Raw genomic sequence first — 144,179 nt, forward strand, 5'->3', positions numbered from 1 at the left:
TACTAAAGAATGATTGAGTAAAACAGCAAATCATAGACATAATTAATAACTTCACCCAAGAAAATGACAATAATGAGACATCATACCAAAATGTGTGGGATACAGCCAAAGCAGTAATAAGGGGAAGTTTTATATCTCTACAGGCCTATTTGCATAAAATAGAGAAAGAAAGGGCCAACAAATTGGGCTTACAACTAAAATTGCTAGAAAAGGAACAAATTAAAAACCCCCAGACAAACACAAAACTTTAAATTCTAAAAATAAAAGGTGAGATTAATAAAATTGAAAGTAAAAAAACTATTGAATTAATTAATAAAACTAAGAGTTGGTTCTATGAAAAAGCCAACAAAATAGACAAACCCTTAGTAAACCTGATTTAAAAAAGGAAAGAGAAACAGCAAATTGTTAGTCTTGTAAATGAAAAGGGAGAACTCACAAGTAATGAAGAGGAAATTAGAACAATAGTTAGGAGCTACTTTGCTCAACTTTATGCCAATCAATTTGATAACTTAAATGAAATGGAAGAATACCTTCAAACATATAGCTTGCCCAGATTAACAGAGGAAGAAGTAAGTAGTCTAAATAGTCCCATCTCAGAAAAAGAAATAGAACCAACTCCCTAAGAAAAAGTCCCCAGGGCCAGATGGATTCACATGTGAATTCTACCAAACATTTAAAGAACAACTAACTCCAATGCTATATAAACTATTTGAAAAAAATAGGGATTGAAGGCATCCTACCAAATTCCTTTTATGACACAGACATGGTACTGATACCTAAACCATGTAGATTGAAAACTGAGAAAGAAAACTATAGACCAATTTCCTTAATGAATATTGCTGCTAAAATCTTACATAAGATATTAGCAAAAAGACTTCACAAAATCATCCCCAGGATAATACACTATGATCAAGTGGGATTTATACTAGGAATGTAGGGCTGGTTTAATATTAGGAAAACTATTAGTATAATTGACCATATTAATAATCAAATTAATAAAAACCATATGATCATCTCAATAGATGCAGAAAAAGCATTTGATAAAATCCAACATCCATTCCTACTAAAAACGCTTGAGAGTATAGGAATAAATGGACTATTCCTTAAAATAATAATGAGCATATATTTAAAACCTTCAGTAAACATCATATGTAATGGCGATAAACTGGAACCTTTCCCTGTAAGACCAGGAATGAAACAAGATTGCCCACTATCACCATTACTATTCAATATAGTACTAGAAACGCTAGCCTCGGCAATAAGAGCCAAGAAAGAGATTCAAGGAATTAGAGTAAGAAATGAGGAAATCAAACTATCACTCTTTGCAGATGACATGATGGTATACTTAGAGAACCTCAAAGACTCTGCTAAAAAGCTATTAGAAATAATTCAGAATTTTAGCAAAGTTGCAGGATACAAAATAAATCCACATAAATCCTCAGCATTTTTATACATTACCAACACAATCCAACAGCAAGAGATACAAAGAGAAATTCCATTCAAAATAACGGTCAATAGTATAAAATATTTGGGAATATATCTACCAAAGGAGAGTCAGGAATTATATGAGTAAAACTACAAAACACTTGCCACAAAAATAAAGTCAAATTTAAATAATTGGAAAGACATTCAGTGCTCTTGGATAGGCCCGAGTGAATATAATTAAGATGACAATACTCCCTAAACTAATTTATTTATTTAGTGCTATACCAATCAGACTCCCAAGAAACTATTTTAATGACCTAGAAAAAATAACAACAGAATTCATATGGAACAACAAAAGGTCGAGAATTTCAAGGGAAGTAATGAAAAAAAAATTAAATGAAGATGGTCTAGCTGTACCTGATCTAGAACTATATTATAAAGCATTTGGTATTGGCTAAGAAATAGACTAGTTGATCAGTGACATTGGTTAGGTTCACAGAGCAAGATAGTGAATAAAAATAGCAATCTAGTGTTTGACAAACCCAAACATCCCAACTTTTGGGATAAGAATTCATTATTTGACATAAACTGCTACAAAAACTGGAAATTAGTATGGCAGAACCTAGGCATGGACCCACACTTAACACCACATGCTAAGATAAGATCAAAATGGATCCAAGATTTAGGCATAAAGAATGAAATCATAAATAAATTGATGGAACTTGGGATAGTCTACCTCTCAGACTTGTGGAGGAGGAAGGAGTTTGTGTCCAAGGGAGAACTAGAGACCATTATTGATTACAAAATAGAACATTTTGATTACACCAAATTAAAAAGTTTCTGCACAAACAAAACTAATGCAAACAAGATTAGAAGGGAAGTAACAAATTGGGAAAACATTTTTACAGTTAAAGGTTCTGGTAAAGGCCTCATCTCCAAAATATAGATAATTGACTTTAATTTATAAGAAATCAAGCCATTCTCCAATTGATAAATGGTCAAAGGATATGAACAGACAATTTTCAGATGATGAAATTGAAACTATTTCCACTCATATGAAAGAGTGTTCCACATCATTATTGATCAGAGAAATGCAAATTAAGACAATTCTGAGATATCATTACATACCTGTCAGATTGGCTAAGATGACAGGAGCAAATAATGATGAATGTTGGAGGGGCTGTGGGAAAACTGGGACACTAATACATTGTTGGTGGAGTTGTGAAAGAATCTAACCATTCTGGGGAGCAATCTGGAATTATGCCCAAAAAGTTATCAAAATGTGCATACCCTTTGACCCAGCAGTGCTACTCCTGGGCTTATATCCCAAGGAAATACTAAAGAAGGGAATGGGACCTGTATGTGCCAAAATGTTTGTGGCAGCCCTTTTTGTAGTGGCTAGAAACTGGAAAATGAATGGATGTCCATTAATTGGAGAATGGTTGGGTAAATTATGGTATATGAAGGTTATGGAATATTATTGTTCTGTAAGAAATGACCAACAGGAGAAATACAGAGAGGCTTGGAGAGACTTACATCAACTGATGCTGAGTGAAATGAATAGAACCAGAAGATACACTTCAACAATGATACTGTATGAGGATGTATTCTGATGGAAGTGGATATCTTCAACATAGAGAAGAGTTAATCCAATTCCAATTGATCAATGATGGACAGAATCAGCTACATCCAGAAAAGGAACACTGGGAAATGATATAAACTGTGAGCACTGTTTTGTTTTGTTTTGTTTTGTTTTGTTTTTTCTTCCCAGATTATTTTTAGTTTCCGAATACAATTCTTCCTTTGCAACAACAAAAAATAAATAAAATAAAATAAAATAAAATAAAATAAAATGAAATGAAATAAAATGAGAGGATTGACTTCAACGATCTTTTAAGACTCCTTCCAGCTGTAAACATATAGTCCTGTGATTCTATGATTTCTCTGATTGCCCTCAGTTAATATTTCAAAAAAAAGAATTTCCTGTTGTTAGAATATAAAGGGCAAAAAAAAAGGAGAGCTAGGAGTTTTTCCAGCAGGGTAAATAATAGCAACAAAGAAATCATCATTGTTTAGTGCATTTCTCCTTTTATAAATACATCATTTTGATTAACTCAATGATAATCCTTTCTGAAACACAATGGGTTTTTACTTGTCTCTCGCAAAACTTCATTAACTCTTTTTGGGTTATTTTTGGTCAACAAAATGAGATAATAAATGAGATTAGTTCACTTTAAAACTCAGAAATTTTTTATATTATGAGGAAAAGCTCCCAATTTCTTTTTTTTCCTTTCTAAGATTATTTTCCATTGGTTCAGTTCTCAATCATATCTAACTTATGTGGACTGCATTGTTTACAAAGAAATGTTTTTGGAAGCTCTGAATATATAAGAAGGTCCATTGGTACTATAGCAGTCATTGGTAAGTCCAAGCTTTGATGTTGAGGTTTAATCAATAGTCACGCCAGCTTCAATGTAAACAATAAATCACCATTCAATAAAGCCACTCAATTACCCACTAAAAAAAAAAAAAAGTTCTTCAGTATAGGGACCTACAAGTGATGATAGAATTATCTCTGCTGTCATAGATTGTCATCCATTCACAGACAGATAAATCCTTAACTAAAAATTCCTTGAAAGTTACCTTAAAACACAGAATTTAAATGATTTACCTAAGCCAGAAGAAAGATTTGATCAAGGTCTTCCTGACTCCAAGACCAAAACATTATCCACTATACCATGCTGCCTGGATAGATGGAGAAAAATATTGACTTCATGTCTGACTACTTAGATGCTAATTCACATTAACTGTCAAATGTTATTGTTATGCAGTAGGCAGCTAAGTGTCTAAAGACTCATCTTCTTGAGTTGAAATCTGGCCTCAAACACTAGTTGTGTGACCCTAAGCATATTTAACTCTCTTTGCCTCAGTTGTCACATCTGTAAAATGAGCTGTAGAGAGAAATGGCAAACCACTCCAAAATCTCTGTCAAAAGAAGTTCTGAAGAGTTGGACATGTCTGAGAAGGACTTGATGACACTTATTAAGCTTGTAGTTTATCCATCCCTCTTTTTCCTTACCTTACGCACCTTCTAGTAATCTACTTTATTCTTCACCTTTTCTGCCAAAATTAATTTATTACATATGCCTTAATCTAAACAATAGCTTCATATAGGTCAGAGTAGATTTTAAGTTAAAAGATATGCTTTCATATTAAAATTCTGCTGTTTAAAAACTAATGCAAACAAAATTAGAAGGGAAGCAACAAATTGGAGAAACATTTTTACAGTTAAAGGTTCTGATAAAGGCCTCATTTCCAAAATATATAAAGAATTGACTCTAATTTATAAGAAATCAAGCCATTCTCCAATTGATAAATGATCAAAGGATATTAACATACAATTTTCAGATGATGAAATTGAAACTATTTCCACTCAAATGAAAGAGTATTCCAAATCACTATTGATCAGAGAAATGCAAATTAAGACAACTCTGAGATACCACTACACACCTGTCAGATTGGCTAAGATGACAGGAAAAAATAATGATGAATGTTGGAGGGATGTGGGAAAACTGGGACATGGATGCATTGCTAGTGGAGTTGTGAATGAATTAAATCATTCTGGAGAGCAATCTGGAATTATGCCCAAAAAGTTATCAAACTGTGCATACCCTTTGATCCAGCAGTGCTACTACTTGGCTTATATCCTAAAGAAATACTAAAGAAGGGAAAGGGACCAAAATGTTTGTGGCAGCTCTTTTTATAGTGAGTAGAAACTGGAAAATAAATGGATGCCCATCAATTGGAGAATGGTTGGGTAAATTGTATATGAATGTTATGGAATATTATTGTTCTGTAAGAAATAACCAGCAGGATAAATACAGAGAGGCTTGAACTGATGCTAAGTGAAATGAGCAGAACCAGGAGATCATTATACACTTCCACAACAATACTGTATGAGGATGTATTCTGATAGAAATGGATACCTTTGACAAAGAGAAGATCTAATTCAGTTTCAATTGATCAGTGATGGACAGAATCAGCTACACCCAGAAAAAGAACACTGGGAAATGAGTGTGAACTGTTTACACTTTTGTTTTTCTTCCCAGGTTATTTTTACCTTCTAAATCCAATTCTCCCTGTGCAACAAGAGAACTATTCGGTTCTGCACACATATATTGTATCTAAGATATACTATAACATAATTAACATGTATAAGACTGCTTGCCATCTAGGAGAGGGGGTGGAGGGAGGGAAGGGAAAAGTCAGAGCAGAAGTGAGTGCAAGCGATAATGTTGTAAAAAATTATTCAGACATATATTCTGTCAATAAAAAGTTATAAAAAAAGATTTAGAGATATTCAATGTACACATATGAAAAATAAGATTTCATACTTCAAAAAAGAAATTCTGCTGTTTAATATTATATGACCCTTAATGAGACCCTTAATCTCTCTATAATAGACCTCTTTCAGCTCTCACTTCTAGTGGCTTTTAATTGTATCATACAGCTAGAATTGATTTTGAAAAGATTATATATTAACTGCACCTTTGCAACTGTCCTGCAAACTAAGCCAATATAAGCCTTCTCTGACCTAAATACTTGGAATGTTTGTGCTTTAGACATGGGACATGAAGAGTGTACTCAATTGAGATCATGGGCAGGGAGGTAGGCACAGTATAGTAGGATAAAAGATATTACTATAGTAATCATTTGCCATTTTCACATTTTAACTAGTTAATATTACTAACCAGGTGCTAAGTTTTGCCATTTTAATGCTGTTAAAGGACTGCAAGTGCTGTTAGTGAATTCAGATTTGGGCCTCCTTGAGACAAAACCCCAGTTATCATGCCCTAAGTACAACTCTGTCAGCAACATAGTGAAAATTTCAGATGAAATCTGAAATTCTACAGCTCCTATAGGACCTTAATGATGTCATTTTGACCACTTATGTTCCAGCCAAAAGTACAAAAACATAACCATATACTCAGTTGAAGCACAAATGGAAAAAATCTACTAGAAATCAGTTCTAGCATGCAGTTAACAATGATCACACAAAGAAACATGTGTAAGGGTCATTTTCTGATGCAAGCTTTGAATGGACCATTTGCTGCAGTAAAATGCAAGCTCTAACATGTAAATTGTTTTATTTTTTTCTTAGTATCCTCAGTGCTTAATGTCTGGCACTTAGTAGATCTTTAACAAATATTTGTTAAATTAAATAAACTGCGTTCTCTTCCTAAACAAAACACAAAAGGACAAATTCCATTCACAGATATCCATCCTCTATCCCCATCACCATTACTTTGCTTAGGCCATTGATGCTAGGCAGAGATCCCTGGCTATTTAAACTGATCCAAGTTAGTGTGTCCTATATGGAAACTGGCCAAATCTTAGATAAGTAGCTATCAGAGAATCAGAGCTGAGAAAAGCAGAATGGGACAAATGTGTACCTTCCAGGCACTGATTCAGATTAATATGGACATTTGATCACTTATGGATATGGAATTAATTAAAAGATTTACATGAAGTTTTCATATCAGGAAAATTCAAATCATACTTGAAAGGAGGAAGAAATTGGCCCTGGTTGCTCCTGTTTTGTAATTGACTTAACAAATAAATTGCAACTAACAGTCAACATCTATTTAATTTTCCAGATATATCACAGGACCATTCTCAATTAGCCCAGAGATAAATCCATACAAACTAGCACCACTGAATTTGAGCCATCTGTTTAGCTAAATAGAATACTAAAATATGCAATAATATCATATAATATATCTGGAGAAGGTGAAGGAAAAAGAACTTGTGGGAAAAGAATTGCCCTCATGTAATTAAGCAAAAATAAAACAAATAAACTAAACAGGCAACATATTGTCTCGAAACAGCAAGAAAAAGGGGGAAAGTCCAGTTTCAGAGGCAAAAAAATCAGGAACAAATGGAGGAAGAGCCAAACTTAGTTCTATAACTAACTGTGAGTAGACTAACTATTCCATTAAGACAAACATGACAAATTTAATCAAAGAAAAACTCTATCTATTGTTTATAAGAAACATGGCAAAGCAAAAACATACACAGAATAAAAATAAAAGATTAATATAAATTTTACTATACATTAGGTGACAATGTGTATACATTGTATATACAGGTGACTATACAAAAGTGACAAAAACAAAAGTTTCAATCATAGTATGAGAAAAAGTTAAAACAAACATTCATCACAAAAATAGAGGGGAAACAAGAAAGTCATTTCAACATCTAAACTGAAAAAAGGAAAAAATAATTAAATTACATGAAAATGTACACAACAGTGCATAGCAAATGTAGACACAATTTTATGACACTTGCTCAGTTTGGGACAACTCTAAAAGAAAGTGAAAACATAGAATTAAACAAATTCCTAGAGAAAATAGAATAAAAAGAAACTAAAATATTTCCTTAGTAGGATTGCTAAAGAATATATTTTTTGGAGTCCCATATGGAGCTTTTATATAAATTGTCTATATTAGGACATAGATATTACAAATAAATGAAAAAATACACCAATAATTAACAGATCTCTTAGAAACTATAGAAATTATTTCATAAAATGCAAGCAAAAGGCATAGATCAAGATAGAAATTTAACAATGAAATCTGAAATGAGTGACTCAAAAATTAATGAACAATTATGTGAAAAAATTATTATGAAAAAAACCTATCGAAATTTCTGAGGTGCAACTAAAATAGTCCTGATAGTGAGACTTATATCACTAAACATATGTTAACAAAATTTAAAAGGAGAAGATTAATGAGCTGTATATACATTTTTAAAATTAGAAAATGAATAAATAAACAATCTTATTATAGTTTAAAGAGTTATTGTATAAAGATTCAGTTACTTAATCCTAAAGAACTGATGGGTCAAAGGACAAATCACAGTAAATCATTTTTATTATATGTAATGACAATGATAAGACAAAAATGAAAACATTTTTGAAATACAACCAAAGAAGTCTTTAGGCAAAATGTTTCCAAATATTTTCATTAACAAAAGAGAGAAAGAGCATATCACTGAATTAGGCATAAAACTTTTTAAAAAAGAAAACCAAAATATTTTCATCAAAAATGAAAATTTAAAAATAGAGATGGATATGATTAAGAGAAAAATGTGAATAAGGGAAAGTAGACATTAGTTTAAAAAAATGAACCATTAGCTATTTTTATTTTTAAAAAGAAAGTAAAATCAAATTACCAGTTCACAAATAAAAAAGGAGAATTTATAACAAAGAAATAAGGAAATTTTAAAAACTATTTTTCCAGCTAAATGTCAACAAAGCTGATACTTCAATTGAAATAGCTAGAATTTATGAAAATAGATGTAAACTTAGAAAAAAAGAAATTGAACAAGCCATAACTAAACTCCCAAAGGGGGCAAAATTAAGACCGCATAGATTTACAAGTAAATTCTATCAAGCATTTAAAGACCATTTCAATTTAATACCAAAAACTGTTTGCAAAAATAGGAAAAGTTTTAGAAGTCAGCTAAGATTAATTGTAAAAATATCTTCAAAAGAATTCAGGATAAAACAAATCCCAGAAGCCATCAGGATTCCTATGTATTACTAACAAAACCCAGAAGAAAAGATATTTCATTAAAATAAATATAAAATCTCTAAAATACTTGGCACTTACCTAGCAAGAAACACACGGAGGAACCATATGAATAAAATTACAAAATGCCTATGAAAGAAAATAAAGACTGATCTAAATTTGGGAAAATATAAATTGCTCATAAGTAGATTGAATAAATGTTATAAAGATTATAATACAATCTAAATTAATTCTCTAATTGAGAGAATTGTCATTTCAATTAAATTACCAAAGCACTACATTCTAGGTCTTGAAAAAAATAATAAAATTCATTTGGAGGAATAAAAGGTAACAAATCTCAGAAAAAATAATGAAAAAAGTAGAGAAGAAGAACTATCAGTATAAAATCTGCTGCAAAGCTGTAATTATGAAATGATTTTGTCCTGGTAAAAAAATAGAAAAGTTAAGGCAGCTAGATGGTGCAGTGGATAAAGCACCAGCCCTAAAGTCAAGAGGACTTGAATTCAAATTCAGCCTCAGAAATTTAATATTACTAATTGAGCAATGTTAGTCAATTCACTTTACCCCAAATGCCTCACCAAGAATAAAATAAATAAATAGAAATAACATAATAATATAAAAATAGGAAAGTTGATCTGTACAATAGAGATGGTGTAGTATATTAATAAGTAAATAAAACAAATAACCCAATGTTTGATAAATAAAAAGGTAGGAAAATGACAAAGCATTCTGGCCAAAATTAAATTAAGAGGAGTACTTTTTAACCTGGGAATAGGAGTAGGAGCTATATTTAATTTTTAAATATTTTAATAACTATTTGATTGCTTTTTCCTTCATAATGCCATGCATTATTAAAAGATTTAAAAAACATTATTCTGAGAAGCTGTGTATACATTTCACCAGAATGCCAAAGTGATTAATGAGACAACAAAGGTAAAGAAAAATCTGGCCAAACTGATATTTTACAACATAAAAGATAAGCTCCGAATAAATACATGTGAGAGAAAGAAAGAAGGAGGGGTTTATTATGTGCCTACTATTGTCAGGCACTATATTAAATCCTTTACAAAAATCATCTCATTTACTTCTCAGAACAATTCTAGGAGATAGGAGCTATTATTATTCCCTTTTTACAGTTGAGAAAACTGAAGCAGACAACAATTAAATAATTTGCCCCAAATCACACAGTTAGTGTGACTTTGGCCAAATTTTAATCCAGGTCTTCCTGATCCCAGGGTCTGTCCATTATACTATCTCATTGTTTCATATTTAAAAATAAAAGTTCATACCACAATCAGGATAAAGAAACAAAAAAAAAAAAAAAAAAAAAAAAAAAAAAAAAAAAAAAGAAGCTACTTTTCAAGTCTATTGGATTTGAAAGACTTCATGGACAAATAAGGTATCATTTGATTAAATTGTTAAATTGATCATCTTATTCAAGTATAGATGATACTAGATGACCACTGAAGTGTCTTTCAACTCTGAAATTCTGTGATTTTGTTAAAAAAATGGATGCTAATACCATTTATGAATTTGTACAATTAGATCAGTCTGTATTTTAAATGGCAAAGTAAATAGCATTCAATGCTGGCAGTCAGGAAGATCTGGATTCAAATATAGCCTTAAATACTTACTAGTTGTGTGACTAGTTGTGTAAACTTACTCATTGAATTATTGTTTGCCTCAGTTTTCTCTTGTGTAAAAAAAATGTAAAACATTATATCTCTGAGTTATGAATATCAAATGATATAATTGTAAAACACTTAGTATAGTTATAGGAACATAGCAAGCACTATATAAATGTTAGCTATTATTATTATTATTAATTTTCTCATGTCTAAAATAGAGATAGTAAAACCTTTCTTGGGCACCTAAGTGATACAATAAATGAAGTCAAGGTTAGAATCAAGAAGATTCAATTTTATGAGTTCAATTTTGGCATCACTTAGTATAGTTATAGGAACATAGCAAGCACTATATAAATGTTAGCTATTATTATTATTATTGATTTTCTCATGTCTAAAATAGAGATAGTAAAACCTTTCTTGGGCACCTAAGTGATACAATAAATGAAGTCAAGGTTAGAATCAAGAAGATTCAATTTTATGAGTTCAATTTTGGCATCAGACATTTACTATCTGCATGATCCTGGGCAAGACATTTAACTCTCTTTACTTCCATTTCCTCATCTGAAAATGAACTAGAAAAGGAAAAGGCAAACCATTCTATAATCTTCACCAAGAAAAATCCAAATGGGGTCACAAAGAGTCAGACATGATTAAAAGGACTGAATAACAACAGGCCTTTCCTCTCTTAAAATGTTATGGGAGTCAAACAGGGATGCATGTGAAATATATAAAAAGGCCTTTGAAAAGTACACAGCATTGTACCAGACCTAAAACCATATTAAAACAGCAGTCATCAAAACCATTTGGTATTAGCTAATACAGTAGGCAATCAGTGGAATAGGTTAGGTTTCTAGAACAAAATAGTCAATAGTAATCTAGCGTTTGACCAACCCAAAGACCTCAGCTTTTGGTATAAGAAATCATTATTTTATAAAAACTGCTGGGAAAATTGAAAATTAGTATGGAAGAAACTAGGCATTGACCCATACTTACCAGTGTATACCAACATAAGGTCAAAATGGGTATATGATTTAAGCATAGAATGGTATTATAAGCAAATTAAAAGAACAAAGGATAGTTTGCCTCTCAAATCTGTGGAGAAGGAAGGCCAAAAAAGAACTGAGATATATTACTGAATACAAAATAATTTTGATTATTAAGTTAAAAGGTTTTTCTACAAACAAAACCAATGCAGACAAGATTAGAAGGGAAACACTACACTGGGGAAAACATTTACATCCAAGGATTCTGATAAAGACTTCATTTCTAAAATATATAGAGAATTGGCTCAAATTTATAACAGACAATTTTCAGATGAAGAAATTGAAACTATTTTTAGTCATATGAGAAGGTGCTCTAAATCACTATTGATCAGAGAAATGCAAATTAAGACAACTCTGAAATACCACTACACACTTCTCAGATTGGCTAAGATGACAGGAAAAGATTATGACCATTGTTGGGGGGATGTTGGAAAACTGGGAAACTAATATGTTGTTGGTGCAACTGTGTATTGATTCACCATTCTGGAGAGTAATTTGAAACTATGTCCAAAAGGCTATCTAACTGTGCAATGTTTCTACTGGGCTTGATCATAGAGAAGGGAAAGGCTACCATATGTGCAAAAAATGTTTGTGGCAGCCCTTTTTGCAGTGGCAAGAAACTGGAAACCGAGTGGATGCCCATCAATTAATATTACTTTTCTATAAGAAATGATTAGCAGGATGATTTCAGAGAGCCCTGGAGAGATTTACATGAACTAATGCTTAAGTGAAATGAGCAGAACCAGGAGATCATTGTATACAGCAACAAGATTATATGATGATCAGTTTTGATGGACTTGGCTCAATAATAAGATGATTCAGGCCAGTTTGATGAAAAGAGCCATTTGCACCCAGAGAGAAGACTATGGGAACTGAATGTGGACCTCAATAAAGTATTTTTACTTTTTAGTTGTTGTTTGCTTGCATTTTATTTTCTTTCTCATTTTTTTTCCTTTTTGATCTCTATTTCTTGGCAGCACAATGATTGTGGAAATATGTATAGAAGTATTGCACATGTTTAACATATGTTGAATTATTTGCCATCTAGGGGAGAAGGGAAAGGAAATAAGAGAAAAAAATTGGAACACAAGATTATTCAAGGGCGAATATTGAAAATTATTCATGCATAGGTTTTGAAAATAAAAAGCCTTAACAAAAAATGTTCATCAAAAGAAGAAGAAAAGTACATAGCATCATACAAACCTCAGTTTAAGCTTTTATAAGCTATTGTGTAATAGGTATCTAAAATTGCTTAGGTTTAGCACCTTCTTATCCAGAAAGTTTTTTCTAATTACTCAAAACCCCATCAGTTTGCGTATCTCAATGCAACTGAAGTAAACAGAAGAGACTAGTTCTTTTTAAAGCTAATATTGAACTCTCTGAAAGTTTGCAAGAAAGGAATAAGTTTTTCATGAATCTAAATCTGTCGGCTGTCCCCATTTCCCCCCACTTGAGACTGCCCCCCCAGAGGGACTTCTGTTCATTGGCTCACTGAAATGTTTGTCATTCATGGTAATGGTGGGAAGTGTAATAGATGAAACATGACAACTGGAACATTAGATAATGGCAGAAAAGATGTGCCTGGAGAGACTTAAATCAACTGATGCTGAGTGAAATGAGCAGAACCAGAAGATCACTGTACACTTCAACAACAATACTGTATGAGGATGTATTCTGATGGAAGTGGAAATCTTCAACATAAAGAAGATCCAACTCACTTCCAGTTGATCAATGATGGACAGAGGTAGCTACACCCAGAGAAGAAACACTGGGAAGTGAATGTAAATTGTTAGCACTAATATCTGTCTGCCCAGGTTGCATGTACCTTCGGATTCTAATGTTTATTGTGCAACAAGAAAATGATATTCACACACATGTATTGTACCTAGACTATATTGTAACACATGTAAAATGTATGGTATTGCCTGTCGTCGGGGGGAGGGAATAGAAGGAGGGGGGGTAATTTGGAAAAATGAATACAAGGGATAATATTATAAAAAAAAAATATATATATATATATATATAATAAAAAAAAAAAAAGAAGCTACTTGATCTCAAGAAAAACTCCTTTGGTATTTAAAGCCCTTCATAATCTGACTCCCTGCCTATCTTCCAAGACTTTTGTCCCATTGCTCTTCCTCATGCAATCTATGTTCTAGCCAAGGTGGTCTTCCTGTTACTCACTGTATGTGGCATTTGATCCTTCTCTTAAAAAAAAAAAAAAAAAAAAAAAAAAAAGATGTGCTTATTTTCTGCTAGTTGGAATGGAAAATATTAACAACAAAGTATGAAGAGTTGGAACAGAAGCCAAACACTTGGTGAAATGACTTTCTGGTAAATAATCAATCAGTGATTCCTTCAGTACCAAAGTTCATGGTACCAAATACCCAATATGAAGCTCATTGCTTTCAGGCAAGAGGAGGTTGAATGGAAGGCACCATAAGCAAGGCAGTAGTGACTCTATGAAATCCAAAGTCTATAGAAAGTTAAAGTTCTTCTAACTATTTGGTTTGTAGGAGGGCAATTGTTTCTTCTTTTCCAATTTCATTTTTTAAGATACTCAAGTAAAAAAAGGACTAATGGAAAAGAAAAAAATAAACTTTCTTCATGCAGTGGAATAGAAAATAGTATAACTAAATGCAGGTCTAGGAACAAAAGTCAACAACAGATTGAACTACTCCATTTGTCTTACTCAGAAAGGGACCAGTTTGCACATCATTATTTACCTGATTAGGGCTTTTACTTTTAGGAAAATTCCTTTGCAAAAATTCATGTACATTTCCTAGCTGTGCACTCAATATTTCAGAAGCCTAGGGCTTTTATTTTCTCAAAAGAATCTAGGATTTTTTCTGTATTATTTTTGTCCTTAAGTCTATGTCTCTAGTGTTCTCATTTGGTTTTCTGGAGGTCTTGGAGCAGCCTTCTTTTCAGTAGAGTAACCACCACAAGAGTAGCCAGCTATTAAAATCCACATCCTTTATTATCTCCTTCACAATTTTGTCTCCTTTCCTGGGGTCTGGTCTAGCTTTCTTAGAGGCCTTCTGGAGGGTTTCAATGGAGAAGTGTAGGAGGCCAGGCCAGCTACCACAAAGTTGATGAAGATGGAATTAATCTGTCTCTGTGTCCCCACCCACCCACCTTATATGCTCTATTCTAATTATAAACCAATCATTATATCACTAGGAAATCATTATTTGTTGCAAGATTAAATCAATCATACTGAACTTTAGAGAACTCTTAAGCACCATGCTAAACTAAACAACCATTGTCTTTATCAATTCCACTGACTTATCACCTTGTAAGAATCCTTGTTTCAAGTTCAGACTTCTGGCCCATAACATCTGTCCAACATTAAATATTATTATTATTTTTTCCATTTGGAAAAGTTTCCTATGAATGGCATTTCAGACCCCGTACCCTAATCATTAGCTTTCAGCTTGTTTTATAGTTTTTCCTGACCAGATAAAGTGCTTCCCCAGTACCTATGAAAAGCCTGAGACAAGGCTGTCGGAGTGATAAGGGAGCACAGAAGCTTCAATTATGGCCAATAAGTTTTCCCATTGAAATGTGAAGAGCCCAGTTAATATCTTGGCATTGTTCACAGAACAAAGGCAATTTGCTTTATAGTATTAAATTCAAAACTAAAACATATGATAACAGAATAGACAATCAGATTCCTATTTACTTACTATCTCCCTCACATTGATGAATTTCCCTGAAGAATCTGAGTTTGAATAGGTAGAGACAGTTGCCAAATGAGAGCTAATTCCCTCAAAGAGGAAAGAAGAATAAGCTGAATGAGGCACTTAAAAAGCTTTCAGGAATTCCTTAGGTAAGTTCAATGTGGACTGGAACACAAGAAGTAAGCTCTGTGAGAAATGAAGATAAAATCCAAACAAAAGCAACAAAAGGGGGGGGGGCAGAGCCAAGATGGCAGAGAAGACACACATAAGCTCTTCTCATACCATCACTACTAATTACTAAATTCAGCCTCAAAAATAGTGCTTGCTAGTAAAATCCACAAATATTGGCAATTTACCAGCAGAAGATAATCTGGGAGATTATCATAAAAGGGACAGAGTAGGCCAGGGCAGTCAGGAAGATATAACCACAGGCTAGCATACTGAGCATATGGGGCAGGGAAGTCTCCATGGCTGGAAAATTTACAGGGAGGAATCTACCACAGGTTGGCTGCTCTGCTTTGGTTGCAAAGCAGTAGGTCAGCAGAGAAGTTAAAGCCAAAGAGTATACTCCAAAAAAAATTCCAGAATCTAACAGGATCTGGCTATACCTAGCCAAAACAAGAAGTGATTTAGCACAGACCATAGCACAGTCATGCAGCTGCATTCTGCAGCACAGGACTTTTGTCTGTGGCAGTCACAAATCTGCACAGCACAGGGGCTCAGCCCAGGCCAGCCTCTAATCTGCATAGCAAGAGGGCTCTGCTTGAGGCAATAGAACCTCCACAGTTGAGCTCCCCAGGGCAGAGACATTTCCAGTGCCAGGATCTTCCCTGGGCAACTGCTGGGACAGTGACACTTTCGTTGCTCAGCCTCTAGTCTCATGGCAGTTGCTAATCCACACAGCAGGGCTCTTCACAGGGCACTTCAGCAGCTTGGCCTGTGCTACCCAGGGCAGAGACACTTCTGGTGTTGGGATCTTCCCAGAGCACTTCCACAGCTTGGCTGCTGCTAGCAGCACATTTGCAGGACAACTGCTGTCCATCAATCTATCCCTGCTCTGCAGAGGAAGCTGGTAACCCCTTTTCCCTGAAGGCTGACCCTAGGGGCTTTTTAAAAAATGAGTAAAAAGGCCAAGCTAACTCTATACAGAAAGAGAGCAGATTTTCAACCCTGAGGAGACTAATAGCAGACAGTCTCCAGACAAAACCCCCAAAGAGAATGTAACCTGGTCCCCATCACACAAGGCTCTCCTAGAAGAAATTACAAAAAATCTTAAAAGAGAGCTAGAAGAAAAATGGGGAAAGGAAAGAGTACCTATGCAAGAGAGTAAGAAACTGCTTATAACTCACTTAAAGAAAGATTTGATAAAGTGGAAAAAGAAAACAACTTCCTGAAATGTGAATTGGAAAAGGTAAAGAACTCCCAGGGAGTGCAGGGAAACAGAATTTGTGAATTGGAAAAGATAAATAACTCCCAGGAAAGTAAGATTTGTGAATTGGAAAAGATAAAGAATTCCCAAGAAAGTAGGATTTGTGAATTGGAAAAAGAAAATAACTCATTAAAAAAAATTAGTGAAATGGAAAAAAATTCCATAGAACAAAACAACTCATTTAAAAACTCAATTGGACATATACAAAAAGAAGTTTAAAAAGCTAATGAAGAAAATAACTCATTAAAAATCAGGACTGAACAGATAGAAATGAATGATTCGTTGAGATACCAAGAATCAGTCAAGCAAAACCAAAAAAATGAAAAATTAGAAAAAAATGTTAAATAAATATCTACTCAAAAAAAAAAAAAAAAACAACAGATCTGGAAAATAGATCTAGGAGAGACAATGTGAGGATTATTGGACTGCCTGAAAATTATGATGAAAAAAGAGCCTAGATTTTACAAGAAATTATCAAAGAGAACTGCCCAGAGGTAACAGAATCAGAAGGTAAAATAGGCATTGAAAGAGTTCATCGAACACTTTCTAAAAAGACCCTAAAATAAAAAACTTCAAGAAATATAGTGGCTAAATTTCAGAACTATCAGACTAAGGGGAAAAAAATTTCAAATACTGAGGTGCCACAATAAAGATCACTCAAGATCTAGCTGCTTCCACTTTGATCAAATGGCATGGAATCTGATATTCTGAAAGGCAAAAGAACTTGGAATGCAGCCAAGAATAAACTACCCAGCTAAGTTGAGAATTTTCTTACATGGAAGATGGACATTTAATGAAACAGGTGAATTACATTTGTTTCTAATGAAAAAACCAGAACTAAACAAAAAAATTGGCCTTCCAACTATAGGGCTTAAGAGAAGCAGAAAAAGATAAATGTGACTCTTGAAAACTATATTTCTGTTATGGAGATATATATATATATATATATATATATATATATATATATATATATATATATATATATATATATATATATATACTTATATATATATTTATATATATAAATAATTTGATTTTACTGATATAAGATAAAAAGGGAAGTAGAAATGGAAAGGGAAAAGAGGAGATAAAAAGAGGGAAACTACATCTCACAAAGAGGAAAAGGAAACCTATTATATCTGAGGGAATTTAGAGAGGGGAAAAATATCGTGTGAACCTTACTCTCATCAGATTTGGCTCAAAGAGAAAATAATTGACATATGTTTTTACAGAGAAACTCACCTCATTAAAAATTGGGAGAAGAAAAAGGAAAAGGAAAAGAGTAATAAGGGAAAGGTAAAAGAAAGGGGAAGGGATTCAAAGGGAGTGGGAGGGATTCTAAAGAGGGAGAGCTTTGTGAGGCAAGTGGTGCATATAAGCTTAATATTGGGGGAGAGGGTAAGGGGAGGGTAAGAAAAAGAAAAGCCTAATTTGGGGATAATAAGATGGTAGGAAATACAGAATTAGTCATTTTAACTGTAAATATGAATGAGATGAACTCTCCCATAAAACGGAAGTGGATAGCAGACTGGATCAAAAGCCAGAACCCTACAATATTTTGTTTACAGAAACACATTTAAACCAAGGAGATACATACAGAGTAAAGGTAAAAGGCTGGATAAAATCTATTGTGTTTCAAGTGAAGTAAAAAAAGCAAGGGTAGCCATCCTGATCGCAGATCAAACAAAAGCAAAAATTGATCTAAGTAAAAGAGATAAGGAAGGGCATTATATCCTGCTAAAGGGTAGCATAGACAATGAAGCAATATCAATACTAAATATATATGCACCAAGTGGTATAGCATCTAACTTCCTAAAAGAGAAGTTAAGAGAGCTGCAAGAAGAAATAGACAGCAAAACTATAATATTGGGAGAGCTCAACCTTGCACTCTCAGAATTAGATAAATCAAACCACAAAATAAATAAGAAAGAAGTCAAAGAGGTAAATAGGATACTAGAAAAATTAGATATGATAGATATTTGGAGAAAACTAAATGGAGACAGAAAGTAGTACACTTTCTTCTCAGCAGTTCATGTCACCTATACAAATATTGACCATATATTAGGACATAGAAACCTCAAACTCAAATGCAATAAGGCAGAAATAGTAAATCCATCCTTTTCAGACCACAATGCAATGAAAATTACATTAAATAAAAAACCAGGGGTGAATAGACCAAAAAATAATTGGAAATGACCAATAGGGTGATTTCAGAAAGACCTGTAGAGAATTACATGAACTGATGTTGAGTGAAATGAGCAGGACCAGAGATCATTATATACTTCAACAACAATACTATATGATGATCAATTCTGATGGACCAAATTAGTTCCAATAGAGCAGTGATGAATTGAACCAGTTACACCCAGCAAATGAACTTTGGGAAATGAATGTGAACCACTACATAGAATTCCTAATCCCTCTATTTTTGTTTGCCTGCATTTTTGATTTCCTTCACAGGTTAATTGCACATTACTTCAAAGTCCAATTATTCCTGTGCAGAAACCTAACTCTATGGACATATATACAAATATTGTATTTAACATATACTTTAATATATTTAACATGTATTGGTCTACCTGCCATCTGGGAGAGGGATGGGGGGGAAGGATGGGAAAAAGTGGAACAAAAGGTTTTGCAATTGTCAGTTGCTATGGTCCGGTCTAGCTCCTCTTGTCAGGATAAGCAAAAGTCCTTGCCCCACGTGTGGACGCCAAATGTAAAGTTCTGATCATCTCTCAGTTGTGATCCTCCTTTGGAGGAGGTTTCTTTTCTGTATAATCTTTTCCTCTAAGAGCAGGTTTCTTGGGAGGCTTCTGGAGCCTCCAGCCAGCCTCTTCTTCCTGAATCCTGGCTCTGAATCTCCTCCAGCTCTTGTCCTTCCCCAGTCCAGACTGCTTGTCCAGGCCCAATGTTGCCTCTTTTATCCTCCCAGAGAATGGGTGTGGGATAATGCAAGGGCTTCTGGGAAGAAGTACTCCAACCAATGAGCTTGCTCCTCTTAAGAATCTGAGCCAGAGAACTATCAAGTCAACCTGAATCTCACCTTGTCATTGTCCAGACAACCTGAGTTCTCACCTAGTAATCCTAACAGTCAGTGCTGAAAAATTACCCATGCATGTATCTTGTAAATAAAAAGCTATAATTTAAAAAAGATTAAATCTAATATCAAATGCAATTAAACCAATATTAATAAATAAATCTAATTAAAATAAATCCAAGATTAAATTTTTTAAAAAGCAACAAAATATCCGAATTCTTTCTTTTTCTGGATTCTTCTGTCCCCATTGTCAGGCACCATAGAGCAAATTGTCCAATTCCCTAACTGAGAACATATATTAGAAGAACATTCTTTACTTCTGTACTGACTTCACTACAAATTCATGGATGCAACTTCAACTGGGCCCTACTGCCACATGCTAACATATTTTTCACTTGCTTGCTTTATTTATTAAATAGATGCTTAGGTTTTATAGACATATTTCATTTTTATAATACCTGTATTTCCTAATACCTGTATTTCCTAATAATTCTTACCATCCCCCCATCTGCAATAACAAAGAATAAAAGTTCAGCAAAAATACATTGGAAAAGTTTGACTTTCTATGAGTATCCCAAATCCGTAGTTTCTTATCTCTAAAAAGAAGGAAGGAAGATGAATTTTCAGATCTCTTCCTTGTGGACAAATTTGTTTATTATAATTTCACAACACTTGGTTTAGATTTTGTTATTGTTTTTATTTCCACTTACATTGTTGTAAATGTTTTTCTGGTCCTGTTTACCCATTTTGTATCAGTTCAAATTTTTTTTTATGCTTTTCTGTATTCGTCATTCTTTTCTTACACCACAAAAATATTACATTACATTCAGTGAGCATGTATTTGCTTTTTAGTTCTTTGACTATAAGAAAAGTACTTTTTATAAGCATTTTGGTGCATATGGCACTTTTCTTTTTTTATTATTTATCTATATTTGGTATACCTACCAGTAGATTGAATTTATACTGCAAACTTTTTATTGATATCTGATTGATAGCCTCTCATATTACCAAATCTTTTTCTCTATTAAGACACCAAATTCAGATAACATTTCTGAAAAGATTGAACTTATACCCATCCTTCTCATTGCCACTTTATGTGTTGTCCTTATTTGTTATATATACTTCTCCGAATATAAGATCCCTGAGGGAACTGTCAGGTTTGGTATTTGTATTCTGTACTTAGCACAGTGCCTGCCATATAGTAACCTCTTGAAAAAGGCTTTATTTATCTATCCATTTTCTGAGTTCTCTCATTTTTATCCTTTATGCTTCAAATTTCAACTATCTTTCAATCTGAAAGAATGAATTTGTGCCATTTGCCGAGATTAAAAATTGTACTTCTATTCTTAATCTTATCTGCTCTAGAACCTTAGTATATCATGAATTTCCCTTTCACACATATCTTCACTATTGACTCTTTTCTCTTTGCTCAGTTATCTTGAATCATAAAAAAAGAAAAAAAATCTTCCTTCCAACTCTATCATGCCTTTAAGCTTTCATATAAATCTTTTTTATTTTTAATTGTTTCTGTCTAATCTATTTCCTCCTTTAAATGCTCAGCTTCCATAAAGAGGTAGCGTAGCCAGATGGTATTGTAGATAGAGTACTCTGAGCCTGAAATTACGAAAACTGGAGATCAAATATGATACCAAACACCACCTGTGTGAACCTAGGCACTTGATCCTGTTTGCCTCAGTTTCCCCATCTATAAAATGAGCTGGAAAATGAAATAGCGAACAATTCTAGAGTCTTTACCAAGAAAACCCCAAATGAGGTCACTGGATACCACTGAAAACAACTGAACAACAACAGAATGCTCTCTGTTTCATTTTCCAACACCCATTTATTCTCCACAATCCAGCTCCTTCTTCACAACTCTCTCAGAATTGCTCTTTTCAAGGTTATTTGTGTTAATTTTCAAATTCTGGCCCCTTTTTTCAAGCCTCTTTTTCTGTCTAGGTCCTTTCTCTTTCCTTGAATTTCTTGAAGTGCTTATTTTCTCCATGATTCTATGCCTATTTATTTCATAGGTGGTTCTCTATATTCTTTGTTCCTATTTGTCTACTAAATGTTAAACAAGTGATAGTGGGAAAATGGTAGGATGTTGGGACAAAGAGGATCCCAGATCCATGACATGTACTCTGTGGGTCATAAGAATGCAACATTTGTGAGTCATAGAATACATCATCCCAACTAATTGCCTCACTTACTCTGAAAGATAAGTTCTAGTATTATCTTCCATTTAACCGCAAAATCCACAAAATTACACCTCCTCCTGTAATGTCCCTGTTCGGGCACCAAATTGTGATGGTCTGGTCTAGCTTCTCTGAAGGGCTCAGAATAAGTCCTTGTCAGGATAAGCAAGAGTCCCTGCCCCACGTTGGGCACCAATTTGTAATGTGCTGTTGTCTCCAGAAGCTGCCGATTGCTCTCTGGGAGGAGATGTGCTGTGTCAACTCAAATCTCTCCGACAAATTCTTCTTCCTATAGAGAACTGTTGTCTCCAGACAGTTGCCATTAACTCTGGTCCAGAGAAGTGATTTCCCTTCTTGCAGAGAGCTGCCTCAAGTCTGGTCTAGAGCAGAGACTCCCTTTTTCCTCCAGAGCTGCCCTCTTTATCCTCCCAGAGAATGGGCATGGGATAATGCAAGGGCTTCTGGGAAGAACTACTTCAACCAATGAACTTGCTCCTCCTAAGCATGCAAGCTCTTCCCCAGGAAAGGCCGGAACTAGAGAATGGCAAGTACCGGCTTAGCACTTAGTAAGAACCTAATATCTCATTATCTCATTAGCACTTAGTAAGAACCTAATATCTCATTATCTCATTAGCACTTAGTAAGAACCTAACATCCTCCCATTTCCATTTTTTAGGAGGAAAGATTAGCCTCAGAACAAGATTGAAATAAAAGAGAGGGAATATTCATTTATAGAGTGCCTCAGGTATCATGCACTGTGCTAAGTGCTTTTTACAAATATCCTCATGACCATCTTGCAAGATAGCTATTCAGTTATTTTCCAGTTTTTCAGTTGTCTCTGACTTTTTGTGTGAACTTTTTGGGTATTTTTTTTAGCAAAGATCCTGAAGTGGTTTGTCATTTCCCTTTCCGTTCATCTTACAGATGAGGAAACAGACCAAAAGAGTTAAGTGACTTGCTCAGGAGTCACACAGTTAGGAAAACTATGAGGCCAAATTTGATCTCTAGTTTTCTTGACTTCATGCCCAATACCCTATTATCTATGCCAAATAGTTGCCCTACTTATCTTGAAAGATAAGGTCTAGTATTATTCATATTTTACAATTGAGGAAAGTAAAGGAAACAAATATTAAGTGACGTGTTCAGCATCACTTTAGGACATCATGGATGAATATAGCATAGTCCAAGCAGTTCTTGAACCCTGTATTGGAGACCTAGTTAGTAAGTATCTGAATCTAGATTTGAACTTGTCTTCCTGATATCAGAACCAGCTCACCGAGCTATTCCTGTCAAGCACAGAAGAGAATTATCAGGAAGAGCCCAAAGAACCTTCCAAATGTCTTAAGTGTTCCCTGCTCCCTGGTAGCACAGGCTGCAATTGCCCAAACCTATTGGTTGCAGAAGAGTGATTTTGAAGCATTATGGGTGGATCCAAGACAACCTGAACAGTCCTTGACACTATGTTGAGATCCCAGCAGAGTAATATCTCAGTCTAACCCTTGGAGTTGAGAGTGGGGACAGGAAAACTTGGATTGTCTTGATTCTTTTTTTTTTAATAGTTTTTATTTACCAGATATATGCAGGGGTAATTTTACAACATTGACAATAGCCAAACCCTTTGTTCCAATTTTTCCCCTCCTTCCCCCCACCAGATGGCAGGTTGACCAATCAATACATGTTAAGTATGTTAGAGTATAAATTAAATAAATTATATGTATACATGACCAAACAGTTGTTTTGCTGTACAAAAAGAATTGGACTTTGAAATAGTGTACATTTAGCCTGTGAAGGAAATCCAAAATGCAGGCAGACAAAATTAGAGGGATTGGAAATTCTATGTAGTGGTTCATAATCATCTCCTAGAGTTCTTTTGTGGGTATAGCTGGTTCAATTCATTATTGCTCTGTTGGAACTGATTTGGTTCATCTCTTTGTTAAAAATGGCCACCATCAGAATTGATCATCATATAGTATTGTTATTGAAGTATACAACGATTTCCTGGTCCTACTCATTTCACTCAATATCAGTTCATGTAAGTCTCTCCAGGCCTTTCTGAAATCATCCTGCTGGTCATTTCTTACAGAACAATAATATTCCATAATATTCATATACCACAATTTATTCAGCCAATCTCCAATTGATGGGCATCCACGTAGTTTCCAGTTTCTGGCCATCACAAAGAGGGCTGCCACAAACATCCTTGCACATACAAGTCCCTTTCCCTTCTTTAGGATCTCTTTGGAATATAAACCCAGTAGCAACACTGCTGGGTCAAAGGGTATGTACAGTTTGATAACTTTTTGAGTATACTTCCAAATTGCTCTCCAGAATGGCTGATGTATTCGCAGTTGCACCCACAATGTATCAGTGTCCCTGTTTTCCCACATCCCCTCCAACATTCTGCATTACCTTTCCCTGTCATTCTAGCCAATCTGTCAGATATGTAGTGGTATCTCAGAGTTGTCTTAATTTGCATTTCTCTGATTAATAATGATTTGGAGCATCTTTTCATATGACTAGAAATAGTTTCAATTTCTTTATCCGAGAATTGTCTGTTCATAACCCCTTGACATTTATCAATTGGAGATTGGCTTGATTTCTTATATATTAGAGTCAATTCTCTATATATTATGGAAATGAGGCCTTTATCTGAACCTTTGACTGTAAAAATGTTTTCCCAGTTTATTATTTCCCTTCTAATCTTATCTGCATTGGTTTTGTTTGTAAAAAAAACTTTTCAATTTGATATAATCAAAGTTTTCTACTTGGTGATTAATAAAGGTCTCTAGTTCTTCTTTGGATATAAATTCATTCCTCTTCCACAAGTCTAAGAGGTAAACTATCCTATGTTCCTCTAATTTATTTATAACATCATTCTTTATTCCTAGGTCATGAACCCATTGTGACCTGACCTTGGTGTATAGTTTTAAGTGTGGGTCAATGCCTAGTTTCTTCCATATTAATTTCCAATTTTCCCAGCAATTTGTGTCAAACATTGAGTTCTTATCCCAAAGGCTGGGGTCCTTGGGTTTGTAAAACACTAGGTTATTAGAGTTATTGACTATTTTGTCCTTTGGACCTAACCTATTCCACTGATCAACTAGTCTATTTTTTAGCCAATATCAAATGGTTTTGGTAACCTCTGCTTTATAATATAATTTTAGATCTGGTACAGCTAGGCCACCTTCATTTGATTTTTTTTTTCATTAATTCCCTTGAAATTCTTGACCTTTTGTTTTTCCATATGAACTTTGTTGTTATTTTTTCTAGGTCATTAAAATAGTTTTTTGGGAGTCTGATTGGTATAGTACTAAATAAATATATTAGTTTATATAGTACTGTCATCTTTATTATATTCGCTCAGCCTATCCAAGAACATTTAATATTTTTCCAATTGGTTAGATCTGACTTAATTTGTGTGGAAAGTGTTTTATAGTTTTGCTAATATAGTTTCTGATTTTCCCTTGGCAGATAGATTGCTCCATATTTTATACTATCGGTAGTTACTTTAAATGGAATTTCTCTTTAGCTCTAACTCTTGGATTTTGTTAGTGACATATAAGAATGCTGATGATTTATGTGGATTTATTTTGTATCCTGCAACTTTGCTAAAGGTGTGGATTATTTCTAATAGCTTTTTAGTTGAATCTTTGAGGTTCTCTATGTATACCATCATATCCTCCGCAAAGAGTGATAATTTGGTTTCCTCATTACCTACTCTAATTCCTTTAATCTCTTTCTCCACTCTTATTGCCAAAGCTAGCCTTTCTAGTACAATATTGAATAGTAATGGTGATAGTGGACAACCTTGTTTCACCCCTGATCTTAATGGGAATGATTGCAATCTTTCCCCATTACATATGATGCTTATTGATGGTTTTAAATAGATGCTGCTGATTATTTTAAGGAAAAGTCCATTTATTCCTATACTCTCAAGTGTTTTTAATAGAAATGGATTTTGGATTTTATCAAATGCTTTTCCTGCATCTATTAAGATGATCATATGATTTTTTTGTTAATTTGATTATTAATATGGCCAATTATACTGATAGTTTTCCTAATATTGAACCAGTCCTGCATTCCTGATATAAATCCTACTTGATCATTATGTATTATCCTGGGAATGATTCTCTGTAGTCTTTTTGCTAATATCTTATTTAAGATTTTAGCATCAATATTCATTAGGGAGATTGGTCTATAGTTTTCTTTCTCCATTTTCAACCTAACTGGTTTGGGTATCAGTACCATGTCTGTGTCATAAAAGGAATTTGATAGGACTCCTTCATTCCCTATTTTTTTCAAATAGTTTATATAACATTGCAGCTAATTGTTCTTTGAATGTTTGGTAGAATTCACTTGTGAATCCATCTGGTCCTGAAGATTTTTTCTTAGGGAGTTGATTAATAGCTTGCTTGCTCTATTTCTTTTTCTGAAATGGGACTATTTAAGTAATTTACTTCCTCCTCTGTTAATCTGGAAAGCCTATATTTTTAGAGGTAGTCCTCCATTTCACTTAGGTTATCAAATTTATTGGCATGAAATTGGGCAAAGTAACTCCTTATTATTTCTCTAATTTCCTCCTCATTGGTGGATAGTTCCCTGTTTTCATTTTTAAGACTAACAATTTGATTTTCCTCTCTCCTTTTTCTAATCATATTTACCAAAGGTTTATCTATTTTATTGGTCTTTTTCATAAAAGCAACTCTTAGTTTTATTTATTAGTTCAATAGTATTTTTACTTTCAATATTATTAATTTTCCCTTTTAATTTTAGAATTTCAAGTTTAGTATTTGATGGGGGGGCTTTAATTTGGTCTTTTTCTAGCTTGTTAAGTTGCAAGCCCAATTTATTGATCTTCTCTTCCTCTATTTTCTTCAAATAAGCTTCAAAAGATATAAAATTTCCCCTTATTACCACTTTAGCTACATCCCACAAATTTTGGTATGATGTCTCATCATTGTCTTTATCTTGAGTGAAATTATTAATTGTGTCTATAATTTGCTGTTTCACCCAATCATTCTTTAAGATGAGATTAGTTTCCAATTACTTTTTGATCTATTTACCCCTAATTTTTTTTGAATGTAGTTTTTATTGTATTGTGATCTGAAAATAAAGCCTTGACTATTTCTGCCTTCCTGCATTTAATTTTGAGATTTTTATGTCCTAATATATGGTCATTTTTTGTATAGGTTCCATGAACTGCTGAGAAGAAAGTATACTCCTTTCTGTCACCATTCAGTTTTCTCCAGAGATCTCATACCTAATTTTCCTAATATTCTATTTACCTCTTTAATTTCTTTCTTATTTGTTTTGTGGTTTGATTTATCTAATTCTGAGAGTGTAAAGTTGCGATCTCCCACTATTATAGTTTTGTTGTCTTCTTGCAACTCTCTTAACTTCTCCTTTAGGAAGTTAAATGCTATACCACTTAGTGCATATATATTTAGTATCGAAATTGCTTCATTGTCTATGCTACCCTTTAGCAAGATATAGTTTCCTTCATTATCTCTTTTGATTAGATCAATTTTTGCTTTTGCTTGATCTGAGATAAGGATGGTCACTCCTGCTTTTTTGACTTCACTTGAAGTATAATAGATTCTGCTCCAGCCTTTTACCTTTATTCTGTATGTATCTCCCTGCTTGAAATGTGCTTCCTGGAAACCACATATTGTAGGGTTCTGACTTTTGATTCAGTCTGCTATCTGCCTCTGCTTAATGGGAGAGTCATCCCATTCACATTTACAGTATTTCCTGCCATTGTAATATCCCCTGATTATGCTTTTTTCTCTTACCCCCCCGAACTCCTTCCCCTGTATTAAACTTATGAGCCCCACTTGCATCACATAGCCCTCCCTCTTTAGTATCCCTTCCTCCTCCCTTTAAATCCTTTGCCCTTTCTTGTTCCCTTTCCTTATTTCTCTGTAAAACTAATATGTCAATTATGTTCTCTTTGAGCCAATTCTTTTTTTTTTTTTTTTTTTTTGGTCTGAGGTTGGGGGTTAAGTGACTTGCCCAGGGTCACACAGGTAGGAAGTGTTAAGTGTCTGAGACCAGATTTGAACTCTGGTCCTCTTGAATTCAAGGGTGGTGCTCTATCCACTGCACCACCTAGCTGCCCCCTCTTTGAGCCAATTCTAATGGGAGTAAGGTTCACACAATGCTCCTCCCCCTCTCTAACTTTCCTCAGATATGATAGGTTTTCTTTGCCTCTTTTTGAGAAATAGTTTCCCTCTTTTTATCTCCCGTTTCCCCTTTTTCTGATTCTATCACCTTTCCATTTCTACTTCCCCCTTTTTTTTGTTATATCCTTAAAATCAAATTATACATGTAGTCTTAATGTCTATCCACAACAGAAATATAGTTCTCAAGATTTCCTTTTATCTTCTTCTGCTTCTCTTGAATCCTATGATTGGAGATCAATTTTTTTGTTTAGATCTGGTTTTTTCCTTAGAAACATATGGAATTCATCTGTTTCATTAAATGTCCATCTTCTTCCATGGAAGAAAATACTCAGCTTAGCTGGGTAGTTTATTCTTGGCTGCATTCCAAGTTCTTTTGCCTTTCGGAATATCAGATTCCAGGCCCTTTGATCCTTTAATGCAGAGGCAGGCAGATCTTGAGTGACCCTTATTGTGGCACCTTGGTATTTGAATTGCTTTTTTCCTGGCTGTTTGTAATATTTATTCCTTAGTTTGGTAGTTCTGAAATTTGGCCACATTGTTCCGTGAATTTTTTTTTTTTTTTTAGGATCTTTTTCAGAAGGTGTTGGATGAATTCTTTCAATGTCTATTTGAGCAGGTCTCTTTGATGATTTCCTGTAAAATAGTATCTAGGCTCTTTTTTACATAATAATTTTTGAGAAGACCAATAATCCTCAGATTGTCTCTCCTAGATCTATTTTCCAGGTCTGTGATTTTGGCAAGTAGATAGCTGACATTTTTCTCCAGATTTTCATTTTTTTGGTTTTGCTTGACTGATTCTTGATGTCTCAATGAATCATTCATTTATTTTTGTTCAGTTCTGATTTTAATGAGTCATTTTCCTCATTAGCTTTTTTTTTTTTTTTTTTAACTTCTTTTTGTATGTGTCCAATTGAGTTTTTAAATGAGTTGTTTTGCTCTATGGAATTTTTTTCCATTTCACTAAATTTGTTTTTGAGTGAGTTATTTTCTTTATCCAATTCACAAGTCCTACTTTCTTGGGAATTCTTTATCTTTTCCAATTCATAGATCCTACTTTTCTGTGATTTCTTTACCTTTTTCCAATTCCCTAATTCTGTTTCCCTGCACTTCCTGTGAATTCTTTACCTTTTCCAATTCACATTTCAGGAAATTGTTTACCTTTTCTAATTCACATTTCAAGACATTGTTATTTTCTTACATAGCTTCTCTTTCCTTTCCCCATTTTTCTTCTAATTCTCTCTTCAGATTTTTGATAGTTTCTTCTAGGAGAGCATTATTTGGGGTACTGTCTGGACGCTGTCTGCTATTAGCCTCCTCAGGGTTGGAAACCAGCTCTTTTTCAGCATAGAAGCTGTCAAAAATTTTCATTTTTTTGGTCATTTTTTAAAAAGCCTTCAGCGTCTGCCTTCAGGGCAAGGAGATTACCAGCTTTCTCTGCAGAGCAAGGATGGGTTTATGGACAGTATCTGCCCTCTCAATGGGCTGCAAGGAACGGACGAGCTGTGGGAGGGCTCTGGGAAGAACTCCACGTGGAAGTGAGTATGCCTGGTTACCACAGGCTGGGCTGTGTAAGTGCCCTGCAAGGAGCCCCACTGTGAGCATTAGTGACCACCTTGGGGCTAGAGGTTAAGGAGCAAAGGTATCTCTGCCCCCCCATAAACACCCACTTTGAGTATTTGCAGTCATCCTGTCCCTCACCTCACTGGAAGTGTCTCTGCCTGGGGAGCGCAGTTGAGATGGGGAAATTCTACTACCCCCAGTGGAGCCCCTCACTATACAGAAGAGAGGCTGCCCCAGGCTGTGCCCCTGCTGTGTGTGACTGCTCCCCACCACTAGCCCCTCGCTGCAGAATGCCCTGAAGAGCTGTGTTATGGTCTGAGCTGAGTCACTTCCGCTCCTGGATGATCACAGCCAGATCCTCTCGGGCTTTGGCGTCCCTCAGAGTACCCACTACCCCAGGCTCCAACTTTTCTACTGGTCTCCTACTCCGCCCCCAAAGCAAAGCAGTCAGGTTACGGCAGAGAGCTCTATGTAAACCTTCCAACTGCATAGGCCACCCCCGCTCCCATTTCTATCCCTGTCTTGTTCTGGTCTACTCCCACCACCTCAGGTCAAATCTTTTCTGGTGATATTCCAGATTCTCTTCCACTGGTAAGTTTTTGTATTTCCAATCTTTGTGGGTTTTACCAGTCAAGTGCTGTTTTTGAGGCTGAATTAAATACTTGGTAGAAAGGGAATTAGAGAGCTTAGAAAGTTCCATCTAGCTTCTCTGCCATCTTGGCTCCGCCTCCCTGTTAAATGTTTCTAATTGTCTTGATTCTTTACCAGATGTCCTAATTGTTACCCTTACCATCACTCTTTTCCCTGTCTCATCTTTTACAGAATTGTCAAAAATATTTTTTATTAATAAAGATATCTGACCATTTCATACCTTTGCTCTCAAACCTTCAGGGGTTCTCATTGCCCATTAGATAAAATATAAACCCAATATTTGTGGCCCTTCAAGTCTGGTTCCAACTTTTTCCCTTTATATGTCCTGTCATCTTCTACTTTGGGGCATTTATGTGGGCAGTACTATATATGTAGCTTTCATTTCCCTCACTTCTGTTTAAAACAAATGAAAAACCCCAAGTCAGAATTTCTGAAGGATCATTATAGACTAGCTAATAATCAATAAATTGATGGACAGTGATTTTTCTCAGTAACTAAAGATGCCCAGTAGGGCCTTAAATAATCCTTCTGAAAAGGAATTCCCTTTACAAATGAAAATCAATTCTGATTGTCTGACATTTAATGAGGAGATGGAATAAAAGTCTTCAACTCCTCTATGCCTTGATAAAGAGACCTTTGGCAATTAGAATGGGGGAATCCATCTCCATCCAGACTAGTCTGATTTATGTTATCCTTTAATAGCTAGTTCACCCTAAATTCTCATTGTAAGATATAAGGACAGAGGATCCTTTTCCCAGGATAAGAACGCCATCTAGAGCATATTCTGTTTATATTCTAAACATAAGTTATGTTCCACCAAAGAATGAAAAGCAGAGTCCTTGAGTGTTAAAAGTAATCTCATCAATCAGTCATGTCCTTCAGAGAATGATTTTGACAGGAGATGAACCTTTGTGAAAAAAAAAAAATTGAAGGGGAAAGCCTGGAGCTCAATGTATTAATTGTTTATTAATATAATAATAATTTCTCTCATACTTCTGCCTGCTGATATCCATCTTTTCATTTAAGGATCAACTAAGTTACTCATCCCAGCCTTGCTACTATCTGGACTACTTCTTTGCATTTTTAGTGTTCTACCTAGTTTTACAGTTATTTATTGCATAGTGTCTGTTACACTGTCCCCATTAGGGCAGTTTAGTTACTATCTTTATGCCCCCAGTGCCTAATATCATGATGCTGTGGGTTGTTTTTTTGTTTTTGTTTTTGTTTTTTTGAAAGGAATTTGAGTAGAAAGAACACTGGACTTGTAATTGAAATACTTCAATTTCTATGCCAGATTTCCTGCTTGTATTCCTTAAACAAATCTCATTTCTGTATTTTAGTTTTGTTGTCTCTGAAATGCGGGTATTGAACATGGGTCCCATTTAATGATTTGCAAACCTTTTAAGTACTCAAATGACAATGATTTAAAAGATTTATGCTAAAATTGTTTAAATTATTGTCCAATTATGTTACAAATATGTACATATTTTCCATTGTGGAAATAAATGTGTATGTTTAAAGCATTTTAGGTTTGTACTGTAGAAATTCAAAAGTGTTAATGATTATGTGCACAATAATTTTGGTATTCATACAGAAAGTACATTACAATTTGATCACTTCTGAGTAAGCATAATGTGTTTTTGCAATTTCTCAATCTCTCATCAAATTGTTTCCAAACTGCAACAAACTTTCAACATTTTAATACAAATGATTCCCAACAGATAGTTAGATGTATGCATAACATTGTTTCCATTCTCCATATTGCACTAGAATAGTTCTCTTTGTTTTCTGTCATTCTGTATCATATGATAACAATGAACATGCATGTTTTTGCAGCACAAATTTCAGACTATTTGAAAGCCATAATTGCTAGGTATATACATTATAAGATATCCTGAAACTATCTTAAACCAGACACAAACATTCTATAGGAACAAATATTATATTGCCTCTCAATACAATATTTCAATTTAAGCATCTTCTGTGTGTAATATATATACATATATATATGTATATATATGTATATATATATGTAAATAAATATATATATATACATATATATGTAAATAAATATATATATACATATATATGTATATATATATATACATATATGTATATATATACATATATATATATATGTATACATATATATATATGTATATATATATATTTAGTTACTAGCTCCCTGGAGGCCTCAGAATCAGCTGGAGTCAGGATAAGCAAAAGTCCTTGGTTTTTAAGGATAAAATGAAGGGGATGGACAAAACTGCCACAAACTAACTCTCCACCAACCTCCCTTCTTGTCATCCTCCTCCAAAGTGACTCTGGCTTGTCTCACTCCACCCCCTAATCCCTCCTAATCCCAAACATTGAGCTAACATTAACTGTGAGAAGGAAAATTCCAAACATGCTAATAGAGTTATTGTCCAATAGATAATTAGCCTTAAGTGCTGCTTCAAGTGCACATATTCAGAGTTTCAGCCCTTTATAGGTAATAGAGTTTCAGTAAGATTACAGCTATATACCAATAATGGAAAGTAACATTGAAAAAAGATTCTTTCCTTTCAAATGTTAATTTACATCTAAAATTACTGAAAATTAATCAAAGAGAACATATTTACAGATTGATTGCAGATTATTCCCTGTTTGGGGCTAAATTTAGCTCAAGCCTGTTAATTTAGGGTCAGTATTGGAATAAAATGAGATCATCCAACAGTGAACAAAAGATTTATTTAGCCATAGCTAGAAAAGGATACTCAACAAGGATAGGCATTTAAGACACCTAAACTTGATTCAGCTGAGTAAAAGTTCCTTTGTCTTTGTTGCTCAGCATTTTATACCAGCCAAATATATAATAATTGTAGTTTCTTGAAGCTGTATTTGCTAAGGCAGCCATCAAGTGATATGAACAGCCTAAACTAACCAAATTTCAATACCTTTTAAGACAATGTATCCTAGTTAAGATATTGCTTGTACCACACTTCCCTTGATCTATACTCCAGTCAAATTGACATAACTTACTGACATTCCATCTCCTGCCATATACGATAGCTAATATACTCTCCTTCCTCACTTCCACCTAGAACTCCTGATTCTTTTCAAGACTCATCTCAAATTTCATCTCCTACAAGTCCTTTACCAATCCTGTCAGTTATTTTGTTGATGCTGTCGTTCAGTCATTTTTAGGCACGTCCAATTCTTCATGACCTTATTTGGGGTTTTCTTGGTAAAGATATTGGAATGGTTTGTCATTTCTTTCTCTGGATCATTTTATAGATGCCTCATCTATAAAATAAAATTTAAATATAATATAAATATAAATAAATATAATATAAAAACTGAGACAAATAAGATTAAACAACTTGAATAAAGCCACACAACTGGTAATTGTCTGAAATCAGATTTGAACTCAAGAAGATGAGTCTTCCTGACTCCAGGTCTAGCACTCTATGTCCTACATTGTTACTGACTGACCCCAAAGTAACTTTGTATTTCTAAAAATATATTTTGTACTTACTCCTCTATATCTATGCTCTTTGTTACAAACTCCTTGGAGACATTTTGATTTTTTTTTAATCCGTATTATCTACTGTATGTTATGTGTAATAAATGTTTAATTGAAATTTAATATATTGTGCCAGAAAGAGTCCAGTGCTGGCAATCTGGCTGAGCTGCCTCGTGGTCTGTAGTTCTCCTTCTGTTCTACCCCACACTTCTCCATTTGCCAAGAAAATAAACTATTTGAAGTAGAGACAAGCATCATGCAAATATAAGAATTAATTATCAGAGTTACTAGAAGGGGTTGTCCTCCTCCTTCTGGTTCTATAGATGCAAAGGAAAAACCAGTGGACCAGATTAATATCTGTTGGCTTTCTGCTAACATAGTTGACTTCCAGATTTAAAGAAAGTCAGATGTGTTTCTAACATTCAGATTACTCCACTGATTTAGACAGAAGTAATTCACAATATGCTAAGCTCTCTCCCTTATCAAACTGGCTCCTAGACCTAGATGCTTTCTTGAAGGAACTGAGAAAAAAAAGGTGCTAATATGGCTTCCATATCCAGCCATCCAGCCTCTCCTAGAATGCCATGGAGTAGAGACACTTAGATAGAATTTATTTCTCTCTTTTACCTCTCCACCCCTATCATTCCAAAAAAATAATTGCTTACTAACATATGAAGGAGCCTATTCTGAGGAGCCCCTGGTGACGCCCATCTGCAGGCTCAGATGTGCAACAGAATGACACAAGATAGGACAGTATGAGTCAGGATGGGATGGAAGGAATGAACAGACTTAAGATTGATTTATTTCGAGAATTTGGCATCTGAATCCCTGGCCTAAAGCCAGTAATCAGCAAACAGCACAAGCTATCTGTCTCCTTAGCCAGGCCTGGGGCCTGGAGTTTGGGGACATCTCCCACCCAGGCTGGCAAGCAACATATTTCTAGCCATAAAGAGCACTGTTTGTTCAGGCTTTCTTCAACAACAACAAAAAACAAAAAGCATATGTTTAGTCAAGAAAATGGGAAACTGTCTTAGAAGATGTGGCTCAAGGAAAGAGGGAAAAGTGACTGGTTTTGTAACTTGGAAAATCACTCTTCAACAGCTTACGCCATTCTCTTGCAGTATAGTTTACAAGTATGTTTTCTTCTTGGCTAAGATACAGCTCCATCAATGACCCTGAAGGTATCCTTGTGTATTTATAAACACATTATCCAAGATAAAGATAGGTGTTTTGAGAAATCTAAGAAGCAAACAGGAGACACTGGCATATTAAACCAACTCAGAAATGCTAACTTTGTTCTTATTTTTTTCCCTTTCTCTCCCTTGTTAATAAAAATTAAGCTCTTGTCTTATAGTAACCAGTTCTAAAATTTCATGTAGGTCTGTATTTATTGCCTCTGAAGTCAGAGGATTAGGTTCAACTTCTGCCTGTGACACTACCTATGTAATCTTGGTTAAGCCATTAGCCTCTGTTTCTTCCTCTATAAAATGAGGGGTTTGTACCACATGGTCTCTGAAGTCCTTCTGATTGCATGTCTACATCCTGTGCCTTTTGATTCCTAGAAAAAAGGAGATATGAGGCCATCTTGATCAAGGATCTAGAAGGTAGAGCAACATCCCCCAGTGAGAGGCAAAGCCAAGACTAGAATCCAGGACTCCTGACTCCCTAGTCAAGATGCTTTCCATTTGTACTAGTGCAAGTAAGCATCTCCAGAATCATAGCCACACATTCTTCTAATCTAACTATAAATTTTATTAATAACAGATAAGCCACAAGTTTTAGAGTCTCATAAAGACAAAGATACATGCTTTCCTTACTACTCTGAGCCTCATTTTTGTTCTGGTTCTGAAAAGTTTAACTGCACTCATAATTTTAACCTAAGGTGCTCATTCTACCCAGAACTGATAAAGTTGACCTGAATAGCCAGAGTGCTTATGTCTAGGGCCACTTGATCCTGAAATAGACACAGAGAGTTTCATACATTATCAGAGAAATCATTCTAAAGTAAAGATATTCCCCCTTCCCCTAGCAATTTCAATGAATGTCTCAAAAAACGAGTTAACCACTCTAGTTGGTATAGTAGAGTGAGATCCCATCCTGTGAATCTATTTGGCTGCTGCCGCTAATGATATACTCTTTCTCTCATCACATGGACAAGAACAAACCTAACCAACATGCATCATCATTGTGCTGCCTCGCTTTCTTTGATTCAAACAATTATATGGAGAAGATATTGGGAGTATAGTTCCTGGAATATAGCAAAAGTTTGTTTTTTTGATAATGTAATGAGGATGTACTAGGATCTAGGAAGTTCTTAGCTACTGGAAATATTTGTTCAGATATTGAATAATCATCTAATCCAGTTTCTGTAGAGCATATTGCTAAACTTAAAAAAAAAACTGTACTAAATGATGTCAAAATTCAACTCTCAATTTTTGGGGGGAACCAGAAAGACAAAAGGTACCTTTTAAATATATGCTGGAAATTCAAGATAATGAAGAGTGTGTTGGATTAAAAGTTAAAATAGCTTATTTTGCCACTCATTAATTCTCTGAACCTGGTAAAATAAGACTTCCATTTCAAGAGGCATTTACTGGACAGATAGATATTTGACTAAGTATACCAGATGAGACACACATTGATTGTCAGTGAGAATTTGTCTTGCATAACTGTGCAAATTTGTTACAATGGGTAGGGTGGGAAGGAAAGAAAAATTAATGCTTGTTAATTGAAAAAAAAATCAAGTTTAGTTAATTAATATAAAAAGTGAATCTTTACTCTCTGGCCTATAAATTCTTTTTCTACTAAATAGAGAGCATAATGCCTGACCTGGAAACCCTGAAGGATTCTTATAAGGATCAAGATAATAGAAATAAAAGTTCTCTTTAAATTGTAACATCTTATTTAATAAGAATAATAATTCATTATTCTGTGGCCCTTCAAAGTATATAAGATGATTGTACCACTATAACCACAAAATGTTTATTAGCACAAGGATTGTTATCTCAAATATATAAGATTAATAAAGATAATTTAAAAATGCTGAATGTTGGAGGGACTGTGGGGAAAAAGGCACATTGATTTACTGTGGGTTTGCCTATGAATAGGTACAAGCATTTTGGAAAGAATCTTTGAATTCTACACACAAAGTTCTTTAAAACTGCTTCTAGTGATAAAAAATATCAATATCAGCTCTTTTTGTTGTGACAAAAAAACAACAACAAAAAAAAAATTTAAAACTAAAGGGATATAGATCAATTAAGGAATGCCTGAATAAATCCAGCATCGGAATGTGATAAAGTAGTATTTTGCTTTAAGAAATGAGGAAATGGATGATTTTAGAACCATAGAAGACTTATATTAATTCCTGAAAATTGAAAGAAATATTTTAATATCGATTTTGAAAACTTCTGTAAACTGATGAGCCAGGAAAACAAGTTATATAACAACATCATGTGAAAACTTTGAAAGCTGTTGGGACTATGAATAATAAAATGACAATCCATTATTCTCCAGGATCAATGACAAAAAATCTTCTGTCAGGAAGTAACAAATTTAAGTTTCAAAATTTTATGTATAAATATATATGTATATATTGACAAGGGAATTTTAACTTTTTTAATTAATTTTTATTATTCAGGACTGAGGGCCCTTCCTCCTGTAGAGAAAGCCTGTCTTCTATTAATATTAACCTCTCCTAACCAAAACCTGACTCTTATAGTAATAATGTTAAGAAAAAAACTGTTTGACCCTTCTTTGGGAAAAGTCAAAGGAGAATTTAAGCTCCCCAAAGTGATTTAATTATTTAATTATTTCCTCAAACCAACTCTCTAAGGAAGGATTTCTTTGACTCATCGTTATCTTGGTAACATGTGAATCTTTCTTCTCAATCATTCTGTTTGTGAATCCTCTATATGTCATTTTATCTGTAACCTGACTTAATTTATTCATAAAGCTGGTTAGCCAGGTTTGTTTATGTATAAAATTATGACTTTTTTACTTTTGTTCAATTTTCACAACATTGAAGGAAGCATGTGATTATGAATGTCTTTAATGTTTTTTTGTTTTTTTTTGCCTAAGAGGAATGTATAAAACTGAAATATGTAAAAAGAATTATTTACATGTCATTCTGATGTAATTTTGCCAAAAAGAAGACTTATTAGAAACTTAATCTTTACTCAGATTTTTTTTTTTGTTGTTGGAGAGCTAAACTTAAACTTAAGCATGATAATAAAATCTAGGTTTTTCTTATCTCTGTAATTTCTGCATTGGGGTAAGTAAATTTCAGCAGCAGTTACCTCATGCATAAACTCAAAAAGATATTTCTCCCATAAATATACATGTATACACAGAGAGAGATATGTATATATAAACATATATATATGTTTACAGACATGTAAGCATGTGTGTGTTTTTAAGTTTTTGTATGTATGCATGCATGCATGTATGTATTTACAGCTAACGGGGGAATTTGCTTTGGTTCACTCAATATACTTATTATAATGAATTTGTTTTTCTTTTCTCTTTTTGTCAATGGGATAGAAGATGAGAGGGAGAAACTCTATATTAGCTATTTATTTTTCTTCCATTCAGTGGAAGCTGAATGACCTGCCCTGGTTGCCTCCAATTGTTCTCAATGTCCCCATACAGACTACTAATAACACAAAATGCAATCTAATACAAACATTTATTAAAAGCATACTTTTTGATGCTCCAAGTCATTATTAATCAGAGAAATGCAAATTAAGACAACTCTTGTCAGATTGGCTAGAATGACAGGGAAAGATAATGCACAATGTTGGAGGGGATGTGGGAAAACAGGGACACTGATACATTGTGGGTGGAGCTGTGAATATATCTAGCCATTCTGGAGAGCAATTTGGAACTAGGCTCAAAAAGTTATCAAACTGTGCATACCCTTTGACCCAGCAGTGTTTCTACTGGGCTTATATCCCAAAGAGATCCTAAAGAAGGGAAAGGGACCTGTATGTGCAAGGATGTTTGTGGCAGCCCTCTTTGTGGTGGAAACTGAGTGGATGTCCATCAATTGGAGAATGGCTGAATAAATTGTGGTATATGAATATTATGGAATATTATTGTTTTGTAAGAAATAACCAACAGAATGATTTCAGAAAGGCCTGGAGAGACTTACATGAACTGATGCTGAGTGAAATAAGCAGGACCAAGAGATCATTATAAACTTCAACAACAATACTATATTATGATCAATACTGATGGACGTGGCCATCTTCAACAATGAGATGAATCAAATCAATTCCAATAGAGCAGTAATGAACTGAACCAGTTGCACCCAGCAAAAGAACTCTGGAAGATGACTACCAACCACTTACATAGAATTCCCAATCTCTCTAATTTTGTCCACCTGCATTTTGGATTTCCTTCACAGGCTAATACACTATTTCAAAGTCCGATTCTTTTTGTACAGCAAAACAACTATTTGGACATGTATACACATATTGTATTTAATTTATACTCTAACATATTTAACATGTATTGGTCAACCTGCCATCTGGGGCGGGGGAAGGAGGGGAAAAATTAGAACAAAAGGTTTGGTAATGGTCAATGCTGTAAAATTACCCATGCATATATCTGGTAAATAAAAACTATAAAATAAAAATAAAATAAAATAAATTTAAAAAATAAAAAGCATACTTTTTGCAAAGCACTGTATATATACCCAGAGATGTAAAAAAAAAAAAAACCCTAAAAACAATTCTTGCCCTCTGATACCTTGTATCTTACAAAAAGGAATATACATGTGAACAAATATACAAATACATGATAATTTGAGGAGGAGCGAGGAACTATAACATATATTTTCTATACATCTAATTACATACACACATTATATATGTATATGTGTGTATATATATATATATATATATATATATATATATATATATATATATATATATATGTTTAGTCTCCTCTGGGAGAATGTAAGCTGAACGTACAGGATGTGCAGGAAGAAAAAGATAAGCACCATGAATTTTAGGGAAATATCTCTCCAGATAAAGAAACCGATTGAGGTCAAAGAGATAGGTATGGAATTGTGTTATTAGAAACCTTTGAGCTATATTTTATTCCTCTCCACTCTTTAATGGTAACAGTAGGATGCGTTAGACAATTTTGAAAGGCCTGCAGTATTTTAAAGTTTACCAACCACAAAGAAATATTTGTTTCCACAAAACTAAACCAAATCTTTATCAACCTCTGATTCTAAAGCTTTTATACTTCCCCACATTTCCTATCTGCTGGAATACCTGCCTCTTGTTGGTTTTGTACTCTAAAAGTTAATAATTAAGAGTTATTAATATCTAACTAATAACCTAAGAAACTTGAGCTTCAGTTTTCCTTTGTATTACTTTTGTTTTCCCTTTTCTTTCTGTAGCTTTGCAGTTCTGGTGGTAAGTGAAATTTTTCTCAAATAAATCAGGCTTGGACACTACCACAACATTTGTTTTTCCTTTGTAGCCTCAGCAATAGAACATGATAGGTTCTTAATAAATGCTTATTTATTGATGATCAAACTCTGCATCATTCCCAGAATCTACTGCAGGGGACACAGTAGGTATCTAATGTTTGCTGAACTGAAGTTAAATGAAGCAACTATAGAAAAAGTTTCATCTCTATGGTATACCTTTATGAACAGCAATGAATTCATAGTTAAAATGGTTTCCCTGCTCCTTACTTGTTGTGGCCACAACTTAGTTTTGACTTTTGGTTACACTTCATTTCCTGCCTTTAAAGACCAAAACAAAAACCAATTTCGACACAAAGCTAGTCTTAATGTTTTAGGGTTCTTTAGTGTCATGTAGATCATGTATATTATAGTTACTAGTAGGGGCAGCTATATGGCTCAGTGGATAGAAAGACTGACCTGCAGTCAGGAAGACTCAGCTTTCTAAGTTCAGATCTCGCTTCAGTTACTTGGTAGTTATGTGAGACTGGGCAAGTCACTTAACCCCATTTGCCACCATTTCCTCATTTTAAAAATGAACTAGAGAAAGAAATGACAGTATCTTCACCAAGAAAATCCTAAATGGGATCATGAAGAGTCAGACACAATTAACCAACTGAAAAGAAAAATAATAACAATAATTACTAATATAAGAAGAGCAGCAAATTTGCACCAGCATAAATGCAAGACAAAGATTTTCAATTTTATTCTACCTGTTCCAGTCTTGCTCATTAAGACTCCAGATACTGCAGTGAATAGAGCAATGGACTTGGAGTCAGGAAAACCTGAGTTCAAAACCATTCTCAGAAAGTTCATAGCTGTGTGAACTTGGGTAAGTTGCTTAACCTATACTAACCATTGGAGAAGGAAATGGCAAAACACTCCAGCATTTCTGCCAAGAAAACACCCTGAACAGAAGTCCAGGAATCACAAAGAGTTGAATATGACTAAAATTACTGAACAAAACAAGAAATGCCATTAAGGGACATTATAATTATGAAAAGTATTAATTAATCCAACTCTAATAATAGATTCATCTAAGAGTTTTTGCTGGGTTGCTGATTGTTACTGCTAGAGCATCCCATAAACTGTGGGACAGATTCACAGGACAGTCTTCACTCACTCATAGGGAATTGGCCCCATAGCAGAGGAGAACTAGCTGGTTATAATAATTCAGTGCAAAATCAGCAGGTTAAAAAAAAGCCATTAGCAATGCACTGGAAAAGACAGCTTACTCGGTTACATACCACATCTTAGATTATCAGACAAAGAAGCTTCCAATTGGAAAATCTAGAAAGAACTCAGCCTATCAAGCAGTATAAATAGTAGCAATTTTGAAGGCGGAATAGGATTTCATCTTGTAACCCTAATAGCATGAATTGTCCTAACCATACTTATTCTCTAAACACGGTCCTCTACCAGTAGGAAATATATTCCTAGTCTTTGGGTCCATGTATTTCTGCAAAGTGTTCATTCTTCCAATGTGCCATGTGAATCAGTGGAAATGACTTATTAAAACTTCTTTAAAATTTTCCTTGTTGCTTACCTTGACAATCTATTTAAATAAATATATTTTATTTAACATAAATATATCATAAAATATATAATAATAAATAATATAAATAAATGTATTATGTGTTAAATTTATTTTTTGTGTATTAATGTGTCCTCCAGTTTGTTCTATAAAAATAGAAACATTGATGGATCTCATGATTTGTCATTTTGAGTATAGCTAGTGGAGCAAGGTATTGAATCCACCTGAACCATGGATTCAATCCTTCAACAGAACTCATGACCTACTATCTTGTTGGGATTTAACTCAAAGCACTGCTGTGATCTATAGGAGTTGTACTGATTAGAAGATACACAAAAGAAAGAGGAATGGTCAGAATTTGGGTGAGAATTTTGTTGACCAATTTTTTATGTTAAATGAGTTCTGTTCTGTTATTATTATTGTTCACCTGACTGCTTATAAGAGAATTGTAAACCTTTTAGAAGATGGTAAAAAGAACAAGATGCAGAGAGTTCCCAGGTTTTCTCTTGAATTGGTCATATGTATCTGTTGTATCAAGAAGAAGCCTCTAAGAGGCTCTAAGATTCAAGATTGAGTCTTCTGATGAGTAGATCAATCAATAACATTAATGTACTTATTCTTTTTTTTTTCTTTTCTCTAGTTTGAGAATGGTTTTTAATTGGTCATCATCCTTTACACTTGTTATGAAAACCCTCAGCTTAATTTGTGTGAGTCCTTTCCTGAAATATGCAGAGCAAAAATGAAGTGACATAGTTCCTTGCCCTTAAGGAACTTATTATATAATAGAAGGAACTAGACACTTACACAATTCTAATCTCATTTCACCTTGTTCATTCAGGACCTATTCCAGGTTTATACCAAGCTGACAAGTAAATACTTTTTTGAATGAAAGAATGAATGACCAGACTTATTTTCTACTACTTACTATATAAACCCTTTTTAATCTGCCTCTGCCTAAATTTTCACAGTCTTCCTGTATATATAAAACTTAATTCCTAGTTCCCAGATTTTGTTGATATTGTTTTATTCCCTTGGGATACATCTCCTTTTTTCAAGGATGGCTCAAGTCCCATTCCTCACCTCCATCTCCCAATTATTCCTTCCCAACCATATCAGATCACATTTATTCATTCATCAAATATTTATTAACTACCTTTTGCATGAAGGGATTTTTCTCTTTGAACTCCCATTGTAGTTAAAGACAAAAGTTTATTCTATCTAGACTACATCCCTTTGTAACCCTAACTGCTAATAACAGCAGACATTTATGTAAGGTTTTAAGGCTTTAAAAGTTCCTATAGAATAGATACTATTATTCTTTTTTTTTTTTTACAGATGAGGCAACAGAACCAGAGAGACAATGATTAGCCCATAGTCACAAAGCTAGTAAGTATTTGAGATGGAATTCAAACCCATTTTCCTGACTCCAAGGCTAATGCTCTAAACCACTCAGCCAATTTGCCTCACTCATCTATCAGGGGAATGAACTTTAGTACATTTATGTACCTTTTCAGTATTTAACAAAGAAGTAGACATATCCAACCAGCTTGAAATTCCCTCTTTACTGACAGCAAAAGTCTGAGACTTGTGGAAAGATTAGCTGTTACATACTTGCCTTCTTTCAAGTTTAATCTAGGTTTAATAGACAGGACACTAGATAGAGTTGGAAGAGCTGGGTTAAATGATTCTTCTACTCCTTCCTAGCTATATCACCTTTGAAAAATTAATTTTCAATTAATTAACAATTTAATTTTTCTGGATTTAAGTTTCCTTATCTGTAAAACAAAGAGAAATGGATAAAATTATCTCTAAATTCTCCTCTATTTCTAAGTTCTAAGTTGATGATAGCTCCTTGAAACTAGGAATTGCTTCATTCTTTGTATTTGCATTTCCAGTGTTGAACATAGTGCCTGACATATAGTGAATACCTAATAAATACTTGTTGATTGATTCATTGAATAATCAGTCTGATAGGAAAACGAAGAATACCTGCGCCAAACACATGCCACCTTAATGTTATTCAACAAATCTACACCAACGAATTTGATTTCCAACATTGCTGACATTCTGAGACCATAAAATAGGTTTGGAAGGGAAACCTAGCCATTCTGTCATGGGGAGGTCTGGCTGTTGGTCTAGTCAGGGAAGTAGGAGGAATTGCTCCTCTTTCTTGGTGAGTACTTTCTCCAGAAAAAGAGTCAGTCCCCACAAAACTGTCTGGGATTTGTTTATTTCAGAAACAGAGAAGCCTATGTTCCTTTGAGAGGAGACTCTGAATCAAGTAAAAAACACAAGGCTAGCATCAGAGGATGGACTCCCACTGACCACTTAATCTTCTGACTCAAGTCCAAAAGGAAATACCAAAGCCAAAAAACAAAAACAAAAATAGGAAAAACCTAAGAGAGAAGAAAAAAGGCAAACAACAAGACATGGTAGTGTAGTAAGAAGAGTGATGAATTGGAAAGTTTAGCTGTATCATTTTCTGGGTAACCTTCACAAGGAATTTCTTCTCTTTAAGCTTGTTTCTTTACACATAAAATGAGGGTGCTGAACTAAATAATCTCTATTGTATCTGACAATTCTAATATTCTAAACCTATATTTATAACTTTCCTTAAACATAAGCTGATAAAGAATTACTCTAACCAGGCTATCTATAAGCATGAGTCAATGAAACAGATGCCATCCATTAAATTTGGGAATGATTTTTTGTAGGACTCTGGCTCCTGATTTTTAATACTTTTTAGTAGCTTCACCAGTTAGCTGATTATGTTTTTGTAATTTTCATGTTATCTATATGATCTCTGGGGTAGTATCATTGGAAATGATCCAATGATCCAAGTGCACTACACAATTAAAATATGGCCAGCAATGGAGTTCTTTATACAGTGTGATTCAATAAGTATTTATGAATCACCTGACTTACTTGTATCTTACAACATTTCAGGTCATATCTCCATACCTTCTAAGCTGTTCCTTAAGTTTAGAATGTATTCCCTTCTCATCTTTGCCTCTTATAATCTCTGGTTTCTTCCAAAAGGTCAACTTAAATGTTGCCCTTTGCCTGAATCATTTCCTCATATCCAATCTCTCTTGTGTACCTTGAATCTTCCTTCAAAAATTATCTTGCTTTTACTATGTATATTTTGTGCATCTGCTTATATATATACAAGTGTCTAGCAGAGTACTTGGCATGCAGTAGGTGCATTAGAAATTCTGGATTGGTATGAGAACCCTTGTGTGTTATTACTGTACCTCAATATATTAACTATATCTCGCTAACTATATCTGACTGCAGGTCATGCAAGTTGAAAAGACTGATGAACAGGAAGGTGAGGTTGTATCAATAAATATATTGGAATGTCCAAGTGTGAGAGAAGATATTAAGGTGAAGACAAAACCTAGAGAAAAGATATTGAACTCCATGATGGGGGGAATAGAGAACAATTTAGAGGCTTATAATTTATGGGCAGCTAGATGGCACAGTGGATAGAGTACTAGGTCTTGAGTCATGAAGACTTCTCTTCCTAAATTCAAATCTGTCATCAAACCTTTCCTAGCTGTATAATCTGAGCAAGTCACTTAACTTGGTTTGCCGGAGCCACTTCTATAATATGAACTGGAGAAGGAAATAGCATACTACTCCAATAACTTTGCCAAGAAACCCCAAAATGGGGTCATGGAAAGTTAGACACAATTCAAATGGATGAACACAAACAACTGCTCAATAAATGTTTGTTGGCTTGTGACTTAAGTTGTGTTGGCTAGTATCAAATTTGGTAGATCTGTCAAGGAAATTTTCTCCCTTCTGTCTCAATTTAAGGTATGGATTTGTGAGCCAACAGATAAAAACATTTTAGTAAATTTTATTAAACATATTGCCAAGAATTGATCGTTCCTATATTTTATGACATGGTCCAAAGTCTAAATACTGTATTTAGGTATTATTTTCTAATCTAGGGGTTCACTCCCCAAATCTTTCTCTGAGGTCTGTATCCCTAGTTTAAAATTTGTAGAAATGATGAAAACATCATCTGTATCCTCACTGGTTTTGTTTGTTTTTGTCCAAGACTTTTTACCAATGCTTTTCAAGTTACTTCTGGTGAATTTGTCTAGAACTAAATGACATCATGTCTGACCAATCTCTGGAAGTTATCATATTCCAGATATGTGCCCTAGGAAGAAGACTAAATTCTCTATTGGTTACATTAGGTTCAGTGAGCAGTTCCTTAGAACCACCCAGCAAGTAGTCACCAAACATCAGTACTCGTCTCTTCTTCCTTGTACCATGAATTCACTCTTCACTCTTTGGGGAATAAGAAGATGCTTCCCTCATGAGATAATCTAGCCTCCCTTCTTTATAAGACATTATAAGACTATATTACTTATTACTTAATTCTACATATTTAGTGATCCTTCTTCTCTTCCATCTTTTTCATCATTCATTTTATCTTCCATAATTTTTTCACCATTCAATGCTTTAAAATAGAATGAAAATATACTCTATTTATCCAGATTGGTTTTTTTTTTTTATGTTCCCTTAAGGAAAACTTTCTTCTATTCTCTCAACAAATATAACATTGCCCTTTTTATGTGGAGCAAAGACGTGTTTGTCTAACAGGAGACAATGTAGTTTAGTGAATACAATAGTGGACTTTGAATTAGGAAGAACTACATTCAAATCTTGTCTTTGATACCTCCTATAAAGCATTAAGTAGCATTTTGATAATCTCTCATTTCCCTCATATCTAAAGGGAGAGATATGAATTAAAATAATAGTGCAATTAAGTGAATTTGAAACTGTTTTGATGACAAAATCCCCCAAATAGTCATTGATGGATTCAATTTTGTAAATAGATTTCTAGCTGAACGTCCCAGGTAGTTTCTTTTGGATATGTGTCATTGTTATGAATGAAGTTATAGAAAATGTGATTGTCAAAACTGCAGTTGACAGGAAGGTAGAAAGTATAATAAATATATTTGATGAAAGAATTAAGATTTAAAAGATCTTGATATGTTAGAAAGATGATCCAAAGCTCATAAATCAGTAGTCAATGAGTCAATAAGCAATTATTAAATGCTTTGTATGTGAAGTTATGCCAAGCATTTAATGCACAAAGAAAGGGAAAAAACTGTCTTTTTTATGAATTCGGTTAAATGCAATAAAATTCAATAAACATTTAATAAGAGCTCAACATGTGTCAGGCACTGCGTTATGTGCTTGAGCATGCAAATAAGAAAAAGAAAGACAGTCTTTGTTTTCAAGAATCTTACAATTTAGTTGTTGAAGACAGGAGTCTGGAAAGATAATGGAGAGGTGTGGAGACATCCAAGGATATTTCATTCTATAATGCTGAAAATAAGCAGAGCAGAAAGTAAAAGCTTATATTCTAATGGGAGATACATGTTAATAACAGATCAACTACATATAGATTAACTGGAAGATAACTGGGGGAAAAAGGCATTAACATCAGGGAAAAGCTGACTGAAAAAGGTGAGACACAAACTAAGTCTTGAAAACATCCAGGCAAAGTAAGAGGTAGAGAAGAGAGTAAATCATTCCGGGCATGGAAACTAGCTAGTGGAAAAGCATGGCAAGCAGACCTGTGTAGCTGAGTTATAGAATATATGGAAGAAATAAGATGTAAGAAGATAGGAAAAGTAAGAAGGTGCCAAGTTATTAATGTTCAACAGTTTGCATTTTATCCTAGAAGTGAAAGGGAGCCACTAGAACTCACTGAGCATGGGAATAACATGACTATGAAGGCTGGATCAGAGTGGAGGCAAGAACATTAACTCATATATTATTACTCATTGCCATGTCCAGGAAAGAAGAATGTGAACTAGAGTAATGGCTGTGTAAATGGAGAGTAAGTAGAAATAATAAGATTTGACTAATAGATCTTGGATATGTGGGGTAAGAAGTTAAAGATAACACCAAAATGTCAGGACTAGAAGATGGTAATATCCTTGACAGTAACAGGAAGTTCAGAAGAAGGGAAGATTTAGGAGAAAAAGTATTTGTTTTGGAGAATTGACTTTGAGAGACCTAGGGTATATCTAATTTGAGATATCCAAAGATAGTTGTTATATATGATTTTAATTCACAAGACAGATTAGGACCAGATATGTAGATACAGAAATTATCTACATAGGGATGGGAATTGAATCCATGGGAGATGATGAGATCATTAAGTAAGATATCATAGACCATAAAGAGAATGAAGCCAAAGATAACACCTTGGGGGACATGTACAATTAGTGAATATGACAAGTATGAAAAACTAGCTAAGAAGTCTGAAAGGGAGTGGTCTAATAAGAGACAGTACCAAAATGTAAAAGGAAACTTTTTTTTCTACTTTTTTTAAATTAATTTTTATAATTACAACATTTTTTTGGCAGTACATATGCATAGGTAATTTTTTTTTACAACATTATCCCTTGTACTCCCTTCTGTTCCGAACTTTTCCCCTCCTTCCCTCCACCCTCTCCCCTAGATGGCAGGCATTCCTATTCATATTAAATATCTTATAGTACATCCTAAGTACAATATATATGTGCAGAACCAAATTTTGTTGTTGTTATTGTTGCAAAGGAAGAATTGTATTCGGAAGGTAAAAACAATATGGGAAGAAAAAAATAATAATAATAATGTTCACAGTTTACACTCATTTCCCAGTGTTCCTTTTCTGGATGTAGCTGATTCTGTCCATCATTGATCAATTGGAATTGAATTAGCTCTTCCCTATGTTGAAGATATCCACTTAAAAGGAAACTTTTAATGAAAAGATGATCAATGGTATCAAAAAATTCAAGGAAATCAAAAAAGGATGAGGATTGGAAAAAAAAAGTCTAAGCAGATGTGTCAGTTAAGAGATATTAGTGATTTAGGAGTTAATATATAACTGATAAAATGAAATAGATATAAATTATATATTTAAGTTCAAAAAATTCTACTTCATAAGTACAAGTTGAGGAAAAACTGCCTATGGAAAATGATCTTGGGATCTTTTTGTTCTGTAATCATAATCTGGGTTAACAATGGGACATGGTGGTCAAAAATGGATGTTAGGCTGGACTTCATTGAAAAAGTTCTAGTGTTCAAAGTAGATTATAATTACAATGTACTTTGTCTTAATTCTACCACATATTTTAAGAAGGATAGAGATAAATTAGAACAAAACTATTTAAACTGTGGATCACAATCCCATAGTGTTGTGTAACTGAATATAGGGGTCTCAAAATTATAATTATCAGTTAATGTTTGATATGTATATCTACATACAAAAATCATGTAAAACTTTCCTGGGAAAAAAGGTGGAAAAAAGTTTAAGGAGCCCTGAATCCAGAAGAGAGTTGACAAGAATGTGAAAAAACCACAAAAGAATGTAGAGAAGCTGTGGAGAAATTAGAAACTACGTACTTCAAAGATTAGTTGAAGAAACATGAAATTTTTGACCTTGCTATAAAAGGGCTTAGGAGCAGCTAGGTGGCACCATAATGTATAAAGCAGGCCTGGAATCACGAAGACTCATCTATCCTAGTTCAACTCTAGCTTCAGACACTTACTAGATATGAGATCCTGGGCAAGTCATAACCCTGTTCGCCTCTATTTTCTAATCTGTAAAATGAGCTAGAGAAGGAAATGGCAAACCATTTCAGTATCTTTGGCAAGAAAATCCAAATTGGGTCAGAAAGAGCAGATATGATTTGAAAACAACTGCTCAACAACTCCTCTTCTCCCCCCCAAAAAAAAAAGTCTTAGGGAAAGCATAACAATAGTGTTCATATATTGGAATAGCTGTCATGTAAGGAAAGAATTAGCTATCTTCTGGTAAGAAGGAAGCAGAAATAGGAGTACTGGATAGAAATGGAAGAAAGGGAACTTAGGCTTCTCATAAGAAAAACCTTCCTAGCACTTAGATTACAGGTTAAAATAGAATAGATGCCTTTAGAGATTGTGCCTCTCTCCCTGCCATGGATTTCTTCAACCATAAAATGTATGAGCACTCTTCCAATAGATGGAATATATAGAGGGGATTTTGGATTGATTATATGCTAAATTAAGGATTCTGGGGTCACTTCCAACATTGAGATTCTATGATTCTAGGTAATTGGGCTGGAATAATAGAAAAAAAGTATTGTATTTATACTTGGAGGTCCTGGGCTTAGGTTCAAATACCATTTCTGCCACTACAACCTGTTAGTTAATTAATTTCATGTTAGTTAATTAGTTAGTTAATGTTAGTTGATTAAATTCAGCTTAACAGAATTTATTACTTATCAATTATGGTCTAGGCATTGGGGATACAAAGCTGAAAAGAAGATATTTTCTGCTGGACCTCAATTTCCTCCATTGTAAAAATGGAATGGGAAAGAACTAAATCATTTATAAAGTCTCTCATTTCCAAATTCTACAACTCTACTATTAGTTGGTCTAATATGAGGTATGTAACTCTCATATGAGAAAATCAGAGAACCAAAGGAACTTCAGGGCTAGAGGGGATTGTAGGAAATCATGTACAGAAGTATAAATGAGATCAGAGGAGGGAAATGATAGAACAATAAGCTCCTGCAGCTTCCTCTTGTCTCTTAAGATACAATGCAAACTCCTATATTTGGCCTTGAAAATGCTCTGAAATCTATAGAGAATGAAGGAATTTGTGGCTGAGGAAGAACTGGAGTTCATTGTTGAACACAAAATAGACAATTTTGATTATGTTAAGTTAAAAAGTTTTTTTTTTCTACAAACAAAACCAATACAGAAGAGATTAGAAGGGAAACAACAAACTGGGAAAACATTTTTTACATTCAAAGGTTCTGATAAAGGCTTCATTTCTAAAATTTTGAGAATTGACTCAAATTTATAAGCATTCAAGCCATTCTCCAAATGATAAATGGTAAAAGGATATGAACAGACAATTTTCAGATGAAGAAATTAAAACCATTTCTAGTCATAATGAAATGGTCTAAATCACTATTGATCAAAAAATGCAAATTAAAATAACTCTGAGATACCACTACACACCTCTCAGATTGGCTAAGGTGACAGGAAAAGATAATAATGAAAGTTGGAGAAGATGTGGGAAAATTGGGATTCTAATACATTAGTGGAGTTGTGAACTGATCCAACCATTCTAGAGAGCAATTTGAAACTATGCCCAAAAGACTATCAAAATGTGTATACTCTTTGATCCAGCAGTGTTTCCTTTTGGGTTATATTCCAAAGAGATTTTAAAGGAGAGAAATGGACCCATATGTGCAAAAATGTTTGTGGCTGCCCTTGTTATAATGGCAAGAAATGGGAAACTGAGTGGATGTCCATCAATTGGAGAATGGCTGAATAAGTTATGGTATATGAATGTTATGGAATACTATTGTTCTATAAGAAATGATTAGCAGGATGAATTCAGAGAGGGCTGGAGAAATTTACAAGAACTGATGCTAAGTGAAAAAAACAGAACCAGAAGATCATGATACATGGCAACAGCAAAATTATATGATGATCAATTCTGATGGACATGGCTCTTTTCAACAATGAGATGATCCAGGCCAGTTCCAATGATCTTGTGATAAAGAGCTATTTACTCTCAGAGAGAGGACTCTGGGAACTGAGTGTGGATCACAATATAATATTTGTTGTTGTTCTCTTGCAGTTTATTTTCTTTATTATTTTTTTCTTTTTGATTTCATTTTTCTTGTGAAAGATAATTGTATAAATATGTATGCATATATTAGATTTAACATATATTTTTACCATGTTTAACATATATTGGATTATTTGCCATCTAGGGGAAGGAGTGAAAAGAAGAGAGGAAATTGGAACACAAGCTTTTGCAAGGGTTAATGTTGAAAAATTACACATCCATATGTTTTGAAAATAAAAAGCTTTATTAAAAAAAGAAACATAACAATGTGCTGGAGTGAACTTGAAAAAAAGAAAATTCTCTGAAATCTGGCTCTAGTTAATCTACCTTTTGGAGCTGATTTCACATTTCTTTCCAGGAAGTCTATATTCCAGCTAACCTAGCTTATATGTTTGTACAAGAAATGCCCCCTCATCTCCCATTTCAATGCATTTGTCCTTGCTATCCTCCAAGTCTACAAGACATCCTTTCTCCTTCTTTGCCTTGTAACATCCTCAGCTTCCTTCAGGGCCAGCTTAATTGCTCCCTACATGAGGTCTATTCTGAACCTGTCAGTTGCTCCCCCACTCCAACATCATCAAAACAGAAGTACTTTGTATCTACTTTTTATTTATTTTGCATCTATTTTTTCTGAAACAACATGAATATAAGATACTGAAGCAAGGAACGCTTTTACTTCTACTTTGTCTCCTTGAACCACTTATCCCTGTTGCCCAACATGGCACATAAATTGTGGTTGAACAAATGAATTCTAAACCAGAGCAGAGGTCTCCAATTCTCCCCCCACTCTGAATTCTTTTTAAATCTCTTTTACAAGTTATGTCAATGATGAGGAAATCCTACCTCTAGAATCACCTCACAGCTTTAAACTTCTTAATGGGTAAAAACATTTGTCACTCCTATAATTCATGATCAAAACCCTGTGGATGACTTCTATTTCAACAGTGCTACCAACTGTAGCTGCTGTAAGCCTAGAATTGGCCTACTTGTGTGCAATCCCAATGTGAGTGATAATTCTTCTGCTAACCAGGGAATTCAGCAAAAAAAGTACTAAATAATAAATATCTCATGTGGGATGCTGGCTCCCTCTGAGATCTTCTTTAAAGGAATAGTTCTCTATTTGTACTGACTCATCACTCAACTTTGTTCTGGGACAAAATGTTTCAAAGTAAGAGAAATCATCCAGTCAAAATACACAAAGCTTCCCCAAGGGATACAGAAAATGTGAAGGAGAAAACCTTCCCAGCCTCATCTTTCAATTTGTCTTATGTTGTGTCTGACTAATAAGGTGTAAAATTAGGATTTCCCAGGATCACTTGTCTTGGCATTAACTCAGAAAGTATGAGCCATTTCCCAATAGATAAAAAGGCAAAGGATATGTGTAATGAGCTAGAACTCTGGAGAAATGTACTTGAAACAAGGATTCTTACAACAAAGTGTTAACTCAGTGGAATTGATAAGGCAATGGTGATTAATAGTTCTCTAATTCAATATGATTGATTTAATCTTACAACAAATAATGGTTCCCTAGTGATATAATGATTGGCTTATACTCAGTATGATGAATTGACTTAATTGTAATAGAGTATATAAACTAGGGACAAACTCAGCCTTGAGTTTATCAGAGAGAGAGAGAGAGAGAGAGAGAGAGACTTGACCAGCCTCTGGTGACTCTCCTGACTCTTGGATTCTTCCACTAAGAAGACCAAGGCCCATCTGAAGGGCCCACAGAAAGCTAGCTCGGCCCCACATGAAGGAGACAGACGTGAAGGAGATAATAAACTCTTTGGACTTTATTCCTGACTATTCTTGTGGTGATTATTCTGCTGAGACCAAGACTAGCCCCAAGATCTCCAGAAAGCTAATTCAAACATTACATTTCTAGACCAAACATTACAGATATGAACAAACAGTTCTTAAAAGAACAGTAAACTATTGACATCTATATGAAAGTATGTTCCAAATAAAAAATAATGAAAAAATGTGAATCAAAAAACCTTAAGCTTTTACCTCACATCCTGCAAATTATTAAAGATAACAGAGGTTGCGAATAGTCAGTGTTGGAGGGATTGTCAGACAGTAGACATACTAATACATTGTTGGTGGAGTTGTGAATCAGTACAAACATTTTGGAAAGCCATTTGGTTATGCAAATAAGATGATTTGAATTTCCACACTTTTTGGCCCAGAAATTCTGTAATAAAGCTTATACCAGCAGGAGTAGTGAATATAGCAGCACTTTTTGTGATTATAATAAACTGGAAACAAAAGTAGATGCTCACTGAATGAGCAAATTGTAGTTTTAAAAGTAATGGAATATTGTTATACTACAAGAAATGTTTTATGGGATGAATATAGAGAAGTATGGAAAGATCTACATTAATTTATTGCCTTAAGTAAGCAAAGTTAAGAAAACAATATATAATAGGAATATAACAATATAAATGAAAAGAACAATGAAACAAATCCAAAGTCAATGTTTCAAAATTTATAAAGAATAAGAATGGCAAAATGGGAAGAGATGAAAACTGTCCCCATCCCTTTATAAAGGAGTTGTTGTTGTTTATTTCTATCCTGTTTGACTCATATTTTTACTATTGCTGTTCAAGCATTTTCAGTCATGTCCAATTCTTCATAACCCCATTTGGGGTTTTATTGGCAACTTTACTGGAGTGGTTTGCCATTTTCTTCTCTAGTTCATTTTATAGATGAGGAAATAGAGACAAACAGGGTTAAGTGGTTTGCCCATGTCAGCTAGTGTCTGAGATGAGATTTGACCTGAGGAAGTTGTCTTCCTGATTCAATGTCCAGCATTCTAAGTACCCTTTTGCTGATTTGTTAAGTTTCTACAACTGTGCCTGGCAACTTAGGTGACTTGAAAAGTTGATAGTACTTTCAGCAAAAAGAAGAGAGTTTTTAAAAGGTATGAGTTTTGAAGGGAAAAAATAATGAATTTTTTTGGAGTTTTATATTATAGGATATGTTGTCAAGAAATCCAGTAGCTACTTGATGATGAGTTAGAATTCTGGTGATTGACTGGGAGTGGTTTCAATTGAGTGATGAGCTCTAAAAACCAAACAACAAAAAGTTGAAAAGTTAGTTAGAGGAGTGGAAGTGGAGGCAGTGTAACATAAGTATTTTTCCTAGGAATTTATCTAAGAAAATATGGAGAGCTACAACCTATAAGGTTGAAGTTCAAAAGGAGACCCCAAAAGGATGGGATGGCAGATCTGTATCACAGAGTGTCTCAAAAGAATTTGCAGGCTTGAACACATCTCCAACTCAAGGGGTAAAGTTTATTATTATTAATATATAAAGTATATATTATTGTTATAACTTTAATGTCAATTGAAGTGGTCTAAGTTCCAAAAGCATTTAGCAAAGAATCGTGAGTAAGAAGATAAATTTATAGGACAAAGTTAGCAAGAACACAGCCTCATGTTACTTATTTGCTAATTTTATGGTTTACAGGTAGGTTTGTGGGATGGTCTGTTCAATATTGTCTCAGAAACTTTGTTATCACTGGCCAACACATTGTCTATCTGACAGTGAGCAATGTTTGTAGGACTATACTGTAGTATTTTTAAGGCCAGGAAACTTTAGAATCATTGACAGATTTTTAGAACAATAGCACTCTAAGGTAGAGAACCTCAGGATTACTGCTATATCTTTATTAAAACAAGGGGAAGAAATATATAACTATATCATTATGTTTTGAAGGCCAGGAGACTTTAAGATCATTGACAGGCAGATTGTTAGAACAATAGCATTCTAAGGTCAAAGGACCTCAGGATTACTGCTATATTTCCCCTAGAAGCTTCACTCTATGCACTCCATTAATAAGACAATAGTATGAGGGTATAGTAGAGTCTAATAAGGATTGCTTTTAAGGAGGGAAGGATTTGAACATGATTTTAGGCATTAGGAAGGAACCCATAGATAAAGAGAGATTGGATATATAAGAGAAAGAGACAAAGTTATGTACAGAAAGAGAGAGAAAGACAAAGTATAAAAATATAATTGTGGGGGAAATATACTGTAAACACAGGAGGGAATGGGATTCAGGATACATGAAGATGGTTGGTCCTGTTGAGGAGAAAGCTTAATGCTTCATTAAAGACTGGAATAAATGAGGAAAGAATAAGATATGTGACAAGCAAGATATGATGTCAGGGATTTTGAGGTATAGAAAAGGGAACAGAGAATAGCTTCAAATGAGACAAAGTCTTCAGTTTCAAGAAGATAGCCCTCATGGAGACTAGGAACTATCTTTCTCTGTCTGTCTTCTGTACAAAACTTAGACAGAAATTTGTTTTCCCCAAATAAGCTTATTAGCTCCCCTCTTCCAAGATATCCTTATACTTGTAACCAAATGATAATTGTTGAATGACTCAGGAAGGATTCAAATCCAAGATTCCCTAATAGTATTACATGTATCTATGATTCTGCTAAAGGTAAAGCTTGAATTTTAAATTAAGATAATTTTATAGCATGGATTCTTAATTTGGAGTCCATGACTTTTAAAAAATACATTTAATTGTAACTAGTTTATTTGCTAATCCTATGTATTTTATTTTTATTTTTACATTTGAAATATTATTTTGAGAAAAAGGTCCATAAACTTCACCACAGTGATTCATGACATGAAAAAGGCTAAGAAATCCTGATTTATATAAATGAAGAGGCAAAGGAGTTTTGAATACTTCAAATTGTAAAATGTATAAATATATAGTTTATATAATTATATGTATATGTACATGAATGCATATGTATGTATAAAGAAAGAAGAAATATAGGCTGAATCAAGATGTTCAAAGAAAAGAAGGACATATTCAAATACCCCATGCCCTGGAACCCCAGATACTTCAAGTCCCAAATGCCCCCAAACATGCCTAACCTCAATTACTCAAGACTCCAAATATTCTAAATCCAAGTACCTTAAACCTCAAATACTTTAAAGATTTGGAAGGATTTCTTTTGGCCTCTGTCTTTTGGATTCTCTAATATAAAGGTTCATCTTGAGATGAGAAACATCAAAAGTCATTAGAGAAACCTCTCTTTTTAAGATTTGCATGCTAATCCAAATCCATTTCCTTATTACACTTGTGTGTGAAGTCTAACCGTTAACTGAAGTCTGTCAGGATCAAATTCAACCTCTTTCTACAAGAAATATTCATTTCATAGAGTGGCAGGTATAATTATCAGTCAAATTTTGTTTTAATTGCTAGATTATTAGCAGAGATGACATTTCCATGGATGGTTGAAATGCATACAAATTGAGGGAAATATTTTGCTCCTAACTCTTTCAGAGATTAAAATGCCAGCGGCAAGACCTTTCCAATGATGTCCACAAAGACTTGTATGTTTTCTCCCAAATATTGGATGCATGTATGTATATATGTTATATGCATATAAATATGCCATACTCCATATACTCCCCTCCATGCTACATTCCCTCCTATATTATGCAGAAGTGATTTTTTAAAAACATTGGATGCCTGTTGTTGTTATTGTTGCTTTTAACATTTATGTCACTTTTCAATGACACCTACCTCCTCCTCCCACTAGCAGAACACACTGAGTATTTCTTAATGGCAAAACAAAAAATCCTTTTGGAACTCAATGGCTAGTAAAAATGTTATAAACACAAAATCCTTCCAAGATATACTTGTCCTGGAATATATTCTTTGACTTATGAATAAACTGTTTCAAAAACAGTCTTCCTCCATTTAAATCAAATATTTATAGTGCACATTAAAAGCCAGAATCCTACAATATGTTGTTTGCAGGAAACACACCTAAAGCAGGGTGATACTTACAGAGCAACGGTAAAAGTTTGGAGCAGAATCTACTATGCTTCAGGTGAAGTAAAAAAAGCAGAGGTAGCCATCTTGATCTAAGATCAAGCAAAAGCAACAATCGATCTAATTAAAAGAGATAAGGAAGGAAATTATATCTTGCTAAAGAGTAGCATAGACAATGAAGCAATATCAATATTAAACATATATGCACCAAGTGGTATAGCATCTAACTTCCTAAAGGAGAAGTTAAGAGAGTTGCAAGAAGAAATAGACAGTAAAACTATAATATTGGGAGAGCTCAATCTTGCACTCTCAGAATTGGATAAATCAAACCACAAAATAAATAACAAAGAAGTCAAAGAGGTAAATAAGATACTAGAAAAATTAGATATGATAGATCTTTGGAGAAAATTAAATGGAGACAGAAAGTAGTACACTTTCTTCTCAGCAGTTCATGGAACATATATAAAAATTGACCATATATTAGGACATAGAAACCTCAAACTCAAATGCAATAAGGCAGAAAGAGTAAATGCATCCTTTTCAGACTATGGTGCAATTAAAATTACATTAAATAAAAAGCCAGGGGAAAACAGACCAAAAAATAATTGGAAACTAAATAATCTCATACTAAAGAATGATGGGGTGAAACACCAAATCATAGACATAATTAATAACTTCACCCAAGAAATGACAATAATGAGACATCATACTGAAATGTGTGGGATACAGCCAAAGCAGTAATAAGGGGAAATCTTATATCTTCTAGAGGCCTACTTGCATAAAATAGAGAAAGAGAAGGTTAATGAATTGGGCTTGCAATTAAAAATGCTAGAAAAAGAACAAATTAAAATGCCCAGTCAAACACTAAACTTGAAATTCTAAAACTAAAAGAAGAGATCGATAAAATTTAAAGTAAAAAAAAAAAAAAAAAAAAAAAAAAAAAAAAACTATTGAATTAATTAATAAAACTAAGAGTTGGTTCTATGAAAAAATGAACAAAATAGACAAACCCTTAGTAAATCTAATTTAAAAAAGGAAAGAAGAAAATCAAAATTTTAGCCTTAAAAATGAAAAGGGAGAACTCACCATTAATGAAGAGGAAATTAGAGCAATAATTAGGAGTTACTTTGCCCAACTGTATGCCAATAAATTCAATAACTTAAATGAAATGGAAGAATACTTTCAAAAATATACCTTGCCAAGATTAACAGAGGAAGAAGTAAATAGTCTAAACAGTCCCATTTTAGAAAAAGAAATAGAACAAACTATTAATCAACTCCCTAAGAAAAAGTCCCCAGGTCCAGATAGATTTACAAGTGAATACTACCAAATATTTAAAGAACAATTAACTCCAATGCTATATAAACTATTTGTAAAAATAAAGAATGAAGGACTACTAACAAATTCCTTTTATGACACAGACATGTGATACCTAAACCAGGTAGGTTGAAAACAGAGAAAGAAAATTATAGAGCAATCTCCCCAATGAATATTGATGCTAAAATCTTAAATTAAATATTAGCAAAAATATTACAGAAAATTTATACCAGGAATGCAGGGCTGGTTCAATATTAGGAAAACTATTAGCATAATTGACTATATCAATAACCAAATTAACAAAAAAACATATGATCATCTCAACAGATGCAGAAAAAGCATTTGATAAAATCCGACATCCATCCCTAATAAAAACACTTGAGAGTATAGGAATAAATGGACTTTTCCTTAAAATATCAGGAGCTTATATTTAAAACTGTCAGTAAGCATAATATGTAATGAGGTAAAACTGGAACCTTTCCCAGTAAGATCAGGAGTGAAACAAGGTTGCCCACTATCGCCATTAATATTCAATATTGTATTAGAAATGCTAGCTTCCGCAATAAGAATAGAGAAAGAGATTAAAGGAATTAGAGTGGGTGATGAGGAAACCAAACCATCACTCTTTGCAGATGATAGGATGATATACTTAGAGAACCCCAGAGATTCTACTGAAAAGCTATTAGAAATAATTCATAACTTTAGCAAAGTTTAAGGATACAAAATAAATACACCCAAATCCTCAGCATTTTTATACATCACCAACAAAATCCAATAGCAAGAGATACAAAGAGAAATTCCATTCAAAATAACTGTTGATAGAATAAAATATTTTGGGAATCTATCTATCAAAGGAAAGTCAGGAATTATATGAGCAAAATTACAAAGCACTTTCCATAAAAATAAATTCAGATTTAAATAATTGGAAAAATATTAAGTGCTCTTTGATAGGCTGAGTGAATATAATAAAGATGACAGTACTCTCTAATCTATTTATTTAGTGCCATACCAATCAAACTCCCAAGAAACTTTTTTAATGACCTACAAAAAAAAAAATTCATCTAAAAGAACAGAAGGTCGAGAATTTCAAGGGAATTAATGAAAAAAAATCAAATAAAGGTGGCCTAATTGTATCTGATCTAAAACTATATTATAAAGCAGTGGTCACCAAAACCATTTGGTATTGGCTAAGAAATATACTACTTGATCAGTGGAACAGGTTAGGTTCACAGGACAAAATATTCAATGACTATAGCAATCTAGTGTTTGACAAACCCAAAGATCCCAACTTTTGGGATAAGAATTCATTATTTAACAAAAACTGCTGGGAAAACTGGAAATTAGTATGGCAGAAATTAAGCATGGACCCACACTTAATAATACCATATACCAAGATAAGATCAAAATGGGTCCATGATTTAGGCATAAAGAATGAAATCATAAATAAATTACAGGAACATAGGATAGTTTACCTCTCAGACTTGTAAAGGAGGGAGGAATTTATGACCAAAGAAGATCATTATTTATCACAAAATAGAACATTTTGATTACACCAAATTAAAAAGCCTTTGTACAAACAAAACTAATGCAAACAAAATTAGAAGGGAAGCAACAAACTGGGAAAACATTTTTACAGTTAAAGATTCTGATAAAGTCCTCATTTCCAAAATATATAGATAATTGACTCTAATTTATAAGAAATCAAGCCATTCTCCAATTGATAAATGGTCAAAGAATATGAATAGACAATTTTCAGATGATGAAATTGAAACTATTCCCACTCATATGAAAGTGTTCTAAATCATTATTGATCAGAGAAATGCACTTATAAACCTGTCAGATTGGCTAAGATGACAGGAAAAAATAATGATGAATGTTGGAGGAGATGCAGAAAACTAGGACACAGATACATTGTTGGTGGAGTTGTGAAAGAATCCAACCATTCTGGAGAGCAATCTGGAATTATGCCCAAAAAGTTATCAAACTTTGCATATCCTTTGATCCAGCAGGGCTACTACTGGGTTTATATCCCAAAGAAATACTAAAGAAGGGAAAGGGACCTGTATATGCCAAAATGTTTGTGGAAGCCCTTTTTGTAGTGGCTAGAAACTGGAAAATGAATCAATGTCCATCAATTGGAGAATGGTTGGGTAAATTGTGGTATATGAATGTTACAGAATATTATTGTTCTTTCTATTAGAAATGGCCAGCAGGATTTATACAGAGAGGTTCGGAGAGACTTACACGAGCTAATGTTGAGTGAAATGAGCAGAACCAGGAGATCATTATATACTTCAACAACAGTACTGTACGAGGATGTATTCTGATGGAAGTGGATATCTTCAACAAAAAGAAGATCTAATTCAGTTGCAAGTGACCAATGATGGACAGAATCAGCTACACTCAGAAAAGGAACACTGGGAAATGAGTATAAACTGTCTGCATTTTTGTTTTTCTTCCCAGGTTATTTTTACCTTCTGAATCCAATTCTCCCTGTGCAACAAGAGAACTGTATGGTTCTGCACACATATATTGTAGCTAGGATATACTATAATGTATTTAACATGTATAAGACTGCTTGCTAGGGGAGGGGGTGGAGGGAGGGAAGGGAAAAGTTGGAACAGAAGTGAGTGCAATGGATAATTTTGTAAAAAAAATTACCTAAGCATATGGTCTGTCAATAAAATGTTATAATTAAAAATATATATATCTACAATGCAAAGAAGCATTGGTCTAATGAATAGAAAGTTGACCTCAGCAATGGTGTGCAGAATCTAGTTCCAACAAGTTCTTAAGAGTGATTGCTAAATTTTCAGTGTTCACCTTTATACTCCAGAAGTCAGCATGAATGGTATAAATCAATGTTTGATTTGTTATTTTATTGGGTTTTTAGACTTTAAAAAAAGAAAGTGTTAATAATGAAGATTAAATTAAATAGTGTACCTGTGGGCACTTTTACCCCCCAGAAAGACAGTTTTGTCTTTGAAAAATATAAATAACTGTCTATCTATGTCTATCCAAAGCTATATCTATATATCTATATAAATTGTGTGATTCTGAGCAAATCTGGCATAGTCAAACATGTTTACCTCATCAGATAGCAGGTTAGGTAAGTCTTTACTCCTTCACCTACCAATAAGTATAGTGGAGTTCCAGAGCATATTGTAAAGCAGAATATATTAATTCAATCCTGCTCATAGCTTGCTTTGTATATATTTGTTTATATATTTTCACTTCCATTAAGTTATAAACTTATTGAAGGAAAAGACTGTTCTTTACCTCTTTTTATATGCCTAGCACTCATAATGCTGGCCATGTAGTAAACACATAATATATGTTGATTTTTTTTAATTTTTATTTTATTTTATAATTATAATATTTTTTGACAGTACATATGCATGGGTAATTTTTTACAACATTATCCCTTGCACTTACTTCTATTCAGATATATATGTTGATTATTAATAACTCAATCAGAAGGCACTTGATCTTTAGAGATCTGGATCCACTAACTCTCCCTGAAGAGTCACCATTTTGAGGGGTTGCTCATAGGTTATTAGAAATGCCACAAGCATACCCCATATCTATAAATTTTAACTATCCATGTAGCCTGTACAGCACCCTACAGAAGAATAGACATACGGTGATCATATATATCATGAAAGCTTTGGCTGAAAGTTTGAATGCAGGGGAATAACAACATGGTCTGATCTGCATATTCTTCTACCATAATCCCTCAATTCTCTTGTAAGAATGTGTCTTCTGAATAATGATAATTGGGGGCATAATTTATGATTGAAGGTTCCAATTAATATGGCTTTTGAATCCTGGTATTTCTGTAGAATTAATTGATTCTTCTGGATTTTAGTTAAACAAGTTTGTCCATTGCTTATTTTAGCAAATACATGGAATGTTAGAATGTGAAACTAAAAACCACTTCTTTGCATACTTTCATTAATTATTTTGTTTTGTTTTTTCTTGGAGACAATTCTTATGTTAGAGAAAATGCTCATGCTTTCACCTGAAGACAAACTTTCTAGCTCAAATGTCATCTCTAAAACTGAATTTTATTTTAAAAAAATACCATACATTAAGAAACACCTTTGGTGTAGTTCACAACTCGATCATAAATTATGAGATCAATGTGGGAAACTGTATGTTACCCCAGAGGATAAGGGGTTTAAACTAGAGGCCCCAAAATGGGAGATTCTACATTCTTGTGAAAATTCAGAGCAAACTGAAGACATTTGGTTCTCATTCCTGTATTAAAAACTAACTTGTCAGGTAATTCTTGGCCAATAACAAACTCTTAATGCCCAAATGTATCTCAATTGCTTAACTAACACTTCTATGGCTGGAAGAATTAACATTTAACTTTAACAAATTAACATGTAATTACACTCTGGAATAGATGCAAAAATCACAAAGAGGAAAACTAGAACATGTGAAGAAACACAATAGGAATAATGTTTTTCACTGGATATTTATTTCCCCACACACTGATTGAAAAAGCAAAACCAAATCTGAATTAACCATCATGCTAACCCATCCCCTATTCTCACCAAAAGAGTTTTGGAAGAACTCAGAAAACTCATGATTCTGAAGATAGCATAGGAACTAGGAGTATTATGATCTTTCAACATTTTGTAACTCAAACATTGATATTTTATTCATTAATGGGGGGTATGGAAATTGGGCCTCAGTCACCAATCTATTTCTGAAGACAGTACCTGCAGACTCCTTGTTTTGACATAGACTGGGCTCCCAATCTTCCCATTTGTTCTAGTGTTCAGCAAGTTATTCATCCTTTTACAAATTTTCATCTACTCACTAAAATCACTCTTCACATTGAAGAAACTCCTCAATCACATGCCAGTACTCTGTCACTCAACAAATTCCTTGTAACATACAACCAGAACATTCTTGCCACACCTCTGCTTTGTTACTTTAACATTTTTAGACCTCAGTTTTCTCATCTGCCAAGATGGAAAAATATATTTAGCTCCAATTCTAAGATTATAATCCTATGATTGCATTAACTATCTCTTGATCTTAGCCTTTGAATTCACATTCTAGGATCATAGGGTAACAGATACTAACACTTTCTTTTTTTTTTAATTATAACTTTTTATTGACAGAACATATGCATGGGTAATTTTTTTTTACAACAGTATCCCTTGCACTCACTTCTGTCTGCCTTTTTCCTTCCCTCTCTCCACCCCTTCCCCTAGATGGCAGACAGTCTTATACATGTTAAATATGTTATAGTATATCCTAGATATAATGTGTGTGTGCAGAACTATACAGTTCTCTTGTTGCACAAGAAGAATTGGATTCAGAAGGTAAAAATACCCTGGAAATAAAAACAAAATTGCAAGTAGTCCACATTCATTTCCTAGTGTTCCTTTTCTGGGTGTAGTTGATTCTGTCCATCATTGATCAATTGAAAATGAATTAGATCTTCTCTTTATCGAAGATATCCACTTCCATCAGAATACATCCTCATACAATATTGTTGTTGAGGTGTATCATGATCTCTTGGTTCTGCTCAATTCACTCAGCATCAGTTCCTGTAAGTCTTTCCAAGCCTCTTTATATTCATCCTGCTGGTCATTTCTTACAGAAAAATAATATTCCATAACATTCATATACCATAGTTTACCCAACCATTCTCCAACTGATGGACATCCATTCATTTTCCAGTTTCTAGCCACTACAAAAAGGGCTGCCACAAACATTTTGGCACATACAGGCCCCTTTCCCTTCTTTAGTATTTCTTTGGGATATAAGCCCAGTAGTAATGTTGCTGTATCAAAGGCTATGCACAATTTGATAACTTTTTGGTCATAATTCCAGATTGCTCTCCAGAATGGTTGCGACTCCACCAACAATGCATCAGTGTCTCAGTTTTCCTGTATCCCCTCCAACATTCATCATTATCTTTTCCTGTCATTTTAGCCAGTCTGACAGGTGTGTAATGGTATCTCAGAGTTGTCTTAATTTACATTTCTCTAATCAATAGTAATTTGGAACATCATATGAATAGAAATAGTTTCAATTTCATCATCTGAAAATTATCTGTTCATGTCCTTTGACCATTTATCAATTGAAGAATGACTTGATTTCTTATAAATTAGAGTCAATTATCTATATATTTTGGAAATGAGGCCTTTATCAGAACCTTGAACTGTAAAAATATTTTCTTAATTCATTGCTTCCCTTCTAATCTTATCTGCATTAGTTTTGTATGTACAAAAGCTTTTTAATTTGATATAATCAAAATTTTCTATTTTGTGATCAATAATGATCTCTAATTTTTCTTTGGTCACAAGTTCATTCCTCCTTCACAAGTCTGAGAGGTAAACTATCCTATGTTCCTGTAATTTATTTATGATCTAGTTCTTTATGCCTAAATTATGGACCCATTTTGATCTTATCTTGGTGTAAGGTGTTGAGTGTGGGTCCATGCCTAGTTTCTGTCATACTAATTTCCAGTTTTCCCAGCAGTTTTTGTCAAATAATGAATTCTTATCCCAAAAGTTGGGATCTTTGGGTTTGTCAAACATTAGATTGCTATAGTTATTGACTATTTTGTCCTGTGAACCTAACCTATTTCACTGATCAACTAATCTATTTCTTAGCCAATATCAAATGGTTTTGGTGACTGCTGCTTTATAATATAGTTTTAGATCAGATACAGTTAGGCCACCTTCATTTGATTTTTTTCATTACTTCTCTTGAAATTCTTGACCTTTTGTTCTTCCATATGGATGTTGTTATTATTTTTTCTGGATCATTAAAATAGTTTCTTGGGAGTCTGATTGGTATAGCATTAAATAAATAAATTAGTCTAGGCAGTATTGTCATCTTTATTTTATTTGCTCAGCCTATCCAAGAGCACTGAATATTTTTTTCAATTATTTAAATCTCACCTTATTTGTGTGGAAAGTGTTTTGTAATTTTGCTCATATAATTCCTGACTTTCCTTTGGTAGATAAATTCCCAAATATTTTATGCTATCAACAGTAATTTTGAATGGATTTCTCTTTGTATCTCTTGCTGTTGGATTTTGTTGGTGATGTATAAAAATGCTGAGGATTTATGTGGATTTATTTTGAGATACTAATACTTTCAAGGACTCATTTTTTTTAAATTTAGGTTATTAAAGTACATTCATTTGTTACATCTTTCCATATAAGTTATGTTGGGAGAGAAAAATCATAGCAAAAGATGAAAAAAGGGAGGAAAAATCGGTGTTTGCTTCAATAGGCATTTAGTCTCCATAGTTCTCTCTCTAGATGCAGATGACATTTTTATCCAAAATTTATTGAAATTTCCTTGGATAATTGAATTGCTAAGAAGTCCTAAGTGTATCGTAGTTGATCATTATACAATCTTGCTGTTACTGTATAGAATGTTTTCTTGGTTCTGTTCATTTCATTCAGCATCAATTCATGCAAGTCTTTCCAGGCTTTTCCCAAATCAGTCTGATCATTTCTTATAGAACAATAATATTTTAAGGACTCATTTAAAAAGCTTTATCATCCTTCATATAGTTAAGCTTACTTATAGAACAAGAAGGAGTCAAACAGTCACAATTTAGCTATATACAATCAATTTCTCCCTTTGTCATTATCCTATCCATTCCCTTTCATTCCATTTTTCTACTACACCCCTTAAAATTATTTTCCAATAAACACAAGTTTAAGGCACAAATTTGGGGCAGCAGACACTGAGCAAATGTACATTACAACTTAAGTTATTGTAATGTATTTTTGTAGTCAACTACCTATCCTGAATTTCAATTTTTTATTTTCCATTAGAAGTAGCAAAACTCCATCTTTATTGTCTCCTTTTTTTTTGCCTTATGCAATAATATAATGCATTGTAGTCAGTAAAAACCACTATTGCAGTCAGTCCTTAAAATGTTTCCACACTCTGTCAAGCAAAAAATTGGGAAGGAAAAATGAAAGTGGTTCTCATGGTTATCAAACATTATGTCCTTGGGCTTGAATCAAAATTTTTTGTGGGCCTACCTGTTTTACTAAGTACATAGAGTATTGAGGCTAAAGTCAGACAGACTCATCTTTCTGAATTCAAATTAGCATTTATGTCAATTTCCTCAACTACAAAATGAGTTAGAGAAGAAAATAGTAAATCACTTCAATATCTTTGCACAGATAATTGGACATGACCAAAACCAAAATTGAACAACCTGACTTAATCTAAAGTAATTTAACCTCTCAGCCATTGTAATATGATTATTATTTGCTTCTGTGCTTTTCAATAACTTCATCAGTGGCTTGGAGCTTACATACTTACTACATTTTCAAATGGTACACAGAGCATGGAGAAATAGTTAATATACTGAATGGCTAAGATAGAATCTATTAATATCTTGAAAGAATAAAATTGTGTATTGAATTTAACAAGGTAAGATGGAAAGAAGGAACAAAGATAGGGAGGAAGGAAAGGAGAGAGGAAGGAAGAAAGGAGGAAAGAAGGGAGGAAGGAAGAAATAAAGGAAGGTAGAAGGAATGAAAGAATGAATGTAAGAAGGAGGGGAAGGAAGGAAGGTAGAGAGGAAAAAGGAAGAAAAGAAGGAAAGGAAGGAAGTAGGAAGGGGGAAGGAAGGAAGAGATGGAGGGAGGGAGAAAGAGAGAAGGGAATGAAGAAAGGAAGAAGGAAATGAAGAAAAGAATGGAAAGAGGGAGATTGAAGGAAGGGAAAGAAAAAAGGAAGGAAGGGAGGGAGAGAAGGAAGGAATGAAGGGAGGGAGGTTGTTGGAGGAAGGGTGGGAGAGAGAAAGGGAGGGAGGAAGGAAGAAAAGAGGGAAGGAAAAAAAGCAGGGAGAAAGGGGAAGGGGTGGATGAAGTAAAGAGGGAAGAAAGACACAAATGGAGGGTGAAATGAATGGAAAAGAAAGGAAGGAGGAAAAGGGGAAGGAATGAAAGAAAGAGGAAAACAACAAAGGAAGGAAGGTAGGGGAAGAAAGGAAGAAGTTAAGATGGAAAGAAGGAACAAAGGGAGAGAGGAAGGAAGGGTTGAAGGAAGGAAGAAAGGAAGGAAGGAAGGAAGGAAGGAAGGAAGGAAGGAAGGAAGGAAGGAAGGAAGGGGTGGAGGGAAAATGAAGGGAGGGAGGGAAGGTGGAGGAAGGAAGGATTAGAAAGAGGAAGAAAGGGAAGAAGGGAGGAAAAGAGAATGAAGGAATAGTGAAGGAAAGAAGGAAGGAAGAAAGGAAGGAAGTTTAGAGGGAAGAAAGGAAGAAAGAGAAGGGAAAGAAGGAAGGGAGGAATGGGGGAAGGAAGGAAAAAAGGAAGGAAGGAAGGAAGGGAGGAAGGAAGGAAGGAAGGAAGGAAGGAAGGAAGGAAGGAAGGAAAGAGTAGGGAAAGGGAGGGAGAAAGAGAGGGAGGAAAGAGGGAAGGAAGGGAGGAAGGGATGGAGGAATGAAGCAAGGAGGGAAATAATGAAGGGAGGGAGGGAGGGAGAAACAGTGGGGAAGGAGGAAGGAGGGAAATAAAGAAGGAAGGAAAGAAGATAAACAGAATGAGATGTACAAATTTTCAATAGTAAATAACCATTACTGATGCTGTTTCCAACTCCATTCTTCCCAAGGACTCCCTGTCACTATCTGGGGTCCTTATACACAACATCACGACATTTCATTTCCTCTATTCAAACGATGCATGCCTGAAATGTACTTTTCTCATTTCTTAGAATTCCTAAACTTCTTCAAAGTAAACCCAAAGGGCCTTTTTGGTACCCCTAGTCCCTAGATGATAGTTGTTAATGTCTCCCTCCTCTGAAATTATCTTGATTTATTATATGTGTACTTTGTATCAACTTAGATTTTACAATGTAGAGATTTACAACTAGATGATACCTCAGAGATCATCAATGTATGTATGTTCAGAATGTTTCTTCTAGTGAAATGTAAATGTCTTGATGTGAAAAACTGTTTCATTTTTGTCTTTATGTCTCTGATACGTAACAGTACCTGACGTATAATTATTTATTTTTATATGTTTATTTATATTTATTTATATATGTTTGTTGATTTGGTTGATTAATCAAGGATAGGGTGAATTACATCCAATTAACTACAATTAATTAAATTTTTGCTAAGGTATTAGATACACATTTAGAAAGAATAATTTCCAACAAAAACATGGAAAAGGTATAGGATAAGCATCAGTTATCCAGAAAATTGGTTCATCTAGAATGATGTGAGATACATGACTCTCATTTTAAGTGATAAAGAATAGTGTTCATTAATACATTCTGCTAAATTTTTGACTTTTTTTTTTCTGAGAAAAGAACTTCTATTGATTTTTCAAAAGAAAAAGGCAAAAGGTGATCTGAGGTTTCTTACTTGATATGGATTTAGTTGCTATTGATGAGCAAATAATAGTAGCCCCTTCTGTCAGTCATCTTCCCCTAGGCATTTCTCTTCACAAGGCTATGACATAAGAACCAAAGATAGCACAAAACTTCAGTCTCAAAATTTAGAGATCCTCAAAGCAACCCAGGAATCTCTTCTCATTTAATGGATTAGAAAAAGGATACAAATTGGCTAGTATTTTTCTGGCAAATAAGCTTGGCAGTTCCTTGGATACACAATATTTCCTTTCCGATTAGCTTCTCTGAACAAGGGCCACATCCAAATCTCTCTGAATGAAATGTTTCCCAGAGTTTCAGTGTGTGGCATAAGATGGTAGAATATAGTTTTCCATGCTTCTTCACAATTATTATCTCCAAAATGGTAGGATCCTACCTCAGAGGTCATTTAGCCCAACCCACACCTGAGTGTGATTTTCTCTCCACTGATGGTAATTATTCAGAACAACTTCAGAGATGGTGAACTCAGGATCTTCTATGGAGTGAGTTTTTTCTGTTCTGAAAAGAAATCATTCCTCCTTTATATTAAGCTGAAAGCTGTCTTTTCTCATGTATGCTTCAATAAAACAGTAAATAAGAAAACATGGATTCTGGAACTATAGGATACTCATTGCTTGGAGGAGGAGAAGGAGGATGAAGGAAGGGGAAAAAGAGTTTTTCCATATAAATTTAGAATAGAGAAGATTTAAAGATTTCATTGCTATTTTCAAGTATTTGAAAGGCTGCTCTGTGAAAAGACATTAGATTTATTCTTCTTTGCCCCAGAGTTAAAAATCACAGGCGATAGAAGTTGTAAAGAGAGATAATTTGAATTTTTCCCAGGAAACACAATAGGCCATGAATGAAATGGGCTGCCTCACAAGATAGTAAGTAAGCTTCCTATTTCTGGGTTCTTCAAATGATTCTATGACCCCTTGTTGAGAATATTGGAGAAAAGATGTCCCCTCAGTAAGGGATTGGGGTACATGGCCTCCCTGAATTTATAGAATCCTATGAGCCACATCATAAGAGAAAGAACCAGAGAACATGAAAGTGATTTGGGAAGTCATTGTTGTTCAGTGAACAGAACACTAACTCAGGACTCAAATCCTGAATTCAAATCCCAGCTCTGACATTCTCTTACTATGTGACTTCTTTAAGCACCCTGGGTCTCACTCTTCTTAATTGTAAAATCAGATATTCCAAGTGTATAGGACACTCCATATCCTGATTCTATGTCTTTTTAGTGACTATCCTCCCATACCTGGAATGCTCTTCCTCACCAGAGGTAAGAACATTGTCTTTTCACTTCTATCAAGACTCAACTAAAATCTCATCTTCTGAAATCTCTTCTTGCTTCTCAATCTTTATACTGAGATTCTTAGAATATCAGACTATATGGAGAAGCTGAAATTGATTTATTTATTATACATAATTCCTATTTTGGAGACATGTAAAAGATCATGAGGAAGACAAAAAATGTATATTCCTTCTTGTTGGAGAATGTGCTTGCTACACATCCCTCTCAATTTAAACACAAAATCACCACATCAAAACCAATGCATTTTCAGCAGAATCTTAACAAAACTGGAAGGGACTAAGAAAGCATAATACTATAATAATACAGCACTACATGGAACTAAGGACTAATTATGTTATTAAATATCATATAATAATTATATAATTATATACTCATTATATAGAAGCATAGGATTCAAGATCAAATACTATTTCCTTTTAATATTATATATATTATTTATTTTATTAAATATTTTCTAATGACATGCAAAAATGTTTTAGTAATCATTTTTTAATTCTCTTCCTCCTGCCTACCTCTTGTCCATCCCTTGAAAAGCCAAATAATATAATATTGCTTATACATGTGAAGATATGCAAAACATATTTCCATTAGCCATGTTACAAAAGAAAACATGCACCAAAAAGCAAGAAAATTAAAGTTTAAAATAGTAGGCTTCAATCTGTACTTATAGCTCATTTATTCTCTCTCTGGAGATAAAAAGCATTTTTTATCATGAATCCTTTGAAATTATCTTGCACTGGAGTAGCTAAGATTTTCACAGTTGATCATCTTTCACAGTACTATTATTACTATTAAAAATGTTGATGCATGCTATTTATATGAGCTTAGGTAAACCACTTAACTTTCTGGGTCTCAGTTTCCTCATATGTAAAATGATAGAATTGAACTAGGTTGCTTCTGAGGGCTCTTTTGGCTCATCTATAATCCTTGATCTGCTCCAATGAGAAAATTGAGGATCAGCATGAATAAAAGGTCTATTCCTATAGTAAAGTCTCCTATTCAACTTTCCCAACTCCAGATGCAGCTCTATGTACTATAACAGCTTCATAGACTTTTCAGGGAAAAAGCTGAAATCCATTTATGCTGAACATAGAAAGGGAATAATGCATGTATAATTCATTTTAGATATGGATAATTCATTTTTGATATGATGCCCATGTTCTAGCCCTTCTCCTGATTTCACAGTGACTTGGGATAATTCACAAGCATAAAACTGTGCCTAACAAGATGAAACCCTTGATGCAACGGAAAATTTCCTTCTGTCAACAGACTACTTATTCAGCCTCTTTCACCACTACTCCATTCTGAATCTTTGAAATCTCCCGTCCTATATTCACAAAAGCTGAGGCAAGTGTGGCTAAAGTAAAAGTCGAGTGAAGTGGGCCATATTAATGGCCAATCATGAACAAATTCAGAAATGCTGAAACAACCCCTTCAATTTGATGTTGCCAAATCAATAAAATTTTTCTTCTAGAGAGCCTAGATAATTCCTGAAACTCACTGAGCAATAATATAAGGCTGAGTACAAGAACTCAAGATTCAAAGACAGATACTTGAAGATGAGCTAGAGATAAACTTAGGATGGAAGAGTAAAATTCTAAAGGGCTTCAGTGGCAATATATATGACCTAGACAAACATAGGGAAGAAATAAAAGCAGCAATGGAGGTAGTAGTGACTCAATAAAAGAAAGAAGAAAAAAAGTAGTTTGTAGTTGATCATTGCCTGTTCAGGAATACTTGGCAGCTATTTATCATAACAACAACAATAGCTAATATTTATATAGTACTTTAAAGGTCACAAAATACTTTGCAAATATTATGTCATTTGACCCTTACAACAACTTGGGAGGTATATACTATTATTATCCTTATTTTTAAAATTAGCAAACTTGAGCAGGCAAAGGTTAAATGACTCATTCAGTGTTGTGATATGGAAGCCATCTACCAGTGGCTGCTGGAGGTTTAATTCAGATCATGATGATGATGATACAAAGAGACTGAGAAGCAGTTGCATTGTCTGACCTCTCTCCTCTTCCCTCTTGCTTCCAATTTATTTTATTCCCAATCCACAAGGAACATCTGCATCAGCAAAGGCTTTTTTGCAGTTCTTTCAAGTGTTATGATTCACAGCAGAGGAGGCTCTCAGAGAATTGACCTGTCTCTTCACTCAGGCATGGTTCTTAACAATTCCCTATTTTTTGTTTTATGGAAATACAATTATTTTTCCACCACAGCATGATCAGTAAGTTTATGCATTGGCTGTTATCTTAGTCCAAGTGCTAAGGTATCTGAATTACAATGCTAGGAAGCTCAAACAGCACTATAGCAGGTTTTGAATCTTGTAAGAGGTTATGGAGGCAAACTTTCAAACAGAGAAGAGGACTATAGTCAGAACAGGCATTTTTCATAAGTCTCTCATCAGTCTCCTGGCTCAGCCCTTTGATGTGTTGGCCTATTTAATTACCCTGACTAAAAAAAATCTTACCGGATTTCTTCTCCCTTTCCTTCCCTGTGGGTTATCGAAGGAACTCTGGGAGGATTCTACTCATAGACAGCTCTCAAGTGCTGCTGCTTCTTTGTTTCTTATGTTTCTTATCCCCCACATTGGGCACCAAATATTGTGATATGGGAGCCACCTGCCAATGGCTGCTGGAGATCTAACACAGACCTGTAGAATAGATCTCTTCATGTGAGAGAATGATGATGATACAAGGAGACTGAGAGGCAGTTGCATTCTCTGACCTCCCTCTTCTTCCCTCTTGTCTCCAATTTATTTTATTCCCAATCCACAAGGAAAATCTACGTTAATAAAGGCTACTTTGCAACTCCTTCTAAGTGTTATAATTCACAGCTGTGAAGGGTCTTGGAGAACTGACCTGCCCCTTCATCCAGGCATGATCCTTAACAGTCCAGGGTCACACAGGTAGATTATGTTTGAAAATGGATTTGAATCCAAGTTTTGTGGATTCTAGGCCTAGCTCTCTATCCATTACCTTACCCAGAAGAGGTATATGTTGCCATCTTGAAGTATAGATGCAAAACATAAAAGAGAACATCCTGAGAGCTGACAGCTATCTCCTTCTATTGATTCATGGGAACACAAATGACACTTTGAGCCACAAATAATGACAATGATTATAAAATCTGAGGCAAAAAAACCCTGAAAATCACAGAGCATGAGTTGTGTTTTTCTCACTGTTGCCCATTGAAAGCAAGGGAACTAGATGAGACAAATATATTCATGAAGTAAGCATATGGCTTCTGGATCAGAGTCCACAATGTGGGGTTGGATTGATTCCTCTATCCATAGACAGAGTACAACTAATAAATGTTGGCAAGAATATATTTCACAGTAAAAGATAATGATAAATGTTGGAGGAGATGTGGGAAAATTGGGACACTGATACATTGTTGGTGGAGCTGAGAATTGATCCAACCATTCTGGAAAGCAATTTAGAACTATAGCCCCAAAGGGCTATCAAAATATTTATGCCCTTTGATCTAGCAGTGTCTCTACTGAGTCTGTATCCCAAAGAGGTCATAACAAAGGAAAAGAACTCACATGTGCAAAAATGTTTGTAGAAGCCTTTTTTGTAGTAGCAGATGAACTGGAAAGTGAATGGATGCCCCTCAGTTGGGCAATGGCTGAGTAAGTTATGGTATATGAATATAATGGCATATTATTATTCTATAAGAAATGACCAGCAGGTTAATTTCAGAAAAGCCTTGAGAGACTTACAGGAACTGATGCTAAGTGAAGTGAGTAGAATCAAGAAAACATTATAAACAGCAACAAGATTATGTGATGATCAACTCTGATGGACTTGGCTCTTTCCAACAAACAATTAGGTGACTCAGGCCAATTCCAATAGACACAAGTGTCCATCATAAGATGGAGAGAGCCATTTGCATCCAGAAAGAAGACTGTGGGGACTGAATATGGATCACAACATAGTATTTTCATCTTTTTGTTGTTGTTTGCTTGTTTTTATTTTTTCCAAGTTTTTTTTTCCTTTTTGATCTGATCTTTCTTGTGCAGCATGATAAATGTGAAAATATGTTTAGAAGAATTGTACATGTTTAACCTACATTGGTAGGAAAAAATTTGGAACACAAGGTTTTGTAAGGTTGAATGTTGAAAACTATCTTTGCATGTATTTCAACAATTGAAGAAATTGAAGAAATGACTGGGCATGATACAATTTATTAGTATGAAGTTTAAGAAATATAAGAAATGATAAAGGAGTTGATTTTTGAAACACTAATACAAAGTGAAGTAAATAGAATCAGGAGAAAAATTTATAAAATAACAATATAATAAAGAGTAACCATTCAACCAACACAATGACCAATCAAAATTCCAGAGATGTCATGACTGAAATATGTCATCCATCTTTAGATGGAGAGGAGCTAGACTTCTACAGATTGAGTCATTGGTTTTCAATGTGGCTAAGTATTTTTTTAGTGTTTTTATTTGTTGTTTGATTGTTTGGTTTTTTGCTTGACTATGTATGTCTGTAGTGAGTTTTGTTTTTCTTGCTTTCTCAATAGATAAAAGATGAAGTGGAAAAAACTTATTACATAATATTTATGCTATAAGACATACTTATACATAAGAATTTATATATGCTCCCCTACCATATAAGAATGTAATTGACATATTATGTATAAATAAATATTTATGTATATAGAGCATACATTTATAGTGCCCTATCATATAATAATATATGTATTTAGCATATTCATAGGTTAAATTTAAATTTTAAGTAATATTTATATAATATAATCAAAAGGGCTTTAAATCAAAATTGATTCAGAGTAGAAAGTCTGCTTATATAGATATCCCCAAGTTACAGATTATAAAGAGTAGCCAAAAAGAAAAAAGTGAAATACCCAGAAATTCAAAGGACAAAAAAATTCAAGAAAATAAACTAGAAAAAAAAAACATGCCCACAAGTCTCTATACCTGAATACCTAAAGTTTAGTGGATAAACAAAAGGAGTGAGAGAGCATAAATAAGCAAATCTTAGTTCATAGGTATCACTGCCTCTTTTTTAAAATAGCACTTTATTTTTTCACTAATTAGATGTCAAGATAAATCATAGCATTCTTTTTTTTACAAGACTTTGAATTCCAAATTTTTCTCCCTAGCATTCTCCCCTTGCCTCTTCCAAAAATAGTAGACAATTTCATATAGGTTATACATGTGTTATTACATAAAACATATACCCATGATGGCTGTGAAAGAAGAAGCAAATTAAAAGGAAAAAAATACAACAAAAAATAAAAGCAAAAAAAAAAGTATGGTTTGATCTGCATTCAGAGTTCATCAGTTCTTTATCTGTATGTCAATAGCATTTTTCTTTGCTAGTCCTTTGTACTTATCTTGGTTCACTGTGTTGCTGAGAAGAGCTGAGTCAGTCACAGTTGGTCATCACACAATGCTGCTCATATTTTATATAATGTTTTTCCTGGTTCTACTCATTTCACTTTGTATCACTTAATACAAATGTTTCAAAGTGTTTCTGAAATCTGCCTATCTATCATTACTTATTGCACAATAGTGTTTTATATTCATATACCACAGCTTGTTCAGTCATTCTTCAATTGACAAATATAGCTTCACTTTCCATTATTTTGTCACCACAAAAAGGCCTGTTATAAATACTTTTTGTATATGTAGATCCATTTCCCCTTTCTGATCACCTTTTTGGGATACACATCTAGTATGGATATTGCTGGTTCAAAGAATATGCAGAGTTTGGTTACCCTCTCGACAAAGTTCCAAATTTCTCTCCAGAAGGTTGGAGTTCACAACTCCATCAATAGTGCATTAGTGTCCCAATTTTCTCACATCCTCTATCATCTTCCTTCATTCTCTATCATCTTCTTTTCTTACTCTGACAGGTATGAGATGGTAACTAAGATCTGTATCCTTTGACCATTTATCAACTGAGGAATGACTCGTATTCTTATAAATTTGACTCCATTCTCTATATATTTGAGAAATAAGGCCTTTATCAGAGACATTTGTTGTAAAGATTGTTTCCCAGATCTCTGCTTTCCTTCTAATCTTAACTGCATTCATTTTCTTTGTGAAAAAGCTTTTTAACTTAATATAATCAAAATTATCTATTTTACATTTTGGGACTTGTAATGCACTTTACTTCTATAAAAATTCACACACACATATTTAGTATTGCTGTTACTTCATTGTAAATGGTAATTTTTAGCAAGATGTAGTTTTCTGCCTTATCTCTTTTAATTAGACCCATTTTTCTTTTGCTTGTATAAGATCAGAATTGCTATCCCTGATTATTTTTTTACTTTAGCTGAAGCATAACAGATTCTGCTCCAGCTCCTTCCTTTACTTTCTGTGTATGTCTCTGCTTTAAGTTTCTTGTGAACAACATATTGTAGGATTCTGTTTTTTGATACATTGTTACTGTTTCCCTTTTGGGGAAGAGTTCATCTCATTCACATTAACAGTTATGATTACTAATTGTATATTTCCCTTCATTCTATTTTCCCTCTTATTTGTCTTCTTTCTCCTTTCATGCTTTCCCTTATTACGAGTATTTTACTTTTGTCTATCATCTACTCTGGTCTTCCCTCTCTTTTGTCAGTCTCCATACACATACATTATACTTTTCTTAAACTCCTCCCCTCCCATTTTCTTATTGGGTAATATGAATTTCTATATTTAACTCACTGTATATATTATTTCCATCTTTGAGCCAATACTGATGAGAATGAGATTCAAGCAATGTCCCTCACCCACCTTCCATCTTTTCTTCCACTATGTTAGGCTTGTGATATCTTTATAAGAAATAATTTACTTCATTCTACCTCTCCCTCCCTTATGCACCAAGTATCCTTTTCCTTACCATCCCTTAATGAGTTTTATATCAGCCCCTCAAATTAACTTTATATCCATACCTTCTGTCTATATCCTTCTAGCTATACTAGCTAGTACAAGTAAGAATTACAAGTATTATCTTCCCACGTAGGTGTGGAAACCATTCAGTTCTATTGAATCTCTGATGTTTTCTTTTCCATTTTTACCTTTTAAGCTTCTCTTGGATTTTAATATTAGAGATAAAATTTTGTGTTCAATTCTGGTCTTTTCCTTATGAAAGTTTGAAATCCTTCTATTTCACTTAAGATCATCCTTGAAGTAATATGCTTAATTTCCACACATAAATGATTCTTGCTTGCAGTCCTAGCATTGTTTGTCTTCTAGAATATCATGTTCCATGACATTCAATCCTTTAATGTTGCAGCTTATAAGTCCAATATAGTCCTAATTTTGGCTCTCCAAAATTTGAGTTACTTTGTCTGGCCACTTGCAATATTTCCCCTTGATCAGATATTTCTGCAATTTGACTCCATTGAGTTGTTGGGTTTTTTTTTTTGGGGGGGGGGGAGGTGGAAAACTCTTTCCTGAAGTGATAGGTGGATTCTTTTAATGATAATTTTGTCCTCTTTTTCCAGGACATTAGGGAAGCTTTCTTTGGCAATTTCTTGAAAGAAGTTGTCTGGATCTTCCTTTTGATTATGACTTTTGGGTAGTCTAAAAATTCTGATATGGTCTTTCCTGGATGTATTTTCCAAGTGAATAATTTTACTCAGGAAATATTTTACATTTTATTCTAATTTTTTTCATTCTTTTGAACTTATTTGATTGATTCTTGATGTCTCATAGAGTCATTAACTTCTACCCAGCCAGCTCTAACTTTGAAGTTTTTTTTTCCTGTTAGATATTGAACTTCTTGTTCCATTTGACCAATTCTACTTTTTAAGTACTTGCTTTCTTTTTCTAAGCTGTAACTTTTTTCATGATTCTCTTGGTTCACTCTCACTTCTTTTTCCAATTATCTTCTACCTCTTTTATATGATTTTAAGCTCCTTTTTTAGGTCTTCCATGAGTTCTTTCAGGGCTTGAGACTGTTCCCCATTTTTACTTTGGGATTTTGTCCATAATTGTTTTGATATTGTATTCTTCTGAGTTTGTCTTGATCTTCTCTATCACCATATCACCAACTTTATTTGATCAATTTTTTTTTTTAATTTGGTATTTGATCATCTTTTTTGTTCTTTTTCTTTTCTTTTCTTTTTTTTTTTTTTAAGATTTGAGCTCTGTTCCTGAAGGGAAGGTGAAAGGGATGGATACTTCCTCAGACTTCTTGTTCTGGAGGTTGTAGGTCCTGTCTGCACTGATGTTGACCTAAAGCCACAGCAGCCCCTCATGTCTATTCTTGGCTGAGGGAATAGAGTGGGGAGACGGAGGGTGACTGGCCATACTGGAGGCTATAGAGGTCTGGCAGTCAACCTACTAAGCCAGAGTCATAATGCTGATATCTGGAGAATGCTGAGATTGGTGGGATATGTCTGTGTTCCTCAGGGATACTGAAACAAGTGGAAACCTTGTCCACCTGTGGCTTCCTACTTGCTTAGGCACCTGTATGGTTGTTGTCAAACTCTTTGCCTAGGACTACACTGAATTACTTGAGTTCTAGCCAATGGAAGTTGCCTGTTTGCCCAAGGCTACACTGAAACACGTGGCAGTTCTCAAAGTTGGAATGTGTCTATTCTCTTGGCTATACTGAGGCAAGTAAACAATTCTGGGTGTTGATATTTGCCTACTCTACTGCACTGGGGCTCAGGATTTCCCACAGATTTTCTGGGGTGGCTCTTGCTGTTGGATTCCTGGAATTCTCCCTGTCTTAGACTATGCTCCCCTGGTACCAGAATGAGACAGACCTTACCTGCCAATCCTCCAAGTTTCCAGGGTTGTTTTTTCTGTTCCAGGATTTGTTTGGGGGTATTATTTTATGGTTGTTTGAAGGTGAATATGGGATACTTCCTGTGATTTACTGCTTAGTCTTCCATATTGGCTCCCAGAGGTCCCCTCATTGAGTCTGGATGGGATGAAATCCATAGCTAAATATTGACTCTGGTAGTATATGTATTATTCAAAATAAGTAGCATAGGTAAAAGGTTCTGGAGATTGGTAAACATCCTATAAGAAATATTTGTGTGAGGGATCCAGGAACCAGACCAAGTAAGTGTGAAGGAGAATATTAAGATGAAGGTCAAAAGAGATAGAATGATAGATGTTGCATTTTGGATATTCAACAGACCAAATTGACAGAAATAGGAAATAGATTAGAAATCTGAGAAATAAATCACAAGCACAGCATGCAAGGCATGATATAATAGTAATTAGAAAGGTAAATTATCCAGCCACCTCCTGGAGCTTTCTCTCTTCCAAAGCAGAGTCATGAACAGCTTTTTAAATTATTTTATTAAAGACTTTTAAAATTATTTTATTAATCACTTTATTCTTCAAAAGGTGAAGGAAACAATATGGACAATATGGTAAATGAAGTTCTGGATCTAATTCTCACCAACAGGAACTGGTGGTTATTGGGTTAGAAATGAAGAAAATCTTCAAAGAAAATGATCACAAGTCTGGCAAACACCCTAGATTTTAAGAAAGTAGATTTCAAAGGTTTCCAAGGAATGACAAGTAGGGTTATCTTGAACTAAAATGCTTCAGGGGAAGTCAAAAGGACAGAAAAATCTCAGAAATGAAATTCTGAAAATATAAAGGGAAACAATTCCAGTAAAGGGGGTGAGAAGGAATATATTTATCTGAAGGAATTAAGGTATACACAAGAAATTCACCACCTTAGATTTTAAAGGAAATATAAAGAACATAGAAATAAAAATAATGGAAGATAAAGATAATCATTGTATAGTCTTTTAAAAATAGTGTCTGGAATGCTAAATCTCAGAATAAATCTTCAGAACCTGAAGCTGGCAAGTGAAGCTAAGAAAAACAAAAGCTTTTGCAGGTTAGTTTATTTTGTCTTCTTTTGTTTTAATTTTTAAATATGTTGGAAGAAAAAGGAAGCTTGGACTTCCGGCCAAGATGGCGGCGTGGAGGCAGACAGCTGCTTGAGCTCCTCGTTTTCTCTCAGAACTTACTTCATGACAAGCCTCTGACTTAATGCTTGACCCAGAAAGAAATCCACAGATGATCACCAAGAGAAGACATCCTTGAAAGTCGTCAGAAAAGGTCTGTGTTTGCTCGGGGGAGGGTCAATCAGACTGGGCGCAGACTGAGGGCAGACAGCCAGAGCAAGACAGGCAGCTAACGCAGCTCAGACCGGAGGGGGAGGGGTGTGATCTCTGCCGTTTCTGTGAAAGGGCTTTTGCCCCAGTGTGGATGCTCCGTCTTGGCAGCAAGCCAGGAGCAGGCGGAGAGGGTAAAAACACCAGAGGTGAAGATTAAAACCCCAGAAAGCCAGCATCTCTCAGAGCCCGGCCACCCCCAACCCCCACCTGGACTGACTCGATGCGTTCTCGGAGCCTCAGAGCGCAGACTCAGTACAGTCATCGCTGTTCTGTTAGTGGCTCTCTGCTGCCCTACCCCCAGTCTGTAGAGGAAGCCCATTAATACCATCCAGCCCCATCCCCCGCAAAACAGACCAATTGTTTCTCTTGTCAGTTTGTTTTCTTTGATTCCTACTCTGACAAAATGAACAAAAAATTCAAAAGGGCTCTAACCATTGACAGCTTCTGTGTGGAGAGGGAGCAGACTTCAAATGCTGAGGAGACTAGGAACAGACTGTCCCCAGATGTATCCCCTGGGAGGGATATAAGCTGCTCCTCAATACAAAAGAACCTCATAGAGGAAATCAAAAAGGCCCTCACAAGAGAGCTAGAAGAGAAATGGGAAAAGGAAAGGGAAGCTTGGAAAGAGAGCCTGGAGAAGTCATCCCATGCATTCAAAGACAGAATGGATAAAGAAATCAAATCATTGAGAAACAAGATTAGTGAGCTGGAAAAGGTAAACAACTCCAAGGAAAACAGGATTAGTGAGCTGGAAAAGGTAAACAACTCCAAGGAAAACAGGATTAGTGAGCTGGAAAAAGAAATCAGCTCTCTAAAAAATAAAATGGATAAAATGGAAAAAAATTCCATAGAAGATAAAAAATCAATTGGACAATTACAAAGAGATATAAAAAAAGTGAGTGAAGAAAATACATCATTGAAAATTAGACTGGAACAAGTAGAAATGAATGACTCAGGGAGAAACCAAGAGGGAGTCAAGCAAAACCAGAGAAATGAAACAATTGAAAAGACTGTCAAGTACCTTACCAGAAAGACAACAGACCTGGAAAACAGATCCAGGAGAGACAATTTGAGAATAATCGGACTCCCTGAAAAATGGGAGGAAAAAAAGAGCTTGGACACCATTTTCAAGGAAATTATCCAAGAGAACTGCCCAGACGTTTTGGAAACAGAGGGTAAAATAGACATTGAGAAAATTCATCGATCACCTACTGAAAGGTACCCTAAAATCAAAACGCCAAGAAATATAGTGGCCAAGTTCAAGAACCATCAGACAAAGGAAAAGATATTGGAAGCTGCTAGAAAAAAACAATTCAGATATGGAGGATCCACAATAAGGATAACCCAGGATCTAGCAGCGTCCACATTAAAAGAACGCAGGGCCTGGAACATGATATTCCGAAAGGCTAAGGAACTTGGTATGCAGCCAAGAATAACTTACCCAGCAAGAATGAGCATCGTTTTCCAGGGAAGAAGATGGACATTTAACGAAATAAATGAATTCCATCTATTTTTGATGAAAAAACCAGACCTACATAAAAGGTTTGATCTTCAAATACAGAACTCAAGAAATTTCTAAAAAGGTAAAAAGAAATCTTAAGAACTATACTTCTGTCAAAAAAATATGTAAAGAACATATGTACAATTTGTCTTAGAAACTAGAGGTGGAAAGGAGATTATATCATAAAAAAGTGTAAAGTGGTGGTACTATATCTCATGAAGAGGCAAAGGTAACCTATTATATCTGAGAGAAAGAAAGGAGGGAGATGAACATAGCGTGTATCAATAGACATATCCGATTTATGGTGAAACTTCTTCCACTTCATTGAAAAGTGAAAGGGAAGGAGTAAGCTAAGGGGAAGGGAATACAGTAATTTCGAGGAAAAGGGGTAAAATAAGGGGAGGATCTTTAAGGTGGGGGAGGGATCCTAAAAAGGGAGGGCTGTGAAAACCAAGTGGTGTTCACCAGTTTAATACTGGATAGGAGGGTAAGAGGGAAGGAAAGGGGAAAAGCATAAGCAGGGGTTAATAGGATGTCAAGCAATATAGAATTAGTCCTTCTAACCATAAATGTGAATGGGGCAAACTGCCTCATAAAGAGGAAGCAGTTAGCAGACTGGATTAAAAGTCAGAATCCTACTATATGTTGTTTACAGGAAACACACCTGAAACAGGATGAGACATTCAAACTAAAAGTAAAAGGGTGGAGCAGAATCTATTATGCTTCAGGCAAAACCAAAAAAGCAGGAGTAGCCATCCTCATCTCAGATCAAGCAAAAACAAAAATTGATCTAATTAAAAGAGATAAGGAAGGGCATTATATCCTGCTAAAGGGAAGCATCAATAGTGAAGCAGTATCAATATTAAACATGTATGCACCAAGTGGTGCAGCATCTAAATTCTTAAAAGAGAAATTAAGAGAGCTGCAAGAGGAAATAGATAGCAAAACTATAATAGCGGGAGATCTCAACCTTGCACTCTCAGAATTAGATAAATCAAACCACAAAATAAATAAGAAAGAAGTCAAAGAGGTAAATAGAATACTAGAAAAGTTTGATATGATAGATCTTTGGCGAAAGCTAAATGGAGACAGAAAGGAATATACTTTCTTCTCAGCAGTTCATGGAACCTATACAAAAATTGATCATATACTAGGGCATAAAAACCTCAAAATCAAATGCAGTAAGGCAGAAATAGTAAATGCATCCTTTTCAGACCATAATGCAATCAAAATAACATTTAATAAAAAGCCAGGGGAAAAGAGACCAAAAAATAATTGGAAACTAAATAATCTTATACTAAAGAATGATTGGGTAAAACAGCAAATCATAGACATAATTAATAACTTCACCCAAGAAAATGACAATAATGAGACATCATACCAAAATGTGTGGGATACAGCCAAAGCAGTAATAAGGGGAAGTTTTATATCTCTACAGGCCTACTTGCATAAAATAGAGAAAGAGGGGGCCAACGAATTGGGATTACAACTAAAATTGCTAGAAAAGGAACAAATTAAAAACCCCCAGACAAACACAAAACTTGAAATTCAAAAAATAAAAGGTGAGATTAATAAAATTGAAAGTAAAAAAACTATTGAATTAATTAATAAAACTAAGAGTTGGTTTTATGAAAAAACCAACAAAATAGACAAACCCTTAGTAAACCTGATTAAAAAAAGGAAAGAGAAAAAGCAAATTGATAATCTTGAAAATGAAAAGGGTGAACTCACCACTAATGAAGTGGAAATTAGAACAATAGTTAGGAGCTACTTTGCTCAACTTTATGCCGATAAATTCGATAACTTAAATGAAATGGAAGAATACCTTCAAAAATATAGCTTGCCCAGATTAACAGAAGAAGTAAGTAGTCTAAATAGTCCCATCTCAGAAAAAGAAATAGACCAAGCTATTAACCAACTTCCTAAGAAAAAGTCCCCAGGACCAGATGGATTTACAGGTGAATTCTACCAAACATTTAAAGAACAACTAACTCCAATGCTATGTAAACTATTTGAAAAAATAGGGATTGAAGGAGTCCTACCAAATTCCTTCTATGACACAGACATGGTACTGATACCTAAACCAGGTAGATCGAAAACTGAGAAAGAAAACTATAGACCAATTTCCTTAATGAATATTGATGCTAAAATCTTAAATAAGATATTAGCAAATAGACTTCAGAAAATCATCCCCAGGATAATACACTATGACCAAGTGGGATTTATACCAGGAATGCAGGGCTGGTTTAATATTAGGAAAACTATTAGTATAATTGACCATATTAATAATCAAATTAATAAAAACCATATGATCATCTCAATAGATGCAGAAAAGGCATTTGATAAAATCCAACATCCATTCCTACTAAAAACGCTTGAGAGTATAGGAATAAACGGACTATTCCTTAAAATAATAAGGAGCATATATTTAAAACCTTCAGTAAACATCATTTGTAATGGTGATAAACTAGAACCTTTCCCTGTAAGATCAGGAGTGAAACAAGGTTGCCCACTATCACCATTACTATTCAATATAGTACTAGAAACTCTAGCCTTGGCAATAAGAGCCGAGAAAGAGATCCAAGGAATTAGAGTAGGAAATGAAGAAATCAAATTGTCACTTTTCGCAGATGACATGATGGGTATACTTAGAGAACCCCAAAGACTCTGCTAAAAAGCTATTAGAAATAATTCAGAATTTTAGCAAAGTCGCAGGATACAAAATAAATCCACATAAATCCTCAGCATTTTTATACATTACCAACACAATCCAACAGCAAGAGATACAAAGAGAAATTCCATTCAAAATAACAGTCGATAGTATAAAATATTTGGGAATATATCTACCAAAGGAGAGTCAGGAATTATATGAGCAAAATTACAAAACACTTGCCACAAAAATAAAGTCAGATTTAAATAATTGGAAAGACATTCAATGTTCTTGGATAGGCCGAGCGAATATAATAAAGATGACAATACTCCCCAAACTAATCTATTTATTTAGTGCTATACCAATCAGACTCCCAAGAAACTATTTTAATGACCTAGAAAAAATAACAACAAAATTCATATGGAAGAATAAAAGGTCGAGAATTGCAAGGGAACTAATGAAAAAAAAGTCAGAAGAAGGTGGTCTAAGTGTACCTGATTTAAAGCTATATTATAAAGCAACAGTCACCAAAACCATTTGGTATTGGCTAAGAAATAGACTAGTTGATCAGTGGCATAGGTTAGGTTCACAGGGCAAAATAGTGAATAAAAATAGCAAGCTAATCTTTGACAAACCCAAAGATCCCAAATTTTGGGTTAAGAATTCATTATTTGACAAAAACTGCTGGGAAAACTGGAAATTAGTATGGCAGAAACTAGGAATGGACCCACATTTAACACCACATACTAAGATTAGATCAAAATGGGTCCAAGATTTAGGCATAAAGAACGAAATCATAAATAAATTGGAGGAACATGGGATGGTTTACCTCTCAGACTTGTGGAGGAGGAAGGAGTTTGTGTCCAAGGGAGAACTAGAGACCATTATTGATCACAAAATAGAACATTTTGATTACACCAAATTAAAAAGTTTCTGCACAAACAAAACTAATGCAAACAAGATTAGAAGGGAAGTAACAAATTGGGAAAAAATTTTTACAGTTAAAGGTTCTGATAAAGGCCTCATCTCCAAAATATACAGAGAATTGACTTTAATTTATAAGAAATCAAGCCATTCAGGATAATCTACCTCTCAGACTTGTGGAGGAGGAAGGAATTTATGACCAGAGGAGAACTAGAGATCATTATTGATCACAAAATAGAAGATTTTGATTACATCAAACTAAAAAGTTTCTGTACAAATAATACTAATGCAAACAAGATTAGAAGGGAAGTAACAAATTGGGAAAATATTTTTAAAAACAAAGGTTCTGACAAAGGTCTCATTTCCAAAATATATAGAGAACTGACCATAATTTATAAGAAACCGAACCATTCTCCAATTGATAAATGGTCAAAGGATATGAACAGACAATTCTCAGAGGAAGAAATTGAAACTATATCCACTCACATGAAAGAGTGTTCCAAATCACTACTGATCAGAGAAATGCAAATTAAGACCACTCTGAGATACCACTACACACCTGTCAGATTGGCTAAGATGACAGGAACAAATAATGACGAATGTTGGAGGGGATGTGGGGAAATTGGGACACTAATACATTGCTGGTGGAGTTGTGAAAGAATCCAGCCATTCTGGAGAGCAATCTGGAATTATGCCCAAAAAGTTATCAAGCTGTGCATACCCTTTGACCCAGCAGCGCTACTACTGGGATTATATCCCAAAGAAATACTAAAGAGCGGAAAGAGACATATATGTGCCAAAATGTTTGTGGCAGCTCTTTTTGTTGTAGCTAGAAACTGGAAAATGAATGGATGTCCATCAGTTGGAGAATGGTTGGGTAAATTGTGGTATATGAAGGTTATGGAATATTATTGCTCGGTAAGAAATGACCAGCAGGAGGAATATAGAGAGGCCTGGAGAGACTTAAATCAACTGATGCTGAGTGAAATGAGCAGAACCAGAAGATCACTGTACACTTCAACAACAATACTGTATGAGGATGTATTCTGATGGAAGTGGAAATCTTCAACATAAAGAAGATCCAACTCACTTCCAGTTGATCAATGATGGACAGAGGTAGTTACACCCAGAGAAGAAACACTGGGAGGGGAATGAAAATTGTTAGCACTAATATCTGTCTGCCCAGGTTGCATGTACCTTCGGATTCTAATGTTTATTGTGCAACAAGAAAATGATATTCACACACATGTATTGTATCTAGACTATATTGTAACACATGTAAAATGTATGGTATTGCCTGTCGTCGGGGGGAGGGAATAGAGGGAGGGGGTGTAATTTGGAAAAATGAATACAAGGGATAATATTATAAAATATATATATATATAAAAAAAAAAAAAAGAAATCAAGCCATTCTCCAATTGATAAATGGTCAAAGGATATGAACAGACAATTTTCAGATGATGAAATTAAAACTATTTCCACTCATATGAAAGAGTGTTCCAAATCACTATTGATCAGAGAAATGCAAATTAAGACAACTCGAGGTATCATTACACACCTGTCAGATTGGCTAAGATGACAGGAACAAATAATGATGAATGTTGGAGGGGCTGTGGGAAAACTGGGACACTGATGCATTGTTGGTGGAGTTGTGAAAGAATCCAACCATTCTGGAGAGCAATCTGGAATTATGCCCAAAAAGTTATCAAAATGTGCATACCCTTTGACCCAGCCATACTACTACTGGGCTTATACCCCAAGGAACTACTAAAGAAGGGAAAGGGATCTGTATGTGCCAAAATGTTCGTGGCAGCCCTTTTCATAGTGGCTAGAAGCTGGAAGGTGAATGGATGTCCATCAATTGGAGAATGGTTGGGTAAACTATGGTATATGAATGTTATGGAATATTATTGTTCTATAAGAAATGACCAACAGGAGAAATACAGAGAGGCTTGGAGAGACTTACATCAACTGATGCTGAGTGAAACGAGCAGAACCAGAAGATCATCATACACTTCAACAATGATACTGTACGAGGATGTATGCTGATGGAAGTGGATTTCTTCAACATAGAGAAGAGCTAATCCAATTCCAATTGATTAATGATGGACAGAACCAGCTACATCCAGAAAAGGAACACTGGGAAATGAATGTAAACTGTTATTTTTGCCTTCTGAATCCAATTCTTCCTGTGCAACAAAAAAATTCGGTTCTACACACATATATTGTATCTAGAATATACTGTAATATATTTAACATATATAAGACTGCTTGCCATCTGGGGGAGGGGGTTGGGGGAGGAAGGGAAAAAATCTGAATAGAAGTAAGTGCAAGGGATAATGTTGTAAAAAATTACCCATGCATATGTACTGTCAAAAAAATGTTATAATTATAAAATAAAATAAAAATTTTAAATTAAAAAAAAAAGAAAAAAAAAAGAAAAAGGAAGCTCAAGGAAGAAAAAGGACCTTTGGGTAGAAATGGGATAACAATAATTGGCAACAGTGAGAAGGTGGAGTTGCTCAATTCATTTCCTTTCTCCTTTCTCTTCAAGGAGTGATCTTTACATTGGAAATGACAAGGGGAACAAATGACTAACATGGCATCAATTCTTCAGATATGTTAGGAGATAGTAAAAGAACAGCTAGTAACTTTAATAAATCAAAAATGCATTATACTCCTGCATGTTGCCTAAACCAGATTAAAATATAATTAGGAAATTTTAACAGCATGCAGTAAAAATACAAATGAACAAAAATAAAATTAATTTGTGATTTTCTAAGTCAATATGAGATTCTTATGGATAGCTTAATGGCCACATTTCTATTTGAGTTTGACACCACTGCTGTAGAGGACCAGTAAATATTTAGAGATGACTTGCTATCAGGGACTGATATGACATATAGCATCTAGCACAGTGTCTTGTACAAAGCAAGTTCTCAATAAATAATTGTTTATTTTCAATTAAAATAATTGTAATCATACCTATATCAAAAAAAGCATTCAAAGGGGTTAGGAATTCTACATAAACTGAATAGTCTGGATTCTGAGGAGGAAATGTATAATTTCTTTCTCTTCCTAAACTCTTCTTTTCTTGGCAGACTGCTTTGTTTGTCAGTATTAGTATGAGTCACAGCCTTGTCCCAGCAGTTGGAGAACCGTGTAATTTGGATAGTTGTTTTAAAAAAAAAAAAAAACCAGCAGCAGCACCTAAGGGATGTTGTGTGTCCCAGTCAGTCATCCCATGATCTCCAATCTGAAGGAGCAATTAAAATTTGCACCTTGAAGCCTAGAGGAAACAAATCTGAGGAGCAGATTAAAAGTGGGGTGCCATCCAGAGTGGAGATGATGACGTTTTTGCAAAAAATGCATCGGGTCCCATCTGTGGGCTGCCTTAAGGATGCTGATAGCCCACCAAACAATGCTGCACAGCCCCCACTGCCCACAGAGATCCCTAGATGAAAGTAGTTAAAGAGTTAACTACTGGCAGGGGCCATAGGTCACTAAGGAATTAATTGCTGGCAAAAGCCTTAGAATGCTAAGGAGTTAATTGCTGGCAGGGGCATAGAATGCTAATCAAGAAAAGTAGGAGAGAAAATGCTAGAAGGAAAGAGTTGTCATCTTTGGAGTCAGAAAAAGTTAGATAGAAGAGTGAAAGTGAAGGAAAGAAGAATGCAGGTCCATTCTACCCTTCTTTCTTCCAGAGTGCTCACAGGAGAACTCTGAAATACCTGAGAAGTAAAAATTGGACTGTTTGTCTCTCTGCAAGGAGCTAGGCAGGCTTAGCAAATGTTTTGATGCCTTCATAGCCTTCTCAGCCCTGCAGGGAAAAACTTCTGCCCCTTTCTTCTGCAAGAGTTTTTTCCTGTGAACTTTAGGAAGGGGTATAAGAATCAGGGAGCTGGGGAATTAAAGGTGCCATAGTCAATGGTGAAAGGGCAGCAGCTTTAGCAGCTGAATCTGCAAACCTATTTCCCTTAGCCTGAAGAGAATCTCCCTTCTGGTGTCCTTTACAAAATGACGGAAACCTCCCTGGGTTCGTGGACAACTTGCAACAGATGTAGAACTTCTACTTCGTGCTTAATGGGAGAATTCTTTGTTGTCAACAGATCCCTTTCTCTCCATAGCCCCCTGAGCATGCGAAGTATAAATATTTATTCTCATTCCCTTCCCCAGTTCCAAAACTGTAGTTAGGGCAATGAATTCAGCCTTCTGGGCAGAAGTCTCAGAAGGCAGTAGCTTAACTTCTAGGGTGCCATTGGGAGTCACCACAGAATAAACTGCCTTTCTTTCCCCTTTTTCAAGAAGGCTGGACTCATCTGTAAATCACTCCCCATCTGGGTTCTCAAGGGGAATTTCCTTTAAATCAGATCTGCTGGAGTAGACAGAATCTAGAGCTTCTTCACAATTATGGATAATCTCTTCTGGTTGGGAGGGGTCAGGGAGCAGAGTGGGCAGGATTTAGAGTGTGGCAGACTCAGAGAATTAGTTCTGTGACATCTAGCAGGAGTGTCTGGACAGTGGCGAGTTAAAACCTCTAATGGCTGTCACAAGGTTAAATGTGCTGGATCTCAAGATCTCTTAACTCTATAACTTAAGAGAAATTTGGGTCCCCAATTTTACCATTAAATCATGCTCCAAAAGGGAACAGGATAAGAGGGAATAATAAACAAGCTTTTAAATGACAGGTCACAAGCTGGCAAGGCAGAGGAGAGGTCTCAAGACAGGTCTTGAGTTCCCCTGCAATCCCCACTCTATAGGGGAGGGGTAAGAGAGACAAGAGTTACAGAGCAAGAGTGAAGGAGAAGCCCAAAAAGAAATCCAATAGGCTGTCATGGTGGAGCGAGCAGGAACTTGACCAAGCTCCAAACGTCTGCCAGAGGGCAGGGCATTGGAGAGGTAGGCAGTCCCTCCTCCAGTGCTTCTCCTACTCAAGCTCAGGGCAAGGACTGGGGAGTTTAAAGCATGGACTTTTATGGTTCCTGGAAATAGCAGCCAAGAGTAGGGACTTTTCTCCAATCTCACTTTAATTCCGTGGCCTCTCTCCATGGCTACAGACTGATTCCTATCATTAAACACTCCAACATCTGTTTTTAAGGGAGAAATCTGAGAGACCAAATCTGGCTTCTGCAACTTCCTCCGTATATCTGGGGCAGGTTGTTTAACATTAACAATTTTACATAGTAGGAAACTAAAGCCTAGAAAGGTTAGCTGAAGCTCACACCAACAATGAGTATCAAAGATAGATTTGGATCCAAGTCTTTTGATATCAAGCTCATGTGAGTAAATATGATAATTCAATTTGATTACACTTTTTATTTATTTACTTTTCAACTTGAATTCAAAATAAGAAAGGAGGGAAAACATTGCCATGTGCCACATGAACATGACAGGATTCAAAATATAAAGCAATAAATTTCCATTTCAAGAAAGCCTATATAATAAATACTTCACACTGTGTTCAAAGTGGTGTATCTTTTCTTTGCTTCCTTGCAAGTTTTCTTTTGCAAGTTCTCTGATATATACTTTTTACTTTGTTCTTTTTTCCCCTCCTTCCTATCCTCACCCCAAGTAGGCTACAATTAAGGGCAAATATATGTGTATGTACACACACTGTGAGACACAAATATATACACAATATACATGTGTACACATACATATATACACATGAATGCATATGCATGCATGCGGATATCCACATAAATATCTATAATCATATATATATTTACACAAATGCATTCATATGTATCTATATAAGACTGTACTATGCTTATTTGCCCTGTTTCTCTGAAGGTGGATAATGGCATCCTTCATAAATCCAAGTCTTCCCATATCTTTCTAACTCCACGCAGCTCATTATTTCCTACACCACAGAAACATTCCAATTTATATTGTCTAGTCATTTTAAATAGTCTAAAATCATATTGATTAATACGACTGACATAGAGTGTACTTTCCCTATTTAGTGTTCTTTCCCTATTTTAGTTTTTAGTTTTAACTTTGTCTGAAATCAAAGATTACTACCTTATGCTTTTTAAAATTTTGTTTGTATGTATCTTTTGTTTTTTATCTCTCTTGATGCTACTTTACTTTTATCTGTTAGCTTACCCTCCTATTACTTAATCTAACTCCCATCCAAGAATCCCTCCCCATTCTCTTCCCCCAACCCTTTCTCCTTGCCCTCTAGTTTTTATATGAATTTAGAAGATTTTTATAGTTTTCCATATATATCTTATTACCTCTTTATTTCCATTTCCATTAATTGACACACCCTTCTATACCTGGTCTTACCTTATACCCCACTCTCTTATTTCTTTATAAATTTAGACACACACACATACACAGTTCCCTTTTTAACCCATTCCTGATAATAGGGTTCCAGAACTATTAGCCATTTTACCCCATTAAATTTTTCTGTCATTTCTTCTTCTTGTACCTCATTTTATAAGAAAATAACTCCATTTAATCTATGTGGTTTTGTATTTTAAAATCACATCATACTTAGCTCTATCCCAATCATTCTTTCAAACTACCCAATTAGTAATGACAGTCTTAGACATACCATTTACATTTCCACATATAAAGAATAAACTGCTTATCTTTATTGAGTCCCTTGTAATTAATTTTTAATATTTACCTTATATTTCTCCGAGATTTTATATGTCAAATTGTCTTTTAAGTTCTTTTTTGCAACAAAACCCTCAAAGTCCAGCATTTTATTGAATATCTGTTTTTCTTTTTCATTCTGGATTATGCTTAACTTTTCTGAATATGATATTTTGGCTATAAGCCTAATTTTTTGCTCTTTGATATATAATGTTCTAAGAATCATTTTTTAAAACAAAGTCTTTCAATAAAGCTGCTATTAAATCTTATGTGATTTTAATTGTGGCTTCACAATAGTTGCTTTTTTTTCCTTTTTTTTCTTGTTGCTTGTAATAATTTTTCCTTGATCTAGGGGTTTCAAATTTTAATTATGATGTGGAGCTTTTTCTTCCATTTCTACTTTCCCATCTTGTTATAACACTTCTTTAATTATTGCTTCTATTATTATATCAAGATTCTTTTTTTGATCATAACTTTCAAAAACTCCAATTATTCTTATGTTTTTTCTTCTTGAACTATCCTTCAGATCAGTTGTTTTTTTTATGAGATGTTTCACATCCTCTTCTATTTTTTCATTCTTTATATTTAGTTGTATTATTATTTTTTACTTAAAGATTTTTATTTTCAAAATACATGCATGGATAATTTTCAATATTTACCCTTGCAAAACCTTGTGTTCCAAAATTTTTCTCACCTTTTCCCCCTCCCCTAGATGACAAGCAATCAAAAATATGTTAAACATGTATGATTCTTCTGTACATATTTACACAAATATTTTGCTACGAAGAAAAAGCAGATCAAAAAAGGGAAAAAATGAGAAAGAAAACAAAATGCAAGCAAACAACAACAAAAAGAGTGAAAATACTAGGTTATGATCCACACTTAGTCCCCACAGTCTCTCTGGGAACTGTGGTAATCTCTAGCTATCTTCATCATAAGATCATTGAAACTGACCTGAATCATCTCATTTTTGAAGAGAGCTACATGCATCAGAATTGATTATCGTATTAAATTTAGTTTTATTATTTCTTGGTCTCTTATAGCTTCACTATCCTATCCTTGCCCAAATCTAGTTTTTAAAGGATCATTTTCTTAAGATTCTGGATCTCTTTTTCCAGTTGGTTGACTTTCTTTTCAAAATCTTGGTTTTCTTGTATTATTCTTTTTTTTTTTAATTGCTCTTAGATTTCTCTCATTTGATTTTTTTTTCTTGAAGCAGTTGGGGTTAAGTGACTTGTCCAGGGTCACACAGCTAGGACATGTTAAGTGTCTGAGGTCAGATTTGAACTCAAGTCCACCTGACTACAGGGCTGGTGCTCTATCTACTGTGCCACCTAACTGCCCCTTCATTTGATTTTTAAAGTCCTTTTTTGAGTTCTATGAATTTTTTTGAGCAGATAATCATTTGACATTCTTTGGCATAGGAAAGGCTTTTTCTTTTGCTTCAGTATCCTCTGAAGACAAACCAAGTCTTCTCTGTTTTCATAGTAACTTTCAATGGGTGGGTTCTTTCTCTTTTTTTTAATTTATAGTAGCCTGTTATTATAATCAGTTCTAATCCAGAGGTGTGAATGATGGATGTCTCTGGTCCCTAGTGCACCTTCAGTTCTTCCCTCTGATCTGGAACTGAAAACAAGAACTTATCCAATTGCTAAGTGGTCAAAAAATATGAATAGACAATTTTCAGATGAAGAAATTGAAACTATTTGTAGCCACATGAAAAGGCTCTTCAAATCACTATTGATCAGAGAAATGCAAATTAAGACAACTCTGAGATACCACTACACACCTGTCAGATTGGCTAAGACGACAGGAAAAGGTAATGATGAATGTTGGAGGGGATGTGGGAAAACTGGGACACTGATGCATTGTTGGTGGAACTGTGAACAGATCCAACCATTCTGGAGAGCAATTTGGGACTATGCTCAAAAAGTTGTCAAACTGCATATCCTTTGATCCAGCAGTGCTACTACTGGGCTTATAGCCCAAAGAGATTTTAAAGAAGGGAAAGAGACCTGTATGTGCAAGAATATTTGTGGCACCCCTCTTTGTAGTGGCCAAAAACTGGAAACTGAGTGGATGCCCATCAATTGGAGATTGGCTGAATAAATTATGGGATATGAATGCTATGGAATACTATTGTTCTATAAGAAATGACAAGCAGGATGATTTCAGAGAGGCTTGATGCTACATGAACTGATGCTAAGTGAAATGAGCAGAACCAGGAAATCATTATACACAGCAACAACAAGACTATACAATGATCATTTCTGACGGACATGGCTCTCTTCAACATTGAGATGATTCAAACCAGTTCCACTTGTGCAGTGATGAAGAGAACCATCTACACCCAGAGAGAGAACCATGGGGGCAGAATGTGGAACACAACCTAGCATTCTCACTGTCTCTGTCGTTATTTGCTTGCATTTTTTTCTCAGTTTTTCTTTTTCTTCCTTTTTGATCTGATTTTTCTTGTGCAACAAGATAACTGTATAAATATGTATACATATATTGGATCTAACCATTATTTCAACATATTTAACATGTATTGGACTATCTGCCAGATAGGGGAGGGGGTGGAGGGGAGAAGGGGAAAATTTGAAACAATAGGTTATGCAAGGGTCAATGTTGGAAAAATTACCCATGCATATGCTTTATAAATAAAAACTTTAATAAAAAAAAGAAAAAAAAAAGGAAAACAAGTCCTCTCTTCTCCTTTAAGTGCCCATAGTCGTCAGTGTCCCTGCCTCACCGCTTCTGTACTCACTGAACATGGGATAGTTCCTTCTCACACAGGGCCACTTCTCAGTAGCACAGCTGGACCTTAGCACACAGCTGTCTCTTAGCAGAAGAAGTTCCCTCAGTCTTCTCCTGTTCAGACCTAACTCTCCACATTGTCCCAAAAGTGAAAAGTTTTGTGGTTGTGGATGACTATGTCCAAGGCTCCTTTTTAACACATTTAGCCCCAGGACTCACCACTTGCTTTTCAGCAAAGCTAGCCTAGAGGTGTTTCCACCTCCCAAGAGCCAACCCTCTATCTTTTTTTAGAACTCCTCTGATTGGCCCAGGAGGACCACTGTTTTGCCCTAATTCTTCTTTATTTTTTTACCATTCTATATTCACCCTGAGATATTATCATGTAACTTCATTTTTTTTAAACTTTTTTTCTTCCTTCCTCCTCTCTTCCCTGGAGATGCCTTGAGGCCAATACTTTTGCTGAATGTTAATGTTTAGCTTGGAAAAGATAAATCTATGATTAGTCCAGCACATTGTGCCCTGTATTTCCTTCATCATTCTCACATCCTGTCTTTTCTTCTTACCTAGTCTATTAAATGCCAATGTTTGCTGTGAATATACATCAACAAAGTTTTATTGCATTTAGGTATATGTAAAACTGTGTTGTTGATGAAAAAAGCAAGAGATACACAGGTTTTCAGTGTAAGTGACCATTGCTTTTGCTTTTTCTGACTCCATTCCCCCATAAAGACTCCCTGCCATGTCTGGTAGTCTGTGTCTACTCTAGCATTAAAGCTACCCAGAATTATAAGTACATCTATGGTGAAAATCTCAAGTTCTTCACAAAATTTTTCTTTGACCTCATAATAGAAACATGCTCTGATGATGGTGGTACAGTACTTTCCTACAAGTGGCAATTACATTATCATGAATCTTTCCCTCACAACTTTTGACAGTCATACAAGGTTGTTGACTAGATTAGTTTTAATTACAAAAGGTACACTCCCCTACCACTCCCCTACACTTCTTCCATTACTGAAAAAAGAAAAAAATGTATTCATCACTGACTTTGGTAAGCAGGTCTTCATTTTGTAGTCTTACTTCATCCAGGGATGCAACTTAAATGTAATACTTGCTTAGTTCTCTCTTAACAAGAGCTGTTTATCTTTCAGGTCAACTGAATTTCATGTTGTCCATAAGTGTGTACACATGTCATGTACTGATATTGAATACAGTAACTTTTGTTAAGTGCAAAAGTTTTAGCATGTTTTTGTGGAACCTCCCTCCAAGCATGGGCAGGATCGAAGGGATACAGGCATTATCACTGTTTCACAGCTGGATGGGCTCCCAGCCATGATGAAATTGGCTTAAAACATGGTAAATTAATAGTGGAGCTAGGTCTCCAACTAAAGACATCTAACCTGTAATTGAACCACTGAATCTCTTTCCTTCTGTATGTATACATATATGTATATACATATACATATGTGTATTAAACTGTATTATAAATATGTACAAATATTCAAAAATAGTGAGTCTATGAATGCATATATATAAAATCTATTTTGGCAATGATTTATTCTCTTGTTAGAACCTAAATACAAGTTCTCAAAATGAGAACTTGATATCTTAAATGGAACAATCAATTGAAACAAGAGAATCTCTTCCTGTTATTTAACCCAGTAGGTAATTTACTAATTTACTAAATTGCTGATAGCAAGAAGTAAATTAAAGAAATAGTGTGTTTGGGGGCTGATGACAGCTGAAAAATTGAACAAAATAAAAAGACTGACATTGTTATATAGCTATTTAACATGATCAAGTAGTCAAGTGTTCATTTCAAGCCAAAAATAAGTATTACCTTCTTTTTACAAATTTTAATATCCCCCAGAAACCTTCTCATTTTACATTTTGATCTCATTGTTGGATTGTCTCCAGATGGGTCTATGATTGGGATTCATACAAGTTTCTGATCTTAGGACTTCCTCTCTACCATAAATTATCTTTTATGGCCTCCCTCCCCTTTATTACTTCCTTTCTCTTGCTCATTGTTCATCTGTATTAAACAACATTAAGTCCAGGGAACTTTTGAGATCTGTTCCAAATTTGGTTGAAAATTCCTTTGGAAACCAACTGTTGAATTTTCCTAATTTTCCCCTCACTTGGGACCTTGGATTCTTTCCAGTTGTTGAAGAAGGTGACAGTGGACCAGTTCTGGAATATTTTTCCTTTTAAGGAACATTTCTCAATGGCACCAACAACCAACACATGTTTCCTCAAGAGTCTATCTCCTGATTCAATATTGGGGAGCTAAGTTCATTGAATGACCTCTTCTTGGTGAGCTGTGAATTTTCTACTTTGTTAGTATAAGGATCACTATTGAAAAGTTGATTTTTGTTTTTGTAGTATGGTATAAAGAATTCTGGCCTCAAGGTCTGTCTACTCATAGCTCTCCATGGTGTTGTACTTTATTTCTTGCTCAATAAGAGTTTTTCCCAAAGAATTAAATGTATATTCATTGATTACTTTTTATTTTTATAAGAAATCTTGGGGGGCAGCTAGGTGGTGCAGTAGATAGAGCACCAGCCCTGAATTCAAGAGGACCCGAGTTCAAATCTGGTCTCAGACACTTAACACTTCCTAGCTGTGTGACCCTGGGCAAGTCACTTAACCCCAGCCTCAAAAAAAAAAATCTAAACAAAAAGTTTTTCTTTGCTTATTGAACTCATCTTTCATCTCCCAAGAATAGCAAATTTCTAGAGAAGGTAACTTTGATAAAGCCCAAGGCTTAACTGTTTAAGAGGATGAAGATAACAGTAAGAATTCCTAGCTGTGTGACTCTGGGCAAGTCACTTAACTCCAACTATCTCAGCAAAAAAAAAAGAAAAAAAAATTCCTTACACATTAACAATTTTCAAAATTTATATCTGAACATCACAATTCTAGTGAAGCATGTACCCCAAGTCATCTTATACCCTAGCTTAAGGGTGTCAAACACAGACTGTTGTAGTGTTCTAGTTAGTTTTCTGGAGGTCTCTGGACCTTCATTTCAGCAGAGTAATCAACACAAGAATAGCCAAAGATAAAGTCCAAATTCTTTATTATCTCCTTCACAGTCTAGTTTCCTTGCCTGGGGCCCAGGACAGCTTTCTGGAGGTCCTCCAGAATGTGTCTTGGTTTCTGTGGGGGAGGCACCACAATGGTCTCTGTCTTGAAGTCTCCCTGAGTCCAGGAGCTTGTGCTCCAGTCTCTAGTCCTCTGTCTTCCCTGAGTCTGTTTCAGTCCCCCAGGAGAGCCACCAGGAGCCTGACCAAAGATGGAATGTCTCTCATTCAGTCCTTGTTGGCTCTTATATACTCTATTGTAATTACATCATCCTAGGTGTGAATCTTGTAGAATAGGTGTTAATCTTGTAGAACTATATTAAGTACTAAGTACATGTACTGAACTAGAGAACTATCAATCACCATGTCAAACTAGATAACCATCGTCTTATCAATCCCACTGAGTTAACACCTTGTAAGAATCCTTATTTCAAGTACACCATTCTGGCCCATTATTATAGACTATGAGCTACTTGGCTAATAAAACTCTCAAGTATAATTTAAATATAATTGAGAAATATTTAACAAAATAAAGATACAATATAACATAGGTAATGTTAATATACTGTTTTCTAAGTCAATATACATGCACAGGGATTCCTTATGAATGGTGTAATGGCCTTAGTTTCTATTGGAGTCAGATGCCATTACCTTAAATCAAGAAAGTTATTGGTCTAAAATTATTACACAGATAGTAGAAACAAAGTTTCTAAGTAACTTGCTTTTTTTGAAGCAGAATTTGAATTCAGATTATTACTAATTCCAAATACAGTATTCTATCTCCTATACAACCTAGTCATTCATGTAAATATTCCTTTCACATCATCATCATCAGATGACAGCTCCAGCACACCTTTTTATCTTGTATAGTTCTTTCTCATAATTGTATATAAATGTGATCCTCCAAAGAGGAGATAATCAATGTGTAAAATACTTTCCTCTGGTTCCTTTCGTACTTTGTACAATCAGGTCCAGTAAAGCTGGTAAAGTAGGGTTGTCTTTCTGTTACTCTTAACTGTCTCTGTATGACTGGCCTACTTCCTTTCCCACTTCCTTTTCTAGTCTTATAAATTCTCACTGAAGTTTTTTATCCCATTCTTTGCATACAAGTTATCACTGGTAACATGTAGTATAGCCTGCTTATATCTACTATGTGTCTTTGAGGTTACCTGCAATTTTTACACTTTTGAGACCCTGTTGTTCTAAGATTTTCAGCCAAAAAAACATGTCCAAGTTGGCAGTGAACTTTTAAAGCCTTATTTAAAAAATAAATTCCTTTTATCTCTATACAATGCAAGTGAGTGCTCTGTTTCTAATATTCATTCTTTAGAATACGGAGGGTCAAACAGGGGCTGGGTAACTGCCAGAGGGAACTTTTGCCCTGGGGATAAGTCTAATGATTTCTTGTCTTTCTGATTTTTATATTTATTCTCCAATTTACCAAATTGTATTGGCCCCTTTGCCCTGACCAGCAACTATCCTGCTTCATCAAACAGTAACTCAGCTCTTCCAGGACTATATTATTCATGGGGCACACAATAGAATTTTCTCAGAGATCATCAAAATTTCAAGAGACTTGATGGTAGTCTTCTGTTTTGGGGAAAGTTAAGAATCTATTCATTGGTATGAGTCAGCAACTCTTTTGAACTTGATATGTCTTATTGTAGAAGACAACAAAATCAAACAATGACAGAAAGAAAGAGTCTGGGTAAGAGTCTGGGTATATCTATTCCTCAGGCCATCCTCTCAATTACTCATACACAAAATGCCTAGGAAATCTGAGAGCAACACAACCTGCTCCATTTACTCAAAGAAACATTGTCTACAGGATACAATTCAATGCTAAAGATATTTATTAAATACCTACTATGTACAAGATTATCTTCCATATGCATCCCAAGATTCTAGCCTGCCTCACCTTTTCTCTGGGCTCTCTCTCTCTGTGAGTGAATTCATAAGCTTCCATGAATTTAATGATCATTTCTTTGAAGATTATCCCCAGATCAACAATTCTAATTGGAGCTCTTCATCTCTAACTGACCACTGATCAAATCCATCTTGGAAATACATAAATGTCACAAACTCATCATGACAAGAAAAAGATTCATTCTCTTTTCCCCAAAAACCTTTCTTTTCTCTTAGCCTCCCTATTTTTGTAGGTCCCACAATTCTTCAAAACCTACAACTATATTTCTGACTCTTTTCTCTCCCCCCACTTTCCATATCCAATTAGTTGCCAAATCTGGTTTCTTTCATTGTTTCAACATCTCATGTCCATTCCATTTTCTCTACTCTCTGCAGTATAGTTTCTCTTTACTTCTTATCTGAACTGTTAAAATAGCATTCTAAATTATCTTCTGCATAAAGACTCTCCTCTCCTTAATCATTCCTCTAAATAGCTGCTGAACTTTCCTAAAACAGATTTTTAATTAAATAAAACCTTAAAAGGAAAGAATTGAGAGAAAATATAGTTTTTGAAGACAAGGTGGCAAATCTTACTTTAGAAATGGACTCTCTAAAAACTATATGTCAAACAGAAATCAATGACTCTATGAAACAGAAAAAAGTATTTAAAAAAGGATAAATGATTGAAAAAAAAAGGTAATGTACAGTATCAGATATTAAATACAACTGAAATGGAAAATAGATCAAAGTGATAATTGACTCCTTAGAAATTCCTTAAAAAGCAATAATTTAAAAATAAATTGGCCACTATATTTAAAATCAGTCAATAGGATTTATTATACACATATAACATACCAATTACTAAATGCTAGGATATTAAAAAAAAGTCATTCCCTGCTCTCACAGAGCTCACAATTTAATGGAGGATGCAAATAATTATGAACAAACAAAATTTATACAAGAAAAATCGTGAACAGTCTCAGAAGGAAGATGAAGATTTAGCAGGAGAAGGGAAGGGCTTCTTGCAGAAGATGAGACTTTAGCTGAGACTTAAAGGGAACCAGGGATCAAGGAGGCAGAAATAAAGAGGGAGAATAGTCTAAGTAGGGTAGATAGTGAAAAGACACTGTCAGGATATGGAATGTTATTTTTGAAGAACAATAAGGAGTTTGAGGAACTGGATTATAGAATATATGGAGGAAAGTAAGATAAGGTATAAGAAAACTGAAAATATGTGAAAGAGCTACATTTTGTTGTTCTCATTGAGTTTTTCCCAGTGACGTCCCACTCCTTCTGACCCCATTTAGGGTTTTCTTGGCAAAGAAAGTTTGCCATTTCCTTCTCCAGTCCATTTTATATATGAGGAAACTGAGGCAAACAGGGTTAAATGGCTTGCCCAGGTTAGTGTCTAAGGGTAGATTTTGTAATGCTGGAGAAATTGAGGCAAGATAGAGATTAGAGAGTTTCTAATATTTGATTAATTGGATAGTATAATTGACTGGACAGGACTCTCGTCTCTAAGTATCCAGTGGTGAATGTGAATTCTCAATAATATATATACACACATGGCTTAGCTACAGAGGTAAACCAAGATGGAGTCAGAACATTGAGAGTGGGAAGTTTCAGGGCCATAAATTTGGTTCTATCAGGATGGGGGGAAACTGGACTCTTCAGGATGTCTGAATAAACGGAAATAAAGATGTCAATGAGGTATCCCAGATAGTCTTATCTTTTGGAATATTTTAGAGGGGGTAGTGCCATAAATTTTTGAGGGCAGACGGAGCTAGGAGTCAGGAAGTCTAATCTTCCTCTCATCTTGAGTCTTACATTGACAATTTATAACCTTAGAGCAAATGTTCCTCAGTCTTAATGAACCAGAGTGGGGCGGGGTTACAACTAAGGGAATTGAGGGAGGGAATTGAGGCAGAACAGTTAAGGAAACTGAGGCAGAATAATTTAGGGAAACGGAAGCAGAACCAACTAGGGAAACTGAGTCAGGACAATTAAAGAGAACTGTGGCACAACAATTTGAACCCATGAAGATGAGTCTTCCTGACTTTAGATCCAGCACTCCAGACTGCACAAGGATCAGGTAATAAGGGTTTTAAAACCAAACAGATAATTTTATATTTGACATTGGGGGTGATAGGGAGTTGCTAGACATGACTGGATAGTTACTTGGTCAAACCTGAAAGAGAATGTACAACACTTGGTTCTTTTTCAGAAACTAAGACCACATTGGTGTGAACCTTCACTTCAGTGGACGACTAGCATTACTACAAACAAGTCTTTCCTTATTCATTTCCTGAAACAGCCAACTCTGAGCTCACTTGCATCTACTCTTGTTTTCATCCTCCATGACAATGAGGTTATAGTTAAGAGAGATAAAATTACTGCTCTCATTAAAGTAGCAGGTGCAAATGTTGAACCATTCTGGCCTGGATTACTTACAAAGGCCCTGAGCAAGTAAATAGTGGAAGTCTCATCTGGATGTAGGAGTTGGTGGAACTGCCCCAGCTGCCCCAGATGAAGAGAAAAAAGAAAAAGAAAGTATAAAAATAGGGAGTACGATGATAACATGGGACTTGGTCTTTTTGACTAAATATTTTTGTAACATTAGATAAAAGGTTTAACTCAGTTAAAAAAAAAAAAGAGGATTAGAATAAGGAGTTAAAAATAACACAGTTTGTAAGGCTAGGTGATTGGCAATATGGTGATGCCCTTGATACTAATAGGGAAATAAAGAAAAGATAACAGTTTAGGGAAAAATTTTTTTAAAGCAAAGTTATGTTTTGGACATAGTTATCTTAAGATGTATCTGCCCCTCCAAAAAATTTTTTAAAAAAGATGTCTGGGGCATCCAATTTAAGATATCTACAAGGCAGTAAAGACTCAAAAATAGAGGTCAGGAAAGAGATTAGGGTTAGAAAAAGAGATCTGAGTGTCATCTATATGAGATGATGATTTTAAAACCATAGGAACTTATAGAATCATAAGTTGCATAAGGTCCAGGATAGAGCCAAAGAGTGATATGGATGAAAGCTCAGCAAAGGAAACAAGAAAAGGACAGTCACTCAAATAGGAAAATCATGAGAGAACAACGTCATGAAAACCTAGCAAAGTATCAAGAAGAGAATGATCAATAATGTCGAATGCCACAGAAAAATCAAGAAAGATGAGATTGAGAAAAGACCATTAAATTTGTTGATTAAGATTGATAATTGTAAAAAGAGTAACTTCAATTGAATAGTGGAGCAGCTAGTCAAAAACCATGGAGTTAAGAAGAAAGTAAGATAAGTCATTTTTAATGTCATAAATAGATAAATAATCTATGAAGGACATGTGAAGAAAGACAATGCCTGTGTCCAGAGAAAGAACTAATAAATAGAAATATGTCTAGAACAATTATATCAATAATATATTATATCACATATCGTTAGTTAATTAGTTATATTTGTGTCTCTAGAGTGAGGAGATAATGAAAGGAAGATGGAGGGAAAGAAAAAGAGCAAAAAAGAAATTTACATGATTATTATATTTTAAAGAAATAACAAGTTGTACATAATAAATTTGCAATTTCATGTGCAATCATCTTTTATATTATACTATGTAATGAAAATGCTTCTTTGATTGAATAAATTATTTTTAAAAACAAAGAAATGGGGAGGAGAGGAATCTATTATATGCAACCTTTTCATGGAGTTTAGCCACTTAAAGGAAAGTAAGATATAAGACAATACCTAGCAGAAATAAATAGATCAACTCAGGCTTTTTGAGGATGAGGAAGACATGAAAGGAAATACGGAACCTCAAATGAGGAGAGATTAATGAGTGATAGTGATAAAGACAAAGACTAGAAATGGCAATGGGGAGCAAAAAGTAATACACAACCCCTACCATGACTAGTATGTTGAAGGTATAAGTGAATGTACAACCAGTGCTGGAGAGGATAGCCAAGAAATCTATGTCATCAGAAAACAGCAACAGCTCACTGCATGAAAAAACTGAAACATGAACTGGAAAGGATTAAAGACTGATTAGTAAAAGAAAGGGGATGATGCTCCTGCTGGAGGATGGGATGGCATGAGATCACTTGTGTATATAGAGAGATTTACTTTGATAAGAAGATGAGTTTCCATTTCATGTAAAATAGGATGAAAGAGATTGTAGTAGCAGAAGATATCTAAATGATATGAGATGAAAAACAATATAGAAGAGGGAATTCTGTAAATGACCTCAAGTTTTTCCAGTGAAAATGAGGAGAGGTTTTCAGTTGAGAGAGTGGGGGTGGGGGTGGGGAAGTGGAACTGTGATTGTTTTGAGAAGGAATCGAAAAATTTGGGAAAAGTATTATGATGAGTGGAATAGTGAATTGAAGTTTATCTTAATGGAGTGAGGCATGAGTTGAGATTATATAATATGAACTCATAGTAGGCCCAGTCAGTTTTTTATTTTCTCCAACATTGTTCAACAACACGTGAATAGGAGCAAAGATAGGGGATGATGACACTAACCTAAGGTTGAAATTTAGCAGGGCTAAAGAAATAAAGTACTCAAGAAAAGACTGGGATGAGTTGAGCTACACCAAGGAATCAAGATAGGTAAAGAAAACATGTCACCAATGTATGGATGATGGCATGAGGGGCTAAAGAATGACACCATGTTGAGATCAAAAACAGGATTTAAGTTTATAATATAGAGGAAAAAGGTGAATAACAATCTATTTTGATGAGATAAAGGAATTTCAGAGTTCATGAACATGAAAACAAGGTAGCAAGATTTAGGGTATGACTATCTTTGTGTATAGTGTGTATATGGTTAGGTCATGAGAAATGAAGTCATGGAAAATGTCAAGAAATTTGGAGGTCAGGGTATTTATGAAAATATGAAGATGTATTTTGAAGTCCCCTAGCATGGCAACAATTAGAGAGAAGAGAAAAGCTATAAAGTAGGAACTGAATTCATTGAGGAAACAGGAAGGTGACCTGGAAATGTATTAACAATTGCCAGAATCTTGATTAGGTGATAAATATGAATTGAATGAACCTCAAATAAGGAGGGATTAATGAGTGATAGTGACAAAGACTAGAAATAGCAATGGGGAACAAAAAGTAATGCACCACCACTACCATGACTAGTACGTTGAAGGCATAAATGAATGTACAACCAGTGCTGGAGAGGATAGCCAATAAATCTATCATCAGAAAACAACAAGAGCTCACTGCATGAAAAAAAATGGAAGGAACAAGAAAGGAAAATATTCAATGTGAAATCTAGTTCCCTGATGTAAAGCAGCATTCCAAAAAACAATTTTAGAGAGGGAAGATAGAGGACAGGGATGGCAGAGCTTGAATTAAAGGATATGGAAATTAACAATCAATGGAGGATGGAGAATGGGATTTAAACATTGGAAAGCAAAGGTTCAGAATAACTCAAAGTATGTTACTCAAAAAATGAATGCAGGTAAATTTTAATTGTTCACAGCCTCTAGTGAAATTGTCACAAGGCATTTAGGAAGCTATATGTCATTTGAAAGTGGGAGAAGGGAAAGGTGACACATAGAGGGTTCCCAGGCAAGGCAAGATATATCCTGTAGAACTGTAGGTGACTTGAGAAAACCCAGATCTTTTGTAACTAGAGGGAAAAATAAAAATTCAAAAAAATCCACCAATTACCTTCTGAAAGAAATCCCAAAAAGAAAAGCCCTAGGAATGTAATAGTCAAAATCTAGAGCTCTTACATCAGAGAAAAACTGTGCAAGTAGCCAGAAAGAAGCAGTTCAAATACCAGGAATCAGAGTCAGGATTGGAAAAAACCTAGAAGTTTCTAATAATACTTAGAGGAGATCTTGGAATATAACATTTCAGAGGGTAAAGAAGATAGGCTTACCATGAATATCTTATTTTGCAAAACTAAATCTTACAGGGGTAGAAATTCAGCTTTAATGAAATAATTTCTCTGAGATTATTATCATATATATAAATACATACACATATATACACATACACAAACATAAGCACATATCTATATATACCTATATATGTATGTCTCTTGTATATAGCTGTTTGTATATTTTATGTCTCAATAAATTACAAGCTCCTTGACAGCAGAGATATATCTCTATTAAGAAGATATATCTTCTACTAAGAAGACATATCTTCTTAGTATACCATAAAGATACTGTTTCAGAGTATGTTCTAGTCATCCTAGTTTACTTCTGAAAGTTTTAAATCAAGGAATAAGAAATCTTAATTGTAATTCATTGATAGTTTTCTGTTACCACCCCCTTACAGTTTCCAAAGCCCTACCCTGAGGCTTCCTCAAGAAAGCAATACACTCTTGCTGGCCCTGGACACAGAGCCTTGCCTTCTCTGGTACCCTGAAGAGGCAGTACTGTTGATTTTGCTTACATTAGGAGTGGGAGTGGCCAAATGAAGGCATTTTCTTCTGTTCCATGGAATGGTATATGTTATGTTTTGTTTTGGTTTGGTTTGGTTTGGGTTTTTTTGAGTTCAGGAGTAGATGTGACTTAATGTAATTTCTCATTGAATTTGTTAACTATTCATTATGGTGAACATGAGTTTTCCTTAAATAGATATGGAGGAGTTAGGCAGACTGTCTCCTATTCAGATGGTCAACTTGGCCAGAAGTCTTCCTCTCATTTTCTATCACAAATCTAAATGGAATAGTCTCTTCTAGTTGATGTTCCCATATTACCTACTTTAGCAACCAATTTTTCCTTGTTCATCAGAATCAAATTCAGAAAAAAAATGATTGTCTTTGTTGATTCTTCTATCTTTTGAAGAATGCGATTTAACTTTAAAATTGTATTATTAGGTACTCTGCTTTTGGCAGAGAGAGCTACAGCAGATGTCCATATGATGAAAGCCCCCATTATTACTGTATAATGTTATGTTTGTGATATATTTTCTAGACTCCTTTATCTATGCCTTCTGTCCAGGTGGCCTGTAGTTTACTCCCACAATGATATCCCTCCATTGACCCTCATCCAAATTCTCTCCCATTTTTCCTTCCTTCAATTCCTGGATTTCATCATAAGCATATCTTCTTAGTATACTATATCATTCCCCACCTTCTCCCCTTTATTTATCCTGTTCCCTGTGGGAAAGATACCTTTCAGAGTATGTTCTAGTCATCCTAGTTTACTTCTGAAAGTTTTAATTCAAGGAATAAGAAATCTTAATTACAATTGGAAACTGAGGTCCAATCCCAGACATAGCTAATAATAGCCATCCATAGCTCCTATGCATAGTTTGTTCCCCATTTCACAATAAAGCAACCTGTGGATCAAGTGTTCTATTGGAGAAAATTATGATAGGAAATTATGGTGAGAGAGAGGAAAATAAACAACATAATAATTTTAGCATTACAGTGTGCTAAGCACACTGAGTAAGAATATTTTTACAGTATGATATCATGGAATCTTTTTTGCAATGGAGAGAATCATTCGTTAAAACCTTAAAGAGAAAGGTGGTGGAGGATTAGGAAAAGTATTGCCTACGTTCTCTTGTAATGTTCTGTTCTCTAAATTGTAATCATTTTCTGTGAGCAGGTTTCTTGGGGAACTTCTGGGAGCAGCCTTAGTTTCAGTTCAGTTTCAATAATCATCTCAAATGCAGCCAGGAGTTAAAGTCCAAATTCTTTATTGTCTCTTCCAAAATCTTATCTCCTTCACTTGGGGCTCAGCTAGTTTTCTGGAGGCCTTCCTCTCTCCTTAGTTCCCGAGAGCTCTTGTCCAAATGTCTCCAGCCAGCAGAAAGGTAGAAGTGGGAATGAATCTTCACTCTGAATCTCCCGAAGTTCTCCAAAGTTCTGAGAGCTTCTTGCCTTTATGTTCTATGGTAAGTATACACCAATCATTATATCATGAGGAAACCATTATTTGTTGTAGGATTAAATCAATGCTAAACTAGATTTAACCACTGTCTCCTCAATTCCACTCAGTACTTTGTTTCAAGTTCTGACCCATAACATCTCCTTGTAGGGTCAGATCAATCATACTGAACCATGCTAAATTAAATAATTATTGTCTGTATTCATTCCAGTGACTTAGCACCTTGTAAGAATCCTAACATTCTCTGACTTCAAAACATGAACTCTTTCCTCTAAACCATCCTGATAATTGCAAATAATCTTTTAAAAGTTATATGATATTTGGAATCCTCTGCTTAAGAATATAGGAAAGGGCAGTAAGTTGGTACAAAACACTGGCTCTGAAGTTCAGAGGATCTGAGTTCAAATTTGATCTCAGACACTTGATACTGCCTTACCCTTGGCAAGTCATTTAAACCATCTGCCCTCATAATAAATGTTTAAATGTTAAAACAGGAGAAAGGGAAATATATCATTCAATTCAATAAGCATTTATTGAACTCCTAATACATGGTTGACCCCATGTTAGGCCAAGGATTACTAAGACAAAATATGAAAATACTCTTTGATCTTAAGGAGATTATATCATCCCAGATTCATTAAAATAAGATATGACCATATAGTCAAAATTAAGATGGACTTCAAATATTTAGAAATTCTATTTCTATGGAAAATCTAAATATGTATAGAAAATGAATGGTCCATATCTATAAACATTTATAACAAAAGTTCTGTCTCTGAGAATTACTCTTCTATATGGTCTATCTCTATCTCCATCTGTCCTCCCAAGGAAGTCAATCTTGATAGCGAGGATGGGTCAGTAAGCCAGGAGTCCTTCTTAATACAGCAAAGAACAATTATGTAGGAGGGAAATGATGCCCTGGACTAACTCTTTACCACAATGTAGATTTTCTTGTGCTCCCAAGTGTCTGCCACCCAATCTCCTTGCTCACTCTCATCTCACTTCCAACCTATCAATGGAAACCAGAATAACTATTGATGGTTATATAATTTTCATTATTGTAAGTTCATATCAGGAAACCTCTAAGTGAACTTTCTCCATCTCATCTAATTTCATCTCCATCAAGAATCTTCTAGTAGAAACTTTCAAAACATCTTTCCAAACAATAATAGGTAATGATTAGTCTTTTTTGTTGCAGCTTCAAAAATAAACATTGTTTACTGCTAGAAATATAAGGAAATTATGGAGAAGAAATTAATGTAGTGAGGAATAACTGGAATTGGCTTTCTCTTCACAGTTTTATCCAGCTGAGTTCTTCTGGAATGTAAGCATTTTAAAAGAAAGGTATCTGAAAATCCAAACTCACAAAGGGATTTGTCTGGAGAACATCATGATTCTTTTCCAGCCTAAAATGGAGAGATTATTAAAATAATTCCTCCTGTTTGAAAATGGGTGTTTTTTTCCCTCTAGCTTCAAAGTTCTTACCATTTTACTAAATCTCATAGGATCCTAACAAGATGAAGCAAGGCAGGAATCATTTCCCATTTAACAGAACTAAAGCATTAGAGTTCAGTGAACTGGCCAAGGTAGTATGGTAAGTAGAAGCAGAGGTAGGAGAAAAATCCAGCTTTCCTATTTCTTAGTGCCATATTTTTCCTTATAATCTCCATTTAAATATACCATGTTCCAGTTTTCCCTCTGGCAACTGACACATACTAAATGGCAATTGCCTTTATAAATGTACATTCAGTCTATATGTTTGGAATTCTGGTCCCAAGATAATGGTTTGTTTGTTTGTTGAATAAACGAACATTAGTTAGCCCTCATTTATAGTTTATAACATCAAATTGTATCATTTTAAGTAACAATCAGCCTTGAGAACCTAAGAGTAAACATAAATAAAATCCATCTTCCCTTTGATCAGCTAACATTGCCGATATAGGGGGTTATAATTAATCTGTTGGGTTGGGAATCTCTGAATCTCTGTCTTTAGACATTAAATGGCTCATGGATTTTAGTGATAACATATCCATAATATAGCTATAACATACCCACAATTAAGAATCCTAGTACAGAATTCTCCCTGATTTTGATGTGTGCTCTAATTCACACAACTTTCTCCAACCATAATTCTGCACTCAAATATTCACTTTTGATAAATCAATGTAGCTTATCACTAGTTCAGCACTGACTTTTACCTTGATAAATCAAAAAGGAAAGGTGATATAGCTATCTGGCTGGGAGCATTTCATAGCCCAAGGAGAAAGGAGTCAAATTTTCAATTGTCAAAAAAATAAGATTGTGCTTAATTCCTCTGCCCCTCAGAAAAACTTCTGTTTTTCACAGTAACCATAGAAACCTTAGAAAAGAAAAGGAAAAATCAGTAACTATATATGGCACAGCTATGTCTAAAACCATATGGAACAGCCACTATCTTTAAACATGATGGCATTTTCATATTTAGAGGATGCCTGAAGTCAACAGATCTTAGTGCAGTTCTCATGCCAGCTTTGAAGAAAGTTTTCCCATTTCTCTTGCCTACATTTCTGGTTGCATTCTCATTGTGGGAATTGGAAGACTTGGGAGGGGAAAAAAAAACAAACAAGAAAAACTTCTTGAAGAAAGTAGTATTTGAACTAAGTCTTGAAAGAAACCACAGAAGTCAAGAGGTAATAATGAGGGGGAAGACCATTATAGGAATCAGAGACAATATAACAGAAATTATCCAAGGATTTGCTGACAGTGAACATGCAGAAATATGTAAAAACTTTTATAATATATGCTCAGAGCCTATACCAATGGTGCCAAAAACTAGTGGGTCTGGAGCAACAATCTAAATAGAGGAAGGAGAGGAGAAGAGGGGCAAATAAGATAATATTTTGTAATGTGCTTAGTGATGAAGTGATAGCCATCTTGGGTATTTATTTTGTTTTATTTTATTATTTTATTAAATGTTAGAATGCAAGTCTAATATCTAAGTTTCAGAATGTATGTTTTGAACAATCATTTGTTTTGTACACTTGGTGGGGAGAGAGTAGTACAGAAATTACATCTTCTAGGAACCAAAAGGGAGCTTTGGAAAAAGAGTTAGGATTTCAAGTGGTTGAAAGACTATTGGGGAGGCTTATTATCCAGAACTGATTGATCAAGTGCTCAACAGACATAATTTTAGAATTACTTCACAGGATCAGAAGTCTAGATGTGGAATGGATTTTAGAGGATATCCAAATTAACCCCATCTTTTGAACATGTGGAATCTAAGGCTCATAATGATTAGGCACTTTCCCTATAACTTAGTGAGTGGCAGCAGCAGGACTTGAGCCCAGTCTTTCTTGACTAAATCCAGGACTTAATCCATAATTGCCATTCCTTTTTTTTTTTTTTTTCCCTGAAGCTGGGGTTAAGTGACTTGCCCAGGGTCACACAGCTAGGAAGTGTTAAGTGTCTGAGATCACATTTGAACTCGGGTCCTCCTGAATTCAGGGCTCTATCCACTGCGCCACGTAGCTCCCCCCCCCACCCCCCGCATAATTGCCATTCTATACTAAGCTGTCCTGAACTATCATCAGCTCTTGGAGTTGCTTTTTTTTTTCTTATTGTGAAAATAAGCCAACTCATAGTTAATAATACTCTTTCTCTTACTTCCTCACGTATGTCTTCTGAATAGCCAGTGGCATCCATTTATAAGATGTCTCATTAGGAGTATGGACTATGAATTCTATACCTTTGAAGGAATGATAAGTGCTTTATATCAAATTTTCATCTTCACCACTTACCGAGCTCAGGTAACCACAATTAGGAAAATGGGGGTACTATTGAAACATGGGGCACACCCAGCATAAACCTAATAAAAAAAAAACCTTGTTTCTCTCACAGCTGAATTGACAGAGCTGAGGACTCTGATTGAGCCAATATTAAATTTCATGCAGATGGATCTAAAGTGCTGTCCAATTAAAATATGCAAAATTATAGGCCCAAGGAAAGAGGGGAGGCCTACAATAACTAATACAGGCTTATGCCAAAAATCATTCATGCTTCAACACCTAATTCTCTCTAGGCTCCAGAATCCCAGCTTGTAACAGTAATATAGTAATGGCTCTTGCACACATAGGCATTCATTATTGTTGTCTGTGAGCCATTCAAAATCAAATATTCTCATAATAAGGCATTTGTGGAAATAACAGAAATGCAGAATCCACTTTGGGGGAAACATATGGGATAATTCCCAGACTAGAAAGGAATGGGGAATAAGTTTTGGCTGAAGCCTATTCATTCACTAACAAGCAAGAGGTCTACTTATTCAAATATTGCCTTCCTGGAGGGTGTTTAATCTCTTCCTGCCTAATTAAAGATAAATCCATCTTAATTAGCACAATAAAAACATATAGAATAAAGAGATACCTAAATAAGAACTTGAAGCTTCTTAAATGTATAAATTAGTGTATATAACTCGTGATGGGCATGATAAAAATGGTAGAGAAAAAAGTGCAGGATTGAACCCCACTTCTGACATTAACTATATATACAAAAAAAAATTGAGACAAATTTGACAAAATGAGAGGGACAGCTGTCTATACCATTTCAGTTAAACACCACTGAGAGAATAAAACTATGAAATCTTGGCTCTGAGGAAAAGCCTATATTGTTTTGTCCTAGTTTTGACTCTGGAACTAGATGACATTTAAGGTCCTCTCCTTTGCCATCTAAAAGGCTATGTGTATAGAAAAAGTGAACTATTCAAATAAAAATAGCCTTGTTAATTACAGGTTAGGTAGTATATTATTTTAATAACTTCTCAGACCAAGCAAATCCAACTCTAGCAACAGATCAGAGTATTGTTTAAATTGGCCACCATAAAACATGAACAGCTTTAGGAAGAGAGAAGCTGCTAGGACCTGGTGATGTCATCTGTCCAGAGAGTCCATATATATGTTCTGTGGCAGCTCATTAAGGGTAGGTTGAGGGGTAAAGCTGGCCTCTTATAAAACTATGCTGGGAGAATCATGCTGGGAATCCTGCCCCTTGATTATTCTGAATGCCATCCTTTTGATGAATGTTCCCAACTTCTAAGGTCTACCAGAAACATCCCAGAACAATTTCCTCCAGTTCCCAGAAATTGCCACCTAAATTTCAAAAGGGATTCTTTTGTAGGAGGTCATTCCCAAGGAACAAAGGCAAAGTGCAGTTTAGCCACATTTGAGGATTTCCTGATATTGAAAATGGAGAAACTAAACTTCAACTCTTCTTCTAATTCCTTCCTTTTCTGCCTATATTTGTTCTCCTTCCCATCCCTCTACAATAAAAAAGGGAAGTGTTTGTTAGCTTACTATTGAATTATTATGACTGCTTTTTTATATTCAAAATCTTGTATATGATACTTTGATTTTTCTCCCAGTTATTGTGCCTAACAAATCCCCTAAAATTTAAATAGAAGCTGCAAATGACTTAAAAAGTTGCTCATTCCAGAGTTTAGGGAAAAAAACTTTCAGTAGAACTCTCTAAAGTTATTTGAAGCTCCCCTGATAAAGAGGGACATGGACACAAACTCACATAGCTACAATAGATATCTCTCCATTCTAAATGATGGCTACAACCATGAGTCACATTCCATCTTGGCCATATTCTTGGCCTTTTCTCCCTGCCCAGAAACTTCTCTATGTTATAAAAACATAATCAAATCAATACTGTCATTTCTATTACATAAGTTGGTTAAGTCTTCTATCACTCCACTCTATCTCTTTGACTTCTCAAACCAAAATACTACTCTCTGACAATTCTCCTACAGCTTTCCTCTTTTAGATCATAAACTTCTTGAGGACAGGGATTGTCTTGCTTTTTTTATTTTATCTCTAGACCTCCAACACAATGCTTGACATATAATACATGCTTGATAAATGCTTATTTATTCATCCATTTATTTATTCATTCAGGGGATAGAAAAACTTCAGACCTGATGGTCCAAGCAATAGGAGATAAATAGGCAATATGAATGTTGTGAAGTGGACCATTCAAGGTGAAGGGGGAGAGTAATTAAGAAAAATATAATTTTCTTGGAAAAAATAGAACTAGGAAAAGGTAAGAAAAAGATCATCTTAATTTTAGGCTTCCAACTAACAAACAAGCTATTTGTTTTCCCAGAAACTACCATGTTGCTTCATGGTCAGCAATAAATACAAGTGAGTTTCTATATTATATATGTTTAAATATCATAAGTCTGGCTATTAAAATTAGAGACCCAAACTCTATAAACACTAGGAGAAATGACTTTGATCACCAATGACTAAAACTGACATTTACACTTGTGTGAAAACAAAATGAAGAATGATCTTTAGGTTAGTCATTCACTATATATATTAGCAGACATAAATCTTTATAAACAAGAGATGTAATAAAATATATCCCATATATATGACATGTAAACATACATTATAATATAAAATAATCTCAATGATTTTTATAGTAATTATATTAGTACATATTATATCCTGACCTTTTTCTTTGGCTCTTAGAGTGCATCTTGACTTGACTAAGATAGAATGAGATGTAGAGCAGGGCAAATGGCCAATGACAATGACCAGGAAGAACAACAGTAAACTAAAGCCAACCTGTCCTTACATGTAGCATAGCAATAGCATGAGAACACACTCCTCCATAGAGGCATGAACACGTGCACTTACACAAGCACAAGCATGGGTTTACACACACACACACACACACACACACACACACACACACACACACACACACATGCAAACATCAAGCACTTAATGAAAAGAAAATGAAAACAACCAACAGTTGTACATTCTGATCCCAGAGCAATAAAGGCAGCCACTGGTGCCAAACTTCACAGCCGTGGGAAGGATGTGATGAAGCAATCTGTAGACAAGGGCTTTTAGGTTGAGATTCTTGAAAACAATGTGCTGGCCCCAACACCCTGGAAACCAGTCCTGTGGAAAATGTCAGCTCTATGAATTGCACATGTGAATATTTGTCTATCTCTAGAGAACTAGGCATGCATATTTCTATAACAATGGCTCACATTTGTATGGCATTTTAAGGTTTAAAAAGTACTTTTCTCAGAAAAACTCTTTAAATTGGATAGTGCAATTATTTTCATCACCCCAGTTGAGGAAAACAAGCTCTGAGACATGAAATATATATCCAGGATCACACAGCTAATAAATATCTGAGTCAAGATTTGAACTCACTTTTTATCTCTAAATCCAACATTCTTTTTACTCTGCAAATAGACACATTCACATAATGTCTGTGTCCAAAGTATGACCTGTTCAGAGGACATGAAATATTTGTGCTTAAAAGTAATTTTAAGAGCTAACATGTATAGGAACTTTAAGGTTTATGAAGCTCTCTATGTACTTTATTTGGAGCCTGGCAATAATCCTATAAAGTAGATGCTGTTATCTCCATTTTTCAGATGAGGAAACTGAGCTGGGCTAAGTAATTTCCCCACCAAATAGCGCAAGATTTGAATTTATGTCATCCTGATTCCAGATGTGGTATTAAATCCACTGCAGCACACTTCATGGAACCATAAAGCCACAGAAATACTTAAGAATGCACAACTATTCATGAATATAAGATTCACAGTTATGTGAAGAAATTCAAGTACAAAGAGTCTCTCTTAGCTTGAATTATCCATAGCAACCATAAGGCCCAACACAATTTTTTTCCAGAATGGAGCTGCCCCACTTCATTTTGGCAATGTTTTAATATTTTAATAGTTTATTTATATTTAATATTTTAAATATTTTAAGGCAGAAATCATTTCACCCAGTGAAAAAAAAATCATGTCACGTAGATATTTGTTTGCTTTCTCAACTAGAAAAAGCAGACAGCACTGCAATTAAGGTTTTTCTCTATAATCTCTTCCAGAATTGCATCTTTTCCAACAATCTCCTTAATATTTCATCTCTAATTCTTTTTCTGGGCCATCTTCTAAAAACTTATTTCAAATCCTAAGAGAATCTTTCTCACAATACCTTAGTACCAGAAGAGAATTCTTCATATCAGCTAGTCCACCCTCTTGCCTCAAGGCAAAGTTGTACTTATCCCACCTTCAAGATGGATGTCAATTTCATTCTTAAAGACTTAAAAGACACAGAGAAATTATGGTTTTCTTTTGATGCCTATTTAAGTATCTTAGTTCTAATAGTATGAAAATTATCTCTTCTATCAAATTCAGCTTTTTATTATATTTCTTTAGTCCTTTGCCTTGGGGAAACATAGGGTAAAAAGCAAATTGAACTATAAGTGAAGACACCAGGATTGTAATCATAATTCAAATTCACCAAGCAACTTGCTACATAGTCTTGGGATACATCCCCTCCCTCTCTCTGGTCCTCATTTTTCTCTAACTGCTTGAGTTGACCCAGATACAAAATTCCATGATTCTTTTGCATTCCTTGTCAGGGATTTTGTAGGTGAGGGAAGAGCATTTAAGGTAGGGATTAAATTACAATGACCTATTAATTCTCTCCCAGTGCTGAAATTATGAAATTCTTGAATGTAACATGATGGATGTAGCATCAAAGGAAACTAAAATAACTTGCATATATGATTGCTAAGCCATTATTGATGCTCTTTCAAAAAGCATGAACAATAGAAATGCCATTTACAAATAAAAAGATGTGAATGTTTTCTATCTGCAAAGAAGAAAATGGTAGATTCTTCAAATGGGATACTGGTAATATCAACTTCAATCCTTAGCAAAATATTTGAATGTATTTAATTAAAATAATTTTCATGAATATTTAGAAAGGGAAACAATGAGCATGATGTAGCTAGATTAACCAGTAGATAGAATCCTGGACTAAAAAGATTTGAGTTTAAATCTAGTTTTAGACACCTACTAGCTTTGAGACCCCAGTAAAAAATTTAACTCTACCTGCTTGAGTTTCCTCATCTGTAAAATGGAGATAACAATAGCAACTATTTCCCAGAGTTCTTACAAACATGAAAAAAGATAATATTTCTAAAACACTTAGTACAGTGTCTGGCATATACTGAGCTCTTAATAAAATCTTGTTAATTCAATTTAAAAGTTTCTGTAGCTTCATCAAGAACAAATCATGCAACAATAACCCCTTTTCCAATTTTGATAAGGCTACTTGATCTAATTAGTGTTGACTAATACTGTGGGCTGGATTTCAGCAAGACACTTAATAAAATGTCTCATTATATTTTTAGGAATAAGAGAGCAAGATTTGAGGTAGGTGGTAATAAAGAGAAATGGAACCAAGATGAGCACTGGGTGTACTATTATTATAGGAAGAAGAGGGAGAGAAGACTGACTAATTAAAGCCCAAACTTTAAAAATATGCCCAACAGGCTATTACTGATACAATCTCACTCCACAGTTTATACTTTGGAGCTTGAGCAGAGGTGACTATTTCCAGTCAGCTAACCCTTCCATTAAGAAATAAATATTTGACAAGCCTCTGAGCCAAAACTCAGTATGTATTCTAAAGACACTAACCAGATATTCTCTCTCTCTCTCTCTCTCTCTCTCTCTCTCTCTCTCTCTCTCTCTCTCTCTCTCTCTCTCTCTCTCTGTCTCTTCTCTCTCTCTCTCTCTCTCTCTCTCTCTCTCTCTCTCTCTCTCTCTCTCTTCTCTCTCTCTCTCTCTCTCTCTCTCTCTCTCTCTCTCTCTCTCTCTCTGTCTCTCTCTTTCTCTGTCTCTCTGTCTCTCTCTGTCTCTCTCTCTCTCTCTTTCTCTCTGTGTGTGTGTGTGTCTCTCTCTTTCTCTGTCTCTCTATGTTGATTCTGAGTGACCTAAAGTGATCAGAATTAACACTGTCATATCTGAGTGACCTAAAGTGATCAGAATTAACACTGTCATATCAAAGAGAATAAAGGATACTGGAGCCTGTATACACATGAGACTCCTTCAAATATACAATTAAGAGTAGTTTAGATAATGATAATTATAGCATTCCATAGATTTCTTTTGAGGCCAGGGATTACACTTATGGTATCATCAAATCATTCATCAGGGAACATATGTGGCCAAGACAAATGACAACTCCTAAACTATGGGAAGTCATGTTTCCCTTCTTAGAGTCCCTTGGCACATATTAGGTATATCTCTTTATTGGGTGGAATCCTCAACTAGAATTTAGAAATTGGTAGCTTCCCTGGATCCATAGCTGACACTTCTCTGCACTACAAGGGGTCATTATCCCTGAAGATGACCATCTCTCCTTATCTGCTAATCTTTAATATGTCTCTCTAATACTGATGGAGATGCCACTTTTGCAGGAGGGAGACCTAATTCTTTTTCTGGGCCATCTTCTAAAAACGTATTTCAAATCCTAAGAGAATCTTTCTCATAATATCCTAGTACCAGAAGAGAATTCTTCATATCAGCTAGTCCACCCTCTTCCTCAAGGCCTTTCCAGATCTTTAAGCCTTTTAGAAATCACAAACTCATTTGGATATGTCTATCTCAGGATACCCAATGCCCAGGATCAAGAAAGAATAAACAAAAAAAGAAAGGCAGCCATGTACTCAAAGTCTATGGAAGAAGCTGGGAAAAAGAAACTGTCCCCTTCTTCCTTCATCTCATTTCATTTCTAAGTAATTCTCACGTTTCACTATCAAAAAGCACTATCAAAAAGCACTATCAGAGTCCAAGAGTTACATCCATTGTCCTTTATGTATATCCACTAAGCTCTGGCTCAGTAAATTAGGGAACTCTTAATCACCACTGGGTGAAAGCCTATACACATAGCCAGAAGTAGTGCCACCCTCAGCACCAGCGCCCCAACCTTCTATATATCAATGGGAAGCAGGAAGAGAATATTTGCATGTGTTTTGTACACAAGGGTCAATCTAAACATGCTCCACAACCTTATGTTTTCATTATCTACCAAAAACAAGGAAGTTTATGAATCAAATAAGAGAATGTTTTTTTAAAGTTTATGTAAATATTAAAGTAGTTTATAACTACAAATGTGAATTATAAGGATTATTCTTTACTTCTTACATGGCTGGGGTTTTAGTCCCATCTCTGCTACTCACTAGTTATGCAACTACAGGCAAATCAACCTCCCCTTTCTGAGGTTTCAATTTCTTCTCTGTAAAATGATAGAATGGGACTAGAGGGTCCCTAAAGCCCTTTTCTGACATTCTATAATCCGAATAGGAGTGGGGGAGAAGCTGAGAACTCTGTAGTGCCAGACTCCCTATGCCTGTAAGTTTGTTGTGCTTTCTGTACTGTTTTCTAACTTGTGATATTAATTTTTTTCAAGGTTCTAATCCAGCCTAAAAGCATTTTATCATTTCCTTCTTTAGTGTTTGATAATCTTTCCCTTTTCTCTTCTCTCTCAATTTTCTCTCTACTTTTACTTTTCTTTCCAAGTGAATTAGTTTATCAATTGCTGGGATTGTAGACAAGTTTCTGGGTTAAATGAAAAGGAAATAGAAAACAGTCCTTGACCTGACAAATGCTCGTTGTCTAGCCTGAAGGGCAAAGTAAACACAAACGAAGAAATTAGAAAACAATTAATACAGTGTAAAAATCAAGCAGATAATAAATGTTTTAAAGAACATAGAAAATTAAAAAGGAAAAATAATTTCTGAGAAGGCTTCATGAAAATAATAGGATAATAATTAGTCTTGGAAGAATATGGATAAACAGAGGAGAGACATTTCCAAATTGAGAGAAGGGGGAAAATTCTAAGTTCTTTCCTTTCCTTTCCCTCCATCTCTGCCTTGTCTTTATCTTTGTGTATGAGCCTTTTCTTTTTGTTATTCACACAAAATATCTATCCCATAAACTATGTCCCATTTATGAACATATTTCTTAGAATCTCTAGTTTCCTTCAAAATAATACTCGAGTACCATGCTCTAATGATGCCTTTTTTGATCTAGACCTTTCCCCCAAATAACCACTTTGTATTTATTGTGTATATAATTAGATATACTTACATGTACATATCATCCCTCCAGATAGAATACAAGCTCCTTGAAAGTAGGGAATATGTCATTTTTAATGTAAATTATCAGTATTTGGCACATAAATAGGTACTTAATGAATGCATATTGATTGATTCAACTTTATATACTCTCTTTTTACTCCTCCTTCCACTGAGATGAACTTTGATCTTCAGTGTTTGAGAAAATATAAAATGTACACATATGTCCACATCTGTATTTGCCTTGTCCTGTGACAGAAAAAGCTCTTTTTGACAGCTCTGGAACCATTTTCTTTCCCTTTAACACTTTCTTCACATTTGATCATCCTTAGAGAAGCCCTACATGAGCACACTCCACATTGTTCATGCCAGCTCTCTCCAGTGCTTGGCCAGTGGATGGAAATTTAATCTTCCCAGTGGAGCCACCTATAAAACCTTTCTTGAGCTCAGCAGGAATATAAATTGAAGATTCAGGAAATGAACTTGTCACCCAACTGAACTTGATGATTTAGAGACTTGAAGGCTAACAGTAATGACAGATGACACTAATATAGTGCTTGAGGGTTTGCAAAATTCTTCCTCTCTCTTATCTCACTTAAGTCTCCCAAAATCTGTTTATAGGAAACAAAAAATTCTAAAAGGTTGAGATGGGTAAGGTGGTTCCCTTCATTTTATATAAGAAGAAACAAAAAAATTAGTGCAAATCAAGGACTAGCACCTAGAACTTCTGACTTCTATCTAGGGCAGTGCTTTTTCACCCAGGATGCTAAAATTTGGCCTACCAGGAGATGATCAAAGTTCCCTGTGGGCACAAAACTTTCCTAAATGTGTCCACTAACTCAGAGTAATTGGCTAAGCAGGAAAGTCCCTTATGTTTCAAGACATTGGCGCTAAATTTATCCTAGCCAAGTGGAGCAGGTAAACAGCCAGAACCATAGGAGCCTAAGGAGTCCTTTCTCTCCTTCCTAGCTAAGAATGAAAGAGCCTGTGAAAAATGCTATGGACACTGAGGAGACTAGTTTGCTCAAGCCTGAGCTTCCTTCTCCTTCCATAGGTCAGCTAGAGCTCATGTCTCTTCATCTTGGATCTCTGCCAGCTTTTTTTTCCCCCTATTCCTTCAGTTCCAGCAAACACTGCTCAACCCTCTGCCTTTTCCTGTACTACTTTCTTCCTTTAAAAAGAATAAATACTATCAGAGCCTTCTAAATTTCTCACATTTCAAATCGTCAACCTAAAACGAGCCCTGATGGGCTATGTTCATAACCCTTCACCAGAAGAGCACATAGAGAGAATCTAGGAGATACATAGATATACATTTGGAGTCTCCAGAATAGCAATTTCAACTTCAAAGTATTCCATATGGAAATATCTACTCAATACCATAGTCATATAACCTCACACTTATGTTTATATTTGCCAATCAAGGTACACAATTATTCAAAGTAAAGTCATTTAATGGAATAATATATTTATCCAACAAGCATTTATTAAGTGCCTATTTTACCCAACCTTAATCACCAAACGAGCTTTGCCTCAGTCTAACTGAGACCTGTCAAAGACCTCTTAAAAAGATCTAGATCTCTCACTGCATCCAGGGCCATCTCCAATCCTACATCTGCCCTATATCTATGATCTGGTCTCTATCTGGCCACTAAACCCAGATAGTTCTGGAAAAGTAAGGCTGGTGACTTTGCACAGATTCCTGAAGTGTGTTGTTTTCTCTCTTTTTTTTTCTTTCTTTCTGAATTTGAGGTTAAGGGACTTGCAAGGGTCACACAGCTAGGAAGTGCTAAGTATCTGAGACTGGATTTGATTTGAGACTCGGTTCTCCTGACTCCAAGAGCCTGTGTTCTATCCACTGCACCATCTAAGTGTCCCAGTGTGCAGTTTTCTGGTGATCTAGTGATACTTGGGCATCTCACCACTCCTCTGTCATATACACACACAATTTTGCTGGCTTGTTGTCTAGTTGTCATTGATTATGTCCTTTTGCACTGTTTTACTGTTTTGCTACCAGTTTCTGTAGTTCAACTCTTCTAAGTCATCTACAATTTATCTCAGCTCCAGTATCTTAGATGTGGTACTTAGAAACCTCTCTCTGATAAAGACAAATGAATAATTCTTTAATCATAGCCTAGAAGAGTCACTTAAAACTAGTCTAAACTAATCCCTACACTAAAGTCATCTTCATATTACCATCTCTTAACTGAGATAACTCTCCTTTGTCTCAGACAACTGATTTAGGGATTAGAAGTTCCCAAAGTACTCTTTGATTTGCATACAAATGAATTTGAAAAGATCAGCAAATGAATCAGGATCATTATTCTCTACCCTTTGGATGAAGTTGTCCATGATGATGACAATGATTGTATTGTCATAACATTTATATGGTGCTTTGAAGTTAGAAAGTTTTTTCTTCAGTTTAAAACTCTGAAAAGACAGCAATTGTGTTTTAAATATTGTCTTGTTTCAAAATATTTATAAAAGTGTCATTTTATTCATTCCACTGATCAAATTATAGATTTAGATTTGGGATCCACATTAATTATAAATCCTCTCCAAGTTTCTTAAAGTTTTCTTGGGAAAATATACAAAACAATCAAATGTCTGACCCTAACTTGTAACTTTTTTCATCCTTCTCATTAACAGCTGTTACACAGGCTAAGTAGTGGGCTAGAGCTACTTCCATAATTTTCATCTAATTCTGCCACTTGGGCTATGTTTCTGTCCTCAGACTGATACTCAAGAAAACACTAAACAAGACAGGTAGGACTTCCCATGTCAGACTGAAGAGGGGTTTGAGATTCAAAAGCTTTTCAGTTCCATAAGTGGAAATTCTCAGTGTAATTAAACATTTATTAAGCACCTACTAAATGCCAGGTCCAGTGCTTAGCATTTGGGACACAAATTAATGAAGTGACAAGCACTTGTTAAACTACTCCTACCTGACGGACATTATGGTAGATGCTCTAAATAATGAGGGAAAGGAAAGGGGGAACCCCATTTCTCAATGCATAGATAATGCCATGAGGCACAGTGTCCCCTGTAAAATGAATTTACAGGCCCGAAAACCTAGATTGATAAATAAAAGGTTTATTGTAGAAATTTGGAAGTAAAGTTCAGTTATAAAGACACCAGGGCCAGAGGTGGCCGCTGGGCGGGAACCCTTACATGGCCAGAAGGATACCATGTGTTGGCTGGGAGGGCTCCTGTAATGAGGGCGTTCCGGCTCACCTCTTTTGTACCCAAAAGATGATGGGCAGTACTCCAAAGTTCTCGATGGTCTTTTCAGTTAGCTCAGATCAGGTGAGGGCTGGGGGAAGCTGAGCTGATGATGGTGGGGGCTGGGCCCAGATATTCAAAAGGGTGCTTTTGACCAGGATTTATGAATCAAGGTCAGCCATGGGTTGGGCAATTAGAAAGGAATCTTAAAGGGACTTCAACCCCCATCATCAATACCATGACAAAAATAAAACAAAGAAATAGAATACTGTTCTTTCTCTAAAGGGGCTTATGACCTAATAAAGGAATGATACAGTTAGTTCTTCCTAAGGAGATAAAGCATCTAGTTTTCATTTCATGGTAATGGTAATATTGTCCTAATATATTAATAGTCTTTGAGTCACTGATGAAACTTTGCTGAAGAAAAAAAAAAAATTGACTGATGAAACAAAGAAATGTATTGGCGCCAATGACTGGCAATTAAGAAGAAACCATCTAGGAATGTTAGGGAGAAATTAGTTCAGAGTTTAAAGACTTTACCCTTGAGTTCAGTTCATTATTTCAGTTGGTAAGGATGCCATCAGTCTTTTTTTATTCAAAAAACCTCTATAAGGGCTTTTGCCACTAGCATTTACATTTCTGTCATTTTGACTGTATTTAGATTCATTTAAAACACATTTCAAATATTTACAAGAAATCATAGGCACTTATGAATTTCAAACATACCCTCCTAAAAACAAATCACCTTCATAGTTCCCTTCCCCATGTAGAGGCATAGAGTATTAGAGCTAGAAGGTAACTTTTCAAGCCTGGAGCTGGTTAATGGAAAGAGCATTAGTTTAAAAGGCAGAGATACTATCTGCCTCCAGAGAGAGAACTGGTAAATAGAAGTTATACATAATAGAGTTGCAGTTTCATGGAAAATCATTCATTTTATTATATTGCATTATGGAAATGCTTGTTTTGTTCCATAAATTAAAAATTAATTAAAATTTAAATTTAAAAAAGGCAAAGACTTGGGTTCACACCTCACTTCTAACTCTCTGAGAGATCTTAGACAATTTATTTCACTTGTCTAGGCCTTATTTTCCTTCACTGAAATTATGGGGTTTGATTAGATATTCTTAAATGTTTCATAATCCTATAATCAGGCCTAGCCTCCTCATATACAAAGAAGAAAAATGAGGCCAGAGAAGGAAAGTGACATGGTCAGTGGGTAATAAGAAGTTGAATTGGAATCAGATCAGTTCAATGTCCTTTGCCCCCTCTCCAAACCAATATTTAAGTATGTATTAAGAAGACTAGATTTGTAGTTAGGAAGATGTCAAAGCCAAATTCAGTTTCTGCCCTGTGACAAGAGGCAAATTATTAAATTTCCTAGAGCCTTTCCCCATCCAAACTCCATGAAATGTCATAAGACCAGAAGATAAAATTAGGTTGCATCAGTGAAAGGAATACTCACATTGGAAGTTTTACACACTGGTAAAACCACAAGTCTAGAGAGATTTTTATATAAATATGGGGATGATGACCTAATAGAATATTTGAGAATACTTTCCAGTATTCTCATGTCCAAATGCAAACAGGCCACCAGGAAGATAACATTCCCAGTTCTCTCCATGGCATTCCACTACTATCTCTTCCAACAGATGGTTCCTATGTTGTGCCATAGTTCCCTCTAAATTGTCCTGCCTCAGTTTCCCTAATTGTCCTGCCTCAGTTTCCCTAAATTGTTCTGCCTCAATTCCCCTGATTGCAAACCCCCACCCTAGTCATTAGGACTGATATAACTTAGGGCTGCTTACTCTAAGGTTATAAATTGTAAATGTGTAAACTCAAGATAAGGGGGAGAGTTCAGACTTTCTGGCTTCTCAATCCTCCCAGTTTATCTGAATTTATGATCCTACCCCCCAACCTGTCAGAACCGGATTGATGGTCCCTGCTTGGAGATTCTTGATCACCAGAGTTTGGACTACACCCTCCCCCCTCCTTTTATCTACCAGAGCTTAGAGCCATATATATTTCATTGAGAACTTACATTAGTTGCTGGATACTTTGAGACTTATTCAGTCCTGGGAGCAACATGGATCCTATTTTGCCCTCAGCAAATCTCTCCCTCTCAAATAAAATATTAATAACTCTATAATCCCTATATTGCCTCAGTTTCTATAGCATTACACCTATATTCAAAAAAATTTAAATTCTGAGTTTTCAAATATTAATTTGATGAGGATTGTAGCAGGAATTTATGCAGAGAGTTGGGGGGGGTGCCTATGTAATCAATAATTTCCAAAAGCAAAATTAAAGTCAGTTGAATTACATACATGTTCAATGGCTTTGAATTTAGGGGCACATTTCTGAAGAATAATTTCTTGAAAATTGCTATAATTGTACAGTGACCCCATATTTTATCTCCTTTTCTAGTGACAGATTCCATAAAGGAAAAGCATTACAAGTTAAGTGGGAATTACCAATTTGGTGAGAGCCAAAGTCATATAAGGGAAAGAATAATAAATTTAAAACTCATTTCAAAGGACACAAATTCAAAGCCTGGATCCACCAGTTACAGACTGTGGGCAAGTCTCTTAAGTTTTCTGATTTTCTGCATCTGTAACATGACTTGGACTACATGATTTCAAAATGTCTCTTCAAATTCTAAATCTAAATCTAAAATCCCATTTTCTGCCTCTGATATTTCCTAGTTGTATAGTAATGTTATAGAATGTAAGGTTCTTGATCTACATCAGTTCATCTTTGCTTTTCTATCTCTAGTATTTCCCTGACATACTACTACATAGGTACTGTAATAAATGCTTCTTGGTCAGCCCTCTGATACTTGGTTTCTTTATCTACAAAAAAAGGAGGAATACTTCCACCATTTACTTCACAGGATCATTCTGAAGAAGAATTATTTTTTAAGTCTTCAAATGATATGGAATTTTATATGAGCTATAATTATCTAGTATAAGCACAATATTATGCCAGTAACAGGACTACTATTTATTATTAAAGAGAGAAAAAAGGATTGTTTCTGTATGGTCTTTCCAAATTCCAATTTAAGTACTTCCCTAAATCTACTATAGACCTTCCATGGGCATACATTTACCTCTGGGAGAACATTGGCTGTTGAATACTTCCCACAAAGTACCTACTGATTCTCTGAATAATTGATATCCTGAGAGAATAAATTCAACATTATACTAATCATAAACTACTGTTCAGTCTCAGGTTATATCTAAACTGATGAAATCATATACATATACACACATCTAGTTGGCTACAATCATTCTTTCTTTTATAATCTAGCCATCTTTTCCCTTTCTACCTTATCATTTCATTTCATCTTCTCATTTTTTTCTTTCCACCTCTGGAATCATGACCAAATCAATACTGTTATTACTACTAGAGAAGGTATGTAAATCTACTCCGTTGTATTTCAATTCATCAAACACAAGGCTTTTCGAACTTCAATCTGGTCTCTCCTAAGCTCCTCAAAAGCCCAGATTGTCTATTTTTTTCACTTGTTTCCCCTTTGCCCATGGGGATATGGCATATAGCAAGTGCTTAGTAAATGCTTTTGCATTCATTCATCCAATGGAACAATTAAGTATGGCACACATTTAGAATTAACAATTGTTGAAAAGCAGTACTTCTCAAGAAGCAGTAGAAAGAATATTGGCTTTGGAATCAGAGATTTTAAATACTAAGTCTGCTACTTATTACTAGTATGACCTTAAACAAATCACTGGTCATTTCCTAGTATCAGATTTTCACCAATAAAATAATAAGCAAAGGTCTCTGAGTTGTCAGGATAATAATACAAAGCTAACTGGATGTGGAATCAAAAGATCTGGGTTCAAATTCTTACTATTTACTATCTGGGTAACATGGGACAAATCATTTAATCTTTCTCGGACTCTCTGGTTCTTCATCTAATAAAAATGAGGAGTTTGAACTAGATGATCTCTGAGGTTTTTACTGTCCTATATATATATTTATGATTCTATGTTACCTTTCACTTCTAAATCCATGATCTATTACTTAAGTGTAATCTTGAAAGGAAATAACTTAGTCAACAAAGATGGTGTCATGGAGTCTTAGTGGCGAGAAAATAGCTACATATAAGCACAGGGTAATTTCCCAGGGTTCCCTAAATTTCTTGTGATTTTTACCTTGAAGGAACTTCCTTCTGGCAGAAAACTTAGGATGTCATGAACATGTTCTCAGTCTTCCCCATCCCCTTTCCGCAGCACATAGTGCTGACCAGAACATTAGTGTGAAGCTCCCCTCACTCCATCCTCTTATGCTTTGGATGTTACCTCTATTTTCTATAACAATGTGAGCCAGTGAGAAGAACTTCTGCCCAGCCATTAATATACCTATATTCTTTCTCCAATCCATGGAGAAGGAACAGGAAAGGAAAGAAGGAAGGAAGGAAGGAAGGAAGGAAGGAAGGAAGGAAGGAAGGAAGGAAGGAAGGAAGGAAGGAAGGAAGGAAGGAAGGAAGGAAGGAAGGAAGGAAGGAAGGAAGGAAGGAAAGAAGGAAGGAAGGAAGGAGAAAAAATCATATATTAAGTGCTTACTAACCTCTGGAGATATACCAATAGAATAGTAAGATGATACTTGCTCTCAAGGAGCTCATATTCTAATTGGAGAGATAGCGTATGTAGAAGCTTTTAGCTATAAGTCAGATCCTTGGAGTATAACAAAACTCTCTAAGCAGATCTTTGGAGCTTCTATCTAATAAGAAAATTTAGTATATGTAGAAAATTTTCAATTATAATGCTTGAGATACAATAGCAAAAGCCATCTAAAACATGTCTCTAAATAGAATAAAGGTCTATAGGTACTAAAGAGATGACGTAGAGAAGTAGGGCACCAGCATCCAGAAAGAGACTATTAATTGGGTCAAGAAGAAGTCTCAGACAGATTCTGAGGTACCTCCAGATCCTTAATGGAGACAGATGCAAACTGGCAACTTGTCCACCACAGAGTTTCTAGCCCCAGATCCAAAATAGACTAATAAAGGAACCTTAAAAAGAAGAAAATATAAGGTATAACAGGAAAAACAACTGATCCTGAAAAACAAATCTTTGAACCATTTAAATGCCGTGATAAACAAGATCCTAAACATCTTTTTTTCAAGAAATTGTGAAGAAAATTTCCCAAAGCTCTTAGAATCAGATGACAAAGTGAAAAAAAAAGGAATCTATGAGTCATCTTATGAAGGAAACTCTAAAATGAAAACCCCCAGTAGCATTATGATCAAAATCAAAAGCTTATAAGTCAAAGAAAATTACTAAAAGCAGACAGAAAGGTTCAAATACTGAGGAGCAGTTAGTATTATAAAAAAAATAAAAAGCTTGAAATACCATATTCCAGAAGAGAACGGATGTAGGCTTACAGCTAAGAATAGTTTACACATCAAAACTGTCTACAGAGAAATAGAAGGAAGGGGAGGGGCAGAAAGCAGCGGAGAATTGGAGAGAAATTAAGATAGGAATTAGTTCTAAGCAAAACAAATCCTAAGAATTATGAAAATATCTTTGAAGTAGCAAAGTATAGAAATCTGAGGGAGTGTCATAAATTGAGAAATGCCTAATCACGGTATGGTATATAAATGTGATGGAATATTATTGTGCTGTAAGAAATTTTGAAAAAGATGTTCTCAGAAGAACCTTGGAAGACTTATATGAATTGATGCAGTGAGAACTAAACAAGACTAAGAATAATTTATATAAAAGCAAGAATATATTGAAAATAAGCAGCTATGGAAAAAACTTAATAACTTTATATAATGATCAACCTTAATTCCTGAGGACTGATGATGAAATTTATGCTTCCCATCTTTTAATATAGAGAAGGACTCAGGTCACAGAATAAGAGACATATAGTTTTTGGACTGACTAATGCAGACAGTTACTTTACTTGAATATACATATTTGTAACAAGAGTTCTACTTTTTCTTATTTTTCAATAGGAAAAGAAGTAAGGAAGAGAGAGAAGCCAAAGTTTTGTTGATAAAAAAGTGCAATTTGAAAAAAAATTTAATTGGTAGGAATCTTTCTCTTGAGTCCAAACACTTCTTGGCCTTACTTAACAACGAGGATTTGGGGAAGCAAATCTGATGCTTTCAAGGTCAAGAATTAAAAAGCTTTAGTGAGCACTTATGGTTCAGAAAAGCACATGGTCACCTTCTTCAGGAAACTAAAGGTCTAATTAAAGACAAAATACTCAGACATAAAACACAGAATTTTGTTTTGAAAACATTTTTGCTATAAGATTTGTCTGGCTTTCAGAGAATGAGTCAGGATAGGGATACTGGGGAATTCAAAATAATATAATAACAAAAGATGTCTCTAAAATATTTTAAGTTAAAGAATAAGACATGACTATATCATTCAGGTGATAGTGAAATAATATCAGGTAGGTAGTAAGACAAGAGAGAGCCTAAAAAAATAATAAAGGCCTCAAAGAGGAAATGTTGTAGGAGACACTATCACTTAGAACTGGCAAATACTTATGAAGCAACATTTCATAATTTGCAGTACCTATAAGTAATTTTTTGTAGATACCAACAAATGATGTCTATCTATGGACATGCCAGATGGCCCTACATGTGCTGGGATACACCGAAGTCACCACTAACCATTGAGCCTTCCCTCTCCTCCCAGAGTAATGTTCTCAACATTGTGTCAGCACTGTTAGTTCATACTCTATGCATGTGTATACTGCTGTGAGTCATTTGTGGACCCAGAAATTTCTAAAAACAATTCCATCCCATCCACAAACACCCTGCTCATTCTGAGAACTAGCCTTTGTCCTACTTATATGCCCCCTCCTCCTCCTTATATTCTACATACCAAGGGGCATTGCACATATTGGACACTTCATAAATCCTTATCAGTTGGAATTATTTAGCCAAATGTTACCTATCCTTCAAGGATGTTGACTCCTCATCTTTATCATGAAGTCTTCTTTGATGTACTACAACCTATATCAAATTTTTCCCTTCCTAAATTTTCAGGCTACAGTAATATTATTCATTTGAGCTCTTTATTCCATAGTCTCTTACTACTTACTACTTACTACTTATTTCTAATTGTTTCATGTTTATTTGCCTTGTAGATGATACATTTCTTAAGGACAAGGATCATTGCCAGAGTATGTCTACTAACTGAATACTCAATTAATAGATATAATATGTAGATATAGCTATCTATGTCTGGAATATAAGTAGATATAAATGTCCAGCTAGACATATCTATGTCTACCTAAATATTCATTATGTTTACACATGCATATAAATAAATATATAAAGTGTTTTAAGACTCACAAAATACTTTTGAAATCTTTTATAATTTTATATTCACAACAGTTAAATGCTGTTTTTATACCATTTTACAAATTAAGAAATTGATGAAAACAGTGTTTAAATAATTTGCCAGGGTCACATAGTTGATAAGTGTCCATGACTAGATTTGAACTCATTTCCAGGCCCATCAGTCTATCCACTACAACCAATAATGAGATGAATCAATTGAAGTCAGAGGAAAAGAGTCCAGTTAAATGGATCTTATATATTCAGGAAGGCACTTGAGTTTATTTCTAGTGAAGCAAGCAAAGACCATAGGCCCATTCAGTAAAGAAAAGCTTGGAATCTAGGAGCTAACACATTTAAATTCAGCAAGCATTTCTTAAGAGTCTACAAGGTCTAAGGCGTTTTGTTCAGTGTTGGAAGTCTATGAAGAACAGGAAGAAGGAAGCTAGAAGTATGAATCCTGAAAAGTTATCAGAGTCCAAAGTCCAGAAAGGTAAGCCAAAGTAGGGAAAAAAGAATGGGAGGTCCACAAGAATGACCCAATAAGCAATACTGTAAACTCTACTCTGAAGGAAAAACCTGTTTTCTGTTCTGCTGAATGGATAGATGACATAGGTTTTTAGTTTGGGAAAGGTATATATTGCCAAATGTATACTATCAAATTATCCTGATTATTATAGATTGCAGAGGCCTAGGATAATTATGACAAAATTTTGACAAGGATAATTATGTCAAATACCTCTTTTGTTTCTCCCAAAGCATTTAACATAATAATTCATACAAAGTAGAATTTATTTAAGTACTTGTTAAATTTAATCAAAAATTTTTAGAAAATTCAAACTTTACCATGTTATATATATATATATATATATATATTGAACTAGTTGCCATTTAGGAAAGGGTGTGGGAGAAGGGAGGGGGAAATTGGAACACAGAGTTTTGCAAGGGCTAATGTTGAAGAATTGTCCACACATATATTTTGAAAGATAAAAAGCTTTAATAAAAAAAGAAAGAAAAAGAAAATTTAAACTTTAAACAGAAACAAATAGTTCACCATTTAAAATTAAAGAACTGTATTTGATCCTCTAATATATATAATCTAGGAAGTCAATGTTGTTTCTAACTGCCTTTTACTGTATATGTATGTTGTGCCCTACTTTTTAAAGCTAACAAGTTGGGGTGACAAAATGTACCATGCTTTCTAGAGCCCCACACACACTGGGGTGATTGAAATATACCTTCCTATAGGAGAAGTGATGAGGTGAGTCTCCTGAGGATGGTGGAAAAATGGAGTCAATTTATTTCAAGGACTTTCCCCCTTTTTATAATGTAACAAAAAGAACACTGTGCATGTGGGACCACATAAACAACTTGCTATTTTATGTAGTTTGCCACCTGGTATCACTCTTCTACCTGGTATCCCTTTGCTTCAATCACAACACAAGTTGTCACCGCCCCCTGACTTCTCAGGAAGGCCGAGAGCCCTTAGGTGAGATGGGGAGTCAAACGAAACATTATTAGCAGGTTCCCTCTGGGCTGAAGGGTCTTATACCTTACCCAGAGTTTCCCTATTGACTGTGACCTTCTACATAAGTACATCTTCTACTTACGAGGATTCTTACATCCATTAGAATTACTAAAGTGCAAATCTTTTTGGTGGGAAATTGCATTCCTTTCCATTTCCCTAATATTCAACTTAAAACTAACTTCCTCATGAGTTAATCAAAGGGAAATTCTTTTTTTTTTAATTTCTTTTTTTTTTATTGGAAGATTCAAAGATCTTCCTGATGCTACACTTGGAAATCATATATTAAATTGTTGATTGCCAATTGTAAATTATTCAGGACTTTTGTTTTTCCTATCTTATAAAGTTCTAGACTTGGAATTAGAAAAACCTAAATTTAAATCTCAACTCTGATAATAGGATTGTGTTTCTGATAATTCTGATAACTATGTAACCATGAACAAGTTTGGTGTCTGTAAAATAAAGATGACACTTATGGTATTCAGAATGTTCTTGAGAGAATTAAGTAAGATAATGGAAATAAAGTATCATTTAGAAAGAATAATGAGGAGTTTGATGATTGAAATGGATGATTTCATTAGTAAGGAGAACTCCCTCTACTCAGGCAGGTCAGTGCCTTTTCTACAACTTATCATCTTTGAGGTTAAAGGTCTTGCCCAGGGCTACAGAACCAGTATGTTTTGCTCTTCCTATGCTTTAGGATTACTTTAGATGCTAAGGCAAATATTACGATTATTCTTCTCATTACCAGGTTTTCATCTATCTTCAAACATGAATTGTTATCATTTTCCAGTAATATATCTTTCATCATCTACTACTATGAAACAAAATTAGAATTTTCCTTCTTCTTTCTTCCCCAGATTACCATCGCTGACATAAAGACTCATGTAGTTATACTCCTTCTAGGTACAGAGATCTTTTTATTCATTGATCCTCCTCTGAATTAAACACTTAGTATGCAATCCACATATGCCAGATTGTATTATTATTATTCTTTATATGTATATATGTGTATATTGTCTTCAACTAAATAGTAAGCCCCTTGAAAGCAAGACCTGTTTCATATGCTTATTGACATTCTTTGTACTTAGGAACAAGTATATAGAAAGTGCCCAAAAATATTTGTTTATGGCACTGATATGGAAAGAGATGATTGGAAATAAGGAAACTTAGAATCTGACCCTAGTTCTCTATCATTAACCATCAAGATAAATGTACACAAGCCATCATCTTCTCTGAATCTGTTTATTTCTCTATAAAATGAAAGTGAGATGTTGACAAGAGAACAGATGTTTATTCATTTTTAAATGATCAAGTTACATTTTAAACATCATAAAAACAAAATGATTACAAAATAAAACTGCTTATAAGTATTTTAGATTTTTAGATTTTTTATATATATATTGATTAATTCCTTCTATATTAAATCATATGCATATAACTAGCAAAAATATAATAAAATAAAAATAAGAACTAGCATAGTACAGTGAAAACATTGTTGGCCTTGAAATAAGATCACTGGGGGGGGGGGGGCAGAGCCAAGATAGCGGAGAAGATACATGTGAATTTGTAAGCTCCCTTCTTCCCTCATTACCAATCAGTTAAATCAGTCTCAAAAATAACACTGGATTATTGATAAATGGTCAAGGGATATGAACAGACAATTCTCAGATGATGAAATTGAAACTATATCCACTCACATGAAAGAGTGTTCCAAATCACTACTGATCAGAGAAATGCAAATTAAGACAACTCTGAGATACCACTACACACCTGTCAGATTGGCTAAGATGACAGGAACAAATAATGATGAATGTTGGAGGGGATGTGGGAAAACTGGGACACTGATACATTGTTGGTGGAGTTGTGAAAGAATCCAGCCATTCTGGAGAGCAATTTGGAACTATGCCCAAAAAGTTATCAAACTGTGCATACCCTTTGACCCAGCATTGCTGTTATTAGGATTATATCCTGAAGAAATACTAAAGAGCAGAAAGGGACCTGTATGTGCCAAAATGTTTGTGGCAGCTCTTTGTGTTGTAGCTAGAAACTGGAAGTTGAATGGATGCCCATCAATTGAAGAATGGTTGGGTAAATTATGGTATATGAAGGTTATGGAATATTATTGTTCTGTAAGAAATGACCAGCAGGAGGAATACAGAGAGGCCTGGAGAGACTTAAATCAACTGTTGCTGAGTGAAATGAGCAGAACCAGAAGATCACTATACACTTCAACAACAATACTGTATGAGGATGTATTCTGATGGAAGTGGAAATCTTCAACATAAAGAAGATCCAACTCACTTCCAGTTGATCAATGATGGACAGAAACAACTACACCCAGAGAAGGAACACTGGGAAGCGAATGTAAACTGTTAGCACTACTGTCTATCTACCCAGGTTATTTATACCTTCGGAATCTAATACTTAACATGCAACAAGAAAATGGTATTTACACATATATATTGTATCTAGGTTATACTGTAACACATGTAAAATGTATGGGATTACCTGTCATCTAGGGGAGGGAATGGAGGGAGGGAGGGGATAATTTGGAAAAATGAATACAAGGAATAATGTTATAAAAAATTACTCATATATATATATATAATGTCAAAAAATTTTTATAATTATAAAATTTAAAAAAAAAGAAATAAGATGACTTGGCTTCAAATCCTGGGTCTACAACTAAATGACATAGAAGATAGAGCACTGAATCTGGACTCAGGAAGACCTGAGTTCAAATGCAGCCTCAGAATCTTATAGTGAGATCTTGAGCAAGCCACTTCATCTGTCTGCTTCAGTTTCCTCATCTTTAAAATAGGGAAAATAACAGCCCTTACCTTCCAGGGTTATTGTGAGGATCAAATGATATAATAATTGTAAAGCACTTGGCATAGTGACTGGGATATAATGCTATACAAATGTTACTTATCACTATTATGATTATTATTATTATCATGTTAGATAGTATTTGTAAAACATTTAGGACAATATCTAGTATATAGAAACATATAAATATAGTAAATAAATGCTTGTTTACTTTCTTCCTTTTCTTATTAGTGAATTTTAATAATCTATGCTCTCCTCACAATGATTGAATGAAACATAATCACCATGAGTGACTATTAGTTTTTCTCTCGAATCTTTGCTCTTGTAAAGTCATTCAAATGGACACTCCTGCTAGGACTCTGAGAGTTCTTCACTCTTGGATTTATCACAACTCTGCACAAGCTGAAATTCTGAACATGTGTGGGATTTGGCCCAAATCAACCTCATTAGAACTCTCATGTTCACTACTCAAGGCTTTAACTGCTTCCTAATGGTGGGACCAATGAGCAAGAACCACAGCTGAGAAGTCCATCATTATTTCAGGGATATTTCATGCTCAGTGAATAATTATGTGAATAAAATAACACAAAGAAGTTGCCAGCAGCCATTAGATTTATGAAAAATAGCAATGGAAAACTCCATTGACTTGCTATCAAAAGGCTTTTATGAAGAGTAAGAAACCAGCTGTGGCTTAACATCTGTATTTCAAAATCTGAAGCAAAAAAGAAGAGACCAAAATAAAAACTGTCTACAGCTCCCCACCACCAAAATAACATGAACACTCCCTTATGTGATTTAATTGAGTGAGAGCTGATTTCCCTTTAGTCCTGCCTCCATCTAAAACAACAGAGCAGAAAATTGATGGTTATTTGCATTAGTTTAAGTAAACCCACAAGAAATGAGCCTCAAGAAAGTAGAACTTCTAAAAATCCTAGTTATAGAAACTCAAAAAATCTTACAATATAAAGGATAGGCACTTTGTAGAATATTAATTAATCAACATCATCTTCTCTTTCACCTTAGAATTAATTTAGAGATGTAGTTTCAAATAGGTTTATCCAAGTCCCTGTATAACCCATTAATCCCTCCATTGGCAGTGCTGGTGTTCATGCTAACTAGAATCTGAGTGGAAGAAAAGGCAAAAAGGACAATTGTCTCTTTTTATCTGATAATAATACTTTCTCCCATTTTCGCTATTGGAAAATGTGAATATTGATATCACCTAGGACCTAGCATTAACAAAAGATGAACATTGCCAAGTTGCCCCACGTTGGCCTCTGAGATTCTCCCCCAATTTCATGTCATATAAGTACTTTCCATCTATCCATTCATGCTGTCCACCCTTTACAAATGTAAATGCTTCAAGAGCAAGTGACACAATTAGTGATTAACTCTGTAATGTGTCTTGCTTATCACAATCAAGCATAAATAAATAATAACTAAAATCTTATGATAAAGAAGTAAATCCCACTTTGACATCTACTACCTTCCTGACCTCAGGCAAGTAAGTCACTCAACATCCTTGGACCACAGTTTCTTTTCCCACAAAATTAGGAGGGTAGATTTTATGGTTTCTTCCAGTTCTAGGTCTTTTGTCCTAAGACAAATCAAATGCCCAAGGCAGCTATGGCCAAGTCCATAGAGAGGAGCTAGGAACTTGCTACTTACTTAAGAGATAACCCAGTACCACTCATCAGGTACAGAATGGTGGGAAATGAGAAATCGAAATATCCAGGGACAGCTCTACAAGTTACATTCTGCCAAAGCAGCTATATACTAATCAGAACAAAGCAGAGATATGAGCTGAAACATATTGAAAAGTCAATCAATTCTCCCAAGTCTCTGTATTTTTAGTCTGTGCTCTGAAAGGAGGCTTGCCCACCCACCCTATCCCCCCAAGCCATAGATGGGCTTGGCTACCTCTGCAGCTGGAGCTCTGATTTTCCTCACTTTTTTTACTCAGGAAACCACTCAAAAATTAATTGAGCAGCTGAGACTATTTTTTTTAAAAGACCAGAAAATCACAATACTTATATGCTCTTGAATGTGTCCATATTATGTACAATATATAACTTTACAAGAGAGACACAGTAAATAGTATGTTGATTGGTGTTAGACTCAAGAAAAACTAGGATCAAATCTTTCCTCTAAAAAAATATAAAGTTATTTGTTCATGGGCAAATAAGTTGGCCTCTTATTGTACCAGGCAAGTCTTTCTTTAAGATTTGTTAATATGGTTGGGCATATATTGTTTGGAAAAAGCAGAATAAAATCCAGGGAAATTTTTCCTTTTTATTTCCTCACAGAGGACTATAGAAAAGACAGTATTTCCAAATAATAATACATTTTTAACTAATGAATAATAGCTAATATACACAAAGAGAGAGAGAAACTGAGAGACACAGAGAGAATAAAGAGAAGAGACAGAGAGAGTTCCCAGTGTATTTATTACAAATAGTTTAATTAATTGCAAATGGCACTAACATTTTGATTCTCTGAATAGCAATGCTGGAGGCAAATTGAAGCCTCATCTATATGGAGTTAAGAAATAGTCTGGTTGTGATTAATATGGTCCTCCTGCTCTAACATGCCCCATTCCCTCAGATTCCAGATGTTGAAAAAAATTCCCTTATTGAAAATAACAAATACCTGCCAATAGGCAATGTTCCTACAAAGTCCCCAAATCCCTTTCTTTCTTGTCCATCTTCTAAAAGACATTCCCTGGTTTTTCCCATGTTCTGCAATAGTTCTAATGAGCAGACACCTATCTGATCACATTCTCCATATTGAAATAATACTTCAAGGCATCTACGATTTGGGCTTTCAAATAATATAGGAACGTCCTTCATTAATACAGATCAAATTAATTATTTGTCTACTAATTAGCAAGTCATAGTCTACCAACAACAACAAAAGATCAAAATCCTGTTTAAAAAACCTAACTTAGCTGGAGAGGTCTTTGTGTTATAACCAAGAATATAGTCAAAATTTCTTCAGCTTGATGGATACTGCCAGAGCTTGCTTTCCACCAGCATAACCTTTGTCATCCCAGTACCACCTTGCTACATTGAGTCATTAGAGGATGATTTGAATCTAAAAGAGAAGAAATTAATAAAATGGTTGGGATGGTTGGGAGCCAGGTCAGAACTAGTCTAAGCATTTGTTGAGGTCTTCCTAGCCCATCCCCCTAGCCCCCATATCCAATTTGTAAAAATAAAAATTAAACAAACTTCTCATTAGAGTTTGGCAAATCCATTGCTTTGGAAACTGGCTCCAACTACATTGTCTCACTTCTGCTTATTAGCTAGATAAGATCTAAAAAGAGACAAACTATATTTTGTTTATTGTGTTTTAATTAAAAATCTATCTGTATCATCATTTCATACTCACCTATGGCCTAAAGCAATATGAATTAGTCCAAATATTCATGTTTTCAAACCTAAGGAATGCAAATTTAAACAAAATAAAGAGTTTGCTACATGAAGCCATTCTGATAATGCAAAAATATAATTCCTTTTTCTGTATGAACTTAGTCTCCTAATTCTAAGTTTGGCAGATAAATATAGGCCTAATAAAGATGATAAGACATTCAAGAAGTCCAAATGGCAGCTCTTCGGTCTCCCATAAGAATGCCAAGTTCAAGAATATAAGCATCTCCTCTTATTCATTCATCAAAAATAAAACCAATACTATTAGACTTTAATAGACTTCAAAAATAAGTTCTACTGGTCTCATTCCCACAACAGCACAAAGTCACCTCAGAATCTACCTGTTTATAAATCAATTCATCAAGGAAAGTCTGCTGAGTATTTTCTGTGTGTTCAGAATTCAGTGCTCTTGCCCCTTGCATTCCATCCCATTGTTTAAACTATAATCAATAGTAAGGAACACTTTTTTTCTTGTGTCAAACCTAAGTCCATCTTGCTACAGTCCAAAGTCTCCTACTCACTTCTTAGGGGAAAAAAAACAGCTGGTAAAATTAAAATAAGGCCCCTTCCTTTACTTGGAATCATTTATAATTGAGTTTCTTCTAAGCCTAGAAGAGTAGGGAAGAAAAGTTGGGATTAAAAGCAATTTCTTGCATCTTTTTTGTTTTGTTTTGTTTTTGTTTTTGTTTTTGCTGAGGCACTTGGAGTTAAGTGACTTACCCAGGGTCATATAACTAGAAAGTGTTAAGTGTCTGAGACTAGATTTGAACATAAGCCTTCCTGACTTCAGGGTTGGTGCTCTATCCACTGTGCCACCTAGCTGCCCCCCACATCTTTCTAAAACTCAAATCCTAATATTTTGGGGGTAGGAAAGGAAGAGATTATTTCAGTCATAAATCTTGATTTATTAAATTTTGTTATATAAAACAGATGGCAGCAAGAAAGAAACATACTGAGATGTGTTTAAAAGTTGTAAAGATTTATATCATTATCCTGCAGAATCTCTTTGGTACTTTATGAAATCCTGACACATGATTGATTTTCTGTGACTTTTACATGCACCAATGGACTATGGGTTATCTATCCAACTGCATGTCATAGTCTGAGATACAATCATTATTCATTCATTTGGGTGTTGTTGTTTTTTTTTCCTTGCATGAGTAGTTAAGCTGGGATTCTTACAAATGTTCAGGTAAGTTCTGACAATTTAGGAGACTCAGGTTTATACCTATTTACCTACATGTATTGTACTATTGGGTTCAGTAAATTCTCCCTCCTCTGCATGGTTTAGGAACTATAAGTTCCCCAAGTTAAATTGATCCTTCAAAGGATCTGTGTTCTAATTGATGCCATTTTAAAATAAAGCTCCATTTCAATCTAAATAGTGCAATCAAGTTTAATCCATATGGATCATTATATACTTCAACAATGATACTGTATGAGGATGTATTCTGATGGAAGTGGATATCTTCAACATAGAGAAGAGCTAATCCAATTCCAATTGATCAATGATGGACAGAATCAGCTACATCCAGAAAAGGAATACTGGGAAATGAGTGTAAACTGTGAGCATTGTTTTTTTGTTTTGTTTTGTTTTGTTTTTCTTCCCAGATTATTTTTAGCTTCCGAATACAATCCTTCCTTTGCAACAACAACAGTAAAATTCTGTTCTGCACATATATATTGTACGTAGGATATACTATAAGATATTTAATATGTATGGAAATGCCTGCCATCTAGGGGAGGGTGTGGAGGGAAGGAGGGGAAAAATTCAGAACAGAAGGGAGTACAAGGCATAATGTTGTTAAAAAAAAATTATCTATGCATATGTACTGTCAAAGAAAATGTTATAATTATAAAAATTAATTTAAAAAAATAAAATAAAATAAAATGGAGGGAGGTACCCTAGGGTGGTCCAATAAGGAGTATTCTGAATTAGGAGTCAAACACTCTGGATTCAAACTGATCATTGCAACAGTTTCTTCATCTGAAAAATGATTAGATTGTTGTCAGTTCTGTGATTCTATTTTTTAAAATCACACAGAAGATCATTCTTATAAAGGAAAAGCTATGAATTAAAAAAAAAAAAGTTTAACCCATATGATGTGGCTCTCCAGTTCATGTGCAAGTACAACCAAAAGACAAAAAGAATCTATCCTGTTTCAGATACCCGAGGCTAATTATGGTCCTGCAAGTTGGGAAGATGTTCACTCTCTGAAATACAACTATTTGTTCTCAAGGTCAGTGGTTAACTACCATTAACTATAAACTGTTGAACTGTTGACTTTTTAAGTTTACAGAAATTATATAATATTTTAATTATTTTGTAAACTTTAAAGCAATATGAAAATATTAGCTTTTTATATTATAAATAACTGGGAAATTGTTCATATTCAGAAATCAGTTTGCCTCACAAATTCTTCCTTCTTTGTATGACAACCAATACTTCTTTCTGCTTTGGTTTGCAATTATGAATGTAATAAAAATTATTTATTTTTCTTGTATTCTAAATTCTAAAGTCAGTTTTCTTCCCCCAAAATTAAAAATCTCTTTTTGATATATTTCTGATAATAGCTTTTATAATTCATTTATAACATATGAAAGCCTAACCATGTCTTCCATGTAACTCTCCATGGAATACTTTGATACTCTACAATTTTAATTCTTTGTGGTATTCCAAGACTCACCACCAAAAGAATGTGTGAAAATTTTGCTAAAAGATGAGAAGGGTAAGATCATTAAAACATTGGATAATTTCCCAATGTAATTCATCCCATTGCCCTCTTTTATTCAATTCTAGCCCAAATTCATTTGTTCATCTTCAGTGTCTATCCACTGATGAAACAGCTCTTTGAATTATTTAGCCAAACATATACCTCATTCTTAATTTACATCAGTTATTTTTCAGCCACTTTTCTCATATAAATGGTAAGGATGAACTCTTCTGAATGATCATGACTCTAATTTAGGAATCTCTGCAATTTTCCAATGGCCTGATGAAATCAGCACAATGTCATCTTCAATTAGGCACATTTGAAGATAATTCTCCTCTATGTAGACTCTTTAATTAACATCTTCAATGACAATGGCAAGTACTTCTGGTAAAACAACATCTCCTTATTTAATTCTTTGCTTCATATTATTAACTCAAGGATTGTTGAACAAAATTATCATGTTTCAAAGAATATTGTCTCCCTCATTGAATGAAATTATTCTAATCATTGATGGCTGAAAACTAACTCCATTTCTTTATCTTCATCTGGGCACAACATATCTAAATACCATACTGAAAACCTAGTAAAGTAGAGTGGAAAATGAAGAGAACTATGTGAAATTCAGTTCACAGAAAACTAAGGCATGCAAAATAAAATTGGCTCCTAGACAGGAAATCATTTCTTTCCAAACCATAAGTGTATAGACTGACAGAGATTAATATCGATGAATATGAAATTTGTAGTAGTTTATATTAGATTTTATTTGATTTTCTCTTTTTCTTTTGAGAATTTAATTTTTATCTTCTCAACAAATTCGGTGACTCAAGGCAATTTCAATAGATTTGGGAAGAAAAAAAGACATCTGCATCCAGAGAGAATGCTATGAAGACCAAATGTGGATTGAAGCATAAGATTTTCACCTGTTCCTTTGTTTTTTCTTGTGAATTTTCACCCTTTTGGTCTGATTTGGAACACTGGATCTCACAGAAATGAATGTGGAGAACTATTTTTCATATATATGAAAAAAGAAAACAAAAAAAGAATTTAATGCTTAGTTTTTATTCTATTGGAAAATCTTAAGAACCAATGAGCAGGTCAATAGAAAGGATGCTTCGGATACAAAGCATAATGAGTATAATCAAATGGTGAGACTAAAGGATGAAAGACTAAAAGATGAAAAAATGGAATGAGAAAATGTCAAAATTGAAAGTTACTTCCAACCCATCCCTGTATAAGAATCATCTCTGTATCATAGCCCAAAAGTAGATAAATTCTAGAATTAAAATTCTATAAGGACTTGAAATCAAATTTACTGGTCTATATATTTTAAAACTCTATTCTCTACACTTTAACAAAAAACACAAACAAACAAGGACATTTGCCCATCTCTAGGCTTACAGCATCTTTCCCAATTTCAATAATCCTTCAAAGATCATTGGCAGTGACTTAAAATGACATCTTTCAGTTATTTCAATGTTTAGCACAAGGTTCCTCTAGACCAGGTGACTTGAATTCATCAAGGACAAGCAGGTACTCCCTATATGGCCATACTTATCTAATGTAATCTCTGTTGCAAAATCAGGGTTGGAAATACCTAAAATAATTTTTTCATTAAATATAACTATTACTGAGTTGACTGTTCAATTTCTAGAAGGCTTTTCTTTGCTATCTTAGGAAAATAGTCATTGGTAACTTTCAGATCAAGACCTGAATTCCAGAGTTTCTAACAAAATTCTCTCTTTTTCTTTTTAATTCTCAAGAATTATCAAAGTACATTTAACACAAATTACATAATGTGTCCATTGAATAACATGTAAATTACTTGCTTTTGCCAAAAAAAAAAAAGAAAAGAAAAAAGCAGAAAGAAGTATTGCTTGTCACACAAACAAGGAAGGATTTGTGAGGCAAACTGTAGTGTGCTTTCTAGAGCCCCCATGCTGGGGTACCAAAATATACCTTCCAGACTAGCTCTCTGGAGGGTTTGGGAATCACCCAGAATTCTTTGTCTTAGTGGAGTAGTGATGAGGCAGGAGACCCATGAGGCTGGTCAAAGATGGTAATCTGTTTATTTCCAGTCCTCTCAGCCCCTAAATACCTTAGTATGATTACATCACTACAACACATTGAGCATGTGCCAACTAGAGAACTATTATATCACCACAGCACCACAGCACACTACACAAGTGCTAACTATAAGCACCCCGCTATTGATACATAAATTCCTCTTACTCTAAGTATCCCTTGCTTCAAGTAGAGCACAAGTGGTCATGCCCTTCTTGGCTTCTCAGGAAGGCCGAGAGCACTTAGGGGAGATGGGAGCCAAACCAGACATTGTCAGCAGGTTCCCTCTGGGCTGAAGAGCCTTATACCTTACCCAGAGTTCTTCCACTATCTGCAGCCTTCTACAGCAAACTGATTTCTGAATACGAACTATTTCTCAGTTACTTATAATATGAAATGCTAATATTTTCATATTTCTTTAAGGTTTACAAAATGATTTTAAAATGTTATCTAATTTCTGTATACTTAAAAGAAAACAGTTCATAATTTATAGTTAATTGTAGTTAACCATTGTGCTTAAGAACAATTAGTTGTGGGGCAGCTAGGTGATAGAGCACCAGCCTTGAATTCAGGAGGACCCCAGTTCAAATGTGATCTCAGACACTTAACACTTCCTAACTGTGTGACCCTGGGCAAGTCAGAAAGTGGATACTTCCCAACTTGCAGGATCAATATTGGCCTCCAGTATGTGAAACAGGATAGATTCTTTCTTTTTTTTTTTTTTTTTTTGCAAAAGGGTAAGTTGGGCAAGATGCATTATCAAGCCAAGAAAAAAAAAAAAGGAAAATAATTTCTTAATCTTTTTAGTGTTATCTTCCACTTCTAACACCTCTGCTATTTCCTTCTATCACTTTTCTCCATTATAGAAGGAAAAATTAAGTCATATTAACCAGCAGCAATGCAAACACCTAGCACATTGTTTGGGGGAATTCCAAAATGACAATAAAGTTACACATAATGTGGCTGATCACTGTGTCTTTTTTTTAGTGCTATTTTATAGCATACTTGTTTTAAGTGAAAAGCACCAATTCTGCTTGACTTCAACAGTATCTTCATTGATAATTAAGGAAAAAACATTTGTGTTTAACTAATATTGCCTTATATGGAAATTTATTTGAACATATTTCATTTTTCTTGCCTCTTCAGTATATGTTTATTATATAGGCTCCGTGAGGGCAAGAACTGTTTTTTGTGTTGTTCATATTTACATCCACAATGCCTAGTACAGTATCAAACACATAGTTAAAAGCTTAGTAGATGTTTAGTGAATTAGGCTACATTGAATTATCCAAATAGGAATCA

The 144,179-nt window shown here is 34.7% G+C and overlaps 1 pseudogene; it reads left to right on the forward strand.

Moving 5' to 3' along the window:
* The first annotated feature begins 29,664 nt into the window (after window positions 1–29,664).
* On the forward strand, window positions 29,665–102,584 carry LOC141552841 (large ribosomal subunit protein P1 pseudogene; annotated as a pseudogene).
* The last annotated feature ends 41,595 nt before the right edge of the window (window positions 102,585–144,179 follow it).

This window comes from Sminthopsis crassicaudata, chromosome 2 (genome assembly GCF_048593235.1).
Source record: "Sminthopsis crassicaudata isolate SCR6 chromosome 2, ASM4859323v1, whole genome shotgun sequence".
Lineage (NCBI taxonomy): Eukaryota > Metazoa > Chordata > Mammalia > Dasyuromorphia > Dasyuridae > Sminthopsis > Sminthopsis crassicaudata.